Below are 121,896 nucleotides of genomic sequence, written 5' to 3'. Positions count from 1 at the left end.
GTCTTCTTTTTAAATTTCTTTTTTTTTTTTTTGAGAGAGAGAGAGAGAGAGAGAGAGAGAGAGAGAGAATCTCAAGCAGACTCCATGCTGAGTTTGAAGCCTGATGCGGGGCTCAATCTCATGACCACTGAGATGATGACCTGAGTCAAAATTACGACACTTAACCAACTGAGCCACCCAGGCACCTCAATACTTCTTTCTTTAAGGGATGAGTTATTTGGTAAGATTGCAGGGGCTACTGAGGAATCAGAGTTTTGAGAATGGAGAAACTTTGAAATAATCATTGGAGAGAATAAGAGAGTGGGCTGAAAGCAGGAAAGGATTCCCCAGGAATACTGCTAGTCCACTTGTGGTTGGCAACCACAAATTCAGTGTGGTACCAATTTATTCAACTATGTGCTTTTTCTCTTGCAGTGTTGAATGACTCTAAGGTGGAGAGGAGAGACTGTGAACCGATGCCAGGATCTTCAGTGAATGAATAAAGGTATCAAAGTGTAACCAAATAGTATGAAACTTAGAGGAAGAATCAGGGTTTTTCACCTGAGGGTAAAGGAAGAATTATCCGGAGGTTGTAATATGGATGGAAAAGGATGCCTGTCTTACCTCCAGACTCTTCGGTACATGCATGTATTGATATAAGTCACTTTCACTTGAAAGAGCTGCAAGGGAAGTTCTATCCTCATGGAAAATCCATGAATATTCAGGGATGAGCTGGAGGATGGTAGGAGAGTTTGTTAATCACGGAATGGTGTTCTAGAAGCCACAGCAGAAACACCTGGAAGTTAAGGTACAAGTGAAAGGTCAGGTGGGGGGAGAAGAAACACAGGGAAACATGGGGAAAGCAGTAACAATATAGTAATTAATAGTAACAAAAAATAGGGGTGCCTGGCTGGCTCAGTCAGTAGAGCATGCAACTCTTAGTCTCAAGGTCGTGAGTTCAAGAAACACACTGGGGGTAGAACTTACTTAAAAAAAATAACAATGCTTCGTATGAATTATCTCATTTAATCCTCATAGCAACCTCATAAAATAGAGCCTTTATCCTATAGATGAGAAGACAAGCACAGAGTTCCAGTCACTTGTCCAAGATTACATAGTAAATAAGTTGGATTGGGTGCTTACATGTTGTCTAGTGACAGAGGAAAACAAGGAGGTGAATGAGCATGTGAGTTTGACTTATCACAACTTTGGCAGGATGGTTAGTCCTAACAGTCTTCTCCTACATAGAAGGCTGTTAGCTCTCTCCAGATTTACCTGTATTTGGCACTGGAGGCAGGAGCTGCTGTTTTGTTGGTGTTCTTTATATTGCTCAGTATTGAAGGATTCAGACATCAGTGGGCCCAGTGCATTTTCTCACCTGTGCTCTGCAGAGTGATTTGTGGTAGGGGTAGTGGTGTGATTCTTAAGTAAGCTGTGCCCTTGTAGGGGTTATAAAGCCAGGCTGCAGAGAGCTCTAAGGTGTAAGGCTGAGAGGCAGTTTGTGGGAGAAGTGAACTTAATGGAAGACGTCACAGGCTGTAGATTCTGAGAGATGTGAGCCCCAGCGGGGGTCTGGCAGTGGCCCAATTCTTTCTCGCAGTGAAAGCAGTTCCTCCAGTGTTCAAAGCTGTGGCCCAGCTCCTAAAGAAACGTCTCTTTACTGGGTGCTCAAGGGTTTTGGTGCCATGCTTGTTGCTCAAGGAAGCTTATGAAAAGGAAAAAGTAGTCTTACTGCACGTTTCCCTGGGCAGCATTTTAGAGCCTTGTGTCAAGATGACCCTGAAAAATCCTTTCCAAAGTTTAAGAAGGCAAATACATTTGCTAAACACTTAATGTGTACTATAGCTAGGTTATTTATTTTATAAAAATGTATGATAGACTTGGGTTTTCTGTGTGCTATGTTGCATGTACATTAAAGAACCATATAAGTTGCACAGAACACTTATGCTCAAATGACAGCACAGAGAGCATATATGTTCAAAACATAAAGGGCCTTCATAACTACTTATTGCATGAATAAATGAAGTTCATTATTTTACTTTTTAAAAAAGATTTATTTATTTATTTATTTATTTATTTATTTATTTATTTATTTATTTTAGAGAGACAGAGAACGCACAAACGGGAGGGGCAGAGGGAGAAGGAATCTTCAAGCAGACTCCGTGCTGAATGCAGAGCCCAAGGCGAGGCTCAATCCCACCACCCCAAGTTCATGACCTGAGCCAAAACCAAGAGTCAGGCACTTAAGCAACCATGCCACCCAGGTGCCCCATTATTTTAATTTTTTTCATGATTTTTAATCTTTGAAGGGGTTTAGTTTGAGGTAGTTCTTCTTTTATGACATATTTTTTGTTATATCAATAATTTGTTTGAAGATGAGTCCTTTGTCAGGAGCAAACCCCCAATTATAATCTTGGAAAAACAAAATCCACCTTATGATGATACCATTTACAACACAAAACCAGAAACACATTGCAGTGACACATAAGCAGTTGGGCCCTGCTTATGTATCTGTGTAGGTTGGGTATGAATGAAGGTATTCATGGACACATGCAGAACTAAATACCTCATTAATACTAATGACCTAATTTGGCATTTGTCACAATTCAGATTCAGTTTCTGTGATTATCAGAATGTATGAAAGTAGACTAAAATATGTATGTACATGTTGCTATATATCAATTCCCATGCATGTGAGATTTGTCATAATTTGGACAGAGTATGCATGATTTTATAGAATTAAAAGTCAACTATTTTTTCTAGCACTGTAAATATTCGACTTTTTAATAAGTCTAAAATTAGTAGGTTTCTCAAGTAGCTCAAGAAAGTAGAAATTCCATCTAAGTATTAACTTTGGGGTCTATCGAGTTAAATTTTATTTACTAGTGGAATATATAGTTACTGCTATGTTGTTATCATGTATAGATTCAATGGGATCTTTTTTCCACTCATCTCAAACTACTTAATAACAGTTTTTTTTACTGTTGTAATGCATTTATTGTTACATGGCAGGCTCCCAGGTGAGGAAAGCTGTTTGGCAAGAAGCCTAACAATGTAGCACCAACCACAGCTTGGGGTCTGGGCTTCAGTTTTGCATGTTCATAAACTCAGTATTCTAAACATCAGAGTTGATTGATGCTGGGAATGTAGATTCACGCTAAGGACATTTACAAGAGACTGATGTATAAATCAGAATGATAATTTATTAATTTACAGAGACAAACAATTGTTCATGAGGATTTGAATTGAAAATGGTGAATTCTTGTCAGGGAGATCTTCACAGGAGGCCAAATTATAATCAGAAGATTGTTCCTACCATAGAATCAAGGTAAGGTGAGTTAGTTGTACAATTCAAATGCATAACAGCATTTGTTACGATTGTAACAATATAGACTATTTGCTCCTTGGAGAGACTGGTGTGTTTTATAGGCGAGTGTTCATCCCCTCCAATGTCTGGGTGGTGCCTGTTTAGTTAGGTTTTGAGTTTTTCTACGGTTTCCTTGCTGATCAAAATTTGGATTCACTCTTTTTAAAATTATACTAGTAAAAGGTGTTTCTTTAACTGTTATCTCTTCAATCAGATTAATCTTGTGTTGCTTGCCTAGAGGCTGTTCTATTGTCAGGGAAATTACTTCCCTTGAGTTACAGCCCAATTTATAGGTATGGTGGTGAGGCAGGGGACAGCAACCTAGCTGATAATTCTATGGGGGCACCTCACTGTGACCGGTGAATGTGGTTACCAGATTAAAATACCGGATGTCCAATTACATTCAGAGAACATGGAAATTTAAAAAAATACAAGTATGTCCCAAATACTTGTATATTGTATATATACCCAAATACACGAGGTGTAGGCACACTAAAAAAATTCATTGCTTATCTGAAATTCAAAGTTAACTGGATGTCCTGTATTTTTGCTTGCTAAACCTGGCAAGCCCACGAATACATTAATAAGATGCTATGAGGCTTGCCTGGGTTCACAGTGGTCGGTAAGCACCGATCCATTTGGTTGTCTCAGGACACAAAAATCGTTCCTACCGAAAGACTGCTTAAGTCAATAAGCAGATAGCAACCAAACACGGAATAATCTTGACCCTTTGAGGAACCCGTAACTGACGCAACTGCCATATGATCGACTACCCCACCCCCTTCATTCTTCTCTTCCTGCAACTAGAATGATTGTTCTATCTCTTCTTCCTTCTCTAGTCCCGCCCTGCCAGCTCTCCTCTCTGGAGGGGACTCGGTAGCCCGAAAAGGGCCGACAAAAGCGCCGACGTGTTCAGAGGAGCGGAAGTAGTCAAATTTCACCGAGAACCGTAAAGTGCGGCTGGGTGGCTTCCTTTCCGGATAACGACACAGCTCCGACTGTCAGTGCCGGCCTTCCTCGTGTTAGAGATCTGCTGGCCCCTTACTAATTCAATTTTTCCCCATTCCGAGCCTTTCCCTATCGTCGTCCCCTTCACTTTGGATCATGTTCAAGAAGTAAGGACATGCTGTGGCCTCCATCGGCTGCTCACAAAGGGGGTGGGGGTGGGGGTGGGGCAGAGGGCGAGAGCAAAGATCCGCTTTCTCTCTCCCCCGCCCCTACCATCCTGTCTCCCTAAGGTTTTCTGTAGTACTGTGCTCTCACTCGCAGCTTGCGACACTGTAACCTTTCTATCCCTAATCTTCAATCGGGTTTTGATCCTCCCACCCTCATTTTCTTTTTCCTTATTTCTCTTTCTTTTTTGCCCCTTCTCCCAATCCTATCCCTGTTCCTAGGGTTCTACCAATCACATCCTTGCACTGTGATTTAAGGGTATATCCTCTTTAGCTGAGAGGAGAGCCCTGCACTCACTGCCATATGTTTATTAGTTATGAACTGAATAAGGGAAGGCTTGACTTCCTGGGTCATGAGAGTGAAGGAGTCTGGGTGACAGGAAGCAAGCGGCCTGTCCTGCCTATTGCCTAGCTGCCAGATTAACCTTGTCTTGAAAATAGCGTGATTGCCCCGTAGGCTATTCAGTGTAAGGAAGACAAAAATTCTTTGAGAACCTACCTGGTGGGTTTACCTTCCAGACTTGGTAGACGCAAAAAGCAAAGGGGGAACATGGGCAAAGGAAGGTGGGTTTTGCGCATGACATTTTGAACAAAAATAAATAGGGATCTTAGAAAACATTGTCATCATCACTTTAAAAAAAATCTCAGCAGATTACATAGCCTAGAAGGGCCAATTTTCTGTGTTATATTTGGGTTGGTGTTTTTGTGTCTCAGCGCCTGAGGGTTTTTTGTTCTGTTTTACTTTTGTTTTTTTCACACGGGTTTTGTTATAGGTGGGAATCTGTTTCTTCTGGGTAGAATTGAGTAGGGTTTTCCAGGAAAGCTATTTGTGTAGCTATTTGCAGATTATAATGTGAAATATACTTCATATCCTCCCCTTGCCCTCCCCCCATTGTGTATACATGGCAGTTTTAATACTGTATTAACACACTGATTTTGTGCTGGATAGAATTTAAAGGGAAATGGTATTTTAAAAGAATTTATTTCATAGTTATTTTAGACATCCAAATACTTACTTGGGAATAGATGACTAATTAAAACAATACCTTTAGCTATTTTGTTACGTCTGCTAAGAAATGCCTTTTTTTCTTGCAAAAATCATTTGACAGATTTGATGAAAAAGAAAATGTGTCCAACTGCATCCAGTTGAAAACCTCAGTTATAAAAGGTATTAAGAACCAATTGATAGAACAATTTCCAGGTATTGAACCATGGCTTAATCAAATCATGCCTAAGAAAGATCCTGTCAAAATAGTGCGATGGTAAGTCTTTATTTTTCTCTGTGTAAAGCTCAGAGTAGCTGAATATTGTATGATTAGATTGCACTCATAATAAATGGAATTAGTTTCACATTAACCATTGGTAGATTAATTATAGGAGTAGATAAATAGAATAACTCTAAAACATCAATATTTGTATTTTCAAATGTTTCTCTGTGTTCCTGAAAAATATGGCTTTGTGTGCTGATTGTTTTATCAAAGAGTTAAGTGTTTTTATTCAGACTTTATTTCATATTTTTCTGTAGATATTTGTTTTATTGAATTATCTAACAATGAAATTAAAATAATAAAATGTGAAATAAAATTGACATTTTTTTCTCTACTAGACAGGTATGATAGGTGAAACAATTTAAACGATTTTTTTGCCTGGATATTTAAATTAAAAAGAGGTTACTGTATCTTTGTATATGTATGTTTCATATTTTTTGTTATTTAAAGGATGTTTGGCATATTCATTTTTGAAAGAAAATATCTAACTTGCTACTTTATGACATTTGTCTTACAGCCATGAACATATAGAAATCCTTACAGTAAATGGAGAATTACTATTTTTTAGACAAAGAGAAGGGCCTTTTTATCCAACCCTAAGGTTACTTCACAAATGTAAGTCTTGTTGGAAAATATTTATTTGGGGATGTGGAAAGATATAAAAAGAGTTTTTAAAGTGATTTCTGGTAGTTAACTTACTAATACTAGGTGATATGGAATATAAAACTAAAATGAATCCCCATCTTGTGGTAAATCTGAAGATCGCAAATTCTCTCATTATGCATTCCAGAAAGGCTAAGAAAGAACATTCATTCATTCATTCATTCATTCAGCAAATATTTGTTGAACTTACTATGTGTCAGGCACTGAGCTAGGTACTGAGAATATGATGAGAAACAAAGGCAGACATTGTTCCTGTCCCTATGAAGCTAACAGTCTAGTTGGAAGAATAGACAATTAGATAATTACATGAATATATATTCACAAACTGTGATAAGTGCTGTAAGAACTTCCTTCTTTTAAATTTATATCTGGATTTGCCTCATAGAGATAACACTGTATAAGGGAAAGCATCGGCTAATTGTGGGAGTCCCAGTTATTGTTAGTTGAATGCCAAGGTCAGGTGTTATAAAACAAAATAATGTTTCTTACATACCTACATTTGTGTGTTGTTATATTGAGTACATTACAAAAGAAAGTCCAAAGGAGATACAATCCTCATGCACAAGAGGTTTTCAACTGTGAAGTTAAAATTTCTGCTTCTCAAAAAAAAAAAGTTTCTGCTTCTCAAACCAGTATATTTCTGACATTCTAGCTAAGGGGCAGAAAGGGAGTGACTGGTGGGCTCTGTAGGTAGTAGTGGTGACTTAATTAATGAGTTTGGTTTTTGGTAAGAAGAGGTCAATTTTGAGTTACCCAGTGGAGCCAGAGGTCTGGAGCAGTAATGAAAATATTTGGTGATAGTAGGACATTTTGATGACATGAATTCCTGCTCAACTAAAACAGGACAAAGACAAAATACTTGAATGTATTGCATGAAACTAGATTGGATACTGGTTTCAAAAACAAAATTCAATTCACTGAGCCCGGGTGGCTCAGTGGTTTAGCGTGGCCTTTGGCCTGGGGCATGATCCTGGAGTCTCATATCGGGCTCCCTGCATGGGGGCTGCTTCTCCCTCTGCCTGTGTCTCTGCCTCTCTATCTCTGTGTGTGTCTCTCATGAATAAATAAATACAATCTTTAAAAAAAAGAAAGAAAAACAAAATTCAAGCCCTCCTCCTCTGCCTCAAAAGATATAAAACACTTTCTTAGACCCTTGGGGGGAAATTTGAATATGCTTTGGCTATAAGAGGATATTGTGGAACTATTGTTAATTTTTAGGTATGGTGACAGTACTGTGGTTATGTAGGAGAATGACTTTATTTTTAGGTGATGTACTTATGGTGAAGCATTATGTCTGAAATTTCAAATGATGAAAGACAAAAACTGTGTGTGTATAAATAGAGATAAAGGAGGTAGAGCAAAGGGTTAATAGTTGTTCGATCTAAGTGGATGTTGTCCAAGTGTTCATTGAACTATTCTATGGTTTTCCTGTATGTTAAGCCTTTGCATGATAAGTTGGAAGAGAAAGATGTTCCTATTTATTTTTTTTTATTTTTTTTTAAGATTTTATTTATTTATTTATTCATGAAAGACTGAGAGACAGAGAGAGAGAGAGCGCCAGAGACAAAGGCAGAGGGAGAAGCAGGCTCCATGCACCGGGAGCCCGATGTGGGATTCGATCCCGGGTCTCCAGGATCGTGCCCTGGGCCAAAGGCAGGCGCTAAACCGCTGCGCCACCCAGGGATCCCGATGTTCCTATTTAATAATAATTTGCTCGGAACCAACCTTTTAGAACATTGTGAAGTTATTGATATGTAGGAAGCAGGGTAATATGGTGGTAAAAGCATATTTGGAGTTAGGGACACCTGAGTTTGATTCCCAGTGCGTGTCACTTTTGTCAAGTCACTTAGCTTGTTTAAGCTTGATTTTCTTGTCTTTAAAAATGGATGGACAGCCCGGGTGGCTCAGCGGTTTAGCGCCACCTTCGGCCCAGGGCATGATCCTGGAGTCCTGGGATCGAGTCCCACGTCGAGCTCCCTGCATGGAGCCTGCTTCTCCCTCTGCCTGTGTCTCTGCGCCTCTCTCTCTGTGTGTGTGTCTCTCATGAATAAATAAGTAAAATCTTAAAAAAAATGGATATATTGTCCCTATAGGAGTCTCTGTGGTGGAATCTGCTTAAAATCCTCTGTCTCCTTCTCCCCTCCCCTGTGTACACACATGTGTGCTCTCTCTCAAATAAATAAATAAAATCTTTAAGAAAAGGGGTATATTGTATATTATATCTCCCAGAGTTGTGAGGATTAAATGAGACTGTGCATATAATGCATCTAACGTGCTGCTTGGAACACAGTAATGGCTCAATATATGATAGCCATTGTAATGATGTAGTAATTGTTCAATAAATGTCCACTATTAGTATATATCATTATCATCATGATGAGGATCATCATCATTATTATTATTAAAAGACACTTATTAATGAGGATGGAGAACTAGAAAACAAATTATGTATGAATGCATTCATTCAGGTTCCTTTGTTTTCAATAAGATGTTTAATTTGGAGCCATGTTTAAATTAATTTGTAATCTTGGTAGAAGAAGACTAAATTATTCTCTGACTAGTGGGAGAGCTAGTAGTAAGACATTAAAGTGAATAAATTTTACCAATTATTATTATTCCTAGAAAGCCCTGAGAGGTCTAAAAAGTTTCCACCCCAGTCATTGTTTTGAATCCTTCAGTGATCCTTTAATTCTTAGATTATGAACTATTAGTACACACACACACACACACACACACACACACACATTTTTGAGGTTATGGAAGGAATTCATGTTCATTCTAGAGAGTTGGAAAATACAGAAATAAAATCACTTGTATTTCTATGACCTGGAGATAACCATGGATAGTATATTAATGTATTTCTATCCAATTATTTCCTGTAGTGTGTGTGTGTGTGTGTGTATAAATGCATGTATTTTTGTTTTTTTATTTTTTAAAATTTTTTGGTAAAGTTTTTATTTATTCATGAGAGACAGAGACATAGGCAGAGGGAGAAGCAGGCTCCCTGTGGTGAGCCCGATGTGGGACTCCATCCCAGGACCCTGGGATCACGACCTGAGCCAGAAGTAGGCACTCAACTACTGAGCCACCCAGGCATCCCCATTTTTCTTTTTTAAATTGGGCTCTCTGTTAAATGGTTTTTAATTAGTAGACTTTATTTTTTTAGGACAGTTGTAGGTTTACAGGAAAATGGAACAGTGTAGAGTTCCCATGTACTTCCTACTGCCTTCTCTTGTTATTAACACCTTACATTGATGCATTTGTTATGATTGATGAACCAATATTCATACAGTATTATTAACCAAAGTTCAGTTTACATTAGGGTTCATTCTTTGCATTGTACATTCTGTGGGTTTTGCCAAATGCAAGTCATGTATCCACTGTTATAATATCACTATGTACTATCATAGTATCAAAATAATTTCACTGCCCTAAACATCTGTTCCACCTATTTGTCCCTTCCTCTCCCTCCTCCCTTTCCCCTCAACCCCTAGCACCCACTGATCTCTTTGGTAGTTTTTTTATTGTTTATTTCTCTTAACTTTATATTATGAACATTTATAAGAGTATTATGTAGTCTCCAAAAATATGGCTCTTTTATATATATATATTATAGATATACCTTAAGTCATATTATAGATATACTTTAAGTCATTTACCTCTTTATTGTTGGACATTTAGGTTGATTCCAATTTATTTCTGTTATAAATAGTAGCGCTGCAATGAACATATTTCTACCTAAATATATTATATATCTTTAATTTTTTTCTTAGGATGAAGCTGTAGAAATAGAAATACTGGGTCAAAGAATTTGAACCTTTTCAAGGCTGTTGATACATGTTGTGATGTAGTCCTAAAAGGAGGTTGTACCCAATTTTAAGCCTTCTAGCAGTGTATAAGAATGCCAGTTTTCCTATACTCTTGCTAGCAGTGGGAATTACTTTTGTTAAAAAATATTTACCAATTTGATAAGTGAAGGATGGTGTTTCAGTTTTCTTTTGCATCTGTCAGAATAGTGTAGTTTGGAGAAATATTTGTTCATGTCCTTTGCCTTTTTCTGTGGAGTCATTAGTCTCATTAATTTATGTCATGTATTTCTTTTCTTCTAGATCCTTTTATCCTGCCACACCAGCAAGTTGATAAAGGAGCCATCAAATTTGTACTCAGTGGAGCAAATATCATGTGTCCAGGCTTAACTTCTCCTGGAGCTAAACTTTACCCTGCTGCAGTAGATACAATTGTTGTATCCTTCCCAAGGCTATAACTGCTGAAAAATATATTCAAAGTATTTCTGTCATTACTGAAAGATCTATTGTCCAAGAGAAGACTAGATGTACTTTTTTTGGAGGTTACTGTTACTGTTGTCTCATACCTTTCTGGTTACATTTCAAGGTGTGGGAAATAACATCATTTCTTGAGACTAAATTGTGTCCCATCTTAGAAGCTAAATAGGAACAACTAAAGAGTTCTGGCTGCATTTCAGCCCAGTTACGGCCTAGTGTGATCTGACTCAGGACACAGTATAAAACTTGATTATTAATGGAGAGGATATATATGATATGATTGGATCACTTTTTTGGACATCAGCTTGCTACTTTTACCTTTGGCTTACCCATATACACTGGAGTAAAAGCACTCAAAAGGGAAAAGAGCTTTGGTACTAGGTAGAGTTAAGAAGTGGGTAGAGGGAAATAAGGATAATTCCCAACTTTTATTTGATTTTTAAATTTTTATTTATTTTTTGAACTTTTAAAAAAGATTTTATTGATTCATGAGAGACACAGAGAGAAAGAGGCAGAAATAATAGGCAGAGGGAGAAGCAGGCTCCCTGTAGGGAGCCTGAATCAGGACTTGATCCCAGGGCCCCAGGATCCTGACCTGAGCCAAAGGCAGATGCCCACCTGCTGAGCTACCCAGGCGTCCTTCAACTTTTATTTTAAAGTTCATTTTTAAGTTGGCTGTTTGGGCCTCAGAACATATTTTCTCAAAGAGAAATGTTTAAGTTTAAGGGATGCCTGGGTGGCTCAGCAGTTGAACGTCTGCCTTTGGCTCAGGGTGTGATTCATGTCCCGGGATTGAGTCCCATGTTGGGCTCCCTGAGAGGAGCCTGCTTCTCCCTCTGCCTGTGTCTCTGCCTCTCTGTCTCTCTCTGTGTAACTATCATGAATAAATAAATAAAATCTTAAAAAAAAAAAAAGTTTAAAAAAATTTTTTTAAAGATTTATTTATTTATGATAGACATAGAGAGAGAGAGAGAGAGGCAGAGACACAGGAGGAGGGAGAAGCAGGCTCCATGCCGGGAGCCTGATGCGGGACTCGATCCCGGGACTCCAGGATCATGCTCTGGGCCAAAGGCAGGCGCCAAACTGCCGAGCCACCCAGGGATCCCAGAAATAAAATCTTTAAAAAAAAAAGAAATGTTTAAGTTTCAGATAGCCCTTAAAACTCATGATGTAGCTAAATAATTGTGGGTTATTTTCATTTCTACAGTGGTGGGCAGCTATATTCTAGATTAAAAAGGTTTTTGTCAACTATCTGGACAGGAGGGTATCTTCTCTTTTGTCGTAGATAAAGTGGCCATTTGCTTCAGGTTGAGAAGATACTCGGTAGGAATGGGGAAATCACTGGAGTGCAAAGGCCATTGGAGTGGGTTTTAAAATGTTTCTTGTACTCGAAAGAATAGTATCCTCTTGTGGCAGTTATGTTTAAGGGGTAGTATAAAGTATATGTTTATATCTTAGGAACAGACATAGATACTGGTCGTATAATAGGTGTTCAAATATTTTTAGAACATCGAATGAATATGAATTGAAAGTGATGTGGAGAAAATGGAGGACAGTATTCTGTGAGGGCAGGTTTTTTTTAATGTTTATTTTTTTTTAAAGATTTTTATTTATTTATTCATGAGAGACAGAGAGGCAAAGATAGAGAAAGAAGCAGGCTCCCCGCGGGGAGCCTGATGTGGGACTCAATCCCAGAACCCCGGGATCACAACTTGAGCCAAAGGCAGATGCTCAATCATTGAGCCACCCAGGCGTCCCATTTTTTTTTATGTTTATGATTTTTTAAGTGTTGTAGGTTGATAGTCCTGGAGTTTCCCTTAAATGGAAAAATTTTCCCAGCACCTCAACCTTTGCTTCTTGAATAATTTTTGTTTTGAGATAGTTATAGTTACAGTTGCAAAACTAGTTGAGAGAGATCCCATGTACTCTTGAACTTTTACTTTGTAAATGTACTGCAATGTTTCACATTCTGAACGCTTCAAATGATAACCAAGAACATTTTGGTCATTCTAGAAAGGTTAAAACTTACTTGGGGTTCTTAAAGACAGAGTGGAGATATAATTATTGTTTTAATGTTTCTATTACATAAAACCACCATTCAGTGATTGAAACAGTAGAACAATTCATATTTGTTTATTTCAGTTTTTAAGTTAGACATGCAAGAAATTTTTTCTCCTTTTTGCATGACTTATTTTGTTTTTGTTGGCTTTGGGTTATAGTATTACCATTTAACTTAAAAACCAGGAATTATTATTAGATTCATTCATTAGGCATTTATTGAATATTTACAGTGTACCTACAGACTCTGCTAGGTCCCTGTCCTCAAGGAGTGTTGATGGTCTGGGTAAGGATACAAGAGGGTTCAAAGTGTCTTAACTAGTAATGTGATCATTGTTTGACATCCCCTCTCCAAGGCATTTTGATATATAGTTTTCTTAGCTGTGTGTTTTCAGGCAATTATGGCAGAAGGAAAACAGCATGCTCTGTGTGTTGGAGTCATGAAGATGTCTGCAGAAGATATGTAAGTCTCATGTTAGGCCCCCTTAGCTTTTGCGATCTGGGTCACCAACGCAGAATTACAGGTGAAATTTGCTTTCATTCACACCACATCTTACAAATATTTAAGCACAGAAGCATCATTTCTGATTTTTCCTAGGACTTAGGAAGCCATGGCTTCCTAAGTCTCTGGGATTGCATTCTTTCTTAAGCATTCTGAAAAGAACCGTGTGCCAACACAGCTGTTTTATATGTATGTATGTGGTATTTTAGGAACTTTTTATTTAGTATGATTTAAATTGGGTGGGAGGAAAGATGCTTGCCTGTTTTATTTTTTAATTTTTTAAAAGATCTTATTTATTTATTGAGATGGAGAATGAGAAAGAGCATGAGCGGGGGTAGGGCAGGCAGAGGGAGAGGGAGAAGCAGGCTACCCACTAAGCAGGGAGCCTGATGTGGTGTTAGATCCCAGGACCCTGAGATCATGACTTGAGCTGAAGGCAGACACTTAACCAAACAGCCACCCAGGCGCCCTATGTTTTAATTGTTAAAAGGCTTATTTGTTTATTTGTTTGTTTTTAGAGAGAGAGGAAGAACAAGGGGAGGGGCAGAGAGAGAGAGGGAGAATCCTTGATCAGACTTCCCACTGAGCACGGAGCCTGATGTGGGGCTCAATCCCAGGACCTTGAGATCATGACCTGAGTCAAAATCAAGAGTTGGCCACTTAACCATCTGAGCCACCCAGGTGCCCTGTTATTAGTTTTTAAAACAGTGACATAGTTCAGTACCACACAGTGCTTATTTTCTATTATTACCTGGTGGTATAGAATATTAAGGAAATTTTAAAGACATATTACCAAAATATAGTCAATATACTGAAAAATTTTGGAACTCATTTGATGACCAAATTACTTCTATTAATTTTGTTTCATTGCTAAATGTAACACTTTGGTGTTTTCCTGGTATGGTGACATCATGACTTTGTTTCTATAGACTCACTAGTTAGATCACTAGAATCATTTTAAGACAGGAACTGCAGCAGAGTAATGTAGTTTAATGTAGTCAATAATGTTAATGTAATATAAATAAATTCCCTACATGTGGCTCAATAATTGCAAAATAGCAATGCACTTTGAATTATATTTACCATAAGTAAGCCTATAAAAATTCATAACAATATGTTTATATGCTTTTTTCCTTCTACAGTGAGAAAGTCAACAAAGGAATTGGCATTGAAAATATCCATTATTTAAATGATGGGCTGTGGCATATGAAGACATATAAATGAGCCTCGGAAGGAATGCACTTGGCTAAATACGGATATTGTGCTGTATCTGTGTTTGTGTCTGTGGGTGACAGCATGAAGACAATACCTCTGGTTATGCTGAATAAATTCAACAGATGCTAAAATTCTGTTAGCTTCAAAAATTATTTTAATTTTTCTTAAAGTCAAGTTAAAATTGGGTAGCAAACTTGGACATTAAGAGGTATCTGGTAAGTAATCAAACTCAGACAACTTGATGTCTTTTCTTAGGCTAATGATGTAAAATGAAGGGTAGGACTTGGTAAATGAACTTGATAGTATATGGCTGAGCCCCAGAGAGTCTATTTCTGGAGCTGGAAGCTATCCTGGGAATTTTCTCCCATTATCCCTAGAAATGCCCCTTCTATTTGCGTGTGTTTTTTGTTTTGTTTGTTGTTGTTTTTAAATTTTTCATTATGGAAAATTCCAAACATATCCGAAAGTATGTGGGGGATAGTATAATGGACCTTTTCTGGATCCATCACCCATCTTCCATTCATGGTAAATCTTACTTCATCTGTATCTCCTTTACTCCTTCTCACCTTATTCCCCAATTATTTTGAAGCAAGTCCCAGGTATATCATTTTATCCATATTTTAATATGTATCTTTAAAATATAAGTGGTTTTAAAAAAACTATAATCACACCTAAAATATCATTATCACACCTAAACAATTTAACTTTCTTAATATGATCAAATATCTGGTTCAGATATGTGACAAGTGAACTTGATTGCCTCTTTTGTTTTTTTAACCATTGGTTTGCTTGAAATAGGCACCAGACCAGGTCCATATATTGCATTTGGTGGTTATTTGTTTCTCTTAAGCTAGAAGTTCTTCCTTTGTCTTTTCCCCTTTAAATTAATGATTGAAGCTATCTGGTTGTTTTGTCTTCGCGTTTTCTCCTACATCCTGGATTTTGTCGATTGTATCATAAAGTAATTTAACTTATTTTTATGCCTTCTGTACAACCCGTAAACATATAGGCTTGATGAGATTCAGGTTGAATTTATTTAATGCCCTGTCCTGAAGCTGGGTAAACTCATACTACACAGATGCCCAGAACTGTCTTCCCCAAAGAACGTGTATCTCCTATCATAAATGGCATATGAATGGTATGGACCTGTATCAGTAAGAACAATAAGCTGTTTTGGAGATTAAATGATAATTAAATGGGAATTTATATAGCGACAATAGGTATTTGTTCTTAATGACCTTACTGTTTTAGTGTCTCAGCCATTTAATTTGGTTGTTTACAAATATATGATATGTGATTTTATTTTTCAGATGGATACAGACATTTACAAGATTGTGGTGATCCGTATTACAGTTAGAAGTTGATGAGAAAGGTGAGGGTGGATAGTAAAAAGAGAGAGACCATTTGGCTGGCTGTTGTAGCTGGTCCCCAAAGATATAGGTGAAGGTTGTAGATCCGGGGTCTGGCTCTCAGTCTGAGAAACTTTCCCACTAATGAACTTTTAAGACTTGGAGAGGCCCACATTAGAATGTAAATGTGTTATAGTGATAAGTCTGCTTAGGGTACACAATTAGTGAACAGGGAGTTCCTTGGTGAACATGGATAAGAGTAAAGGAAGGTTGAAATTTGAGGGAGTATTTCATCTGGGCTGGTGTAAGGCTAAGAGAATTTTTCCTACTTCATCATTAATTAGAATGCTTATGTCTGCCACAGTCTTTCTTTCCTAGATTGTGGAGGTACCCTGATATTTTACTCCCATATCCTTTTTTAAGTTCTATGTAGAATATTTTCCTTTGTCATGACAATTATGTTCTACAACTTAGTATATTGTTCTTTTTACTATTTATTCCTGATAAAGTATAAATAGTCTCATCAGTAATCCATTTATAAATCATCTTTCAGGGTAGGTTTCTTCAACAGTCTCATTTTATGATGACTTACTGGTTTCAAATTCAGATGTCTCTCCATTTGAGGGATGAGGTACCCTATTTGAGGCCTGTAGCACCGTATATTCTTAAAACGAGAATATCTGAGTCATCGATGTCAAAACCAAACTTTGAGCCTCTATTTTTGGTACTAGGTTAATGTTAATTGACCAAGATTGCTTGTGGAGTGTTAGTAATGAGAAACAAAGCACACACATATTAGAGAAGTTAAAACCTTTAATTGCCTGGTTTCTGAAATAATTTATCCTTATGTCTCTAACCACTGTTAACAGTGGGTGTAGGGAACACTTTAAAAATATTTAACATCATCATCTGTGCTTGTTTTTCCTACTATGCTGAGGTACAGTGACTCTGTTGCCTTGGTGATGTGGACTAAATATGTATGTTTTCTCCTTCCCCTGGGTCTGAGGCCTCAGGTCATGGTGTTAATCAGAGGTATCACTCTACACTGGGAGCCTGGTCAGTTTCTAAACATTAGGTCATGCAGGAAAGCCAATTCAAAGAGGTTAAAAAAATCAAAAACAAAACAAAACAAAAACAAAACAAAGAGGTTAAACTAGCATATCAGCCTCTTGAGGTCTTAATGCTTAAAGGAAACCTAGTCTACCCACATTCCAGAGAGTAGGAATACAGGGAGAGTCTGTTTTCTCTCAGGCAATGTGTCTTCAGTTCATTTTTAGTTTCAAAATTAATTTTATGTCAAGCTAGCCTACAATCTAGCCATTTCTGTGTATCTGACACATACTTACTTAGCCAAGGTCAGTTCAGCTCAATGAACATTTATTATATACCTGCTAGGCTCTAGGTGATGTGGCACAAAGATAAACAATACACAAGTGTCCCTTGCCCTTAAGGAGCTTTCAGGCTAGTGAGTAAATTTACATTTAAAAAAATCTGGGTAATGGTGACAGCCCAATACCAATTTATAAAGCCACTGGGAAGTTGCTAATGCTTTTCCACAATTTCAGTCACCAACATTTGCAGATTACACATGAGCTAAATATAAAAAAATTCCTTAGATCGTATGCAATGTGAGAAGGTTAAAAACATCCAGATGTCTTGGAGTTGCAATGATTCAGCATTCCAACTCAGATGGTTGTCCCATTGTGCTGTAATATAAAGGCCTGATCAGCCCTCTTCTAGCAGACTATTATAGTGGTTTGGTGGTGTTCTTTTGGCAGCTGCATTTTTCCTTTTCTTTTCTTTTTCTTTTTTTTTTAATGTTCTGGACCCAAAACAGGCAGCTGGATTTATCCCAGGGGTAGTCATGAACGTTTCCAGTTTGAGGGATTTGATAGTCCCCAAACAGAAGGTCATATTGCATTTGTCAAATAATGATTATTTCCGGTCAAGTTCCTCTTCGTATACAAATCAGCTACTAAGGATACAGTATTTCTAAGCATAGTACTTCAGAAGATATAAGAATGGCAAAAGACTCAATTTGCACAGGTATTTCCTTACAATAAGTATTTTGTTGTTGTTCATGAGAATATTAATCATGTAGCAGTTATATGTTAATGGGAACATGAAATGAATGTATGCCCAAACGAAATGTGGTAAATATTTTAACTTTGTTTATCTAGGTTCCTTAATTTTGAGAACATATCTCTCAAGGCTCTTCAGGAAACTCAAAATGTTCCAATTTCTAGGAGTATCCACTAGAACTGACTTATAACAAAAGGAAAAAATGAAAATGTATGCATCATATGTCAATATAACCATCACTTCTGAGGTCTCAAGCAATCAGAAACTTATTCAAGTTATAGTCTGTAGGAATTAGGCCATTAACATATATTTGGAAAGCCCTTCAGAACACTTATGTTTAGAATGTTATTACTTGTGTTACGGTAGTAAAAATTATATTATATATAATTGTTCTTAATATCCTAGTCTCTCAGCAGTAGTTCCTAAAGAAATCATGCCTGTCAACATGGAGACTGATGCATGTGAATGTATACTTTGTATTATGTTTTTATATTTTGTATTATACTTTATTATACTTTTTATAGCAGGTAAAAGAATGACTACATACAATGAACTATAACACTAATTTGTTTAATATTATATTAAAACTAATTAAGTACTTGTAAAGGACTACAATTCCATCAGAACAGGAGTGAATGAATGTGATTGAGAACCAGTTTTTAATCTGTGTTGAGATTATTAGGCAAGCAGGTTGGTTGGTGGATTGGTTGGTTTGCTTAAAAGGATGGCCTTTTGGAGGATATAATTTATGTATGGGAAAATAGACTGGAGATGATTCACTGAAATTCTCCTAGTAATATCCTGTTCATCCAAACTACTTAGTACTATTAATATTTGCCTCTGGGAGTGAAAACTGAAAGGATACCAAATTTTATCCTTGAACACTTTGAGAAATAAAAGATCAATTAGTGAAATAATTTCTAATTGAAACTAATTGTTACAGAGAATGATATGCCTCACTATTGTTCAACTCTAATTAAATGGGTTATTTTACATATTTTAAAATCCCATTTTAAAGTAAAACAGATTATGATTTCCACATGATATTTTTTATTGCTTTTGTTCCATTCCTCAATTTTAAAGTACTTTAATTTTAGCCAATATGTGAATAGAGGGGATTAATCATTCACTCTCTTCAGGTTTATTTTAAGTGTTCCCAGAACTCTACCATAGGGGGAAATAACTCTAAATTTAAAAGTTGCAAAGAGGAGTTTTCTTTCTTTCTAATTTTAATTTTTATCACAGGGCATGATTATGAATGATAACTTTCATTTAATCTTCTGTGGCAAAATAAGTAATTTGTATTGATTTTCACAAGCATGTGAGCAAAAGACTGTTTTAATAAGTAGTAAATCATGTAAGCACTTGCTTGGAGGAAGTGCCATTTCTCCAAACATATGCCTTGAAAACAAATCAAATTCAGTTCCCTTTTTACTTCAGGGAAAGCCATAGTGGGGAGACTTTTGAGGTCGGCAGTCTGTTTTTATTCTTCCCACTTTCTATTTCAAAAGTGGACACTCTCTGTCTTTGTCACCAAATGCTGGGGTTGTCCTTCTATGCTGGTGCATGATGAAACCCTGAGGCTTGGAAACTTGCAAACCAATGAGATGATTTTGTGATGAAACTGCATGTTGGATTGATACTGCCCATGAATAATCTTAAATTTGAGATAACTTTTAAAAGGAGCCCTACACTTTCTTCTAGTTTTGCTTACTTCTTAGCAGGGCTTGAGATGTCTGTTTCTGCATACTGATGTCTTAACAATAATTTTTAGTTTCTCATGACCTGAAAGATTTTGTATGCACTTCTTGGTCTGGATTCTGGTTTCATCAGGTCTAATGCAGATGAATTAATTTTGTAAAGCTAAAATTCACTGTTCACTTAAACATCTGGACCAGATTGGGCAGGATGAGTAGGATGGAAGGAGAGTCCTTTTTGCCTTGTAGGTTCTGGAAGGTTACTTAGAGTTGATTTATCCAAGATTAAAAGGATGCTTTTGCCTAAGATATTTCTAAAGTTTGCTTATGTAAGCATTTTAGATTTCAGAAAGTTCAACCTGAAATGTATATGAATATAGAGTACAGACAGTTTCATTTAGTGGGACAACAGCTGTCACTAACCCATCAAGTTAATATGTCTCCTAAATGCTTTCAAAAAGTACAGGACTAGAAAATATTTTTCACTGGCAATGCTTTATTCTGTTTTAAAAATAGTAGGGGCCAAAATCTAGTAAAGACTTGCACACTTGTTTTATATTGTGACTTACAAGGTACAAATTTTATATTTTGTAAAATATTTTGAGAGAAGTCTCCAAAATAATTCCCCTTTCTTGCTCCCAAATGCGGAAGTCTGAGAGAAGGCACATGGCCTCATGAGCTCCTGGGTGTTGTCAAACTCAATTCTCTCTGAACTACCAAATGCCCAGATACATTTACTGAGGATGCAGGAGTCTCTCTTAAGCGGTAGTTTTTGTCTATATAAAGAGAAACATCTTGATTAAAGTGAGGAGATAGAAACCATACCAATTTGGGCAGTTTGGGCTCTAATGATGTCTAATTTGCTATGAAAGGGGAACTTGTTCTAAGTTAATCTTCTTAAAAGCAACATCTGAATTTCTCTTAAAAAATACTTTATAAAAAAGCGGTTTGAGGAAGAACTGTTTTATTGCATGGCACAGATTAAATGTACAGATGTTATCCTAAAATTTAAGGAGGTCCCTTATGAATTTGAATATTCAATACCAGCTGTTATTCATATCAACATTTTAATATTTTACCATCTAGGTATTTATTAAAAAGGATTGATACATATTTAGCTGTGTAAAATGTTAAACTTGTTCACACGGCTAAGAGGGAAAGGGAAATAACATTCCCTGAGCGCCTACTATATGCACAAGCTCTATTTCAAATATCTTGCTTAATCTTTAGTATGATTCTGTGAGGTAGATTTTAATTCTCATTTTACAAATGAGGAAATAAGGCACCTGAGGGATTATAGAAGTTTCCTGAAGACACATAACTAATAAATGGCAGAATTGGGATTTGAATGTAGGTCTGCCTGGTTGCAAACCCTGTTTTGCAGAAAGTCTCCCCTCATATTTCATAAAATAACCTCAGCCCAGTCATATCACCATCTTTATTTATGAGTTATTGGAGAGGAGTATAAGTTGGCCAAGCCTCTGTTCCACAGTGGGAAAATACGAGTAGGATTTGAATGTGTTAAGAATGGGCTGCTTGTACAGTGTCTTATTTGTGCTTCTGAGGGAATGTTTTCCTGTTTTCCTCTTCATCAGTGGGGTCTATGCAGAGAAGCTTTTGAAGTTGGACTCAGTCCTGAGGTCTGAACTTTTTCTATTAGTCACCTTCAAGCCAGGTGATTTGTGACCATTTAAAGATTATGCCATGTAGAAGCCCTTGCTGGATCTTTTTAGAAAAGGATACAAGGGGGAGGGTTACTTAAGTGGGGGAGATTATAGGGTATAATGTGCAAGGGCAGGGCTAGCAGCTGCTTTGTGACTATCAATATATCCAAAACATAAATGGGTGAAAGGATTAGTGAATATTAAAACTAATGACAGGAGCAGTTTGGTTCAGTTATAATCTAAGGAAAAAAGCTGAGGGGTCTAATCTATGTATTGCTCCAGATCCAGTGATTTAATTTTCAGAAGGAAGGTCCAGTGATTAAACTCGTGCAAGGAGATGGCCTGGGGCCTGCTAAAAGTCAGGTTGCAATTTACATAGTATTCAAGACAACCAGAACAATATATAGGACTTTTAGAAGAAACTTCCAAGTTTTCTATTTCACATGTTAGCCTTGGGGTAGGGGGGTGGGGGTCTTACACTTCTGGAATTGGTTAGACCTGTGCTGTAACTCTAAAATACATACTGGATTTCAAAGATTTAATAATAAAAAAAAATAACGTAAACTATCACAATTTTTTCCCTGCTGATTACATGTTGAAATGACAATACTTTGGATATACTGGGTAAAATAAAATACTAAAAGTAATTACACCTGTGTCTTTACTTTTTTACTATGGCTACTAGAAAATTTCAAACACATGTGGCTCACCTATTTCTATTGGATGGCACTGGAGTGGAGAATGGGCAGTGTTCCTTGAAGCTTCCCTCTAGTGGTGAGTGCCTTAAGAGTGGTAAATATGGAAAAGAAGATTGCCAGTATTCACCCTTCCATCAAGTGAGGACCAGTTTTTCCCCTTTCCCCTCAAATCACATAGGACTAGTGTTCTATTAGAACATCCCCGTTTATTCAACACTCTACCTACGTGGATGTCTCTTCTCAGTCACTCACTAGATCAAAGCATTCATTTAAAAAAATGCAAAAAAAAAAAAATGCAAGCTCAAGGCATCTGGGTGGCTCAGTGGTTAAGCATCTGCCTTTGGCTCAGATCGTGGTTCTGGAGTCCTGGGATTGAGTCCTGTATCAGGCAGGGAGTCTGCTTCTCCCTCTGCCTGTGTCTCCGCCTCTCTCTGTCTCTCATGAATAAACAAAATCTTAAAAAAAAAAAATAAATGCAAGCCCACCCCATTAAGGACAACCTTGTTCCATCACTCCTGCTCTTCCTGTTAAGGCTTTTGCCAAATTGCTGAAGCAATAGTGTAAGCAAATGTGGACGGACGTTCTTGTATGGAATCCGTGAAAACTACCAAAGAAATGAGAATTCTGTGGGTTAAAATATATGGTATTTATCCAGTTGAGGACTTGTGAGGCAAAAGGAATACCATATTCTAATATAAACTATAGCTTGTTTGATTGCTCATGCAGAGCTTACATGAAGTGGTTGACTCCCTATATGAATTATATGTGTTCGGGCTCTTTTTGCTTTCCCCAGAATACCAGGCCTAGTGTTGAGCTCACAGATACTCAATTATTTATACAAGGAATATTATAGTATACAGATACCACACGAATAAAGTTGGATTTATCTTTTTAAAGTTTTAAGTAATCTCCACACCCAATGTGGGGTCAAACTCATGACCCCAAGATCAAGAGTTGCATGCTCCTGACTGAGCCAGCTAGGCACCCCAAAGGTGGATTTTTCTTTTTTTAAAAAAATTATGGTAGAGACCCCAGATAAATACCATCATTTCATACTTCCAAACAAGTAATTTTCCCATTATCTTTTAAATATTTTATCCTTGATGATAATAGAATTATTGAGTGATTATTTTTTAATGAAACTTTGGGGGACTCCTTTGTGGGAAGGTTGGCAAACATTTCTGAATTTTTCTTAAAGATTTTATTTATTAGAGTGAGCTAGAGAGAGAACAAGCTGGGGGAGGGAGAGGGAGAATCAGACTCGCAACTGAGCAGGGAGCCTGATGTGGGGTTCCTCAGACCCTGGGACCATGATCTGAGCCAAAGGCAGCTGCTTAATTGAGCCACCCAGACGCCCCTAAATTTTCTCTTTCACATCTCACCCAGTGGGTCTCACACTTCTGGAACTGGTTAGATCTGTGTTGTCCACTATGGTAGCCCCTAGCCATATTTAAAATATATTCACAACCATGATCAATTTCCATTAGACCTCTACTCTTTGCAATTCTTTACCCAATAACAGATGAGGTTAGGATTATAGTTTTTGACTATTGAATACACAGTGACCAAATCTGTAATCATGACCTCAGTAGTACCATTTTCTGTATCACTGAATCATATTTTATCTATAAGACTGGGTACAAATAAGTTCAAAGAAACAGCATATTAAGATAAGTAGCATTTTATAAAGGAATACTTGTATATAAAAATACAATTGAGAATCAATCTGGTTTATTAAACAATTTAAGATTTTATTTTTTTGAGAGAGAGCACAAGTGGTGGGGAGGGGTAGAGGGAGAGGAACAAGCAGACTCCCCACTGAGTGGGGTCACAACACTGGGCTCCATCCCAGGATTATGAGATCGTGACCGGAGCTGAAGTCAGATGCTTAACTGACTGAGCCACCCAGGTGCCCCTTAAAAAAAGTAGTCTTTACACCCAGTGTAGGGCTCAAACAACTCCAAGATCAGGAGTCACATGCTCTACCAACTGAGTCAGCCAGGCATCCCTGAAGAGCATCGATTTGGTTTAAAAAGCCATTGTACCTTAGGACCCCCCAGGAAATCAAACAATGGAATGCATTCTCCGATATATTTATTAAATTATATCTTGATACACTAATATAATTGAAAGTGATAACTGCATAATTCTTTAAAATATGTTGTTGGGGCAAGGTGACACAAATTGGGTGTCATACTCAGGGAGATACTTTTTATCACTGTACTTACACTGAACATGACTTGATCTGTATTAGTTGCATATGAGACCACATGTTAGGGTGCTTGATAAAGAGGTTTTATTATTTTTTAAAATTAACAATGCTTCATTTTAAGCAAAAGCCCCAATAATGAAAATCAGGTAAATTTCTAAAAAGTGCTTTATGCATTGATGGTCAATAATTTGAAGCCTGAGGCCCTCTTGAGGAAATCCCCTTTCTGGTTTGCAAAATCTGTGGGAGACCATTAACATCATGAGGCCAATTACAGGAAATATTGATCTCTGAAATGTCATGGTCTCACACCCTATGGGGGCACTTATGGATCTGCTTTAATATAGCATGTGCAGCCCCAGTTATAGAGCAAATCAGCTCCAATTATTTCACACGATTATAAGCACATGAGCTATTATATTCACCCCTGGATAAAGCTTCTGGGTAGCCACTGAAATTAGGCAAATGGTATGGTAATTCAAGGTGAATGGTGAGGTTAAGGCCTCCATACCCCAAACCACCGGATATGATACAACTATGAGCATGGGAAAAGTCTCAAAATTTGAACAGGTATACAAAAACCAGGGCAGACTCTACTCAGGTAAGTGAAACTGCCAGACTATCAAAACAAGTTGAAAGGAGAGTTCCAGAGAACTCATTTGCCCAGCAGGAGTAAAGAAATCTCAACTGATATAGATTCTTCATAGTGACCACTGCATAGAGAAGTAGAGTTACGCTGAACTTGTATATGCTGAGGAATGCCATTATTTTAGCTCCCGGGAAAGTTATTAACCTTTATAGGTAATTTTCACTTTTTCTCCCCGGGAAAGAATTCAACTTTCACTTTAACATTAGTTGGGAACATTTCTTTTGTTACTTGGTTGTGTATTTTGAGAAAGCAAATCCATGGGCACTTTGCAGAGGCTCAGAACATATACCAGTATTATAAGTAATGGAAACACAGAGCTGAAAGTTTTACTTTACTCACAAATTCACAACAAGAGATTTTATTTGCATATCTTAGAAAGCTAAAAAGACATGTTAATTTTCTTAACCGATCAGCAAAAATATGTGCCAAGATTCATAATTTAGAATTTATCACATAAATATATTTATAAATATATCTTTTATTTGCAAAATTATCATTCTTAAAACATTTCTTCGCAACATGTTTGAAATTTTCACGCGTTTTAAGGAAAAAAAACCCTGCCCTATTTAAAAATGTACCATTAAACATTAATGTGCAACTAAACCAGTGCCACCAAACTAAAATGTAGTTGTTACTACAAATAGTCACAATACCTGTCCTATATGGTGATCGTATATGCTCTTCTTTCACTTCTCAGTCATTGTCAGAACCATTTGGAGGTAAGAAAACCAATGCATCGTGGAAAATATGCCCAAATGCCCTAAGACGGTATACCCCATACATCATCACATGCATCTGATTAGGAGTCAGTCCATTAAAAGTAACAGCCATATCTGAACAGCATCCTTCTACCACCAGGTTGGGGTGATTAGTCATTGCCTCTTTAATAAAAAGCCCAACGGATTTGGTATTAAATACATCTTTTCCTTCAGAATCTTCTGCATTTTCTGCAAACACTCCAGCATATTTCAGGCAGACTGCTAGCTGCTTATCTTCAGATATCTTCCAAATCATCCCTCCCTGTTCAGGACACTTTTCAGGTATACTGAGGAGGCTGTTAAGTCTTTTCATTGATTCTATACTTAAGACAATGCCTCCATCTACACTCACATATTCAAAGTCTCCAGATTTTATAGTGTGGCCTAGATAGAAAGGTTGTGATGGATCCTTTTTTAACAAAAAATACTTTAAGTTTTCAATAATAGCAAATGTAGTGGGTCGTGCAAGGAAGAACCAGTTGTATTGGTCTCTATATTTATCAAAAGCATATTTGTAAGCTTTTCTCATCATTAGCCACATGTCATTTGTTTCCATGTCAATCGACTCAAATACTTTAACATTTTCAGAACTGAAGAATTCTGCTTTGTCACAGTGTTTGGTCCAAGTCTCCTTCACTGCAGCCCAAAGACTCACATCTTTGGGTTTTACAAGGATGATACAGTACACCCGAAAGCTCTTACTGAGCTCCATGCGTTCATCCTCTGAAATTTTCAAGATATCTTCTTTATTTGGCGCTTGTAGGTGATGATGCTCATGGTGGTACATTCTATTTCCATGACCAATCCTTACGTGTCCTAGCATAGTGATCAAGGCACAGAAAATGCTTCCGAGCATCACACCCTTCAAAAATGAACTGCTTTCAGAAAGCATTTTTCCTATAAAGAAGAAAAAGATCCTTAGGATACTTAATAGAAAAGGATTAGTCTAACGATCTGATTTGGTATACCTTATATACTTACATTTTGCTCTTAACATTAAAAAAAAGTTCCCAAGTTTGAAATCAAGTTAGTTGCATAGAGTACCAAGAGGACTAAGAATCTTTAGCTTCCAATGTTATCTGATCACTGTTCTCTATAAACTGGAATTTTACAACAACACCTCTATGCACTAGAATTTTCTGGGAGGCCATTTTTGTGCTTCATCTATGGGGATTTAATAAACTAAGTACTAAATTAACCCTAGAAACCAACGTTACAGAGGTGGTCAGTGCATTATTCTCTTTAAAGGAATTTCATTTCACAAGTTTGCATTATATTATTTAAATACTTGTATAGATCTAAATGGACTTTACATCAAAATCTTATTGAACAGATAAAATCACCTACCATTAGCAAATCACCAATGGTATCTGTGCTGGCATTTCTGTTCACAACCTAGTGCTTTAACTGATGGCTGCTGTCCTTAGATGTTTGAGTACATCTATAGCAAATTTGTTGAGATTGATACATGTTAATATGTACTCTTTTGTTCCTAAGACTAAATGGTTTGTGATACAGTATCCCAACTAACTGATGTAATAAAAGCCCATAATGAAAACAGTTAAATTATTTGGATGAGAACGGACTCAATACAAGCACATCCAGGGAACCATTAATAAACATTTTTATTTCTTCCAAAGGCATTTTCTTATTCTTTGGGGAAGTAAAAAGGGAAAAAGTCTACACTTCTATTTCAATTTGAAATTAAAAAAAAATTAAAAGAAAAGTCAACATTAAATACAACTGTTGAGATTTTACCAGTCTCCTATCTCTACAAGGATGTTCTACTGAGCTACTTAGACTTCTCCATTTGTGTCTTAAAGTTGAAAGAAGTCTTAAAAACTACCTAATATCATTTATCTCATTTTACAGATAGGGAAAGAGAGGGTCCACAGAGGTTAAGTAACTGACCCAAAGTCACACAGTCAGTGGTAGAACTGAGCCAGAAATCATATCTCCTGATAATAGTGTAATGGTTTTTCTATTACAGAATAATGATCTGAAGAGTGCTTCTACTCATAGTGTTGAAAATTTAACAGATGAGTTACAGAGTCAACTTGTTTTCCTACAAATGAAAAAAAATGTGGGGTTTAACTATAATTGACATTTTGCATCCATCACAGCATCCTGCTGTAGGGAAACCACTCGCTGGTTTTCTTCTAGAGGAAATGGACTTTGACTTTTACTAGAAGGCCAAGATGTGGAATAGTTTGGCAGAGGAATTCCTGGATAGGGCAGGCAAAGAGGCAGGATGCTTTTCCTGTGTCACTCACAGAACTTGGTCAATAAATAGCTCTAAGAAGGAAATGACAGAAGACAAGTTCTGCCCAATATCACAATTATCAGATGCATTCTAAAAGTAATTTCCATAGGATTTTGACATTTCATAGTACAACAATCTTCATTATTTCTGGCCCGTATATTTTAATTCACACGAGTCTCTTGGCTTGAGAATAGCATATGCATGTCAGAACTTTTCCCAATGGGATCATATACATAAGTTATTCTAAGGAGTAGATTCTTTCCCATCGCGGGGGCAAAAAAAAAAAAAAATAACACTGGAGATGCACATGATAGGATGTTTGGTGCAGAGGAGAGGGAAACTTAAACTGCATACGGGCACAAATGAGGCAAAAACTACCAGAGTGGCTTCTGAGATGGCATCTTTTTAGAAGGTGAAGGTGGAAAAAAAAAAAAAAAAAAAAAAAAAAAAAGAAGGTGAAGGTGGCTGGGTGGAGTATGGTAAAGGGAGGAGGACGAAATGGAGAACAAAAATGCGAGGGAGGCCGTGGTCACCTCAAAACCCCACTGAGGGGCCAAGGCAACGCCTCCACGCAGGCGACTCTCCCTCCCCCCCCCCCCCCACCGCTAACTACTGCTCCTACTGCACCTGCCCGGGTACCCCGCGTGGAGCATGCTGGGACTGAGCCAGAGCCCAAGCCTTCCCCCCAGGAGAGGTCCGCTCAGGGTGCGGGCCCACACCCCGGCACTCACCCGCGTCTAGAACCGCTCAGGGGCGGGAAAGCGCAGCCGCGCACGGCTTTCCTCTCACGTTCCCGCGCCACCCGGCTGCGCTCTCGGTCGGGCTGCTCTAGATGCAGGCGGTGTCCTCTCGTTGGTTTCACTAGAGGCGAGGAGGGCCGGGAAGTGAACGCTGCGACGGCGCGAGCAGCGGGGCGGAGCCACCGGCTCGTGCTGACGTCGGAAGGGCCCGCACGCACGGCGCGCTTCCTTATTCCCCGCCTCCTGCGGAGTTCAGAGAAGCCCGGCTTGCCTGCGTGACCCGCACGCCAGCCTGTACCCAATGGGACGCCGCAGAAGCGTGCGTGCGTACGACCCGCTGACACCTCCCACCTCTTCACCTTCTTTGCGTGGAAACCGCGAGATCGAGGTAGAGCCTTGCTCCTTGCAGCGCTAGTGACACGTTTCTCTGTTTTCTCTAACGTGCCTCCTGCGTCGCTGCACCCTCATGTCGACGGGAAGGGTGCGCCACCCAGTATTCCTGGGCTGGGATCAAAATGCAAGTCCCAGAAATATTCCTCGAGGTATGAGGGCAAGGATTTTCTGTGGTTATTGGAATGGCATCTGAAGCCCCACTGACTGGAATCCAACCCTGTCTTCACCGCGTCCTTTGGTATGCTGGGAAAGTTACTTCACCTCGCTATGCCTCAGTTCCCTCCTTTGTAAAGTACAGAAAATAACACGGTTGTGCTAACTCATGGGAGATTAAATGAGAGAGTGCATAGGATTCCGTTAGTAAAAGACCAAGCACAGAGTAAGCATTCATTAAACGTTGGCAGTTATTATTCATCCCTGTATCACTAGCACCTAGCCTAGTGCCAGCGCGCAGTAGACAGAACATATTTGTGGAATTAATGAATGTTAGAGCTACAGATGAGGAGCCCAGGACCGGAAAGGAAAGGACTTTCCTAAAGGCCACACAGTAATTAATGTTGGAAGTGGGACTAGAATCCAGGTTTCCTAATTACAAGTGCAGAACTCCCTGTTAAACGTGTGATCGTTTAAAACTTATTTTTTGTGGTAGTGAGGGGTTTTGGCTAAACACAAATTTAGCCAAATATTTAAAATGTACTGCCAACTGGTTCCATCCAAATACCATTGAGTGGTGACTCTCTCAGGCCTGAATCCGGAAAGATAAATGTTTGAGTATTGACAGTGACTCAGTTCAGGTAGACTGAAGGTTTCAGGAAGCACTGAAACAATGAACAAATAGGCTTTAGGCAATTACTGTCCTGGCAGCACTATCCTAAATTCTGGTGATACAGGGGTGGACAAAATTGGCCCCTGCCTTCATGGAGTTCTCAGTCTAGAAGGGAAGAAAGACATTGAACAATTCATTACAAATAATTATAATGGTAGTATGTTCTCTGAAAGAATACAAAAAAAAATTTTTAGAACTGGAAAGGAACTTAAGACTGTAGAGTATCTCCACTATATTTTGTTAAATACTATATATTGTCATTGTCACATATATAAGTATATATGTGTATGTATATATGTATGTATAAAGTGGGGTGAAACAAGTTGCAGAATAATGTGGACAGTAAGATTATACTTTGGTGTAAACAGAATTTTATATATGTGATCTGTTTGTATGAGCAGGGAGGGTTGTGGAAGACTCAGCAGGCTATTAATATTGATTACATTAGGAGGTTGAGGTGGAAATGATTAGCTTTGTCTTTATACATCCTTGCATTGTTTTACTGGTTATAACAAGTATTGGTTACTTTTGAAGAACAGCAAATAAAGGGATCTTCAAGATTAGAGGGACAAAAAGTAAAAGAGGAAAAGTTACTAATAAAAATATCTTTTTGGAGGTGCCTGGGTGGCTCAGTTGGTTGAACGCTGGACTCTTGGTTTCAGCTCAGGTCATGATCTCAGGGTCGTGAGATTGAGTCCCTCCTTGGGCTCCCCGCTCACTGGGGAGTTTGCTGCAGACTCTCTCCCTCTCCCTTTGCCCCTCCCCCTGCTTGCACTCCCTCTCTCCATCTCTCTCTAAAAGTAAATAAATAAATAAATCTTAAAAAAATACATTTTTAAAGGAGTGCAGAGAACCACTCTCTGCTTGCAAAAAAGAACTAAGAAAGGACAGATTGAAATGGAATTCAGAATTCAGAGATTGACAAGGTGACAATTCAAAATGCCACTTCCTAGTACAGGATGGTATATCAAACTGGAAGTACTGATACAGGATGCTCTGAAACAGAGTAAGTCATGGGATTTTTAACACCAAAGGCACTGTTAATGGGAGGTTGTCCAAGAACTCAGTTCTCTACTTAAATCAGAACTGAAATATACTTAGCATTTGAGTTTTTAAAAAAGATTTATTTATTTATTTATTTATTCATTCATTCATTCATTCATTCATTCATGAAAGACACACACACACACAGAGGCAGGGACACAGGCAGAGGGAGAAGCAGGCTCCACACAAGGATCCTGAAGTGGAACTCCATCCCAGGTCTCCAGGATCAGGCCCTGGGCTGAAGGCCGCGCTAAACCACTGAGCCACCCAGGAATTCCCAGCATTTGAAGTGAAGTTAGTAAGATGATTGACTTCTACTTAGGTAATTACAATTTTAATTTTTTTTTAAATAAAGATTTATTTATTTGAGAGAGAGTGCAAGCAAGCACACCACGAGGAGGGGCAGAGGGAGAAGAGAATTTTAAGCAGGACCCTGAGATCACAACCTGAGTGGTAACCAAGAGTCTGACCCTTAACCAACTGATTGCATTTTTAAAACACCATTCCAGGGGCACCTGTGTGGCTCAGTTGTTTAAGTATCTGCCTTCAGCTGAGGTCACGACCCTGGAGTCCTGGGATTGAGCCCCTCATCGGGCAACCTGCTAACCAGGGGTCTGCTTCTCCCTCTCCCTCTGACCTTTCCCACCATGCTCACTCATTCTCTCTGTCTCTCTCAAATGAATAAATAAAAAATCTCCAAAAAAAATCCCCTACACCATTCTACATTGTAGCCCTAATTTAAAAATACATGCAATTAGTATCTATTAAAATTAAGATTTATTCTCTTGGCCCAGCCAACCCACTTCTTAAAATCTCTCGCCCAGAAATTAAAGCACCGGAATGTAAGGGTAAATGTAGAAGAGTAAATGCATTGTTACCTATAATGGCAAAGGTGGGAAGCATCCATCAATAAGAGAATGGTTGAATTAATTATAGCATATCCTTATGGTGAAATATTAAGCATAAAATAAACAGCTTATTTCACTTTCCTACACTAAACACTTCGTTAAACACACTAGCCTGCACCTTGTGCAGGAGGTTGCTTCTGAGTTTGGTTGTCCTCAGGTACCCAGCGCTTAAGGCAAGACTGCATTTAAAACTGACAATACTGTGTTTTTGATAAAGACCTCCTGTCAGGTGCATGCATTATTCAGCATGAGAAGTCATAAATTTCTAGTAATTGGCAATTTACTTGCATGTGAGCACTCAGATTTTCAAAATCTGTCTAAAGGCCTTTGGGAAATTAATACGGCTTTCCACAACAGTTCACTGGAATAGTAAATATTGAAGAAAATGTAAGGTGGATTGTTTTCTGCATAACATCTTTTTGGAGGGTAAAAATTGTCTTCTATGTTTACCCAAATTAAGTACCTGTAATGTATGTACCTCTTCTGCTCAGACTTTCACAACTGTTCATCTTAAATAAACAAATTCCCCATCTTAAATAAACAAATTTCCCATTATTTGCCAATAATGGCAAATCCATTATTGTTTCCATTTGAGTATTGTTTGGTCCCTAAATGAATCTCATTTGTGTTTTCAGGAATATTCATGCTTGTAATCTCATTTCCAAAATGTTTTTCCATTTGATGGCCATCTGAGAGCTTTCTTAAAAAAAAATTTGCCTGCCAGCAGATACATATTAAGTATTTACAGTATGTCAGTTACTGTGCTAGATATTGTTTCTTTTAAAAACTTTTTTATTATGGGAAATTTTAAACATACACAGAAATAGAAGAGTATAATAAAATCACATGTACTTTTTTGAAAAAGATTTTATTTATTTATTCACAAGAGACACGCACAGAGAGAGAGGCAGAGACACAGGCATAGGGAGAAGTAGGCTTCATGCAGGGAGCCTGATGTGGGACTCGATCCCGGGACTCCAGGATCACGCCCTGGTCTGAAGGCAGGCGCTAAACCGCTGAGCCACCCAAGGATCTCCCAAAATCACATGTACTTTTAAGGAAGCTTCAACATCATGAGTTCAAAGCCAGTCTTGCTACATCTATACCCCTTCCACTTCCCTCCCTTCCAAATTATTGTGAAGGACCTTCAGGACATCATAATTTCATCCACAAACATTTTAATGCGTATCTATAAAATATCAGAGCTTCTTTAAAAATAAATCTACAATACAACTAGACAACTAAAAAATTGATAATTTCTTAATATCAAACATCTAGTGAGTATTAAAATTAGTATGTTTCTCAGTCCTTTGTGTTTCTTGTAAATGGATAGTTAGATCTAAAGTAGGATTGCCAGATTTAGCAAATAAAAATACAAAGTACCCAGTTAAAACAGAATTTCAGATGAACAATGAATACTTTTTAGTAAAAGTATATCCCAAATATAATGCATGAGACATATGAAATATTGCATAGGATATACTTACTCTAAGAAAATTATTTGTTGTTTATCTGAAATGCAATTTTAATTGGGCTTCCTGAATTTAATCTGGCAACTATAACCCTAATCTAAAAGCTTTGTTTGAGGGATCCCTGGGTGGTGCAGCGGTTTGGCGCCTGCCTTTGGCCCAGGGCGCGATCCTGGAGACCCGGGATCGAATCCCACGTCAGGCTCCCGGTGCATGGAGCCTGCTTCTCCCTCTGCCTGTGTCTCTGCCTCTCTCTCTCTCTCTCTCTCTCTGTGACTATCATAAATAAAAAAAAATTAAAAAAAAAATAAAAGCTTTGTTTGATTAGGATTCAGTTTGGGGTGTAGTGGGGGGCAAAATTAACCTCATAGATCGTGGTGTGTGCTTCCTTCAGGAGCTGTATAACGGTTGTCTCTATGATGATAGCTGTATTGATGCCTAGTACCTAGATCTGTAATTCATTAGGGTTATAATATGGTGATCTTCTAACTTTCCAAGGCATATTTTTCCAGTTTTTAATTTTTTTTAAGCTCTAAGCCCAATGTGTGGCTTGAACTCAGGACTCTGAGATCAAGAGTTGCATGTTCCATGGACTGAGTCAACCAGGTGCCCCTCAAGGCATAATTTTTAAAAATATTTCATTTATTTATTTATTTTACAGAGAGAGAGGGATGGAGAGGTGTGAGTGGGGGAAGGGGCAGAGGGAGAGGGAGAGAATCCCAAGCTGACTCCTGCTGAGCATAGAGCCAGACACAGGGCTCAATCTCAGGACCTTGAAATCATGACCTGAGCTGAAATCAAGAATTGGACGCTTAACGAACAGAGCCAGCCAGGCACCCCCTCAAGACCTTAAATTTTTGTTTTACTATATTTCTCTCTGTCTCTCTCTGTCTCTCTCTATATATATGTATATACACACACATACATAAATGGTGATTTTTATGTTTATATTATTTGCATATATGCTCATATATATGTGTGTATATGCATATACATGTATAGATTGATATAGATATATAGTGATTTATTTCAATGAATTGGCTTACTCAGTTGTGGGATCTGTCTGGGCAAGTCCAAAATCCATAGGGCTAGAAACTCCTCAAGACGTATTTTTTTTTTTTCAAGACGTATTTTTAAGAGGAACTTTGGTGTTATGATTAAGAGGTCAGGTTCAGGCATAGGAAAGATTAGGCTTGAGTTTTGGCTCAACTGTTTCCTAGCTGTGTGACCTGGGGCAAGTTAGTTCACTCCAATCAGCTTCAGCTTCCTCATCTGTAAAACAAGGTTCATAATAGTACCTGTCTCATAAGATTTGTTTTAAAGATTTTATTTATTTCTGAAAGACGCAGAGAGAGAGAGGCAGAGACACAGGCAGAGGGAGGAGCAGGCTCCATGCAGGGAGCCCGATGTGGGACTCAATCCCCGGACTCCGGGATCACACTCTGGGCTGAAGGCAGACGCTCAACTGCTGAGCCACCCAGGCATACCGTCTCATAAGATTTTGAGGGGATCAAATGAGTTAAGGTATGTGGAGGGTTTAGAACAGTACCCAGCACACAGTAGATGCTTATGAGGGTTATCTAAAATGAGACTCTTAAAGAATTATGGCCTTTAAAATTCAGCATTTTTTTGATAGTAGAAACTTTAAATCCTCCATTCAACAGTTAAGTTATATTTGCACATTAATAAAAACAGTCAAGATTTATTGAGTGAATAGCCTCTCATAATTGTCTAATACTTTGCAGTTAACAAAGGCCTTCTTCACATGCATCCATCCTCATTTGATCCTTATACAGCCTTTTAATTGGAAGGACTGGTCTTACCCGTTTTTTATATCTGAAATCACACAAGAGAGCAGGGACTGAGTCTTAGCCCAAGACTCTTTTGATGGAAAACATTAAGTGAGCAAAATTGTGTGGTCCTTCCTCTGTGTAAATGCTTTCATTTCTTGGCTCCAGTGACATCACTATCTTGTTTTCTTTTTCAATTTCTTACTTCTTTCTCAAACTACTCTCATCCCCATCCCAGAGGGCTCTTTCTTCTCTTCCCGAAGGTACTTGTTCTCCAAAGTTCTATCCTTGGGCCATTTTTATTGCTATAATCTCCTTCCATGATATCTACTTAGTAGCTTCATTTATTCAAAGAGCTTCATCATTCTCTCCGGGAAGATGATTTCTAATTTGTATTCCTGGCCCCTACCTCTTCATTGAGTTTTGGGTCCAAAATGTCAGTTGCCTGCTTGAATGTCTACACGGCAGTTTTACACAGAATCTTACAGTCAATGGGTCTGTTTACCTAGATCCTAATTTCTTTTTTGGGGGATCCTAATTTCAACCAATCAACTATAAATAAACAGAGCATTGAGGAAATTTGAATACTTACTGATGACATGAAGTATTTGATGATTAATTTTTTTTAGGTAGGATAATTGTATGTGGCTATGTTGAGTATCTTTTAAAAATGTTTAGTGAAGTGTTTATGGATGGTGTTATGTATCTGGGATTTACTTCAAAATAATCCAGTTGGGGAAAGGAGGAATAGGTAAGGGTATTGATGAAACAAGATTGGCCATGAACTGATAATTGTTGAGCTAGGTAATTGATATGTACATAGGACTTCAATATCCTATTTCCTCAATTTTTCTCTATGTTTGAAAATTTGTATTATTCCCTTCCCCTTTGCCCCTCTTCTCTCTCTCACAAATAAATAAATAAAATCTTAATTTTTTTTAAAGATTAGATAGGTTCAAAACCAAATTGGTCAACCTTGCCTATGTCCATCTCCTGACAATCATTTTCCTATTAATGTTCCCAATCTTCCCAGTCACTTATGAAAACCCAAAGTTCTCTTGGTTTCCTTCTCCCTGACCTTTGTACCTAATCAATTGGTAAGTTAGGCTGAAACTCCCTTCACAGTGAATCTTGCTTATTCTTTTCAATTCTTAGTAGAATTGCTACCATTCTACTAAGTACTTCGTTACTTCTTGTCTGAATTAGTGTCATAGCATTAATAAATTTCTCATTTCCAGTCCCTCCTCCCTTGGCATATTTAAAGCATCTAGCATAGTGCTTGGTACTTAGTCCCTCCTCCCTTTTTCCTCAATCGTGAATTCATCTTCTTTACTGCTGCCAGCTTCACCCTATGTTAACATCTCCCTTCCCTGAGGGGACTGCTCCTCTCTCTTCTTTCAGCGTTGCTTCCTCCCTGTCCCTCTTGGATCCTGCCACCTCACTGCTGCCTCCGCTCCACCCCAGCTGCCATGCTTTGTGGAGGAAGCATGTGTGTCTGAATAAAGACTGATTTCTCAGTTCCAAAGTTAGATATAAGAGCAGGGTTTTTCCTAGCTATAGGTGAGTGGGCCTTTACATACAGACAAAACAGGCATATGAAGTGTGAGTAAGAGAGAAACAGGTTTCAAAGCTACCTCTTTTTTCCCCCTAACTCAGTGGGGAAGAAAAGATACTGATTGACCCCCCCCCCCCCAGGCAGGGTCAGGTAAATGCAGATGGCGAAGAAGGAGCTGGGTAGTTAATATTGCAGCAAGCTGGGGACTTCTTGAGGAAACACAACTTGCCTAGTCTGGCCAAGGGAGGAAGAGCATGAACTGCCTTCTTTGGGTCACAAAGGGCCAACCACAGTACGGATTGGGTGAACATCGCATAGCGCAGGCTGGTCCTAGGAAGATAGCTACAGAACTCTTGCTTTTGGTGGCCTGCCTGGGTGTAGTTCTGTCTGTTATGGGGAGAAGCCAGGCATCCAGGGGCTGGGCTGGTCAAGCACAAACAACTCATCCTTTAAAAAGAAAATGCTATAAGTCAGTCACATTCTTACATTTTAAGCATAATACTTGCAACTAAAACCAAACTGCCGTATCATAATCAAGATGCATCTGCCTATTTTATATTTAAGGCCCACAGGCTTCAATGAATTGAGGGGACCATCTGGTGAGAAAGAGAGAAAGTCTCATTACAAAGTGGCATTTGTTTGCAGGCTGAGGCCTCAAAAGGGATTGTCTTGGGAACCTGGACAAATGTCCTGTGTTAGTGCTCAGTGCTCCTAACCCTAGCACTTAAGTTGGGAGCACAGCTTTGGAGTCAGATAAGATTGAATTCCTCCCTCAGCATTCACAGACTGGGTGCCTTGAGCCACAGGACTTTTGAGGTTTGAGTTTCCTCAGTTTCCTCATATGGAAAATGGGAATTCAATTATACCTGAAGTTGTTGGGAAGATTAAAGGAGATCAAGTGTCAGAAGCAGCCCAGAACTATTGCTTCCTTTCCCATGCATGACCCAAAACTTAATTCTCCATCTTATTCCCTCTAAGCTTTGCTCTTCTTGTCTTCTTTGCCTAATACCCACTTTCTCATGCATAGACATGGCATGCTTTTAAACAGATGTTTTTTAAAATTTTTAAAAAGATTTTTTAAAAAGATTTTATTTGGGATGCCCAGTGACTCAGCGGTTGAGCATCTGCCTTCAGCCCAGGGCGTGATCCTGCAGTCCCGGGATTGAGTCCCACATTAAGCTCCCTGCATGGAGCCTGCTTCTCCCTCTGCCTCTGCCTCTGCCTCTGTCTCTGCCTCTTTCTCTCTCTCTCTCTCTCTCTCTCTCTCTCTCTCTGTCTCTTATTTATTCATGAGAGGCAGAGGGAGAAGCAGGCTGCCTGTGGGGAGCCTGATGTGGGACTCAGTCCCAGGATCCCGAGATCACAACCTCAGCCAAAGGCAGATGCTCAACCACTGAACCACCCAGGTGCCCTCAGATCTTTTTTTTTTTTTAATTATTTCTTTGAGAGAGAGAGAGTGCATGCACACATGTGTGCATGAGTGGGGGGAGGGGCAAAGGGAGAGAACCTTTAAGCAGACACCCTGCTGAGCATAGAGCCCAAGCAGGGGGAGGGGCATTCAATCTCAGGATCCATGAAATCATGACCTGAGCTGAAACCAAGAGTCAGAAAGCTCAACCAACTGAGCTACCCAGGCGCCCCTAAACAGATCTTTGAGCAAAAGATCTGAAAAATAAATTTTGTTCTAATGCTGTTATTTGTTCATCTCTCCAGAAGATAAGGAGGTGAAATGGAATTGCCCTCAGATACACTGGTCAGAAGGCAATTTTGCCTCTTGTGCAGCATGATGAACAAATGTATTCTCAAAGTCTCCCTGTCTTGTGTTCCTGTAGTTGAGAAAGGATTAGATCAGTTAGCTGGGACAAATGCTGGTTGCAACTCAGGGGTGGGAATCGAGGAACAGGTTGGTTAGAGATGGGGAATCTGGGAATGTGGATGCTTTTAGATTAGATTCTAACTAGATAACTGCTACTGAGGTGACAGCTTTATTTCAAGTGAGACTATGAATTTGGCTGTATTCCTAGTGAGAACCCACTAAAATTTCCTCTAAATCAAGAAACAAAATTAAAAAGTGATGATTGAGATTGGCAGAATGTAATTGCTGAAGCTGAGTAATAGATACCTGGATCTTAATTGCATTGTTCTCTATACTTTTACGTGTATTTGAAAATATCTAAAATTGGATGTTTTTTGTTTATATGATAAGTATGGGACAACAGAGATAACTCAAGAACTGGAATTTTGACTGTCATGTAAGAAAGAATAGTAGAAGATATTTGGACCAAAAGAATTCCTTAGAGATGTGATTTCTATGCTTATGTAGTTAACTGGATTTATTTGAAGTAATGATTAAATAGTATGCAGATAAAATATTTGGTGGTTGTTATATAAATTGATCTCATGAAACTTTTTAAAAAAGATTTTGAGAGAAAACGAGCAGTGATGAGGGGCAAATGGAGAGAGAGAGAGAGAGAGAGAGAGAGAGAGAAGCAGACTCCCTACTGAGCAGGAAGCCCAATGTGGGGCTCCAACCTAGGAGATCATGACCTGAGCCAAAGGCAGACCCTTAACCAACTGAGCCACCTAGGTGCCCTGACCTCATGACTTTTGATAAGATGTCACAATCACTGTTTTTAAGGGAATTGAGTCGTTATAGGACTGTGACCCTCTTTCCTCTGAGTAGATACTGCTTTAGAAGTAGGAAACAAGGGACACCTGGGTGACTCAGAGGTTGGGCAGCTGCCTTCGGCTTGGGTCGTGATCCTAGGATCCGGAATTGGGTCCTGCATCGGGCTCCTGCAGGGAGCCTGCTTCTCCCTCTGCCTGTGTCTCTGCCCCCGCCCCCCACCGTGTGTCTCATGAATAAATAAATCTTTAAAAAAAAAGAAATAGGAAATAAAGGTAGAGATAAAGGAGGTTAAAGATATTTTAACATTTCAAAAGCATGATTTCTTAGGAAGGGGGGAGTGGCTAGTTTTTAAAAAAATCTTTACAAAATATCCAAAGGGAGGAATACACAGTGAAATCTCCAAATAGAAGATTATACGAGGGATCCCTGGGTGGCGCAGCGGTTTGGCGCCTGCCTTTGGCCCAGGGCGCGATCCTGGAGACCCGGGATCGAATCCCACGTCGGGCTCCCTGCATGGAGCCTGCTTCTCCCTCTGCCTGTGTCTCTGCCTCTCTCTCTCTCTCTCTCTCTGTGACTATCATGAATAAATAAATAAAATCTTTAAAAAAAAAAAAAAAAAAAGAAGATTATACGAAACTTTCTGACAGTGAAAAGCTTAGTTGGTGGGAATAAACTATAAGGAGATCTCATGGCTATGGTCACGGGCTCATTACTGAATACCTGAAGACTTTAACATAGGTAATGTACGCATATGTGTTTGATGCTGGAGTAGTTGCTGGGATTGGTTGTGTTACTCAGCAGAACAGGTTTCTCCCCTGCCAGGATTGGCTTTTTAAAAAAAATTTTGTTTAAAGATTTTATTTATTTATTCATGAGAGACACAGAGAGAGCGAGGCAGAGACACAGACAGAGGGAGAAGCAGGCTCCATGCGGGGAGCCGGACGTGGGACTCAATCCCGGGTCTCCAGGATCATGCCCTGGGCCGAAGGCAGGCCTAAACCGCTGAGCCACCCGGGCTGCCCAAGGATTGGCATTTTGTAAGGTATAGGCAGATACTGGAAGGGATACTCGTGATCCATCCATTTGGGGGCTGGGAGAGAGTATAAAGCTAAAATCTAATCGGGAAGAAAAATAGTTGGTCCTTAGAAGCTTTCCTTCCTCTTCCAGGGAGAGGGTTGATCAGCCTCCTGACAGTGGAAAAAATGAGTCAAAAGCCTCCTTGCCCAGAAGTTTTCCTTTTTGCATGAAGGAAGGAAAATGAAAACAGCAAGTTCTCACAGTGGTGGTGGTTGCAGAACAACACATTTCAGGATGACAGCTGAAGAGGCAAAGTGTACTCCTGACAGGACCAGCTACAGAATCTGCAGGATCCAGTGCAAAATGAAAATGTGGGGTCCCTTATTCATGAATTATTCAGAATTTCAAAATAGTGACAATAGAGTATTAAACTAAACATGAGCTCTTGTAAGCATGGAGCTCTTTGTGATAGCATGGGGTCTCTGCCCATCAAGCTGACCTTATTCCTGCTGTCCAGGAATAGTGATAGCAAAGATTCAGAAGGCATTAATGGAAAACAATAAGACAGAAAATCAATATCATCTGAAATTTCACCACCTGGAAACAACTGTTGTTATCCTTTTGGTATATATCCTCAAGATTATTCTATATATGTATACATAGGTAGACAAGTATTCATACAGTTCTTATACGATGGAAATGGTATATCATATATTCTCTTCTGTAGCTTTTTTTTTTTAAATTAATTATATTTTAGGGAGCTTTGCATGTAGTAAATATAGATCATTTCAATCCTATTGTATAGAGGTTCCATGATCCATTTAATCAAGCTCTACTGTTGGGTATCTGAGGGTCTTGAGTTTTTCATTATTACAAATGATGCACATTGAATATCAGTAAAACTGAGAGAATTGAATAGGTTAATCAGTACAAAGCCCTCCACAGAGTACTTAGCAAAGAGCAAGGTCCTTATAAATGCTAGTGTTATTTTTATATTGTCAAATAGCCCTGTATAATGGTGAACTAATTTATGTTCCCAACAGCAGGGTAAGAGGGCTTGGTTTTCCTAACTCCTTGCCAGTTGTTTCAATTTTTGCCTTTTTGTATTTCTTTCTCTGTTAATGGCCTGTTCATGTTCTTTGCCAGTTCTCCTTGTTGGATTCCTATTGCTTTGACATTTTTAATTGATTTCTGTATTGGGGCTATCAATCCTTCATAATATGAGTAGCAAATACTACCCCACCCCAGGTTTTTTTTTGTTTGGTTTTGTTTGCTTTAACCTCATAGATATTTTTAAGTTTAGTATGGTTAAATCTGTCCCATCTTTTCCTTTAGGATTTCTGTCTTTGCTGTCCTCCTTTAGAAAGTCTTTTTGCCACAGAACAGGTTTAGAATTCAGTGGTGGGGAAGGCTTTCCTGCCTTAGATTAGCTCCAGCAGGTTTCATCTGAGGCTTCATTCTTCTGGGGTGTGGTTTTCCAAATTCTGTCAATGGAATTCACAACTCTAGACTACTTAAAACGTATATGGGAGGGGAATACCTTTATTAACTTTAAATCTACTTGTGAAAACACAAGATGTATTAAAAAAATGAGTGTTTTTCTATCTTCATCCAACCGAGAAAATACTTTAGCTCCTTCAATATTTTCTGCCTTTGTTTGCTTTCTATGGAAAGGTCTGTTTTTGCTGAAGCTATTGTTTTGGGGGATCCAACCAAAGAGAAGTTGAGTTTCAGATGCATGGAATTGGGGTTAGCAGGATATATTTATGTGGTTTGCTATCACTTCTGCATGTAGTTAAGTTATTGGTGGCTGTAGCAGTGTAGAAATGACTTGTGGGAACACTTTTAAAGCAGTAATTCTAGAGCTTATTTATGATTAGTCATTACATAAAAAAACTTGACATAGCCTAGAATCTTAGAGCTTATATATACAAGAAATGATAGAGATTTGATATTTGATATTTGATAGAGATTTCCCAAATTTGACAATAATCAAGAATATCTATGTGACATCAATCAGTGATGGGTTGGGAAACCGAAAGAAAACTTTCTAAACTCTTGGGAAAAACTAAATTGTTTCCCTGTTCTCTCTGTAGACATTATAGTACAAAAGTGGTTTCAGACAAAGAGGTGATCAAAAGATTCAGGCAAAAAAATACAGAAAAGGTAGCAGGAGGGAAACTGGGGAAAAGTTAGAGAGGGAGACAAACCATGAGAAACTCCTAACTCTGGGAAACAAATGGTTGCAGAAGGGGAGGAGAGTGGGGGGGATAGGGTAACTGGGTGACAGGCACTAAGGAGGGCACTTGATGGGATGAGCACTGAGTGTTATATGTTAGCAAATTGAATTAAAATAAAATATTTAAAGGAAAAGAAAAGGTAGCAAGGAGTTGTACCAGATAATATAACGAAAAAGAACGTTTTTTAAATATTTTGTAATGTTTGTGGTTTTTTGTCAGTTTTTAAAACTTGTAGTTTCTTGTCATTTATTGTAACATTCTAAATAGATATTCAGGATTATACCTAATTTTCCACTTTAAAAAAAAACTTACTTAACCCAAATGGTATGAGCTTCAGGCCCCAAAAAAGCTGACCCACCACTTCCTATGTAGTTAAATATTGATAGTCATTTGGAGTGTTTCATGTCACAGATGAGGGCACTGGCTTGCCCAAGCTGGCAGAGATGGGGGAGAGCCAGGATCCAACCCCGAGTCTGTCTAGCTTCATGGTGTGCTCCCCACTTTCCAAAACTGTCTTCTTTCAGATGAAAATGTATAGTAGTCAACAAATTATGGTAATAATGATAATCTACTGGCCTCTTCATGGCCATACTCACAGTTGCCACTGAGGGCCCATTGCATTAACACTAAAGAACCGTGCTCTTCCTTCCTTCCTTTTACCCGTCCTGCTTTTTGGGCAACACTGACCTTTTAAACTATTTTGTTGATGTCAAATGTGGCTGTTAGCACCTGGGCTGCCATGGTACCTTTTTCTTCAAGAAAGGTAGACCCCCAGGGCATATGCCTGGATCATGCCAGTTCTTTTTTTTAAGATTTTATTTTATTTCATTTTATTTTACATTTTTAAAATTTAAATTCAATTTGCCAACATATAGTATAACACCCAGTGCTCATCCCATCAAGTGCCCTCCTCAGTGCCCATCACCCAGTTACCCTAACCCCCCGCCCACCTCCCCTTCTACAACCCTTTGTTTGTTTCCCAGAGTTAGGAAACTCTGGTTTGTCTCCCTCTCTAATTTTTCCCACTCAGTTCCCCTTATAATCCCTTTCACTATTTTTTATATTCCACGTATGAGTGAAACCATATGATGATTGTCCTTCTCTGATTGACTTACTTCACTCAGCATAATACCCTCTAGTTTCATCCATGTCAAAGCAAATGGTGGGTATTCATCATTTCTAATGGCTGAGTAATATTCCATTGTATCTATAGACCACATCTTCTTTATCCATTCATCTGTCGAAGGACATCGTGGTTCCTTCCACAGTTTGGCTATTGTGGACATTGCTGCTATGAACATTGGGGTGTAGGTGTCCCGGCGTTTCACTACATCAATATCTTTGGGGTAAATACCCAGTAGTGCAATTGCTGGGTCATAGGGTAGCTTTATGTATAACTTCTTGAGGAAACTAATGAGAATGAAGATACAAGGGTTCAGAATCTTTGGGATACAGCAAAGCAGTCCTAAGAGGGAAATACATCGCAATACAAACATCCCTCAAAAAATAGGGAAAAAAAACTCAAATACACAAGCTAACCTCTCATCTAAAGGAATTGGAGAAAGAACAGCAAATAAAGCCTAAACCAAGCAGCAGAAGAGAGATAATAAAGATTAGAGCAGAACTCAATGAGATAGAGACCAGAAGAACTGTAGAACAGGTCAACAAAACCAGGAGCTGGTTCTTTGAAAGAATTAATAAGATAGATAAACCCCTAGCCAGTCTTATTAAAAAGAAAAAAGACTCAATAAAATCACAAATGAAAGAGATCACAACCAATACCAAGGAAATACAAATGATTTTAAAAACGTATTATGAGCAACTATATGCCAACAAATTAGGCAATCTAGAAGAAATGGATGCATTTCTGGAAAACCCACAAATTACCAGAACTGGAACAAGAAGAAATAGAAAACCTGAATAGGCCAATAACCAGTGAAGAAATTGAAGCAGTTATCAAAAACCTCCCAAGACAAAAGTCCAGGGCCAGATGGCTTCCCAGGGGAATTCTATCAAACGTTTAAAGAAGAAATAATACCTATTTTACTAAAGCTGTTTCGAAGGGTAGAAAGGGAGGGAATACTTCCAAACTCGTTTTATGAGGCCAGCATTACCTTGATTCCAAAACCAGACAAAGATCCCACCAAAAAGAATTATAGACCACTGACGCCTGGGTGGCTCAGCCGTTAAGCATCTGCCTTCAGCTCAGGGTGTGATCCTGGAGTCCTGGGATCGAGTCCCACATCAGGCTCCCTGCATGGAGCCTGCTTCTCCCTCTGCCAATGTCTCTGCCACTCTCTGTGCATCTCTCATGAATAAATAAATAAAATCTTAAAAAAAAGAATTATAGACCACTATCCCTGATGAACATGGATGCAAAAATTCTCACCAAGATACTAGCCAATAGGATTCAACAGTACATTAAGAGGATTATTCACCATGACCAAGTGGGATTTATCCCTGGGATGCAAGAGTGATTCAACACCCTTAAAACAATCAATGTGATAGCCTGCAGATCTCAGCAGGGCAGGTGGAAGCTGAAATAAGCATTTTGAGGGACTGTGAAAAAATGTGAGGCAGGGCTCGCCTTCTTAAGTTAGAGTTACTTGACTCCAAGCAAGCTTAGGGAAAGCATTTTGCAGGTGTCTTCTCAATCCCAAAGACTGAGCCTATACCTGACTCCTTCCTCCCCACTTTCCTTACTCTGCCAATAGTTCAGCTCTACACCATAAAAGAGATGCCCTTTCCTCAGTCAACCCAGGCTTGCCTTCAGCTCCAAAGCTCTGCTTTCCAGGACATCAAGTACCTGAGGGTGTTGCCTGTAACTGTCCACTTTGTGCTACAGACTCAATTTTTATTTATTTATTTATTTATTTATTTATTTATTTTTTTCAGACTCAATTTTTAAAACTGGATCCCAAGTTTCACCAGCTTGACAGACCTTACTTGGCAAATGCAGCGGTTATCCTTAGTTCTATGTCTTTATGACATAGCACAGATCTCTAGTCTTCAAAATTACCATCAATTTATAAAAGGCTGTGGTGGTAGAGGACAACATGTGCTAAAACAGATCCCTGACCCAGGTGGCCTGCCAGTTTCCAAAAGCTCAAGACGAAGGGTGCATGAGAGCAGTTTGCCTAGGTGAAAACTGCTTTGTTTGCTTTTGGGGGTTCCTCCCCTCCCTGCCACCAGGGCAGCTTTATTCTGATATGCAACATAGTTGTGCCCCAAGCACAAGTCTTCCTGACTGCCAGGCCCTGGTATTTTGACCTGTATCCCCATCCTCTTCTTTTTTTTTAATAGTTTTTTTTAAAGATTTTATTTATTCATGAGAGACACACAGAGAGGCAGAGACACAGGCAGAGGGAGAAGCAGGCTCCATGCAGGGAGCCTGATATGGGACTCGATCCTGGGTCTCTAGGATCAGGCCCTGGGCTGAAGGCGGCGCTAAACCACTGAGCCACCCGGGCTGCCCTCCCTTCCTTCTTCAACTTGTGTGTGCTCCACTTCTGATCTGATCACCATGGGCTAACTCCTTGAAGGGTTTTGCAATCCTTGAACAACCCTTCAGCCAGCTCCTGTAGTGTCTGTTGAATCCCCTTTAATGTTTTAAAATGTTGGGGCCTGACCAGTCAGTGACATTTCCAGAGTCTGTCCAGCCCCTGTTATGATTTTATATGTCCATCGTATTTTATTGAGGTCTAGCAGGCCTGTCAAGGGACAGTTTTAGACTATTACCCAGGTGATCCAGTAATACAAGGAGCCATTGTTCTCCAAAGCTCTGCCAGACATAATTATGCCATCTAAACAAATAAGCATCTCAAGGTAATTCATATCACCAAAAGCTTTTTCCATCATACTCTTCAAGGTGTCTGTGGCCACAAAGATGTGTGGAGCCTCCTTTCAAATAAGTAAAACCTAACAGAACAAATGCAGGCTGTTTTGTTTGGCCCAGTCAGATACAGGGATGCAATATAGCACTTCTCAAACATAGTGCTAGAAATTACTGATTTTATACCATTCAGTCTAGAGGTTAATCTGGTTGCAGAAAACTCTGTAAGGTGGAAAAAGATGATAGAACATTAGTACTGCTGCCTTGCACCCCCATATCCTTGCAGTCCTGAGTCTGCTTTCTTCTAACATGAGCTTTCCTTCTTCTCCTTAACATACTTGTTTATCCAGCTAAATGGCAATTCTTAACCCTGACTGCCTATTATATCTGTGGAATTTGTCATAAAACATGTATCCCTTGGGCCTCACCCTCCCCCTAGAGATCCTAACATTTTCTTTTTTTTTTTTTTATTTATTCATGACAGACACACACAGAGAGAGAGAGGCAAAGACACAGGCAGAGGGAGAAGCAGGCTCCATGCAGGGAGCCCGATGTGGGACTCGATCCCAGGTCTCCAGGATCACGCCCTGGGCTGAAGGCAGCGCTAAACCGCTGAGCCACCTGGGCTGCCCGAGATCCTAACATTTTCTAAACACCTGGTCTTTGCCCTATGCCCTGCCCTAGGAGTAGAGGCAATTTAGTCATGGTCCCTGCCTCCACATAGTTCATAGTTAAGAGGCAGAGGCAAATATATTAAAAAGTATGATTCACAGAGAAAATATGGTATAACTCCATGTTTTTTTCTTACTCTAGCTTGTTATTCATAAAACTGCCAATATTAGTAAGGTAAACATGGATTTGTTCAATAGGTTCTAGTATACAGGAGGAGGAGGCTTTCTTGGATTCTTGGGTAACCAATTAAGAATTTATTTTTATTTTTTTTAAGATTTTATTTATTCATGAGAGAGAGAGAGAGGCAGAGACATAGGCAGAGGGAGAAGTAGGCTCCCTGCAGGGAGCCTGATATGGGACTCGATCCTGGGACTCTGGGATCATGACCTGAGCCAAGGGGAGATGCTCAACCACTGAACCACTCAGGTGCCCCACAAATTAAGAATTAAAAAAAGGGATCCCTGGGTGGCGCAGCGGTTTGGCGCCTGCCTTTGGCCCAGGGCGCGATCCTGGAGACCCAGGATCGAATCCCACATCAGGCTCCCGGTGCATGGAGCCTGCTTCTCCCTCTGCCTGTGTCTCTGCCTCTCTCTCTCTCTCTCTGTGACTATCATAAATAAATAAAAATTAAAAAAAAAGAATTAAAAAAAACAGTAAAATGTAAATGTCCATAGAAATTTTATTTGTAATAGCCCAAAACTGGAAATAACCCAGATGTCCTTCAGGAAATGAATGGTTACACAAACAGGTATATTCATACCTAGGAATACTACTTAGCAAGAAAAAGGAACAATTGACACTTGTGACAACCTGGATAAAATCTCTAGACAATTATTCTGAGTTGAAAAGGCTAATCTCATTCTTGAAATGACAGAATTATAGTGATGGAAGGATGTTCAGTGGTTAATAAGGGTTGAGGAATTGGAGAGGGAGGCAGGTAAGTGTGGCAATGAAAGTACAACATACGAGAGCCTGGGTAGCTCAACTGGTTAAGCATCTGACTCTTGAGCTGAAATCAGGGTCGTGGGCTCAAGCCCCATGTTGGACTCCATGCTCCACATGGAGTCTGCTTGTTCCTTTCCCTCTGCTCTTCACCCTGCTCATGCTCTCTCTCTCTCTTTCAAATAAATAAAATCTTTTTAAAGAGTGCAACATGAGAGATCCTTGTTGTGATGAAAATGTTCTAGATTTTGATTGTGGTGGTGGTTATGCAAGGCTATACATCTGATAGAATTATATAGAGCTAAACACCCACCCACACACAACACCCAGACACAAATGAATACATGTATACTGGTGAAATCTGAATAAGCACTGAGGATTGTACTAATGTCAGTTTCTCGGTTTTGCCACATTGGGGACTGCTGAGGAAACAGTGCATGGGACTTCCCTAAACATTTCTTGCAAGCTTCATTGAATGTATAATTATTTCAAAAAAATAATAGGACAAGTTACTAACCAGAAGCCAAAAGGATTAAAAATATTAGACACATTTACAAATGCAAAACTATAAATGGCTACATTAGGAGAAGCTGGGAATATAGTTATTCTTTGATGTTATAAGGAAGACAAACAGTCCTCAGGGAATATTAAATTTAAAAAATAGTTTCATTGTTTTTTCCCAATTAAAAAAGAATGTTTCTTGTGGAAAATTTAGAACATGTAGCTCAAAAAAGGTCATTAATTATCCTGTCATTTGAGATAACTGTTTTCTTCAACATTTAACATATATCTTTCCAGTCTTTTTCTATGTATGAAACTAAAAAATTTTCACAATCAGCAATAGATGTTCCCTTTCTTTAAAGAGTCTTGTATTGGGGCAGCCTGGGTGGCTCAGCGGTTTAGTGCCATCTTCAGCCCTGGGCATGATCCTGGAGACCCAGAATCGAATCCCAGGTCAGGCACCTTGCATGGAGCCTGCCTTTCCCTCTGCCTCTGTCTGTGCCTCTTACTCTCTGTGTCTCTCATGAATAAATAAATAAAAATCTTAAAAAAATAAAGAAGGAAAGACTATCCACTGGAAAAAAGACAGTCTCTTCAATAAATGGTGCTGGGAAAATTGGACATCCACATGCAGAAGAATGAAACTGGGCCATTCTCTTACACCATACACAAAGATAAACTCAAAATTGATGAAAGATCTAAATATGAGACAAGATTCCATCAAAATCCTAGAGGAGAACACAGGCAACACCTTTTTTGAACTTGGTCACAACAACTTCTTGCAAGATACATCCATGAAGGCAAGGGAAACAAAAGCAAAATTGAACTATTGGGACTTAATCAAGATTAAAAGCTTCTGCACAGCAAAAGAAACAGTCAACAAAACTAAAAGACAACCTACAGAATGGGAGAAGATATTTGCAAATGACGTATCAGTTAAAGGGCTAGTATCCAAGATCTATAAAGAACTTATTCAACTCAACAGCAAAGAAACAAACAATCCAGTCCTGAAATGGGCAAAAGACATGAACAGAAATCTCACAGAGGAAGACCTAGACATGGCCAACAAGCACATGAGAAAATGCTCCGCATCACTTGCCATCAGGGAAATACAAATCAAAACCACAATGAGATACCACCTCACACCAGTGAGAATGGGGAAAATTAACAAGGCAGGAAAGGCTGTTTTTGTTTTTTTTTTTTCTTTACCAATGAACATTTTTAATTGTGATAAAAATAGCATCAGTATAAGGTGGTTGGGGAATAATGGAAAGGAAGGGCTCAGATGAGATACAGCACATTCATCAGGGGGTGGGGTCTTTAGTCTCCTGCCCCCCCCCCTCACTTAGCCTTTTACCATGGTATCCAGCACCTGGGAAGAACTTTTCTACACACTATTTCTGCTCAGGCTGTCACTATTTGACCAGGCAGGGGACAGAGAAGCAGCCAGTGGGCCTAACTCTCCTTCCCTTCGACCTTGAAAACTGAAGATGACTGGGCACATAACTCATGGTGGCCTGGTGTCGTTCCACCTCGTTGGGTAGCCGCAGAAACCAGCTATACTACAAAGGCCTGGTTAGAGACCCCATAAATAGCTTTCCCTGGGTCCCTGGCATCAGTCATATTGGCATTTGGGCCTGTGTCCTAGAAGGAGCTCAGGTTTGCTCGTATCAGTCGATGCTTCTCACTGGCTTCAGATAAAACTTTCACCTAATAAATAGTGTGTTAGCACTAGAGCCTGAATGAGCTCCTCGGGGCCCGGGAATCATCAGATGAAATACTCCTCCTTGTCCCTGCCCTTGGCTGAGTCACTCTCCATTTGGAGGATGGCGCTGGGCTCGCCTTCTGCAGGTTCGTAGGTGACGTAGCTGCCTTTGTTCTTGTACAGGTAAAAGAAGATCAAGATCACGACTGAGAGCAGGGAGGTGAGCCCCAACCATTAAGCAGTTTGTCTACTATTTTTATACGATTACAAAATGGCAACAAAAAAAATAAAAATAAAAATAAAGAAGTCCTTATTGACCCCCCCCCCCCCTTTGGTGATGTGATCATACATGAGACAGGTACAAGGTTAACCGAGGGGGTGAGGAGGGAGCGACGGGAACCACAGCTAGGACCAGACAACGTTCTGCAGGCAAGGGGAGCTTGGAAGAGGCGGCCTGACACCGACGGGGAAGTGGATGTGAAGGAAACAGTGCTAAATGAACCCTTGACGACAGAATTCGACAAGGGAGCTGGCTGCTCGTGTCCCTGACCCCCTAGTTTGTAGAGAAGTGGGAATGGAAGTTAAGTAGCCCTAATCCTACCTTCACAGCTGAGGACAGGTGGTAAAAACGCTCGAGTAGAAGGACTGGTGTGTCCAGATGTGTGGATGGTATGTGTAGGGGGCAGACGACAGGGCACGAAGGGGCAGGGTGGGGACCTGAGCAGCCGCAGCTAGTCACTGCAGTTAAGAAGTCAAAACAGAGATGACCAAATGCAGAGGAGACCCCAATTAGGTCTCCAAGTTCTGGATGATAAGGGGAAGCCATTCTGTCGACTGAGCTCAGTGAGCTCGGGTGGATTAGGGCCAGGAGGCTAGGGCGGGGGTGCCCTAAGCACCAATGGCCGAGAGGGACCCAGCCACGAGGGCCAGAGCTGGGCCAAGCCACCGATGTAGGGGAGGAAAAGGGGGAGGAGCCCAGAGCGTGCTGTTCTCCCCAGCCTAGCGGCGGCCATGCAGAGCCTTGGGCTGGCTAAGGTGAGCAGACGCGGTGACCTGCCGGTGCGGAGCCGCCCGGCCGTGAGACACGTTCCTACATGATATTAGAAAGGGCAGGAGTATTTACTGGTACAGCGCCCTGCAATCGCGGTGCGGATTACAGCAGCAGGCCTACGCTATCCGGGGCATACAGTATGCGTCATTTGCCAGAGTCTGTCCTAGCGAGATGAGTACGTGCACTGCTCCTAGTCTTCCCCGTAGATGTCGTTCTTCTTGCGCTTCATTTCCTCACAGTCAAACTCGGAGCCCGTCATCCTCCTGTAGATGTTTTTAATATCGTCACAGGTGGTCTCAAAGTGAGTTGTAGCATCGTACGTGCGGGAAATGAAGATCTGGCTTTCCGTCCCCAGGTTTTTGGGTACAAGGAGGTCGCTGATGCTAACGAATTTCTGTTAAATTGGTTCCAGAAGCCCCAAAGCTGGTCTGATTTCCTTCTCGGGTTCCTTGGTCTCCACCGTCGTGCTCACTATGGTGATGTACTTCCCTTGCGTGGCCACATTGTGTGCAGAGATCATGCACATGTAGGTGTCTGACTTCCGATTGACCTGGTTCTGGGGGATGATGATCTGGCAGGAGTTGGCGTCATTGGTGTTCTTGATGGGGTGGCTGAGAATGCAGATAACCCTGATGAACTGGCCCACCTCTACCTGGTCTTTGACATAGCTGGGGTCACAGATGAGCTGCTTGCAGCGAGCAACCGCTCCTTCAGATTTCACACCAATCACTTTGCCATTTTGCACAATGATTTCTTCAATGGGTTTATTGAGCATGTAGGTGCCACCATAAATAGCCCTTAGCCTTGCAAATCCCTGCGGCAGCTCCCCAAGGCCATACAGTGGGTAGAGGTACGGGCTTTTGCCATATCTTGCCAGAGACTCCCTGTAAAGTTTAATCCTATTAATGGTTTCACAACATGGCTGATCTAAATAGTCATTGGTCCTGTAAAGTGCCAGGGCATGGCCAGTAAAGTCTATGACATCTTGTCCCAAGTCAAATTTCTTGTACACCTCCCGCATGGCAGTCTTCTTAGGATCGATGCCCTCAAAAGTTCTGGGATCTTTTTCATCAAAGTTGGCAACATATACTAGGAATTTTCTGAAGCGACGTTTTTCAAACAGTCGCATTAAGCTAGATGCCAGGGCTTCTGCTTCAGTGGAAGGAACCTTGTAGATTTTTCCTCCCTTGTAGACAAAGCTCCCTTCAGTCACTTTGAAATCCAGATAACGAGTGACCTCTGTATAAAGCAGCATCTTCACCAGCTGACCATTGGCCATGAAACTAGTGAGGATTTACACCAAACCCAAAGGCCAGTTGCCTGATTACACATCTCCAGTGGTGCTGCCTTATTCCAAGACTACAGTGGAGGATTTCTGCATGAAGATTCATAAAAATCTTATCAAAGAATTTAAATACACTTTGGTCTGGGGTCTGTCTGTGAAACATAATCCTCAAAAAGTGGGTAAAGACCATACGTTGGAGGACGAGGATGTCATTCAGATTGTGAAGAAGTGAAACCTTCCCTTCTGCCCATCTGCTGGGCCAACCATAGCAGCTTTTCCCGTGACCAAGCACCCTATCCCAAACCCCTTCCGGCTTTGGCAGCCAGTGGATCAGGATTCAGGGGAGGGAGATGGAGGCCCTCAAACTGGAACTTTACTTGTCTTACCTTGGTGTTCCCTTATAAATTCAACTGCATAAAGGACCTGGTAGGCCAGCCAGCTAAAAAAAAAAAATGTTGGAGAGGATGTGGAGAAAGAGGAGCCCTCTTGCACTGTTGGTGGGAATGTGAACTGGTGCATTCACTCTGGAAAACTGTGTGGAGGTTCCTCAAAGAGTTAAAAATAGATCTTCCCTATGACCCAGCAATTGCACTGCTGGGGATTTACCCCAAAGATACAGATGCGGTGAAACGCCGGGACACCTGCACCCTGATGTTTCTAGCAGCAATGTCCACAATAGCCACACTGTGGAAGGAGCCTCGGTGTCCATCGAAAGATGAGTGGATAAAGAAGATGTGGTTTATGTATACAATGGAATATTCCTCAGCCATTAGAAACGACAAATACCCACCATTTGCTTTGACGTGGATGGAACTGGAGGGTTATTATGCTGAGTGAAATAAGTCAATTGGAGAAGGACAAACATTATATGGTCTCATTCATTTGGGGAATATAAAAGATAGTGAAAGGGAATAAAGGGGAAAGGAGAAAAAATAAGTGGGAAATGTCAGAAAGGGAGACAGAACATGAAAGACTCCTAACTCTGGGAAACGAACAAGGGGTGGTGGAAGGGGAGGTGGGCGGGGGGGTGGGGGTGACTGGGTGACGGGCACTGATGGGGGCATTTGATGGGATGAGTGTTATGCTATATGTTGGCAAATTGAACTCCAATTAAAGTAAGTAAGTAAATAAATAAATAAATAAATAAATAAATAAATAAAATAAAAAAGAGTCTTGTATTAATAGGACTTTAATGTATATATAAAACTTTATCATATGGGTACGGAATGAATATTTACCTAGCCCTCTATTTTGGATAGATTGTTTCAGTGTTTTAAAAAAATATTTAATTTATTTACTTGAGAGAGCAAGACAGCACAAACAGGGGGAGCAGCAGAGTGAGAAGGAAAAGCAGGCTCCCTGCTCAGCAGGGATGAAGGGCTCTATCCCAGGACCCTGGGATCATGACCTGAGCCAAAGGCAGATACTTAATCATCTAAGCCACCCAGGCATCCCTAGATTGTTTCAGTATTATCAGTAATGCTGCAATACACATCATTGTGCTTGTATCTTTCTATATATCTCTGATTACTTCCTTAGTATAAATTCTTTTTTTTTAAGATTTTATTTATTTATTCATGAGAGACAGAGAGAGAGAGAGACAGAGAGGCAGAGATACAGGCAGAGGGAGAAGCAGGCTCCACGCAGGGAGCCTGATGTGGGACTCGATCCTGGGTCTCCAGGATCACACCCTGGGTTGAAGGCAGTGCTAAACTGCTGAGCCACCCGGGCTGCCCAACCTTAGTATAAATTCTTAGGAGTAAAATTATGGGTCAAGGAATATGTAAATTTTTAAAGCTTTTTCTACATTTGGCTAAAAAGCTTGCCAGAAAGGTTGTATAAATGTTCCATCTCTGTTTTTCCAGAGCATGTTTTTTGTTGATAATGGTAGCAACTGGTTGTATGCTGTAGATCCACTTTGGCGATTTTTCTTTTTTTTTTCCCAAAAAGTATTTTTTAAAGACTTTAATTATTAGAGATTGTGAGCAGGGGGAAGGGCAGAGGGAGAATGAGGAAGGGAGAGAAGAGTCTGACGTGGAGCTTGATCTCACAACTCTGAGGTCACCACCTGAGCTGAAATCAGAGTCTGATGCTTAGCTGACCGAGGCACCCAGGCACCCTGGTGGCAATTTTTCTGTTCCTTGATACAGTGCTATAGGATCTAGCCCCATGCTGGGTTCACACTAGGTCCCTAAAAAATATTTGCTGATTTAGGGCAGCCCCGGTGGCGCAGCGGTTTAGCGCCGCGTGCAGCCCAGGGCATGATCCTGGAGTCCTGGGATCGAGTCCCACGTCAGGCTCTCTGCATGGAACCTGCTTCTCCCTCTGCCTGTGCCTCTGCCTCTCTCTCTCTCTCTCTGCATCTCTATGAATAAATAAATAAAGTCTTAAAAAATACATTAAAAAATATTTGCTGATTTAATATCCTTCCTAATACGTTCCTTGAAACTCTTATGTGGGGCATGTGGGAAACAAAATCATCAAAATATTAGTGTGCTTTAACCCTGAATTGTATCACTGAACCCTGATACAGAGTATGGCCTTCAGGGGATAGACAGGTACATTTTGATTGGGAGGAAGAACTTGGGAAAAGTTCAGAGGCTCTAAAGTGGGATGTGTGAAAATAAACCTCATTTAAAATGGAGTGTGTGGGGGTGATGGGCGCCTGGGTGGCTCAGTTGGTTAAGCTTCCAACTCTTGATTTCGGCTCAGGTCATGATCTCAGGGTCATGAGGTCGAGCCTTGAGTCGAGCTCCATGCTAAATAGGGAAGAGTCGGCCTGAGATTCTCTCTCTCTCCTGTTCCTCCCCTGCATGTGCTTACTCTCCCTTTCTCAAAAAAAAAAAAAAAAAATCTTTAAGAAAAATTAAGAATGGAGTCAGGGAGGAAGCCCTGAAGGGGGAGCTCTCACATATTACCACTTGCTATAAGAAGCATACTTTACCTTCCTCAAGAGGAAGCAGTTTACCTTATAAGACCCCAGCAGCAGGAAGAATTTCTCCTTGCTCAGCAACAGCCCAGCCAGTGAGAACTCAGGAAAACAGCTCCTCCCAGCTTCTTCCTTTTCCCTCCTTTTTTATTTTAATTTTTAAAAAAGATTTTATTTATTCATGAGAGAGAAAGAGAGAGAGAGAGAGAGAGAGAGAGAGAGGCAGAGACACAGGCAGAGGGAGAAGCAGGCCTTTTTTTGTTTTATGACTTCCACCCACTGCAGGAAGCCCGATGCAGGACTCAATCCCAGGACCCCAGAATAACACCCCAAGCCAAAGGCAGATGCTCAACTGCTGAGCCACACATGCGTCCCTTCCTTTCTCCTTGAGAGCAAGCCCCTCTTCTATTTTCTGGGTTGGCCTGTGACTCATTGTAGTTTTCCTGTTCTGAGTTGTAATTCCTCTGCTGTTTTTGAATAAAGTCATTTTGCTGGTAAAATAACTGGCTCTTTTGTTTTTGAAGGTCAACATTATATGGTGATCCAGATGGGACCCAAGGGTGGTGAACCCCAGAGGAACCAACAACCCCCAGAATCCTGTAAAGTACCCACTTCATTGCCTTGTGCTATCTGCTTCTGTGAGTCATCTTTTTTCTTTTAGTTCGGTAAGTCTCCTCTCGGATCTGAGCTCCCTCCTTCTGGTTGAGCTCTCCGACTTTATTTGGGATCTGTTTAATTTTTTTTGTTTGTTTGTTTTATGAAAGCGTCGTCCTTCCTGGTGAGTACTCTTCTGTTTCCTGAATCTCTGGTTTTGAGTAATGGGTTCTCAATCTGCTAATTCTCTCAGGAGGGTCCTCCTTCTGGGATTCCAGTCAGTTTTACATTTAAAAACTATGGTCCTTCCTCATGTGCATTTTTAACTAGTTGGATCAACTTAACAAAAAATAACTTAGGACTCAGTGGCTGTTATGGGGAACTTTTGATCTTCCCAAACTTGTTTTTCTTAGAACCAAATTAGGAGCTCCAAAATTAAGAAAGAAAGAAAGAAAGAAAAGAAAAGAAAGAAAGAAAGAGAGAGAGAGAGAGAAAGAAAGAAAGGAAAGAAAGAAAGAAAAGAAAGAAAGAAAGAAAGCAAGCTCTAAAATAAAATGAACTGAATGGGATACCTATTTCAATTAATATCTTGAAGCTTCCAAGAGTATACAAGACTCTAAAATCATCTCTTTATAAAATACTATTTTAAATTAACCAAGGTGAACAAACCATTGAAAGAATGCAAAACAAAACAAAACAAAACAAAACTTTTCAGGCTTCTCTCTTTGTCTCCTGCCCTCTTTGTCTCCAGCCCTATATCTTTTATGCCCTCTGCTTCCTCATTCTGGGTCTCACAGTAAGCTTCCCCTTTTCTCAACATCTCCCTTCTCTGAACCCATTAGAACCTGCCCCTTTAAAATTACTCTTGGAGGATCCTGATGCTAAGTCCCTAATTTCCCATGTCCCCTGGACTAAGGCTGAACTGAGCTGTAGTCAAATATTTTCTTGGAGTTACTGAAGATCCTCATAGATTTGCCAAGGAATTTTATACAGTCATCCAGACCTACCAACCAGGTTCCTCAGATTTGTATCAGCTAGTTCACATGCTTGTTGGCGAAGACCAGGCCCAGCACTTGTTGGCGAAGACCAGGCCCAGCACTGGATGAAAACAGCTAATTGGAATGATCCTGAAAAATCTTTAGAACTTTATTTTTTTAATACTTTATTTATTTGAGAGAGAGATAGCACGAACAAGCTCAAGCGAGGGAGCGTGTATGTGTGTGTGCGCACACGCGTGCACGGAGAGTATGCCAGCACAAACAGAGGGGAAAGGGAGAAACAGGCTCTCCTGTGAGCTGGGAACCTGACGTGGGCTCGATCCCAGAACCCTGGGATCATGATCTGAGCGGAAGGCAGATGCTTAACCGACTAAGTCACCCAGGTACCCCTCTTTAGAACTTTAAATGAGAGACCAACCCCATGCCTTGTTATATGATCAGTCTGGGCAATTACTAAACAGCTTCACCTGGCAGTCTCTAGGGCTCTCCTAAAACCTGTTGATTGAAATAAGATTGAGGCTTGCACTCAGAAACCCAGTGAACCTGTGCACAACTATTACAGTCATCTCCAAATTATTTTTAAGGAAAATTCTGGCCTTTCTATGAGTGTCAAATCCATTCAGCTACCCTTCAATTCTGTGTTCATTAAAGAGCTGAACTGGTATTTTTCCCTTGTAGTTAAAGGATGAGGATGGAATGGGAAACTGTCTACTTGAGATTTGGTTAATTTAGCAATGTGGCCCACCCACACCCCAGAGAATTCAACTATAAGGAAGACCACTAAAATCCTTAATTTTCAACTCCAACAAATGGAGGGCCCCTGAAATAAAACCAACCCCCTCTTGGTCTCTGCCATTGTTGCAAAAAACCAGGACATTGGAAGAAAGATTGTGCCAAGTGGAAGCATTCTAGATGCCTTCAGCCCTCCAACAAGCCTTTCCAGGTCCCTCCAAACTCCTAGCTACAGGACTCCAAAGAACTACAGGAGCTTTTCCCAATCCTTCCTCTCCACCAGCTTGGAGAAAAAACTTTCTAGATTAGGGATGAATGTCTCTGTGTCCTTATCAATACTGGAGGTACACTCTCCGTGTTCATCCTCACTCTTATTAAACAGCCCCTGCTCAAAGTACTGGAATGGTTCAAGTAGTGGGGATCTCTCACAAAACTCAACAGGTTTCTATCTTTAAACCAATTCCTTCTTGTTTCCTTTAAGAGATACTTATTCCTTTCTTCTTAGTTCATCTGCCCCATTCATTTTTGGGGGCTGAGATTTCTTAGAAAAATAATGTATTGGACTTTTTTTCCTCCTGAAAGGGGGAGATAATTCTAGAATTTGATAGCAACAACTGAAATTGCCAACTAGGTGAATCAGATGACCCTTCAGTATCTTTTATTTTTTCCATCAAATTTTTCACTGTGATTGATTTCTCTGTGGATAAAGCCAATAGATTATCCCTTTGCCTTTTGGGGAAAGAATGCAGTGTACCTGGATGGTAATACCCGTGGGTTTTGCTCAGTCTTTCCTACTTCTCCCAAACCTTGAAAGTGGATTTGGAAATACTAAATTACCTGGAAGTTCTGCTTTATTACAATACTTAGGCAGCTTGCTTCTCTTATCCCCTTCTCAGGTGTCTTTGCAGGGACAGCATCCATCCATTTAGGCTGTTAGCCTTAAAGGGACACAAAGTTTCCAAGGAAAAACTACAGTTTGTTCAGACTCTGGTTTGATATTTGCAGCACCTGAGTTCAGAACAAAGGCTACACCTGTAGATCCAAATAGGCTTCATGGCATTCTGAACTTCCCCAAACTACCCCAATTATAAGGTTTTCTCAGGCTAGCTGGTTACTGTGCAAAATTGGATTCCAAACTCTCTAGCTGTAATAATCTTAACCCTGCCACCATTCTTCCTTCTTTGTGGACAATACTCCTCATAATTCTTAGACTCCTCATGATGGCTTACAGAATACGCCTTTGGATAACGCAGACTTTTGGTGGTTTACCAAGAGTTCTTATTTAAAAGGTGAAAATAGTAAACATTATGTTGGCTATGCTATTACAATTTAAAAAAATTTTTTTAGAAAATTTTAAATTTTATTTTATTAAAATTTTTTTAAAATTTAAATTCAACTTGCCAACATACAGTATAACACCCAGTGCTCATCCCATCAAGTGCTCTCCTTAATGCCCGTCACCTAGTCACTACATCCCTCCACTCTCCTCCCCTTCTGCAACCCTTTGTTTGTTTCCCAGAGTTAAAAGTCTCTCATGGTTTGTCTTCCTCTCTAATTTTCCCTCACTCAGTTTCCCTCCTTTCCCTTATGGTCCCTTTCACTACTTCTTTTTTTTTTAAAAAAAGATTTATTTATTTATTTATGATAGACATAGAGAAAGAGAGAGAGAGAGAGAGGCAGAGACACGGGAGGAGGGAGAAGCAGGCTCCATGCCAGGAGCCTGACGTGGGACTCGATCCTGGGACTCCAGGATCGCGCCCTGGACCAAAGGCAGGTGCTAAACCACTGAGCCACCCAGGGATCCCCTCACTACTTCTTATATTACAATTTTTTTGAAGTTGTCAAGGCAGCACCTTTGCCCTCAGCTATCTCGGCCCAACAGGCTAAATGATATGCTCTTGCTTAGACCTACATTTTAGCCAAGGGCAAAACTGCAGATATCTATACTGATAGCAGGTAGGCCTTTGGAGTAGATAACGACTTCGGAATGCTATAGAAACAGTGAGGCTTCCTTACTTCTAGTGGGGACAAAATTAAAAATGGCCTTTATGTTCAGGAATTATTAGATGCCATACTCTTGCCAGGTGCTTTGGCCATTATCAAGGTCCCTATGCATTCCAAACTGGATTCTTTGGAAACCAGAGAAAACCACCTTGTTGATATTTCCACAATAGATGCTGCTCTCAAAGGAACCAACAAACAAATCTGTCATGGTCCAACGGTATGTTCCCCTTTTCAAATGATAATCTAGAAAAATTGACTAGAGATGCCCAACAATCAGCCCCAGGAAAGGAAAAACAATATTGGAAACCTAATGACTGTAGGTTCGATTGAAAAAAGAAAACTCTAGGTTGGGCCAAATAATAATCCAGTGCTGCCAGAGACTCTAAAGTTCCCATTACTGACTAGGGTATATGTATCCAGTCATTGGTCTGCTGAGAAAAATGAAAACCTTTTGAGCCAATACTAGTGAGTAAATATTTACAAGACCATGGAGTGACTGCTTTGCTTGCCCCACCTGCCTGAAATATAATTCAAGGAAACTTGTCTACACCGCTCCTGGACACTTTAAGTTGCCCGATGGACCAAAGTTTGGCAGAAGTGTTTTATTCAACTTCCCTCATCTCATGCCTATAAATATGTCTTTGTAATGATTTGTATGTTTTATCAATGGACTATTTTTGTGGCTAAAATCCTACTAGAAAAGATCATCCCTACCAGGGTAATCCCCTTTCAAACTTCATAGTGACCAGGGGACTTGCTTCAGCAGGTTTGTGCTGTTAGGCCATTGTTACAAAACTTCCACTGTGCTTACTACCCTTTATCCTCAGGGCGAGTCGAACATACTAATGGTACCATTAAGCAAAATTTGTAGAGATCCTTCAAATACTCTGGCAAAAAGCCCTGCTGTTAGTTTTCCTACTTATTAGGTCTACCTCTTTGGAACCTATAAACTCTCACCCTTTGAGATAATCACAAGATGGCCAGTGTAGTTGGCTCCTGCTTCTTCTGATCCACAAATGGTAAAGGGGGATATACTTCAATATTGCAAAGACCTAATTGCTTCTGTTGAGAATAACCATGCTTTAGTAGAACAATCTTTCCACAGTGCATTCCCCGGAGACAAAGACTTCAAATATCACAGTCCAGAGATTTCATCTATTGGAAAAGATATCTCCAGAAAGACCCTCTTCAACCCTGTTGGAAAGGCCCCTATCAGGTACTGTTAACCAACCCCTGTGCTGCCAAACTCCAAGGAATGATTCTTGGAGCCATGTGTCACATCTTTTTCTTTTTTCTTTAAAGATTTAACTTCTTAAATCATCTCTCCATCCAATGTGGAGCTTGAACTCATAACACCGAGATCAAGAGTCGCATGCTCCTCCATCTGAGCCATCCAGGCATCCCCCCACCCCCATGTGTCACACCTTAAGGAAGCACAAAACCCTGATTAGATCTGCACACCAACTGCATACCTGGAATTAAAGATTTCCAGGAATTGAAGCAAACGACAGCCAAAGGAGACAGCTTTCTCAAGATGACTGGACCAGACCTGTATACCTTTTTCTTGCTGTTGGTTCTTAAACCATATTTCTCCTCTTTCTTTCATGGTCTAATCTATTGCAAAAGCAGAACCTTTCTGACTATTGGATCTGACACCAGAAATTTTGATTCGTTCTTCCCTATTTATTATTTGTTCCCCTGCACCCAAGGGAAATACAAACGAGCTAACTCCTCTTTGCAAGGCTTTTTAGAAAGAGTTTTATTTATTTGAGAGAGAGTGTGTGACAGAAAGCAAGAGAAAGCAAGCAAGCAGAGAGAGGCAGAGGGGGAGAGAAAGAGTCTGAAGCAGACTCCATACTGAGGGTGGGGCCTGACTTGGGGCTCGATCCCACAACTGCAAGATCATGACCTGAGCTGAAACCAAGAGACTGATGCTCAACTGACTGAGCCACTTAGGTGCCCCTGCAAGGCTTTTAGAAAAGACCACTTTAGGTGGGATGGTTCCTTCCAGAAGTTCTCCTCATCTTATTCTATATAATTATTTTTAAAAGATCTTATTTTTAAATAATCTGTGCACCTGATGTGTGGTTCAGACTTATAACTCTGAGATCAAGGGTTGTAAACTCTACTGACTGAGCCAGCTAGGCATCCCCTCTGTATGATCATTTTTTTAAGTAGGCTCCATGCCCAGCATAAAGTCCAGTGTGGGGCTTGAATCCATGACCCTGAGATCAAGATCTGAGTTGAGATCAAGAATTGGACGCTTAACCAGCTGAGCCACCCAGGCTCACCTGTATAATCATTTTTAAGCTTTATACCTGTTGCCTCTCAAACCTTTGTAGAAACTATGTGCCCAAATAGGATGATGCAAGCTTAGCACTTCAAGATGATCTTCAACATTTATCTCAGATGGGAAGTGCCTGATAGTTCTCCCTCCTACCCTTCCCCATACTCATATGTGACCTCAGGGGTTTCCAATCTATGTACTTTCCCTGATATGGGACATGACAACCAGGAAGAGTCCTTTCTGACACCAAGGGGACAAATCCACTAAATATGAAAAAAAAAAAACCAGCACAACCCTGACTTTTGATTAGGAATCCTTTTTGAAGAAAGACCTTGATCGAAAGGGAGAAATGCGAAAATAAAGGAAACCTCATTTAAGATGGAGTCAGGAAGCCCTGAAGGGGGAGCTCTCATGTATTACTACTTGCTGTAAGAAGCCTCTCCCATTTCCCAGCAGGATGCAGCTTACTTTATGTACCCCAGCCAGAGGAAGGAAGAATTTCTTGCCCAGCAACAGCCCAGCCAGTAAGAACTCAGTGAAACAGCCCCTCCCAACTTCCTCTTTTCCCCTGTAAATTAAGCCCCTCTCCTGTTTTCTGGGTTTGCCTTAGTTTGCTTGTCTTGAATTATCATTCTTCTGCTATTTCTGAATAAACTCATTTTGCTGGTAAAATAACTGGCTCTTTTGTTTTTTAAGGTCAACAGATGCAGAAACCACCTGAGGTTTCTGAGAACAGACCGAAGGGGTCTGAAAAACTGAAGTTTGCTGGGGAGGGAGGTAGTGTCTGAGGCATTATGGTAGTTGTTGTGGGGGGTGGGAGAAATCAAAACTCCTGCCAATTACTGGCTTCCCACTACCCCACTCCTTTAAGCTCTCAGGATGTTAATTGACCTAGTTTTTTTTTATGTAAAACATTAGTGTACAAAAGTCTCCCAGCAGAAATCTGGGCATAATTATACTGAGTTGTGCTTTTATTTTTTTGGAGGGGTGGTGTACGAGTTTCATCTAAATTCCCCACCCCCTGTGTCATCCATGTGGTATTACTAGTCAAGTGGGACCAGTGGCCAGAGGTCTGGGCTTCCCCTCATTGCTGCTCCATCCACCCTGTGCCTGAAATACAAGTAGGGTGGGCAACCACACAGGCCCCAGGACTCTCCAGCAGGAGCCCATCATGGTTTTAGAAAAGAATAGGCCATGGCTGCCTGTATTTAATTACCAGATGTCATTAAATAATAAAAATATGTGAGCACTCAAATTATACCAGACTCTTCTTGGATGATTTTATGTCATCTCAGTTAATCTTTCTAACAACCTGGTAAGATAGATCCTTATCCCCATTTTACAGTTGAAGACATGGACTTAATTAACTTACCTGGGTCACCCAACTTGTATGTTGCCGATTTAGGATTTGAAATTGGATTTGAAACCTCATCCATCTGATTCCAGACAGCTGCTCCTAACCACTGCCTGATTTGAAACACAGGGTGATGTGCTCTTCCTGAATCCATTTCCTGCATCACACATCTTATTTTCTTAGATTCTACCACTTGAAATTCAATCCTTTGGATTCTGAAGGCTTTTCCTACCCCAAGGTCTCTTTTTTCGAGGTACCTATCAAAAGGAGCAGCAATGGCTTAAGCACATTAGATAGCATTTGAGTGGAGGAAAATTGGTTATTAGCTAAGTTCCCTAAACAAAGGACACAGGCGGTTGTTTCCTTAAGGTAATCAGTTTTGGCAAATCAGGAACACAAAGGTCCAAAGAAGAAGACATAAGATTAAGTATAAATGTTATATTGGTATCAGACATTTGCTACTCCTTAGGAAGCCAATTCTTTGGGGCTTCATTGGTTTTGCATTCCAGATAACTTATTAGCACATAAGGTAAACACTACATTTTAATTCTCAGAGGCCCCTGATTTCACCTTCTGCCTTCCTTGCCTCCTTTAAAGCTCCCTTGATTTCTCAAGATTACAGGAAGATTCAGTCAGGTTTGTATATCATGAGGGAGTTTTTCTCCCCAGCAGGCTGAGATAACGTGCTGTCACAGGTCCTTTGATATTCTTCTTTCGCTGTACATTTTAATAGGTACTTGCTCAGATTAATCAACAATCTGTATGATGTAACAGTGTATTATTGAGTGCATGTTATAACCCAGACTCTGTACTAAGCACTTTCCATGCATGATCTCATGAAAGTCTCATGAATGTGAGAACAAATTCTATCCCGGAAAGGCCAGCTTGTTCGAAGTTACAAAGATAGCAGAACGAGGATTTAGGTCGAGTCTCACTTCAGAGTCTCATAACCATGGTTGGTGGTAGCTATAGTTAGACCATAATAATTGACCTAAATATAGAAATAGGGGTTCTAATGAAAGGTGGTAGGGTATTTACTGACCAGCAGCATGGCCTGTGCTACTATTGTGCTGGTTTCTGTAGGGATGACTATCAATGAAATAGCACATTTATAATAATTAATATAATCTAATAAAGAACAATTATCATTAGTATTTTATTTGTAACAGTAGCTAACACTTCCCTCATTTAATCAACAAATATTCATTGAGTCTTCCTATAATGTCCAAAGATTGGGCAAGGTTCTGGGGATACAAAAGCAAGCAAAAAAAATATGTGTTTCTTGCTTTCTTGTGCTTATATAGTTTAGTGGCAGAAACAGACATTAAACAATCACTCTGATAACTGTGTAATTACAGAGCTAAGAGATCAGAAGGGAAAGGACATGATTCTTAGTGGGCAAATAACGAAAGAACATGAAATAGATGATGGGTTGGGATCAGGATAAGGCTTTCCCTGAAGAAGAGAAGGGTAGTTGCAATGAAGTAGGTGAGGAGGGGGTGGGAGTCGAGCTGAAATGCACATCTCAGGGAGGGGAATAGCATTAGCATCTGTCTTAAGGATTTGGTCTCTATGCTGAGAGCACTGAGGAGTCACTGGAAGGTTTTAAGCAAAGGCCAGCCGTGAGCAGATTTACATTTGAGTAAGATTTCTGGAGTTGTTGCAGGGATGATGGATGGGAGGGGAGCAAAAGTGGAAGTTGGGACCAGTGAGCAATAGTCCAGGCTAGAGATGATAACTTAGATGGGTTGTGGCAGTGGAGGTGGAAATGTATTTGGGAGGTGGCAGATTTCTTGGAGGTGGTGCCGATAGAACTTGGTGAGAGATTCAATAAGGTGTGGGATGGAGGAGGGCAGTGATGCCCTTTCATCTTCATGGCTATGCTATGAGTGAGGTGTTGCTATCCCCTCTTTTATGAAGAAGGAAACAGACTTCTCATGGCTTTAGCATAAAGTCTACAGGCTTCCTAGAACCGTTGGGACATTCAGCCAGACTCTTGGCTTACATATCCTGGTCTCCTCTGCCAATATGCCCCTAGCTCTCTGTGCTCCAGCTACAGTTGCCCTTTAGTTATTTGTCATGCCAAGCTCCTCCTAGTCTTAAAGCCTTTTCATATGCTATTCACTTGACCTGAAATGCTTTTTTCCATTTCTTTGCCTGGCTCCCTCTTTCCTTGGGGAAAACCTCTGATCTATCAGACTGGGTTAGGCCATTAGGTTATTTGCTCTCCTGTCACTCTATACTTTTGCACTGATTACACTTGTATCTAGTTTTTTGTGTGATTATTTTTGGTCCATCCCTCCTACAAAACTGTAAGCTCCGGAGAAGGGATCTTGTTTGTCTTCTTTATCTCCCTATTCCTAATGACTAGCATAGGGCTTAACATATAGTAAAGTGTTATGTACATGTTGAATGAATGACTGAAGCTTTTAGAGTCTAAGCTACCTTGCCTACTGTTAAAGAGTAAGTGACTGATCCAAGACTTGGACTAAGTCTACCTAACAGGAGAGCCCAAGCCCTAACCACTATGCAAGACTGTCACTGTTCATGTTTGCAACTGGAATATGTCAAAGCCATACAGCAATTGCAAAAGAACTTAGAATCGTTTTCTTTTTTCCTCCTCTCCCCTCCCTTCTTCTTCCTTTTCTTCCCTCCTCTCTCCCTTCTTACATCCCCACCTCCCTTCCTCCCTGCCTGCCTCCCAGTGTTTTTCTTTTATAAGATTTGGAAAGACTGTAAGAAGTCATCTTGTCCAACCTGTGCATTTTACGAATGACAAAACTGAAGCTTGACCAAATTGCCTGCCCAGAGGCCATAGTTATTGGCAGACTTAATATCTTTATCTTTTATGGTGGGCATCATTCTAGCAAAATCAATGGAGATCTAATTAATTTCAATCTTGTTTACCCAATATCCGTTTGTTATAACCAGGTTAGTCTCATCACTGACCTGGGTGCATGCTTTGCTCATTTTTACCTCAGTAGCATGATACACACTGGTCCCTTTGCTTGGAACTTATTTTTTCTTTCCAACCTATCTATTCCTCCTTCAAGCCCCAGCTCAGTTCTTATCCCCTCCATGCAGACTTTCTGGCTTACTGTAAAGTCATACAGCAGTCTCTATCACTCATTTGGCCTATAATCACACATCAATGTATATTTTCTTTTAAATGTTCTTAGGTGTGTTTTTTTCTTTGCAGACTGCCCTCACCCCAAGCTTCTCAAGGGCAGGAACCATTTCATATTGCGTACCTCTTTTATAATCCTTTGGATCTCTAGAAAAGCACTATACATATAGTAGACACTCAAAGAATAATTCTTGAATGAATGAATGATGTGAGCAAGAAAAAAATGAAATGGTAAACTCTGCCATCTTGTGGCTATCAGTCTTTAGTGTTGCCATTTTCACTTTTTCATGTTGAAATTAGAAAAGTGGCACATTGTAATAAACAAAGGTGATGGTGGTAAGGTGGGAAAGGTTTCTTTTCCTTTTGCTCAATGTGCCAACAGCATGGCTACTGAAATAGTATATATATGTTTAATATTTTCTTTTTTTGTTTAATATTTTCATCAAAGAAAAAGAATGATTATACTTTCTATTTGTACAACACCTAAACGTTTATAAAGGTCCTGTAGGGCCATTACCTATTTTGAGTCTCATAGCAACTCTAGGAGACAGGCAGGCAGATATTGTTACTGTCAATTTACAGATGAAGCTTAGAGATTCTTACTCAGAGTTAATAAATATACATTGAGGACCTGTTACATGTCAGGCAGACTGGTAGGTACTTTCACATGCTAAAGAAGTTAAGTTAGTTGCCCAAGATCACCTGGCTGGTAAGTGGTAGCATCTGTAATCTGACCCAGGTCATCTGACTTTGGAAGCCAGTGCTCAGATGCCACTATCTTTAGGTCAGTCAAATTCCTCTCCTGGGGCCATTTAATTGTTCTCTCTTTTTTGTAGAATGAAATATTTTGTGATTTAAGGTCTGAAGAGCAGAGCTTGGTGTAGGTTATAAGCCTGTACTCTACCTAGAGCAGTGGTTGTCCATTAACATCACTTAGGGAGTTAAAAAAAATTACCCATATCCTGGCCACAGAACAGAGTAATTAAATCAGACTCTGGGGGTGGAGCCCAGGAAAAAGTTGTGGGTTTTTTGTTTGTTTTAAAGCTAATTCCAAGGTGCAGCCAGGGTTGAGAACCACACTGCTCTAGCAGAAAGGTCAGCAAGACAACATTGTAACAGTTGATCCAACTTTTTCAGAGATTGGTCCTGGCAAACATTAAGAGCATTCAATGGCGAAGAGGGAAGAGGAGTAAAGAAACACCAAAATGTAATTAGTTGGGTCTGTTTTTGGTTGTGCAAGCAAACTGAATAGCAGTGACAGAGGCAAATCATCAGAGCTAAAGAAGACCCAGGAAAGAAAAGGACATGGATCTCACTTTGAGGTAGGGAGAGGGATAACAGGCACTTCCTTCTCCAGAAGAGCAAACATTATAAGCCCCTATTCATCCATCCATCTGTTCATTCATTCACTCAAATTATTCACTCATCTACTATATGTCAGGCACTATACTAGGTACTGGAGATATAGCAGTGAACAAGCCAGAAACAGACTTTTAGCCTCATGGAACTTTCATTTCAGTTGTGGGTGTAGGGGAATGGTTCTGCTACAGTGTTCTAGTGAGCTTGAACATCTCCCTATAGGCCATATAGCCAAGGCTCAACCACATTCTGACTCAAGCCTTGGAGGAATGCCCCATAATCCTCTTTGGAACGCGGTAAGATAAGCAATTGTGAGTTGTTACAAAAGACCATTTCTTATATACCTCCCTATCTAATGGGAGGCTGCCATGAGGCAGTTTCTCATCTGCCTCCCCGGTTCTGGTGAGGCATAGAGCTTTCTACCATCATGCACACAATCTCCTTCAGTATAGGTGCAGTATAAACTGCTTGGCTGTAGTTTAGAGCTGGCTCCTCCACAACAGTGACCCACTCACTGTTCATGTCATTTGTCATCTGGCCCTTCCAATTCAATGTCATCCTGTGGGATTAGGGACGTGGGCGTGCTGACACCACGATGATCTTGCTTTTGCTGCCTATGTAAGTAATAAACTGTATCCATTTGGATTCATTGTCTTCTTGTTGGCTGAATCTATGGAAGTGTAGTAAGCCAGCCTAGCAGCTGCCAATGTGCTGCTGTTTAGGGACTGCTTGACCGCTTGATAGTAGTTCCAGACTGTATAATTTGATCGGAAAAACTTAGCAATTGGCAGAACCCTTACATTGGTTGTTTGGCCAGTAGAGTAAGAGCTGTTGTAGGAGGAAAAGCCAAATAGAAGCCTCAGAAACTCCTCACCCCCATCTACCAACACAATAAGTAAATAAAAGTTAAAAACTGTATTGCATCCCCTGGAGAATTGCAGAATTTAGTGATCTGAAAGACTTATGCAGTGCATTCCCCCATCAGATACCTATTAAATGCACTAGTTGTGGCCCTAAAAAAAACAAAAACAAAAACAAAAAAAAACAACAACAACAGATGAATCATGGCAGGTGACAATATGAAGTACCACAAATTTTATTAAGTAGTACCAACTGCTCTGTCATATTCGCTAGAGCAGATTAATACAGCCATGTGTATGTGGCTGTTGATCTACTGAATGTGTTATTTACCTTACCCATCAGAAGGCAGATCAGAAGGTATATATTCACGGAGTATGGCCATCAGTGCATATGGCAAATGCTGTAATGTGCTACCCAGATTGCTTTTCGGCAACGAAGCCATTATTCCTCCAGCTGCTGGGAGCACATCTAGATGTCCCTTAGGTATCAACCCTCTTTATGAAATGCCTCAGTTAAAGAAAACTGCTTCACCTAAGATCATGCCTCCTTCCAAGGGAAGCCCACATCCAATGACTAGTAAATTCAGCTGTAGAAAGGCCCAGCCCTTTTAAGCCAATTTGGGATTGGGATTGGCAACAAGATACTCTAGTTCTACAGCCTACCATGGGGTTGGCTGAGGCCTTCGTTGGAACTATAGCATAGCTTCACTCCTCCCTCTGCCCAGTGCTTTTCCTCCACCTCTTTTCCACAAGTATGGATCGCAGAGGCACTCCCTAATAAATATCTTGTGCACGGCTCTCCATCTGGATGTCTGCGTTTCCTGGGGAAGCCACACCCCATGACAGTTGGTGCCAGGAGTGGTCTGAGGAAGCAGGTGTTATAATGGGATTTTAGACCTGGTCCACTTACTACCTGGTTGGCATTGAGGACCCCATACTGGTGGTAGGTGGAACATAGATATTCCCTGACACAAGGTAGCAGTGCAATGAAAACTTTCATTGGTTGGAGGAATAAAATCAGCTATTGGGATATGTCAGACGTTTGAGAAATATAGGGAGAACAGTAATCTTTAAGAGAATGGGATTTGGTGGCTATTCCTAAATTTGACTGACACTCTGGAAAAAGATAACAAAAAGCTGGAAATGATTAGCTGGCAATTTAAAATGTGAAAGCCACAGAATCTCCTTGGTAGCATATGCAGAGGCTCACCTCCTGCAGCAGGATGATAAAGAAAGCGAATGACTAGGCCCAGGACTTTAATCATAAGAGTAGTCAGTCTCCAAGGGTGGTTAAAATCCCAACTAAGGCAAGTCTACTATGCCAAGGTCAGGATTCCGGCTGGGAAAGAATGGGACTCTGACATATGAGAGAGGGACTTCTAGGCCTTGAAAACATCAAATTCCCCTATTCCTCTGAACCCTCTGAGAAGTGGCCCACTCTTCCCTATTAAAAGCTAGAACACCCTGTTTGTTTGAACACAGTACAGAGGCCTCTCCCTTGCAAAACAACATGTGCCTATCCCCTGTCCTATTCCTCCTGGACAGTAGGCCAATAACTAGGGTTAAATCATAATGTTATCCAACGGGGGATGTGCTCTGCCTGCTAAGATAGGAAAGGGACAATACCCTGATAAAACCAAGTCATCTAGTCAAAATGTCACAGCAGGAGCTGAGATAGTAGGTATGGATAATGATTTTACTGAATCAAGGGAAATAGAACACAAATTTGGATAAAAGGTCATTTGTAAATATTAGTCTCCTGGGATATAGGATTTAACAGCCTGGCAGAGACCCTGAGAGATGGTGCAGACACACTGCTATGATGGATCCTAGAAGCATGGAGAACATGTTGGCTAAATTGAGTAGAAATACCTGGATTGTCAGTACAGTGGATTAGAAGGCTCAGGGTGGAGCCTGCTGAGTTAATATGTTACATGGAGCCGGAAGATGTACTGGAGGATCATGTTGTGTGGAAGTGCTCGGGGAACACACCGTTCACCAAAGCCATGAAGTTTGTGCTGGTCAGTGGGGCACCAGTGTGACTGAGAAGTTCATGTGCAGGCCACATGCAATCACAGAGCTAAGCTGATAACTAGCAATGGGGATGATGGGGAAACAAATAACAGAGGCCAGGTGGCTACACTCAACTGCCAGAAGCTGGATGGATGCAAGAATCATAATGAGCTAGGTCAGAGTGGCAGCCAAGGGGGCCTGACCTAGAAGGAGTTATGGAGGTTAATAGAACATAGCAAACCTAGGAGCAAAATAGATGAGCAGATGACAGGGACACTGCTCAGTCTGCAAAATCAAAAGCAATCAAAGTTTAATCAGGAGGCCGAAGGGAGTTGCTCCAATACCAAGTCATGACCCCTTGCCGAGTTGCCGGACATAAGCCAGTTTTCAGATCTGAAACCCATGGACTAAGTGGGGCCCAAGTCCCCTGGAAGGCAGTAATGATTTCTTCAGTCCTTTCCCAGAAGGACTCATGGCCATTTACTTAGGTAGCTGTGCACCGGAGAAAGGAACCCAAACGTTTTGAAAACCATTTGACTGATGGACATGGGGGTACAAAACGTTGTTTCCTCAAACTGGGGAGGGGGAGGGGAACACTTTGTGCTGCAATTTATACTGCAGAGAGGATCTCCATGGGATCAGACTGAAACTAGTATCCAGCTAAGACCAAATTTTTGACTACCTCTCCCCCTGGCCCTATCCTGCTTGATGTACTCCCTTCTCCTGAAAGCACCTCCCCAGTAAATCATGTGCACCAGGAATCCTTGTCTCAGGCTCCATTCTGGCAAACCTAACCCGAGACAAACTGTCCGTTAGTACATGAAACATTCATAGTAATGCACAGTATGGTTGTGTCCTACATGTAACCATTCTCCAAGTGGTGGACATTTGGGATTTATCTTATCTTTTTCTATTACAAAAATAATGCATCAGTGAATGCCCTTGCATCTGACTATGTCCCTTAGGTCCTCAAACCTCTTTATATAACTTGCCAGCAGAAAAATTCACCTAGGATTCCAGGTAGTCTCAAGAGGGCTATGAATATTAGTTTTGTGGGCTGTGGCTATATCCAAGGAAACTAATTACCTAAGGTAAGTAGTAAGAAAGTCTATGAATTCTGGGGCTACACAGAGGCATTTGTGAAAGGGTCACAAATTAGAGAAAGGAAAGGATGAAGGATGATTGGAGAAATAAGATAGTGAGAATAGTCCAGGTAAGCTTCAAGGAAGTGGGTAAAGTAGCATTTAGGAGTATTTTTACTAGGAGGGAAATTAGAATTTGAGGTTAAGTAGGACTAAAGGGCAAACTAGGACTAGATTTGAATATTCTGGTTAATTAGGAGACTGGCAAGATAAGGAGAAGGAGTAAAGTGAGGATCTTAAAGTACAGTATTGGAAATTACAGTCAAAATGGCTGAAGTCAACAGGTGCACCTAGGAATGAGCCAGTAAGGAATACAAATGCCTAAGAATCATTTTTCTTGAACTCATTTCCTGTAGTGCTTTTCTGAAAGAACACTGTGCGCCTTTCTAAGCTTATTTTCTTTGTTTTGATCATCATTCCTCCCTCACTTCCTGTCTTTGTTGCCAAGACCCAGGAGGCAAAGATAGGCAAGAGAACAGGTCATGGACTATAACTGGACAAGCTGTGTGACTCAGGAGGACAAACAAAGGTTGGGGCATAGGAACCCTGCTTTGGCTATGCTCCTACACAGATGGGGCACCCGGCCTAATTTTTGTTCTATGTATCCATTAATATGACAATGTACATTTCAGGATTGTTCCATTCCATGTGTTCCAATGGCATGCTGCTTTTATTCCCATTATACCACTGTTTTCATTCTGACTTGCATTATAGTTAAATTATTTACTATTCTGAGGTCACAGAGTGGTGGCTGATGGGACACCTCTGGCCCATACATATGCTTCATTAAGCTAACACATGTTCACATTAAAAAAAAAAAATAGTTGAGGCAGCCCGGGTGACTCAGCGGTTTAGCGACGCCTTTAGCCCAGGGCGTGATCCTGGAGTATGGGGATCGAGTCCCACTTTGGGTTCCCTACATGGAGCCTGCTTCTCCCTTTGCCTGTGTCTCTGCCTCTCTCTCTGTGTGTCTGTCATGAATAAATAAATAAAATCTTTTAAAAAATAAAATAAAAATAAAAAAATAGTTGCTGGTATTTCAAAAACAGGAGGGTCATGCAAAAATATGGATTCCTGACTTCTGAAAAAACAGAATCTGGCACATAGGGCCTCCATTTCTTTATGACAACTGGGACTGAGCAGTGGCTACTCTTGTTTTTGACTTGACATTGAACTTGAAAGTCCCTTACTGTTTTTCATGGAACTGGCATTGTTGTTCTTATAGTGACATTTAGAAGAGAGTGAAACATTTTTCTATATCCAGTTTATATAAAAACTGGGAAAACAATAGCTAGGCTGAGAGGGGAGAAGACTTTTTTTTTTTAAGACTGTTGTGATTTAAGAATTAAAGGATGGATGAGTGCCTGGGTGGCTCAGTCGGTTAAGCATAGGACTCTTGGTTTTGGCTCAGGCCATGATCTCAGGGTTGTAAGATCAAGTCCCGTGTCTGGCTCCAGGATCTGCAAAGAGTTCGCTTGAGAGTCTTTACCAATTTCTCTCCCTCTCCTGTGCTCTCTCCCCAAATGTACTCTCTCTCATCAATCAATCAATCAATCAATCAATCTTTTTGAAAAAAGAATAAAGGACGGAGGTGGGGTGAACACCGTTAGGCTAGGGATGAGAACTTGGGCAAAACTGCTGATATGGCAGAGGGAGAAGGTAGAGGAGCTAGCTCCGTCACTTCTCTTACCAGGCTTTTCTTTCTTTTTTTTAAGATTTTATTTATGAGAGACACAGAGAGAGAGAGAGACAGACAGACAGACACAGGCAGAGGGAGAAGCAGGCTCCATGCAAGGAGCCCATCGCGGCACTCGATCCCAGGTCTCCAGGATCACGCCCTGGGCTGAAGGCAGCGCTAAACCGCTGAGCCACCCGGGCTGCCCTCTTACCAGGCTTTTCAGGGGAAAAACCACTCCGAGGACATATTGTACTGTTTCTCTGTCTTCAACGGAAATTTTCATTGTCTACACTGTGCCAGGCACTGGGGATGCAGAGCTGAGCATAGGAGACATAGCTTCTGCTCTCATGGAGCTCGCAGTTGACTGGGGGAGCCATACATTGATAAATACTATGAGGGAAGATAAGAGGATGCTAAGGAGACAAACACTGGAGAAACACTTTTCTAATCTAGGGGATCAGGGCAGGCTTCCATGGGGAAATGACACTTAAATTGGAGCCTGACAAGTAAATGGGAGTTAGGTGAAGAGGTGGGGATAGAGCTTTACAGACAAAGGGCAGAGCATGTGCAAATACCACAAAACAGGCAGGAGTTTGGCACCACTGAAGACCTGACAGGAGGTCAAGTGGCTGCAGTTTGGAGCAGGTAGGAGAGTGGCTGCGAATGAGGCTGGATCTTTTCTTCAGAGCAGTGAGAGTCACCAACAGGTTTTAAGCAAAATGCCCCGTGATGTGAATTGTAATTCTTTCTACAGCTACCCAGTAGTGAGTTCTTGTCCACTGAAGGCTTATCATTCTCATTTTATCTTAATTATTCCTTTAAAGGCCCTTTCTCTAAATACAGTTACAGCCTGATGTATTGGAGGTTAGAGCTTCAATATATGAATGGGAGGGGACATAATTCAGCCCATAACAATGAGCCGTGTGCACTAGAAACGCCTCTGGTGCTTGTAAAGAGTGTTAAGAATCTTGTGCTTCATCCCAGATTCACTGATTCAGAATCTACTTGTCATGAGTCTGAGGACACGTGGGTCGTTCAACTCTAGAAGCCTTCGAGTTGGCAGGACTTCACACTCTTCTCTTCACCAAGAGTACGTACGCCTGAGGGGAAATCATGTTTCCCCTTTCGTTCCTATCAGTGCTAGGAGGAAAGAATCACACTCCTTTGTTGGGCTCCTCTTAACCTCTTGGCACAGGCCAAGGCCCTGGTACGTGCGTTGCCTCTGCCTCGTAACCCTGGACAGAAACGCCTGCCTAACTTCCGCAAGATCAGAAGGCATGTACTACTGTCTACTCTGTTTCAATTGCTTTCAATAGACTTCACATTTTTACCTATGTAGGAATATCAGTAATAATAGTAATAGAAATACTGTCCAATGTATACTGAATGATACTACATTTCAGGAATTATGTTAAACATTTTATATTATTGCATTGAATCTTTACAGCAAAGCTATGGAGTTAGTTATACTCATTTCTATTTTACGGATGAAAAACAGGATCAGAGAGGTTGTTACTTAGTGAAGGTGGCACAGCTAATAAATGGCAGATTCTGGACTCTAACCTCCATCTATATATCTCTAAGTACATGTTTTTCTACCATGGTGGGGATCTTGCCCCTAGGTTCATGAGAAATGCTGGTCTGTAAATTTCTTTTCTTCTACTATTTTAGTCTGGTTTTGCTATCAGGGTCATGCTGGCCTCATGAAATGAGGAGCTTGCTCCTCTACTGTCTTCTGATAGAGATTGTGTAGAATTGATGTTATTTCTTCTTTAGATGTTTAGTGGTGAAATAATCTAAGCCTAGATATTTATTTTTTGGAAGGTTTTAAAAATTTGACTTCAATGTCTTTAATAGTTACAGGAATATTTAGGTTGTCTATTTCATCTTGGATGAGTTTATATAGTTTGTGGTTTTCAAAGAATTAATCCTTTACATAAAGTTTTCAAATTTCTTTTTTTTTCTTTCTTTTTTTTTATTTTTTTTAAAGATTTTATTTATTTATTCATGATAGTCACACAGAGAGAGAGAGAGGCAGAGACACAGGCAGAGGGAGAAGCAGGCTCCATGCACCGGGAGCCCGATGTGGGATTCGATCCCGGGTCCCCAGGATCGCGCCCTGGGCCAAAGGCAGGCGCCAAACCGCTGCGCCACCCAGGGATCCCAGTTTTCAAATTTCAAATAGAGTTGTTTGTAGTATTCTTTTATTTTCCTTTTAATGTCCAAGGCGGGGGATCCCTGGGTGGCGCAGCGGTTTGGCGCCTGCCTTTGGCCCAGGGCGCGATCCTGGAGACCCGGGATCGAATCCCACATCGGGCTCCCGGTGCATGGAGCCTGCTTCTCCCTCTGCCTGTGTCTCTGCCTCTCTCTCTCTCTCTCTCTGTGACTATCATAAATAAATAAAAAAAAAAATTTAATGTCCAAGGCGTTTCTGCTGATAGTCTCTTTCATTTCTGGTATTGGCGATTTGTCTTATCTTCCTTCTTTTATCAGTCTTTGTCAGGTTTATTAATTTGATTGATTTTTTCAAATCATTAACTTTTATTTTCATTTATCTTCTCTATTGTTTTCTGTTTTTAATTTTATTAGATTTTCCTCTATGATTTCTTTTCTTCTGCTTACTTTGGGCTTTTTTCATTCTTTTTTTCCCCTAACTCCTTATTTTTTAAAGATTTTATTTATGAGAGAGAGAGAGAGAGCATGAGCAAAGGTAGAGGCAGAGGGAGAAGCAGACTCCTCGCTGAGTGGGGAGCTCGACATGGGGATCGATCCCAGGACCCTGGGATCATGACGGGAGCTGAAGGCACATGCTTAACGGACTGAGCCACCCAGGTGCCCCTTATTTGCTTTTAATCCATCAAGTGTACTTTTCACTTCAGTTGTAGTTTTTCATGTCTAGAAGCTCCATTTGAGTCTTTTTATATCTTCCATTTCTCATCTCATCATGCTCGTGTTTTTCTCTGCCTTCTTGAACATATAAAGCATATTTACAAGAGCTTTTTTTTTAAGATTTTATTTATTTGTTCATGAGAGAGAGAGAGAGAGAGTGAGAGAGAGAGGCAGACACACAGGCGGAGGGAGAAGCAGGCTCCATGCTGGGATTCTGATGCAGAACTCGATCCTGGGACTCCAGGATCACGCCCTGGGCCAAAGGCAGGCACTGAACCACTGAGCCACCCAGGGATCCTCCCTACAAGAGCTTTTTTTAATGTCCCTGTCTGCTGTTTCTATACTTTTGTTCATATCTTATTATCTTTTTATTGACTTTTTTCCTGATTAGGAGTCATATTTTTCTGCTTCTTTGTGTTCCTACTAACTTTATACGGAATGACAGACATTATTAGATTTTTGTTAGTTGCTGGACTTTATTACGTTCCTTTAAATAGTGTTGGATTTCTTTTTCTTTTTATTTAGTTATTTATTTTTATTTTAAATTCAAGTTAGGTAACATATAGTACATTATTGGTTTCAGAAGTAGAATTTATAGCAGCAATGTCCACAATAGCCAAACTGTGGAAGGAGCCTCGGTGTCCATCGAAAGATGAATGGATAAAGAAGATGTGGTTTATGTATACAATGGAATATTACTCAGCCATTAGAAACGACAAATACCCACCATTTGCTTCGAGGTGGATGGAACTGGAGGGTATTATGCTGAGTGAAATAAGTCAATCAGAGAAGGACAAACATTATATGGTCTCATTCATTTGGGGAATATAAAAAATAGTGAAAGGGAATAAAGAGGAAAGAAGAGAAAATGAGTGGGAAATATCAGAGAGGGAGACAGAACATGAGAGACTCCTAACTCTGGGAAACGAACAAGGGGTGGTGGAAAGGGTGGTGGGCGGGGGCTGGGGGTGACTGGGTGATGGGCACTGAGAGGGGCACTTGATGGGATGAGCACTGGGTGTTATGCTATATGTTGGCAAATTGAACTCCAATAAAAAAAAATAAAAAAAATAAAGAAGTAGAATTTAGTGATTCATCACTTACATATAACCCCCCAGTGCTCATCCCAACAAGTACCCTCCTTAATGCCCATCATTCATTTAGCCCATCCCCTGCCCACCTCCCCTCCAGCAACCCTCAGTTTGTTTCCGTAGTTAAGAGTCTTTTACGGTTTGCCTCCCTCTAGGCTTTTATTTTTTTTTAATTTTTATTTATTTATGATAGTCACAGAGAGAGAGAGAGAGAGAGAGGCAGAGACACAGGCAGAGGGAGAAACAGGCTCCATGAACCAGAAGCCCGACGTGGGACTCGATTCCGGGTCTCCAGGATCGCGCCCTGGGCCGAAGGCAGGCGCCAAACCGCTGCGCCACCCAGGGATCCCCTAGGTTTTTATTTTCTTTCTCTTCCCCATGTTCCTGTTTTGTTTCTTAAATTCTACGTGAGTGAAATAATATATTTGTTTTTCTCTGACTGACTTATTTTGCTTAGCATAATACATTCTAGTTCTATCTGCCTTGTTGCAAATGGCAAGATTTCATTCTTTTTGATGCCTGAGTAATAGTCCATTGTATATACATACCACATCTTCTTTATCCTGTCATCTGTTGATGGACATTTGGGTTCTTTCCATAATTTGGCTATTGTGATAGTGCTGCTATAAACATTGGGGTGCATGTGCCCCTTTGAGTCAGCACTTTTGTATCCTTTGGATAAACACCTAGTGCAATTGCTGGGTTGTAGGGTAGCTCTATTTTTTAGCTTTTTTGAGAAACCTCCACAAACAGCGCAAAAGGATTCCCCTTTCTCTGCATCCTCACCAATGTCTGTTGTTTCCTGACTTGTTCATTTTAGCCATTCTGACAGGTGTGAGGTGTTTTCTCATTGTGGTTTTGATTTGTATTTCCCTGATGTTGAGTGATGCTGAACATTTTTTCATGTGTCTGTTAACCATTTGTATGTCTTCTTTGGAGAAATGTCTGTATCTTCTTCCCATTTCTTACCTGGATTATTTATTTTTTGGGTGTTGATTTTGATGAGCTCTTTGTAGATTCCGGATACTAGCCCTTTATCTGATATGTCATTTGTGAATATATTCTCCCATGCCATTGGTTACCTTTTAGTCTTGTTGATTGTTTCCTTCACTGTGCAGAATCTTATTATCTTGATGAAGTCCCAATAGTTTGTTTTTGCTTCTGTTTCCCTTGCCGCTAGAGATGTGTCTAGTAAGCAGTTGCCGTGGCCAAGGTCAAAGAGGTTGCTGCCTGTGTTCTCTTCTAGGATTTTGGTGATTTTATGTCTCACATTTAGGTCTTTCATCCATTTTGAATTTATTTTTGTGTGTGGCATAAGAAAGTGATCCAGTTTCATTCTTCTGCATGTGGCTGTCTGATTTTCCCAACACCATTTGTTGAAGAGACTGTCTTTTTTCCAGTGGATAGTCTTTCCTGCTTTGTTGAGGATTAGTTGACTACACAGTTTTGAGGGTCCATTTCTGGGTTTGCTGTTCTGTTCTATTGATCTATGTATCTGTTTTTTGTGCCAGTACCATACTGTCTTGATAATCACAGCTTTGTGATATAGCTTGAAGTCTGGAATTGTGATGCATCTTGATTTTTTTTTCAACATTACTTTGGCTATTTGGGATCTTTTCTGGTTCCATAAAAATTTTAGGATTGTTTGTTCCAGTTCTGTGAAAAGTGCTGGTGTTACATTGATCGAGATTGCATTGACCATGTAGATTGCTTTGGGTAACATAGACATTTTAACAATATTTGTTCTTCCAATTCATGACCATGGAATGTTTTTCCATTTCTTTATGTCTTCTTCAATTACTTTCATAAATGTTCTATTGTTTTCAGTGTACAGATTTTTTGTCTCTTTGGTTAGGTTTATTTCTAGATTTCTTATGATTTTGGTGCAATTGTGAATGGGACTGATTCCTTGATTTCTCTTTCTGTTGCTTCATTATTGGTGAGGAGCAATGCAGAATATTTCTGACATTGATTTTATATCCTGTGACTTTGCTGAATTCATGTATCAGTTCTAGCAATTTTTTTGGTGGAATCTTTTGGGTTTACTACATGGAGTATCATGTTGTCTGTGAAGAGCAAAAGCTTGATGTCTTCTTTGCTGATTTGGATACCTTTTATTTCTTTTTGTTGTCTGATTACTGAGGCTTCCAGTACTATGTTGAACAACAGTGGTGAGAGTGGACATCCCTGTCGTGTTACTGATATTGAGGGAAAAGCTCTCAGTTTTTCACCATTGAGGATGATATTAGCTGTGGGTCTTTTATATATGGCCTTTAAGATGTTGAGTTATGTTCCTTCCATCCCTACTTTCTCGAGAGTTTTTTTTTTTTTTATCAAGAAAGGATGTATTTTGTCAAATGCTTTTTCTGCATCAATTGAGAGGATCGTATGGTTCTTGCCCTTTCTTTTATTGATGTACTATATCATGCTGATTGACGTGTAGATACTGAACCACCTCTGCAGCTCAGGAATAAATCCCACTTGGTCTTGGTGAATAATCCTTTTAATGTACTGTTGTATTCAATTAGCTAGTATCTTGGTGAGAATTTTTGCATCCATTTTCATCAGGGATGTTGGTCTGTAATTCTCCTTTTTAGTGGGGTCTTTGGTTTTGGAATCAAGGTAATGCTGGCTTCATAGGGAGAGTTTGGAAGTTTTCCTTCCATTTCTCTTTTTTGGAACAGCTTCAGAAGAATAGGTATTAATTCTTCTTAAAATGAGGTACTAATTCTTAAAATGTTTGATAGAATTCCCGTGGGAAGCCACCTGGACCTGGACTCTTGTTTGTTGGGAGATTTTTTAAATTATTATTACTGATTCAACTTCTTTGCTGGTTATGGGTCTGCTCAAATTTTCTGTTTTTTCCTCCTTAAGTTTTGGTCATTTATATATTTCTAGGAATTTATCCCTTTCTTCTAGATTGGCCAATTTGTTGGCATATAATTGCTCATAATATTCTCTTATAATTATTTGTATTTCTGTGGTGTTGGTTGTGATCTCTCTTTCATTTATAATTTTATTTATTTGGGTTCTTTCTATTTTCTTTTTGATAAGTCTAGCTAGGGGTTCATCAATTTTGTTAATTCTTTCAAAGTACCAGCTCCTAGTTTAGGTGATCTGTTCTACTGAATTTTTTTTAAAATTTTAGTATCATTTATTTCTGCTGTAATCCTAATTATTTCCCCTCTACTGGTTTCAGGCTTTATTCTTTTTCCAACTCCTTTAGGTGTAAGGTTAGGTGGTATATTTAAAAATTTTCTTGCTTCTTTTTTAAAATTTAAATTCAATTAATTAATATATTATGTATAATCAGTTTCAGAGGTAGAGGTCAGTGATTCATCAGTCTTACATAACACACAGTGCTTATTACATCACGTGCCCTCCTTAATGTCCATCATTCAGTTGCCTTATCTCCCCCCTTCCTCCCCTCCAGTGACCTTCAGTTTGTTTGATTAAGAGTCTCTTGTGGTTTTTCTCCCTCTCTGATTTTGTCTTGTTTTATTTTTTCCTCTTTTCCCCTATGATCCTGTTTTGTTTCTTAAATTCCACATATGAGTGAGATCATATGATAATTGCATTTCTCTAATGGACTTATTTCACTTAGCATAAAATCCTCTAGTTCCATCCATGTCATTTTAAATGGCAAGATTTTATTTTTTTGATGGCTGAGTAGTATATATATATATATATATATATATATATATATATATATACAGCACATCTTTATCTATTCATCTGCCAATGGACATTTGGGCTTTTTCTGTAGCTTGGCTATTGTGGACATTGCTGCTATAAACTTATAAACTTTGGGGTGCAGGTGCCCCTTCAGATCATTAAATTTGTATTTTTGGGGTAAACACCCAGTAGTGCAAATGCTGGGTTGGAGAGTAGCTGTATTTTCAACTTTTTGAGGAACCTCCATACTGTTTTCCAGAGTGGCTGCACCAGCTTGCATTTCCACCAACAGTGTACAAAGGTTTCCCTTTCTCCACATCCTTGCCAACATCTGTCGTTTCTGACTTGTTCATTTTAGCCATTCTGGCAAGTGTGAGGTGGTATCTCCTTGTGGTTTTGATTTATATTTCCCTGATGCTGAGTGATGTTGAGCATTTGTGTATCTGTTGGCCATTTGTATGTCTTCTTTGGAGAAACATCTGTTTGCGTCTTCTGCCCATTTCTTAACTGGATTATTTGTTCTTTGAGTGTTGAGTTTGGTAAGTTCTTTATAGATTTGGGTACTAGCCTTTTATCTTCTATGTCATTTGCAAATATATTCTCCCATTCTTTCAGTTGTCTTTCAGTTTTGTCAACTGTTTACTTTGCTCTGCAAAAGCTTTTTATCTTCACGAAGTCCCAGTAGTTCATTTTTGCCTTTGTTTCCCTTGCCTTTGGAGACATATCTAGTAAGAAGTTACTGTGCCCAAGGTTAAAGAGGTTGCTGTCTGTGTTCTCTAGGATTTTGATGGATTCCTGTCTCACATTTAGATCTTTCATCCATTTTTAGTCTATTTTTGTGTATGGTGTGAGGAAATGGTCCAGTTTCATTCTTCTCCATGTGGCTGTCCAATTTTCCCAACACCATTTGTTGAAGAGACTATCTTTTTTTCCATTGGATATTCTTTCTTACTTTGTTGAAGATTTGTTGACCATAGAGTTGAGGGTCCATTTCTGGGTTCTCTATTCTGTTCTGTTGATCTATGTGTCTGTTTTTGTGCCAGTACCATACTATCCTGATAATTACAGCTTTGTGATAGAGCTTGAAGTCTAAGATTGTGATGCCACTAGTTTTGGTTTTCTTTTTCAACATTCCTTTGGCTTTTCAGGGTCTTTTCTGGTTCCATACAAATTTTAGGAATATTTGTTCCAGCTTTGTGAAATGAGCTGATGGTATTTTGATAGAGATTGCACTGGATGTATAGATTGCTCTAGGTACCATAGAAATTTTTAACAATATTTATTCTTCCAATCCATGAGCATGGAACATTTTTCCATTTCTTTGTGTCTTCCTCAATATCCTTTCATGAGTGTTCTATAGTTTTCTGAGTACAGATCCTTTGCCTCTTTGGTTAGGTTTATTTTGGTTAGGTTAGGACAATGAGTCTTTTAAGTTTATTAGGATCTGTTGGATCCTATTGGCTAGTATCTTGGTGAGAATTTTTTCATCCATGTTCTTCAGGGATATTGGTCTGGGGTTTAATCGTAAATGGGATTGACTCCTTAGTTTCTTTCTTTTGTCTCATTGTTAGTGAATAGAAATGCAACTGATTTCTGTGCATTGATTTTATATCTTGCCACTTTGCTGAATTCCTGTTTGAGATCTAGCAATTTTGGGGTGCAGTATTTGGGGTTTTCCATATAGAGTATCATGTCATCTGCAAAGAGTGAGAATTTGACTTCTCTGCCAATTTTGATGCCTTTTATTTCTTTTTGTTGTCTTATTGCTGAGGCTAGGACTTCTAGTACTATGTTGAACAGCAGTGGTGAGAGTAGACATCCCTATTGTGTTCTTGACCTTAATGGAAAGCTCTCAGTTTTCCCCATTGAGAATGATATTCTCTTGGGTTTCTTGTACATGGCTTTTATGATATTGAGGTATGTTCCCTCTGTCCTTACACTGTGAGGAATTTTAATCAAGAAAGGATGCTGTACTTTGTCAAATGCTTTTTCTGCATCTATTGAGAGGATCATATGGTTCTTGTCCTTTCTTTTTACTAATGTAGTATATCACATTGATTGATTTGTGAATATTGAACCACCCTTACAGCCCAGGAATAAATACCACTTGGTCTTGATGAATATTTCTTTTAATGTACTGTTGGATCCTATTGGCTAGTATCTTGGTGAGAATTTTTGCATCCATGTTCTTCAGGGATATTGGTCTGTAATTCTCTTTTTTAGTGGGGTCTTTGGTTTTGGAATCAAGGTGATGCTGCCTTCATAGAGAGAGTTTGGAAGTTTTCCTTCCATTTCTCTTTTTTGGAACAGCTTCAGAAGAATAGGTATTAATTCTTCTTAAAATGTTTGATAGAATTCCCCTGGGAAGCCATCTGGCCCTGGACTCTTGTTTGTTGGGAGACTTTTCTTAATTCTTGAGGAAGGCCTGTATTGCTCTGTTCCTCTTAGGATGTCCTTTGCTCTGTACCTCCTTCGCTTTTAAGACCTCATTTGCTCTGTCCCTCCTTAGGACCTCTGAACTGTTGTGTTTTCATTTTCATTTGCTTCCATGTATTTTTTTATTTCTTCTTAAATTTGCTGGTTAACCCATTCATTCTTTAGTAGAATGTTCTTTAATATCCATGTTTTTGTGGTCTTTCCAAATTTTTTCTTGTGGTTGACTTCACGTTTCATAGCATTGTGGTCTGAAAATATGCATGGTATAATCTCAATCTTTTTGTACCAGTTAAGGCCTGATTTATGATGACCCAGTTTGTGATATATTCTGAAGAATGTTCCATGTGTACTCAAAAAGAATGTGTGCTTGTTGCTTTAAGATGTGAAATGCTCTGAATATATCTGTTAAATCTATCTGGTCCAGTGTGTCATGCAAAACCATTGTTTCCATGCTGCTCTGCTTACATGATATGTCCATAGCTGTGAGTGGAGTGTTAAAGTCTCCTACTATTATTGTATTGTTATCAATGAGTTCCTTTAAGTTTGTTATTACTTGATTTATATATTTGGGTGCTCTCAAGTTTGGGGCATAAATATTTACAATTGTTAGATCTTCTTGTTGGATAGATCCCTTTATTATGATATAGTGCCCTTCTTCATCTCTTATTATAGCCTTTGATTTGTTTTTTTAAAGAATTTTAAAAAAGATTTTATTTATTTATTTGAGGTAGAAAGAGACAGAGGGAGAGAGAGAGAGAGAGAGAGAGAGAGAGAGAATGAGCCATGGGCAGGGGGAGAGGGAGAATCAGGCTTCTCCCTGAGCAGGAAGCCTGATGTGGGGCTTGATCTAGGATGTTGAGATCATGACATGAGCTGAAGGCAGATGCTTAACCGACTGAGCCACCCAGATGCCCCTACAGTTTTTGGTTTAAAACCTAGGGCAACCCGGGTGGCTCAGCAGTTTACCGCCACCTTTGGCCCAGGGCGTGATCCTGGGGACCCAGGATCGAGTCCCACATCGGGCTCCCTGCATGGAGCCTGATTCTCCCTCTGCCTGTGTCTCTGCCTCTCTCTGTGTATGTGTCTCTCATGAATAAATAAATAAAACCTTAAAAAAATAAAATCTAGTTTGTCTGACAAAAGTGTGATTACTCCAGCTTTCTTTTGATGTCCATTAGCATGATAGATGATTCTGTACCTCCTCACTTTCAATCTGGATATGTTTTTGGGTCTAAAATGAGTCTCTTGGGGTGCCTGGGTGGCTCAGTTGCTTAAATGTCCAACTCTTGATTTCTGCTCAAGTAATGATCTCAGGGTTGTGAAATAGAGCCCCATGTCAGGCTCTGGGTCAGTGGGGAGTTTGTTTGAGAGTCTCTTCCTCTCCCTCTGTCCCTCCCCCACTCTCTCTTTCAAATCAATCAATCAATCAATCAATCAATCTTAAAAGAGTCTCTTGTAAGCAGTATATCGATGGGTCTTTTTTATAATCCATTCTGATACCCAGTGTCTTTTGATTGGAGCATTGAGTCCATTTACATACAGAGTAATTATTGATAGATATGAATTTAGTGCCATTGTATTACCTGTAAAGTCGCTGTTCCTGTAGATTGTCTTCCTTTCCAGTCTTTGTTGCTTTTGGTCTTTCTTTCCTGTTCAGAGGGTCTCCTTTAATATTTATTTTTTTATTTTTTTTATTTTTTAATTTTTTTTTCCTTTAATATTTTTTGCAAAGCTGGTTTAGTGTTCACGAACTCATTTAGTTTTTGCTTGTTTTGGAAACTCTTTATCTCTCTATTCTGAATGACATCCTTGCGGATAAAGTGTTCTTGGCTGCATATTTTTCCCATTTAGCAGGTTAAATATATCATCCCACTTATCTATGACCTGTCAGTTTTCTGTGGACATATCTGCTGCTAATCTTAATTGTATACCCTTGTAGGCTGAGGATCTTTTGTCCGGAGCTACTTTCAGAATTCTGTTTATCTTTGTATTTTGCAAATTTGTTTTTGTTGATTTTGCGGGGAGTTCTCGGTGCCTCTGGACTTGAATGCCTGTTTCCTTCCCCAGATTAGGGAATTTTCAGCTGTAATTTGTTCAAATAAACCTTCTACCCCTTTTTCCCACTCTTCTTCCTCTGGAACTCCTATGATACAGATATTATTGTGCTTTCTGGAATCGCTGAGTTCCCTAAGTCTATATTCATGACCTAATAGTTTTCTTTCCCTTTTCAGCTTCATTATTGCCCATAACTGTATCTTCTATATCACCTATTTGATCCTCTGCTTCTTCTATCCTTGTTGTGGTTGCATCCAGTCGGTTTTTCATTTTAGCTATAGCATTTTTAATTTCAGAGGTCTTTTATCTCTGCAGCCAGAGTGTCTTCTATGCTTCTTTCAAGCCCAGCTCATATTCTTATGACTGTTGTTCTAAATTCTTATTCAAATAGATTGCTTATATCTGTTTTGAGCAAATCCCCGGCTGTAATTTCTTTTTGATCTTCCTTTTGGGGAGAGTTTCTCCATATATATTTTTAAGATTTTATTTATTTATTCATGGGAGACACACAGAGAGGGGCAGAGGCATAGGCAGAGGGAGAAGCAGGCTCCCTGTGGGGAGCCTGATGTGGGACTCGATCCCATGACCCCAGGATCATGACCTGAACCAAAGGCAGAAGCCCAACCACTGAGCCACCCAGGAGTCTCGAGACTTCCTCCATTTTGTCATTATGTCTAGGTTTCTGTCTTTTGTGTATTATGAAAGCTTGTTATGTTTTCTGTTCCTGAGAGTAATACTGTGTTAATAAGGGGTCCTACACTACACTGTCCATGACCTGGTGTTTCAAGAAGTGTTTCTGGCGTATGCTGTGTGCACTCTGCTATTGTGTTTTGGCTGCTCTTTCCCACAGGTCAGTTCTCTACAGAGTTCCTCTTTACTTGCAGTGGGAGTGTTTGGATCTTTAGCTAGGTGTGCTTTGATTTGTTTGTTAAGATTAGCCTGATTTAAATATTACTCAGCCATTAGAAATGACAAATACCCACTATTTGCTTTGACGTGGATGGAACTGGAGGGTATTATGCTGAGTGAAACAAGTCAATCGGAGAAGGACAAACATTATATGGTCTCATTCATTTGGGGAATATAAAAAATAGTGAAAGGGAATAAAGAGGAAAGAAGAGAAAATGAGTGGGAAATATCAGAGAGGGAGACAGAACATGAGAGACTCCTAACTCTGGGAAACGAACAAGGGGTGGTGGAAGGGGAGGTGGGCGGGGGGTGGGGGTGACTGGGTGATGGGCACTGAGGTGGGCACTTGACGGGATGAGCACTGGGTGTTTTTCTATATGCTGGCAAATTGAACACCAATAAAAAATAAATTTATATAAAAGAAGATTAGCCTGATTAAAAAAAAGCATGATCCAAGAAAAGAGAAAAGGAAAAGGGACAAAAAAGCAGACAGAAAAACCAAAAACTATAAGCCTGATTCCAAAGAAAAAGGAAGAAAGAAAAAAGAAAAGAAAAAGAAAAAAAAAAAAGCCTGATGCAAAAAAACAAGAAAAGGAAACAAGCCAACAAATGAACAAAAAACTCTAAGCCTGATACCAAAGAAAAAAGAAAAAGAAAGAAATGGAAAAAATGAAAAATGAAAAAAATTACAGAAATAAATAATTGGAATGCCTAGGTGGCTCAGTCGGTTGGGCATCTGCCTCTTGATTTTGGCTTGGTTCAGGGTCTCGGCGTTGAGCCCCACATTGGGCTCCATGCTCGATGGGGAGGCTGCTTGGGATTCTCTTTTTTCCGTTCCCTCTGCCCTTCCCCTCACCCCTCTGCATGCTCTCTCTCTCTCAAATTAATAAGTAAATCTCTTTTAAAAAAATAAAAAGAAAACCTAGTCCTATTTACATCAGAACTGAAGGTGATGCTTTGGAGCACTCTATAATCAGTAGACTTGGTAAATGCGGGTGTGTGTGGGGGGGGTGTGTGTGTGCAGCGCTTGTGTTAGTCTTCTGAGAGTCCTGCTGAGATGGCTCAGTCAGACCTGCCTTTGCAAAGATGCCCCTGCTGGGTGCAGGGAGGTATGGTTTGCTGTAAGCAACTCCAGCCTCCACTGGAGACTATGTTTCTCTCTGAAGTCAGACAGTTCTGGTGGGTGAGAGTAGAAAATGGTGTCAGGCCGCCCTCTCATCCTGGGGGAGGGGAACTTCCAGCACCCGCTGTTCAGGAGGCCCTCACAGTAAAGTCAATGATCTCCCCTCCTGTGTCCCAGGCTTTTGTCCTCAACCTGTCTGTGCCTGAGCTGTCGGCATGCCTAGCGCCACAGTTCTCCTGTGTTTTATTTCTGGTCTGTGCCTGGGATTCAAAACTCCAAATCTTAAAGGACCCATCAGGGCATGGACTTGTTTCTCTCCCCCCGGAGGAGAGCCCTGTGGCACACCTGGCACTGTTCTGTCCCACCAAAGCAGTCATATAGCATGTGCACAGTGGCCAGAGCCTATGGTGAAGTCTATGGTTACCTGCCCTCTGCACGAGCCTCTGTCCCCTGCTGTTGAATGGCCATTCAATGGCTCCTGGCAGGCCTTTTGTCATTCGAGAAGCAAAATACCCTCTTCCAAATGTACTCCAGGAAGGGTAATGTTCTCTCCCAGTGTGACCCAGGGGACCCTCACCCAACTGCATCCTCTGCAAACCCTACCTGCTGCTGTCTCTCCCACTCTCTCCCTCTCTCCCTGACTTCCCTTCCAAGAAAATGGGTCTCTCCCATTCTCAGCACTGTGACTCTTCTCTCCCCCAGTTCACATCTCTGAACCTCGAATCTGCCACATTCTCTCCTTCCAATTGTGCGGATTGTTTTCTTAAACCTCAGGTCGATTTCTTAGTTGTTTGAAATGATTTGATGTTGATCTAGCTGTGTTTGAGGGAGGAGGCAAGCTCACCATCCCCCTACTATCTGCCATCTTAACTCCTCCCTTGGATTTATTTTTTTCTGATATGCAGTTAAGTTACTTAGACTTAGTTTGATCCTTTCAAAGCTTGTTTTTAAACTTTGTCAGGACAAATCCAAAGCAGCCTTTAGCTTAGGGTTAATTTTGTTCCTCTACATCTTCTGAGGATTCCACTGGATGATCTGTGTATTCAGATATTTTTCTATCTATGGCTGGTGAGGACGTGAAGTATTATCAGTCTTATATAAACTTCAAGTTTTATTCTAGTCTTTCTTTTTCTTTCTTTCTTTTTAAAGATTTTATTTATTTATTCATAGAGATGCAGAGAGAGAGAGAGAGAGACAGACAGAGACAGAGACACAGGCAGAGGGAGAAACAGGCTCCATGCAGAGAGCCTGACATGGGACTCGATCCAGGGTCTCCAGGATCACGCCCTGGGCTGCAGGCGGTGCGCTAAACCGCTGCGCCACCGGGGCTGCCCTCTTTTTCTTTTTCTTTCTTTCTTTCTTTCTTTCTTTCTTTCTTTCTTTCTTCCTTCCTTCCTTCCTTCCTTCCTTCCTTTCTTTTCTTTTCTTCTCTTTCTCTTTCTCTTTCTCTTTCTCTTTCTCTTTCTCTTTCTCTTTCTCTTTCTCTTTCTCTTTCTCTTTCTTTTCTTTCTTCTTTACCTGGCTCTGGGTGTTTTCCTCTCACATCTGTGCAGATCAATGCTTAGCCAAAGACTTAAGAGGACCCTTCTGTGCATCTCTGGAACTTTCTCTGTGTAGCTCGCTGCTCTCTGGTGGTCTGCTCCACAAATCATAACTGTCTTGGCTTCCCTGAACACCAGTCTCTGTCACTTCAACTCAATGTGTGCTATGTTTGGGTTCCTTCTCTTTGAGCTGCATCCTGGAAACTGCCTCAAGACAGTAACTTGGTGCGATTTTAGGGTTTGCTTGTTTACATATGCTTGAGGTTATAGGCCTTCCCTGCCCAACATCTGAAAAACATTCTTTAATAAGTTTTGTACCATTTCATAGTTTTTGAGGTAGAGGGATAAATCCACTCCCTGTTACTCCATCTTGGCTGGAAGCAGAAATTCAATTAACTGAATTCAAATTTTAGCTTTGTTTTTCTTATCTTGCTATGCTTAGCTTTTAGGAGAAGGAGGCAAACAACATGAAACCAAAGCTGTGTTAGGAATTTATTTTTTAAAAATAAATTTGTAGGGAAAACCTGGGTGGCTCAGTGGTTGAGCATCTGCCTTTAGCTTGTGATCCCGGGGTCCTGGGATCAAGTCCCACATTGGGCTCCCTGTAGGGAGCCTGCTTCTCTCTCTGCCTATGTATTTGCCTCTCTCTATGTGTGTCTCATGAATAAATAAAATCTTTTAAAAAAATTTAAAAACCTTGTCTTCACAGAATACTGTTGTCCATTTTCTCCATCTCACTTTCATACATTCATTTGATGTTCCAAAAATATTTGAGCGCCTATTTTTTTTTAATTTTTTATTTATTTATGATAGTCACACACAGAGAGAGAGAGGCAGAGACACAGGCAGAGGGAGAAGCAGGCTCCATGCACTGGGAGCCCGACGTGGGATTCGATCCCGGGTCTCCAGGATCGCGCCCTGGGCCAAAGGCAGGCTCCAAACCGCTGCGCCACCCAGGGATCCCTTGAGCGCCTATTATATGACCAGTATCTATGTCTGTTCCTGAGATATAAACATATACTTTATACTACCCCTTAAACATAACTGCTACAACAGAAGATACGGTTCTTTCAAGTACAGGACACATTCTAAAACCCACTCCAAGAGTCTTTGCACTCCAGCGATTTCCTTATTCCTACCAAGTATTTTCTCAACCTGAAGCAAATGACCACTTTATCTATGACAAGAGAAGATATCCTCCTGTCCAGATAATTGACAAAAACCTATTTAATCTAGAATATAGCTGCCCACGGCTGTAGAAATGAAAATAATGCACAGTTATTCAGCTACATCATGAGTTTTAAGGGCTATCTGAAACTTAAACATTTCTCTTTGAGAAAATATGTTCTGAGGCCCAAACAGCCAACTTAAAGAGGAACTTTAAAATAAAAGTTGGGAATGGGCACTTGGGTGGCTCAGTGGTTGAGTGTCTGCCTTTGGCTCAGGTTGTGATCCCGGGGTCCTAGGATGGAGGCCCAATTCACGCTCCCTACAGGGAGCCTGCTTCTCCCTTTGCCTATGTCTCTGCCTCTCTCTCTGTGTGTCTCTCATGAATAAATAAATAAAATCTTTTAAAAAAATCCATTTATAGACCATGGCCTGGGCTCAATCCACACTCAGCCAATCTGAAAACTATATGCCCTAGATGTCTAATTTTTCATAATTGATAATAATGACCCTTAGATGCTTTTTTAAAAAGATTTTATTTATTTATTCATGAGAGACACACACAGAGAGAGGCAGAAACATAGGCAGAGAGAAGCAGGCTCTATGCGGGGAGCCCAACGCAGGACTCGAACCCGGGTCTCCAGGATCACGCCCTGGGCCAAAGGCCACACTAAACTGCTGAGCCACCCGGGCTGCCCTAGACTCTTGACCAGTAGAAAAATACTGTCTCACTTAGAGTCTGCTCACTAAGAAAGGATAAGCTCACATTTTTAAAAATGGCTTTCCAAGGGAGGTGTGTGGTTGTGAGGAGGAATCCAAAGGGGTTTCTGCTTAACAACTTGCTAGAATATTTTATTGCCTAAAAGAATTGCTCCAAGATTGACAGGCACTGACAGGCACTGATTGACAGGCAAATCGAACGCCAATAAAAAAAATATACCAAAAAAATAAAAAAATAAAAGAATTGCTCTAAACTTTCCAAGTAGCCAGGTTTTTCCTGTACTCAACATTTATTACCTTGTTTATTATCTCTAAATATAGTTGCTTCTTATCCTCTTGTGTTCTTCCTCACCAACAGTGCTTCTTCCTCATAGACACCATTTCTTCCTGGCTCCAGCATGTCAGAAGCTGAGCTATGTATCCCAACTGCTATTAGGCATGAATGTTGATATAACTCTAGCTGTACTTTCCACTGTACTCTGCCACGGTTCCTCTACAGGCTGGTGTTCTTACTGACTTTTGAATACGTTTTACTCATTTGGAATTTTGAGTTCATGCTCATGCTGTTGCCACTGCCCACAATGTTCTTTGCCACCATAAATCTTGAGTGTCCTTTAAGGGTCAACACAAATTGCATGCAGGGGTAAATGCTCAGAGTCTGAGAGTGCAAATAAACACTCTGCTGCTGGCTCAGGTGCTTAGTGGGTAGGGTAACCAAAACTTATGTGGAATGGAAGTAGGAACAGGAATCAGAAATTGACCTCTGCAGGTGTAGAGCCTGGGAAGGAGGTGAGGACATGGACGGGGGCATTTTACATCATTAAACTCACTGGGGAAACTTCAAGAGACTATTTTCAACTATCTTTGACAGAGGAAAGCCAGACAGACAATGGGAAATTCTTCAGGAAGGAGAAGGGGCAAACCTGGTTGGGGAGGGGGCAGCAGCCAGTTTCGTTTTTAGCATGGTGAGAAAGCCAAAGCACCAGGTCCGGCCAGTGACCCTGCAGCAACAGTATGATTTTTTTGCAGCTTAGAAATCACCTTTGTGCCCCCACCAGCTCTTCCTTCTGCTCCTTGACTCTTGGTGTGGGTGCTAGTCTCTGACCTGAGGAGATGGACAGCTCTGTGACCTGGAGCCCTGTCCCTTCTTCTGTGTCTCTGGCATTGCTGGCAGAGGTAGCCTCTGTCTGGGACTCTTGGCTCTTGAGAGGGGGTGGGGTGGGGGGATCTTTCCTTCCTGGTAGGCTGCTCAGTACTTCCAGCCTGACCTCCTCATTCTCCTACTCCCCTTGGTGAGTGAGGCTAGAGACAACATCTTCAATCTCTTTCTGGTTTCTTTGAAGGAAAAGCATCTCTTTGAAAGGCTCCAATAAGGGGAATTATTTCTCTTCCTTCTTCTCCTCCTTTTCCACATCTCTTCCCTCTTCCTTCCCCTCCTTCTCTTCTATCTTCTCCTGAGTCTCTTAGGAACTCTTTTGTGGACTCAAGAATGAAAGGTGCTGGCTCAGTGGCACCTCTGGTGGCCTGGGCTGCCTCATCTGTCCTATTCAGGGTGGGGAGACAACCGCCCCCCGCAATGCTGCTTTGCCTATGGATGTTAAATCTTTACTCCTTTTCTTTTTTTTTTTTCTTTACTCCTTTTCAAGTGGCTATTCTCCTGTCCTTTGTCCTTGGTGGTGGGATGGAGTAAGTGTTTACATTGCCTACAATCTCTGGATGCTCATACTGAGGGTTTGCTGGGGGAATACCCAGAGTATCCCCAGACCCACACCCCTGGAGGGAGCCTGGTGCTAGTGGAGTGGATTACTGAAGGAGTAGAGTGTCAGAGGAGGAGCTGTGCCAAAATTTCTCATTTAATTCTTAAAACAACCCTATGAGATAGATAACTTGTTATTCCTTATACGAGGTTCATAAAACTGAGTCTCAGAGGAATTTAGCCACTTGTCCAAGGTCACACAGCTAGTAAGTGACTTAAATTAAAACCCATGTTTGTCTCTAGAGCCTGTGTTCTTAACCAGGACAAGTTAGGCTACTCTGACTGCAAACTAGTAAACTATGTGAATGCTGGTACTGGCAAATATGCTTTTCTTGCCACTGACTATGGGTGTAAGAAGATGTATTCTCATCCCCTCTGGATTGTGTGACTTTGTGGACAGAGGCGGGACCACCTACAGTTCAGATGTGTGGCAGATGTGACTAGGACCTCTGAAGGGAATTGGAGTGGTTGTCACTGGATGACAAAGTTCAAGTCACTGTGTTCTGGTCAAGAGAGCCATAGGAAATGCTGAAGGAAGCACAAGTTTAGTTGTGCCCATGAGGGAGAAATACACATTGGAGCACAATTCTTCCCGCTTGCCAGGTTTCTTACCAAAGGGTATCCTGATGAAACTCGTTTGGACTTTGTGTCTTTTGTTGAGTGAGTCAGGTGGTTAGAATGTGGGCATCTGGCTGCCAGCAGGGTCCTGCAGCCCCTATTGGAAGGTGCCAGCTAGAACGTTCCTGTGAGTGCAGCAATTACTGAGCCTTTATTGAAATGGGCTTTGGAAGGAAACTTGTTTAAAGGGCTTTATATCCTGGGAACTTTTACTCCTCCAATGTTATTAAAACTCAGTTGCTGTGTTCTCGGTTAGGCAAATGTTAGAGGAAATGAAATATAAACAGAGATGAATTTCTTTCCTCTGACGTTTGATTTGCATTAGTTCCAAGTTATACCACGTTCCATTTAAAAGCTCTGACAGACTTAACGTATGTATTTTTCTCTTTTGAGATTGACAATGGACTTTATTTTTTTATTTTATTAAAGATTTGTTTATTTATTCATTCAGAGAGAGAGAGAGAGAGAGGCAGGCAGAGGGAGAAGCAGGCCCCATGCAGGGAGCCCGATGCGGGACTCGATCCTGGGGCTCCAGAATCACGCCCACGCCCTGGACTGCAGGCGTCGCTAAACTGCTGCGCCACTGGGGCTGCCCCGACGATGGACTTTAAAAAACTACATTTCTTAAAAAAAAAAAAAAAAAAAGAAAAAAAAAGCTTTGACGTGACCTGCTGTTCTTTGGTTTATTCAAATGGTGTATTCTTGAATATGTCTTTTTGGGCAGAAAAATAGCCAAGTAGATCCCTTCACTCAGAGCAAGGCATAGTGTGAAGGGGGATGCAGAAGCTTCCATTGGTGGCTCCCCACTGTTTCAGTCATCTTTCTCTACCACCCCCTTCCTGCCTCCAGCAAGCTTGCACCATAGACTGCTACTCTGCCCTCCCACCCATTGTTGTGTGCCCTCTCTCCTCTCTCTCTGATTCAGGAACTTTACTCCCATCAAAATGTCTTCCCCCAGGACCTCTACTCTGCCACCCTGGCTTTGTCTTATCATTCATTTTCTTACATCCAAGACTGGAACTGACTCCTCCTTACTCTTTCTCCTGATCTGACCCCTACATGATTCAGTTTTCAGCCTTGCTATACCCTATGCTATGCAATAGCATAATAGAGGCAATAATAAATATGTGTTGAATCAGTGAGTAGGTAAATGAATGAATTTAAGTAATTCTGATAATTAAACAGCATGTCAGATCCTTTATTTATTACTTAGTATGAAAAATTTGAAATATACAGAAAAGTAAAGGAGTACCATAAAGAACCCAATGTGCTTATCACCCAACTTCAGTAGTTTTCACCATGTAGCCACTCTGCATTTTTACCTCATCCACCTTTTATCAGGTTCTTTAACTAAGTGCAAGGGTTCTGTGCTCAGCCGGGGGTGGGGTGGGGGGGTGGGGTTCGCTTCTCTCTCTCTCTGCCCCTCCCCCCATGAGTGAGCTCTCTTTATAAAATGAATAAATAAATCTTAAAAAAATCAAGGGGTCAATAAATTTTTATGGGGAAAAATACAGCTTTGCTTTCACTAGCCTCTAACTGAAATCTAACATTTTCTTCTATCATAAGTGTAAACAATGAACCACAGTAGTATTCACAGTCCCTGCAACTTTGAAGCTAGTAGAAATTTTTCAAATCAAATGACAGAAGTTGTAGAGATTTCAGAATGCCTCTTATGCTCATCACTGCTTTGAAATTATGGTAGCTATTATACCCACTACTAGATCTTATTATTTAATGTGTTAATAAAAACCCACATATATTAATATATAAAATATCATATAATTGTATAGCATTATATTTCGTTTCCTTTTTAATCCATTGTGCTTTATGCATGTAAAAATATTATTCTGAAAAGAAATCCACAGGTTTCACCAAACTGTTAAAGGGGTCTGTGGCTCAAAAATGATTAGGAACCCCAGGTCTAGACACTTTGATTGATAACATTTGAACTCCCTATTCTAACTTTGATTTGCTGTATTCTTCTCCACCACGATGCGCGCCCCCCCCACCCCTCCACCCCCCCCCACCCCGCCCTCCACCACACTGTTTATTGCTTGTTTTCTGTCTGACACAGGAAGGAAGCACCTCTCTTCTATCTAAATCCTGCCTGCAGGGCTGATTTCCCAGGGCCTGCTCCCTTTACTTTCTGCCAAAAAGAAGAGCCCGAGCAACCTTGGCTGGCAACCCCAGAAAATGGATTCAGCCAATTATCATTTACTAGCAATAGGAGGGCGTGATGGATGACTTTAATATATTTTAGTTTTCTAATTCTCATAATTCAGCTGGTTTCACATTGTAATCTATTTTAGACCCTGCCTGTTGGGTAAATATTTAATCCTTGACTCTTCTGTGGTTTTGGCAAGCACCCAGCCCTTAAAATTGTAAAAGAAGAAGCGGGTTGGGTTGGGTACCCTCCACACTTTCTTTTATCAATGCTTCCCTCACCTTTTCTGTTCCTTCTTTGCCTCCTTCCTCTTTGCACTCCAAGACGGTTTCATTTCTTCTGGGCCCAGATGTCTGCTAGGTGGGCAACAGGCAAATCTAGTGGGCCTCATAATCTGATGGCCCCTGCACTGAATTTATAGGCATGAGCTCCAGGAGCACAGCTCAGAGTGAAAAGGTTGGCCATACTAGCCTCTCTGTAGGGAGGCTTTGTCTCATTCTTTGCCTCAACTCTACCTAGCTGTATCCATTTTCTTTACCTGCTACCACTGTTAGCCTTTAGGACAGTGACCAGACCTGGACAGCTACCACATGGGCTTGGTCACTCTGAAGGTGGGGCTTCCAGAGCTGGTACTAACACCTGGGAGCTTCTGTTTCATGTAATATTCAATTTTCAGTATCTACTATCCAGTTGTCAGGTAATAGATAATTTCTGTCTCTTCTGTTTCTGAAGTCCCTGTACCTACCATAAAGCATCCTCTAAGTTCTTTTTATTATGTCTGAGGGATGCTGCTATTTCTATAGATCATTTGCAGTGGAGAAAAGATTGACATGCCCTGATTCTTCCTTTCTTCTGCTAACAGCTCCTGTCAGTTTCCCACATGACTTTTCTCCTTAAAAGGGAATGTTCTCAAAAGAATCTAATAACTATGGTTTATAATGTCAAAACACCCTAAACCTACTGTTCTTGTCAGACCTTTAAATGTAAAATCAGGCATGAGGATCCTATAAAACTCTGAGGCAGACAGCTCAGGATTAATTCAGGTCCATTCTAATTCCCTTTGTGTGTTAGCTTCCCTGTATCTCTCCCACTTTTACTCTTGTATGTTGGCTCTCCATTTCTGCTAACCCCTCAGACTCGGGGAATCTATTTTTGGGGCGCCATACCAACTTGCATCATGGCGTCCTCAGGACACAGCCTTTGGAATCTGCTCCTTGGCTCCATCCATTGTAACCCTGGGCAGCAAACACATTGGCTCTACCCACAGTCCTCGGAGCATCCTCTCTTCCTGCCTAACACAAATGCTGAGTTCATTTACTTTCCAGGGCCTCTTGAGATCCCTTGTGTGGAGTCCTGGATCATGCACCCCACCTTGCAGCTGAGCAAAACAGCATCTGATGAGAATGAGGCAGAAGTTGAACCAGCCCAAGAAACAAGATAGGAATTGCTGGCACTGTCATCTCGGGCCTCCTGTTAAGATGCCTTTGGGCTGCTTCCGCTCTGTCTTGGCTTTTCACTTCGAATATAAGCATTAGCACAAATAAAGCAATTGCTTTTTTTCTATTGTGATAAAATAAGTATGATGCAAACTTTGCCATTTTAACCATTTTAAGTGTACAATTCACTGGCATCAATTATGTTAACCATGTGGTGTGACCATCACCACCCTTCATTTCTAGTTTTCATTGCCCCAAACGGAAACTCCATACCCATTAAGCAGTAACTCCTTCCCATCCCCAGTCCCTGGTAACCTCTAATTTATTTTCTGTCTCTATGAATTTGCCTATTCAAGTTCTTTTGTATAAGTGGAATCATATAACATTGTTCTTTGTGCCTGGCTTATTTCGCTCAGCATAATATTTTTAAGGGCCATCCTGCTGTAACAGCTATCAGTATTTAATTCCTTTTTTTAAAAAAAAGATTTTATTTATTTATTCATGAGAGACACAGAGAGAAAGAGAGGCAGAGACACAGGCAGAGGGAGAAGCAGGCTCCACGCAGGGAGCCCGACGTGGGACTCGATCCCGGGTCTCCAGGATCACACCCCAGGCTGCAGGCGGCGTTAAACCGCCATGCCACCGGGACTGCCCTGTACTTAGCATTTTAGATGTATGAACTCATTAAATCTTTGCCGCAACTCTATGAAGTGGGTGCTTTTATCATCCCCATTTTATAGATGAGGAAACAGATTGATGCACTGGTTTTGCTGTCTATAGATTTATATAGATAAAGCGGCACCCTTGGAGATAGATATTTTCCTTTCAGGGGCACCAGTCCAGTCAAGCTCTGCCTGAATAGAGGTTACACTTATTGCCTGAGAATCTCTGGCTACTGTGTTGATCCTGTTGGCATGGAGGGTGTCCTGGAGGCTGTCTGAATCCTTCTAAAGAAACCATGCTTCTTCTGCCTTTACCAGGAACTGCCTCTGCTTAGGGGGCTATGTGACTGGATGGATGAGGCTAATGTAAAATTGTGGGAGAATAACTCGTTATACCTGACTTAACTTCATTTGAGAGATCTATGACATTAGGATTTTAAAGTCACAGGTACTAACTCTGTAAACCCTAATTAACCAAGCAAATTTCTCCCTAATTGTGCTTTGGAATTTTTTACCTGTCAGATTTCTCTGGCTAGTGAATTTGTTAACTATTAATGTTGAGTGTTTTTTTTTTTTTAATGTCACCATTGGTCAAAGGATATCCTTGAAAGCTTTTTTTTGGGGGGGGTTGGGCAGGGGGTAGCTGAGTGATAAATCAAAACATTCCTGAAATAGAACATTCCCTATCTTCCTCCTTTCTATTCTCTCTCTCCTGTTTTCTTTCATACAAAAACCCTCAGTCCAGTGCTCTCACCAAAATATACAATCTGCCTTGTAAATACCAACTGTTTTGATGGCCCCCAGTCCCCTCTTCAGTTGCGATGTGAGCAGTGAGCCAGTTTTGCAAATTGTGCCTATTATATAAAGAAACACCAGGTAAATTACTTTTAAAGTGGAACAGATAAAATAATGTTATTAAATCCCTGGTGCTGGAAATATAGTAATGGTTGGCAAGTATGTATATTTCTCTCATAAGCAAAGCTTTCTGTGAAATGCTACCTTGTAAGAGATAAAAGGAGAAGACACAGTTTCTGCCTCCCACCAGACATTTAACCTCAATCTCCCCTATTCTTCACAAAATCTCTTGAATTGCCTGTTCTGTTTCATTCTCATTGCTAAGGTGGTAGTGTGGGCTGCTATGCCATGGGAGCTGCTTTGCCGCCAACAGTCTCCCAGCCCACTTCAATCTCATTTCAGCCTCTCTTGTACACCATTGCCAGATTCGTCTTCCTAAAGTCGTGTTTCCCAAATTGTACTTTGGGGAAAGTTAGCTCTGATACACGCTCCCTGTTAAAAAGAGGATTTTGTGCCAATGCAAGTTGAGGAATCAGAGAACATTGAGATCCCTCCTAAAGATTCACAGGATGAATCTGATTAATATGTTAAAGGATCTGAGAAGTCCTGCAATACAGAAACATCTTTAACTTTCTTTATGCCAACTTAATTGACCACAGAGCTTTTTTGTCACGTAGCATTAATAGTGCACACAATACTTTTTCAGAAATGCTGCCCTAAAGCATTATTTTAATCATGTCACTTTCCCAATTTTAAAATCTCCAGTGCTTCCCCGTTTTCCCATGGGAGAGGGCTATCCACCTTGTCAGCCTTATATCAAGGACCTTTGCAACCTGATCCTAATTTAATCCAGCTCAATTTAATTTCCTGCTGCTTCCCTACTTGGACCATTTTTCCCCAACTAGACTGCTCTGCTCATCACTCTGTGCTGATCAACTATTAAGGTCCAGAGGAGGAGGTAGGCCAAACAAATGGTTGGGGACAGAGATCTGAGGTCAGCAGCAGTCATTTGTGAGTAGGTTATACTGGGAAGGCCCAGCAGCAGGAAGCTGGGAGTAGGACTTCAGTAAGATGCAGTGGAAGTAAAGTCCAGGGTGAGTAGGTGTGGGAATCTTCCTAGCCAAAAATGGCTTATAACTTAAGATATAATCATGAGCATGTGGTGAGAGCCTAGATAGCTGGAGAAATGAACATCAGGACAGGGAAGATTTCGAAAGTAAATGCCAAAAAAATGAAAAGAAGCAGTGGTGGGATCAAGTCAACTATTTTTCATGTGTAGAAGCAGCTATGGTGCCTGCCAGGATGGGATCAAAAATGAAAGCATCCCAGACTCCTGGGTGGCTCAGTCGGTTAAAGATCTGCCTTCTGCTCAGGTCATGATCTTGGAGTCCTGGGATTGACATTTCCCCTCTCCGGGTTCCCTTCTCAGCAGGGAGTCTGCTTATCCCTCTCCCTCTGCCCCTTGTTGTAGGCTCTCTCTCTCAAGTAAATAAATAAAAAAAATTTTTAAATGAAAGCATCCCTAAAGACAGGGTGTGTGTGTGTGTGTGTGTAGGTGCACCTTTGTTTAAGGCAGTGATTGTTAATATTCTTTGAGAATCTGATGGAAGTTATGAGGCTTCTCAGAAGGATGCACATACTTCTGAGAAGCCTAAAATAAAATTTTAGGGATGGACTCTGAAACCCATGGGCCTAAGTTTAATAAAATCTTTTTAGTGAATGTTTAAGGGAGGGAGAAAGTGAGAGGATAAGAGAAAGAAAGAGAAAGGGAGAGGAAACTTCCCGAATAGAGATACTAGCAGGCCAGTCTCTTAGGTATATTGTTCTCCTTTACGTCTTCAAAGCAGCCCCAATTATAAAAGCTAGCGACATGACATTAACCAAATTGTACTTCATTTCTGCTTATTGATTTACTCTGCTACCACTTCTAGAATTGATTCAGGGACCTGTTCTCTATTATACTTTTCCATGTCCCTGGGAAATCCATACTCAGTGACCTTTCCATCTGTGAAACACACACATACACATCCACACTCACACAGAGTTGCTTAGATACCTCCATGCCCAGTTAGTATTCCTGGAGAGAAGGAAATACATGAAAGAAAACAAAGTGGTGTGTGAATCAGATCCCCAGGCGACTTTAAGGAGAGGGAGTTTTGTGTGTGTTTAAAGATGGAGCAGGGTGTGAATGTAGTTGCTGTGCTGGGTGAGCAAGCAGGGTGGTGAAACTTGCTTCAAGGAATGAACGTGCTTGAGTGGTATTCACATTAAAGGGCGATGCTTTTAAAATATCTTTTTTTTTTTTTGCTTTTTCCCAAAGCAATGGTTGTCAACTTTGTCTATGTATTAGAATCACTTGAAAAGCTTTAAAAATATGCCCATGTCCAGGCCCAAACCCTAGGGACTCTAATTTAATTGTTCTGAGGTGTAGTCTGAGCATAATTAGATTTTATAAACTGTAAAACATTTAACTTAAAAATGCTACTCTACATATACTAAAAATAGCTCCAATAAACACACATAAGGTATTCTCTAACTACGGGTTTCTTTGCTTAAAAATATTTTATCTATTATCTAGTATCTATCTATCTATCTATCTATCTATCTATCTATCTATCATCTATCTATCTATCACCTAATCATCTAAGGAAACTAAGTTTCACCTATGGAAAAGCCTGTATTCTATCACAAACATGTATGGGCAGATTCCTCAGACTTTCCCTCCACTCCCTTTCTAGTAGATATATTTTAGATTTTTCATTATGATACAAAAGTAGACAGAACAGTATAAAGAACCCCTATGTTCCCATCACTCAGCTTAAATAATTATTAACCCATGAAAAAAAATTATTAACCCATGGCCACTCTTATTATATCTGTATCCTCACTACTCCCTGTGTATTTGTTTCTTAGTCTGTTCGGGCTATGATAGCAAAAATACCATAGACTGAGTGGTTTAAGCAACAACCATTTGTTCTTTACAGTTCTGGAGGCTGAGGGAGTCCAAGATCAGGGCACTGGTAGGTTCTGTGTCTGGTGAGAGCTTGCCTCCTGGTTCACAGATGGCTGTCTTCTCATTGTGGCCTCACATGACAGAAAGGGGAGGGGAACTCTCTGTGGTCTCCTCTTGTAAAAGAGGGCTCCACCTTCATGACCTCATTACCTCCCAGAGGCTTCATTACCTTCATATACCATCACATCGGAGATTAAGTTTCATGATATGAATTATGAATTTTGAGGGGGACACATTCAGCCTATAGCAATATATATATATATTCCTTCAGTTCTATTCTTTTAAAAATATATTTATTTTTATTTTAGAGAGAGGGGGAGAAAGAGAGGGAGAGAGACAGAGGAGGGGCAGAGGGAGAGGGAAATAATCCTCAAGCAGACTCCTCACTGAGCTTGGAGCTTGACATGGGGCTCGATCCTAGGACCCCAAGATCATGACCTCAGCTGAAATCAAGGTCAGATGCTTAAGTGATTTAGCCATCCAGGCACCCCTCAGTTCTGTTATTTTAAAAATAGATTTATTGAGGTATAATTTACCTTCTTTTACTGTAGCATCTATTAAGTTTTGAAAAACTAATACATTTGTATAACCATCACTATGATTAAGATATAGAACATTTGCATTACCCCTAAATGTTCCCTTATGCTCTTTTTTTTAGTAAGTAGTATCACATCGTATGGATGTGTCACAGTTTGTCCTTTCATCCATTGAAGGACTTGGGGGTTGTTACCAAATAAAACTATTATGGATAAAGCTGATATGAACATTTGTGCATAAGTTTTTGTTGGAACATAAATTTTAATTTCTTTTGTGTAAATATCTAGAAGTGGGGGGCCCCCTGGCTGGCTCAGTTGGTAGAGCATGCAACTCTTGACATCGGGGTTGAGTTCACTCCTCGCATTGGGTGCAGAGTTACTTAAAAAAAATAATCTAAAAGTGGAATTTCTGGGTCACATGGAAGGTATTTAACTTTATAAGAAATTGTTGTCCTTATAAGTACTTGATATTGTCAGAGTTTATTATTATTATTTTTATTGTAGCCATTCTAATAGGCATGTGGTTTTAATTTGTATTTTTTAAATAACTAATAATGTTGAGCATCTTTGATGTGTTTATTTGCCATCTATACTGGTTGACTAGTGTCCCCTCTGAATTCATGTTCACCTGGAACCTGTGAATGAGACCTTACTTGGAATTGGGGTCTTTGCAGATGTAATCAAGTTAGGATAAGGTCATACTGGATTAGGGTGGGCCCTAATCTAATGAATGATGTTTTTATAAGAAAGGAGAAATTTGTGCTCGCTTCGGCAGCACATATACTAAAATTGGAATGATACAGAGAAGATTAGCATGGTCCCTGCGCAAGGATGACACACAAATTCGTGAAGCATTCCATATTTTTAAGTTTATAAAAACAAGTCTGATTAAAAAAAAGAGAGAAATTTGGACACACATAGTGGTCTGCCCTTATCTGTGAGGGATATGTTCCAAGACCTGTGAGGATGCCTGAAACCATGAATAGTATGTACTATGTACTATATTTTTTCCTATATGTACATACCTATGATAAAGTTTAATTTATAAATTAGGCACATGAAAGACTAACAGCGATAATAATAGAACAATTTTAATAGTATACTGTAATAAAAGTTAAGTGAATGTGGTCTCTCTCTCTCTCTCAAAATATCTTATTGTCCTGTACTCACTTTTGTGATGATGTGAATTGGTAAGATGAAATGAGAGGAATTACGTAGGCTTGTGACATCGTGTTAGGCTACTATTGACTTTCTGACGCTGTGTCAGAGGGAGGATCATCTGCTTCTGGATTGTGGTTGACCAGGGGTACCTGAAACTGTGGAAGGCAAACCGCAGAAAAGGGGTGACTACTTGTACATACACAGAGGGAAGACAAGCATGTAGAGACGGCGGCAGAGATTGGAGTTATGTTGCCACAAGCTAAGGTAAGCCAAGGATTGCTGGCAATCACCAGCAACTGGGAAGAGGCAAGGAAGGATCCTCCCCTAGAGCCTTCAGAGAGAGCATGACCTTGCAGACACCTTAATTTTGGACTTCTAGCCTCAAAAATTATGAGAGAATAAATTTCTTTTTTTTTTTTTTGAGAGAATAAATTTCTGTTATTTAAGCCACCACGTTTGTGTTGCTTTGTTACAGCAGCTCTGGAAAAGTAATATACCACCTGTATATCCTCTGGTGAAATGTGTGTTCATGTCTTTTGGCCATTTAAAAATTGTATTGTTTGTTTTCTTATTGTTCATAGTTTTGTTCAACACTCTACTTTTGGATAGCAGGAAGACCTGCTATATATAAATTATATATAAATTATATATAAGTATATCTAAATTAGTCTTTAATATAATCAAATATTCACTCATGTTTAAATTTCCAGTTGTCTCATAAATGTCATATTTTTTTTCTGTTTGCTTGTTTGAATGCAAAGAAGGTCCATACATGGTAATAGTTGATATGTTTCTTGTATTCTTTTAACTTATAGTTTCCTCTCCTATCTTTTTTTTTTAATTTTTATTTATTTATGATAGTCACAGAGAGAGAGAGAGAGAGGCAGAGACACAGGCAGAGGGAGAAGCAGGCTCCATGCACCGGGAGCCTGACGTGGGATTCGATCCTGGGTCTCCAGGATCGCACTCTGGGCCAAAGGCAGGCACCAAACCGCTGCGCCACCCAGGGATCCCCTCTCCTATCTTTTTATTCTTCACAATTTATCTGTTGAAGAAACTGGTTCTTTGTTTAGTAGAGTTTTCCACAGCCCAGATTCTGCTGAAAACTTTCCCATGGTATCGTTTAACATGTTCCACTGTCTTCTGTGTTTCCTGTAAATGTGTAGTTGGATCTAGATGCTTACTCAGGATGAGGTTCATTTTTTTTAGCAACTTCAGTTATTAAATACTTGGATTAAGCCATAAGCAGTGTAATTGCAAAAGGGCCTTCTACACATTTAATCAGTTCTAGTATTGTGATTGCAAACCAACAATTCACGAATGTACGGAAACAGGCATTATGAGGAGCAAGAAGTATCACTCATTTGTTTTGTAGATGAGCAGTTTGAAACTCTTGAACAACAGTGCTCACTTCCCTGGATCTCTACAGTCACTTTTCATTCATCTTGAATAAACAATGGGGTGACTTAAGTTCAAATGCAGCATATAAACATTTTATTGCCAAAAAAGCACAAGTTAAAAACAAAATATTTGCATAATTTACTGTTTAACACCATAAAAAATTGCCCTAACTAAGCTCTTTCCCACCATATTGAGCAGGCTAATAGGGAATCTTAGGGCATGATAGAGACTCTTATCACAGATGACTCACAGGTTAAAATCTTTGAATAAGAACACCATGTGTGCTTCACCAGCTTTCTGAAGTACACTATGGCTACACTCAGGAGGCTCAAATCTATTTTGAATTTCCCTTACCAACTTCTGGAAAGAAAGCTTTGGGATTAGAAGCTCTATTGATTTCCAGCCTGTATGACAAGACTTTTTTAAAGTCTCTGTTTTACTGGCCATCTATTTTCATGGAGGTTTTCCAATCAGTGTATTTGTGAGTACAGTGCTTTTTGTCACCAACTTCCTTTAACCTAATACCAAAGTCTTGAGTTACTTCTGTATCTGTCTCTGCTGCTAAAGCATTCATGTGCTCTAGTAACCAAGCTAAGAAAAAAAAGTTGCTCTTCAACCAATTTCAACTAATACCTAACCTTTCCACTCTTAGAATCAATATCTTTAAAAAAAGAAAAAAGATTTTATTTATTTATTTATTTATTTATTTATTTATTTATTTGAGAGAGAGACAGAGAAGGGGGGGCATGAGCAGGGGGTGGGGAAAATGGAAAGGAAGAAGCAGACGCCCTGCTGAGCAGGGGGCGGGATTTGGGGCTCCATCCTAGGACCCTGGGATCACGACCTGAGCTGAAGGCGGATGCTTAACTGACTGAGCCACCCAGGCACCCAGAATCAATGTTTGTTTGTTTTTTTAATTTTGTATGTATTTGTATGGGTACACACACATGAATAGCGTATGTGTGTGTAGGCCTGTGCATATATACAAACACAGATATATGTAATTTAAATAACTTTTTAAAAACAAATAAGGACTTTTAAAATATAACTACAATGACATTATCACTTCTAACAAAATGAACAATAATGCATTAATATGATCTAATACCCAGCCTATATTCGATTTCTCCGGTGTTCTCAAAAAATGATTATTTTGAGGCAAGTTCCAAATGACAGCCGCACAATTCATTTTATGGCCATGTTTCTGAAGTCTTTTTTATTCTACAACAATTTCCCCTCTTCTTTTTCTTCCCCATGTATAAGGCCTAAATGTTTGTGCTTCCCCACAAAATTCTTATGTTGAAATCCTAGCCCCTAGTGTGATGTGTATGCGGAGGTGGAGTCTTTGGTAGGTGAGTAGGTCCTGAGGGTAGAGCCCTCATGAATGGGATTAGTGTCCTTATAAAAGATACCTCAAAGAGCTCTCTCGCCCCTTCTACCCTGTAAGGACACTGCAAGACGATGGCTGTCTGTAACCAGAGAGCAGGCCTTCACCAAGAACCCAACCTTGCTGACACCTCCGTCTTGATCTTCAGCCTCCAGAGCTGTGAGATAGAAGTTCCTGTTGTTTATAAGCCACTCAATCTATTATACTCTGTTAGAGCAGCCTGAACTAAGTAAGACACCATACTATTGGAGAAATTGGGTCATTTATTTCTCAAAGTGCCCTGCTTTCTGTGTTAGGCTGATTACCTCCTTCTGGTACTGTTTAACTTGTTCCTCTATCTCTTTTATTTCCTATATTGGTGTTTAGTTCTAGACTAGAAGATTTATTTGTTTTAGGCTCACTGCTTTTGGCAAAAATACTTTGTAAGTGGTGCTGTGTACATTCTATTGCATCGATCAGAAGGCACATCATATCTGGTTGTCTCACTTTTAGTGATGAAATTTATTTTGTGGTGAGATGGAATAGGCCTGTTCCTTGTTAAACTCTCAGTTAATCATTCATATATATATATATGTCTTCTCTCTCTCTTTCACAGTTTCCCCTATTAACATCTTGCATTAGTCAGGTACATTTGTTACAACTGATAAACCAGTATTGATACATATTATTCACCAAAGTCCATAGTTTACAATAGGGCTTACTCTGTGCTGTATAGTTCTATGCATTTTGAAAAATGCATATTTCATGTGTACACCATTATAGGATCATAGAGAATATTTTCACTGCCCTAAAAATGCTCTATGCTCCACCTGTTCATCCTTTCCCCCTTCTCCCTGAACTCCTGGTAAGCATTGATGTTTTCACTACCACCGTAATTTTGTCCACAAATATTTTTAAAAAGTTTTATCAGATGAAGGAAGTTCCGAAAAGACCAAAAGTGAGGATGAAATGTTATTCAGAGGAGACAACAGAAAGGCACAAGCCCCTGCTGAGGCAAGAGCAGATGGAGTCTAGAAGGGATTCACCTCCAGCTAAAGTCAGAAGAATGTGGATAAGAGTTAAGATCATAGGATAACTGAGCCTTGGGGGAAATACTACCACCTCCAGGTGTTGAGCGGCGCACAGATCCCAGATACTTTCAGAACCTGCTTCTTGCACCTTTGTGTACCCAGGCTCAGGGGACCTAGCCCTTCTCTCTTTTTCCCTCAGAGTCCTCTCCTTTCCTCCTCCCTGACTCTTAGACAATCCAGTTCTACTATTTATCTCTAGGATGGTTGTGAAGCTTAAGTGAGGTAATACATATAATATGCTTTACACACAGAAAACAATAATAATCAGGTGTCCTTGTTGTCGTTACTGAATTAAGGCCCCAGAACTTTCAGATCTTGAGGTTCTTCACCCTTTATCTGTTTTCAGGTTTAATTAGTACCAAGGCTTGTAGGATTTTAATTAGTGTCAGTCTGTGTGATGAGGCCTCACCCAATTCCCTTACTTATATTTATCTTTGTATAGTAGCCCATATATGAGGACCTTTTAACTTAGGGCCCAGGACAAATGACCACTGTCTTCCTTCCTACCCTCCCGATTTTGCAAAGGACCTTCAGAATCTCGAATGCCTTGTCCATGGTGAGAGTATAGGTGAAACTTCTCTTTTACAGGAAGCAGGTCACCAAGACAGCCAGGCTGGCCAAGGCAGCTATAAAGTAGCCTCACAATTGGCTGAGCTGTATTTGAAAGGCTGTCCTTTGTTGTATGGATGGGCAAAGTTGTGAGTATCCTTGAACCCACTGGAACTTTTCCATTCCAAATATGTGCTTCATCCTTCAAGATCATCCAGCAGCCTTAAGATGAGGGAATATGTCCCTTCACCAATACTTATTTAGGACTTGAGCAGTGGGGTAAAACTAGAATTTCTTGTCTCTCAGAAAGAGTAACTTGCTTTGAGGAGATCCAGGCTGATGGCTACAATTCTAGCCCCTTGGGGAACAATGGCTGAACATTGTCTTGAGAGTTTACCCAGTAGAGAAGACATGGAAATATCAGGCATCATGAGTCCAGATAGGGTGGGCTGTGCTGCTGCTATTGCTATAGGCCACAGGCTGTGTGGACAGAAGTCAGCCAAGATGAAGCCTACTGCTCTTCAGAACCCCAGGTCTGGACCTAGAACCAGACCTTCAGCAGGTATCAGCATAGGAAATACAGAAGAGCTGCTCTGCCTGTTTCCCAACCTGGGTGCCTTAGATTTTCAAAGGTAAGGTCTAGGTCATCTGAGCCCCTGCAGACAGTGATGCGATGCTCCCATGGAAGTACTATGTGCAGACAATGCCTCTGGGGCTGTTTCTGGAAGAATGGAGCTTTGTGTCTACAGGGCCATTATATATATATTTAATTTTATTCATTTATTCATGAGAGACACATACAGAGAGAGAGGCAGAGACACAGGCAGAGGGAGAAGCAGGCTCCATGCAGGGAGCCTGACACGGAACTTGATCCCCAGTCTCCAGGATCACGCCCTGGGCTGAAAGCGGCGCTAAACTGCTGAACCACCCGGGCTGCCCTCAAGAAGCATTTTAATGGCCCAACTGGCATCCTGAAATCTAGACCCTCTTCTGGTACCATCCCTCCTCCCTTCTCTGGGCAACTAATTATTTTATAATTAACAATGGGTTGATTGCTTGGAAATGTTTACTTGACTGAGCCAGCAGGCACTCCAGGGTCCATCTCAATTAACCTCCAATTAGGTAGACTTGTGAAGAGAGCTAAGAACTTCATTGTTCAGCATCATCAGGAAGTCACTTATTTTAATCTCTCTTTGATAGTTACCTATAAATTAAGTGAGAATAAAGAGGAGAATAATTGGGGATGGATTTGCCCAGACTGTCTTGTGCCTTGTAGAGTCAATATTCTTGGCTATTAATGAGATCTTGGATAAAAGGAAGTAGGTGCAAAGGGAGGCAACCAGCTAGAGGTGCTGCCTCACTAAGAGCAATATGATGGGCTAGATGGACTCAGAGTATTCTGCATCTTCTCCTAACTTTTTCAGAAATCCTTTTCTCTGGGCTCTACAACGTGAGACCCAACCCTAGGGTTATTCCACGATAGACAGAACCTCATGATTTCGCATACAATTATTAAGAGTATGGGTTTGGTGTTAGATCTGAGCTAGATTCCCAGCATGGTCATTTACCACCTGTGTGACCTAGAGTAATATCTTTGTTTCCTCAGCTGCAAAATGGTAGTAATAATAATTCCTAACCCTTGATCAGAGAATTATATGAAATTAATGCACATAAAGCACTTAGCATAATGTCTGACAAATAAAAGTTACTCAACAACAAATATTTGTTTCCTTTCATGCTTTCTGAAGTGAAAAATCCCAATTGCTCATTTTGTTGTTGTTGTTTTTTGTTTTTTTTTTTTTTTTACACATATTTCTTCTGATAAGGCTGCTACCAGTGGGGGCTTGATGAACCCCTGGACCCTACTTAAGGTCATGGCCTGGCAGCCCCTCTGTCTTTGACAAACCCATCTCTACTTTTTCTAGTACGGTAAAATAGTTTTGAGTGTGGGCTCTAGAGTTAGATCTGGTCTGGATTCTCAGCTCAGCTACTTCCTGGCTGCATAACTTTGGGCAGATCATTTAACCCTTCTATGTCTTAATTTCCTAATGATAATATTAAGTTACCTCACGGGCTTGTTAGGAGGATTCAATGAGGGGATACACGTAAAGCACTCTGAACAATGTCTGGTACATGGTGAGTGCTCAAAAAGTGGTAGTTATATTATTCTTTATATTATTTTCTTCATCATGGCTCCCATTTTCTCAGTGACCTAAGGGGTGTCAAGAGTTCATCTGGCAAAATCATATAAGCAAACTCTAAATGGTTTAAGTCCCTCCTCTTCCACTACCATGAAACCAAAGATATCATTAACTAGTGACAGGTTATGAGTTAAGCTGTGCCATTTTATTTATTTTTACAGATTTTATTTATATATTAGAAAGAGAGAGAGAGCATGAGCAAGGGGAGGGGTAGAGGGAGAGGGAGACAAGCAGACTCCCCGCTCAGTGGGGAGCCTGACGTGGTGCTCTACTACACAGGGCTGGATCCCAGAACCCTGAGATCATGACCTAAGCCAAAATCAGACACTTAAGCGACTGAGCCACCCAGGCACTGCTAAGCTGCGCCATTTTAAATCAGGGCTCTCAAGTTTTTTTTTTTAAGATTTTATTTATTTATTCATGAGAGACGCACAGAGAGAGGCAGAGACACAGACAGAGAGAGAAGCAGGCTCCTTGCGGGGAGCCCGATGTAGGGCTCGATCCCAGATCCCAGGATCATGACCTGGGCCGAAGGCAGACGCTCAACTTCTGAGCCATCCAGGCTTCCCGGCTCTCAAGTTTTTGACACTTCTCCCATTGAGAGGTGATGTCTAGTCCCCTCCCCTTGAATCTGGGTTCTGTGAATGCTTGGCTAATAGAATAGGGCAGAAGTGGCACTGTGCCAGTTTCTGGGCCGATGCCTTAAGAAACTGGCAGGTTGGGCAGCCCGGGTGGCTTGGCGGTTTAGCACCGCCTTCAGCCCAGGGTGTGATCCTGGCGACCTGGAATCGAGTCCCACATCGGGCTCCCTGCATGGAGCCTGCTTCTCCCTCTGCCTGTGTCTCTGCCTCTCTCTCTCTCTGTCTCTCATGAATAAACAAATAAAATCTTAAAAAAAAAGAAACTAGCAGGTTTTTCTTCTTGTCTCTAGGGGTGTTTATTCTTGGAACCCAGTCACATGCTGTGAGGAAGGACAGTCAGCCCACGGAGAGGCTCCTGCAGAGAGGAACTGAGACTCCTGGTCCTCAGCTCTGGCTAAGCTCTTAGTTGACAGCCAGCACCAACTTGCCAGTCAATGTGAGTGGGCCATCCTGGACATAGATCCTCTAGCTCCCAGTTGAGCTGCCCTAGCTGACACCACATGAAGCAAAGATCAACCCACCTTGCCAAACCTTGTTCATTGTTGTGACAGTATGAACGCTGTTATATTAAGCCACCAAGTTTGGGTGGTTTGTTATATAGCAATAGATAATCAGAACACAGATTATGGGTCGCTGGCCAATAGGTGGGAGAGATCTTTTGGGTCAGGCTGTTCCATATATTGTGAGCTATATCTTGCAAGTGGTAACTGGTTTTTTTCTATGTGTAGGACTGGCCTTTGACTGAATTAAGAAATTGAATCGTCATGGGATGTGGTGATGAAGTTTACTGCTTCAGTCTCTAAAAATAAACCACAAACACAAAATGTTTTTGATCAAAACTGTTGGACAGCATTGCACCAAATATTGACCTTCTCCCTGCCAAATCTATTCCTTTCCCATTCCCCATATCTCAGAAATGATATCATGTCCCATCCAGTTACCCAAGTAGAACACATAGGGATTGTCCATGAACCTTCCCTTTCCCTGATTCCTCATATCCAGGTTGTTAGAAAGTGCTCTTGGTTCAGTCTTCAAAACGTATCCCAAATCTGTTCACTTTTCTCCATCCCCACCATTGCTATGTGAGGCCACATTCTCCTTTAAAAAATTTTTTTTTAATTTTATTTAAAGTCAATTGGCCCACATATTGTATAACACCCAGTGCTTATCTCATCGTAGGCCACATTATCCTTTGGCTTACTTGGACTAACCTGTATGGGGAACAAACTTGTACGCCTTCTCAGATTCTTTTCTGAGGTTCTACCCCCTTTCCAAATTGTGCTGGCTCCATTCCATATTCTGGCACCTCCCCCTCCCTTCCTGCCGAGCTTTCAGAGCCACATGGTAACAGTCTACATTGAAGCCCTGCACCTGCTTGACTCTCATGTCCTATACACAAAGCCCGTGAACACCACTTAGGTAGAACACCATACTGTGGGTGTGGGGTCAGGCATGGGGAGAAGCTGCCAAGGGACCAGATGAGGAAACTTGGGAGGAGGAGTCTGCCCCTTGCAGTGTGCACCTTGAGAGTGGAAACAAGGAGGCATGAGGGATCCCAGTGGATAAATTTCTCTAACTTTCTTCCTTTGCGTCCAACTCTGAAACATGTGCAAGCCTTTTCTTTTCAACCATTTTGAGCAAACTTACCTGGCAAGTGACCTGAAGTTTGTGGAGCAGTGTCCAGTGAGGTGATGCATTGCATCACGTTGTTCTACATCTTTCCTGGCCTTACTTACCCTTCCCCTCATCCTTGTTGCCTTAGGCTTACACAACTCCCAGATGCTTTAGTGCTGGGATTCCTTTTTTTTTTAATATATTTTTTTTATTGGAGTTCGATTTGCCAACATATAGTATAACACCCAGTGCTCATCCTGTCAGGTGCCCCCCTCAGTTGCTGACTCAGGCTCCGTGTTAGAAAAACCTGGCTGAGGGGCGCCTGGATGACTCAGTGGTTGAGCATCTGCCTTTGGCTCAGATTGTGACCCCAGGGTCCTGTGATGGGAGTCCCGTATGGGGCTCCCTGCAGGGAGCCTATTTCTCCCTCTGCCTGTGTCTTTGCCTCTTTCTCTGTGTCTCTAATGAATAAATAAATAGAATCTAAACAAGAAAAAAAAACAAAAATAAATAAAAATTTTAAAAAGAAATAAAAGAAATACTTGGCTGAGACATGTGGTATTAGCAGTGGTTCTAGAAAACAGACTACTAGGATGGGGTTTTGAAGTTGGACTGTTTACCCATCTAAAAGCAATAGGGATCTAGTGGGTGGTGTAAAGTGTGTGGAGACAACCCCTGACACGAAGTGCCATGGCAATTACTTGAGCTTTCCCCTGTGGTATGTGGTATTTTATTGGTATAACGTGGAGGTGCAAGGCAAGATAGGGGAGGTCAAGTGGCTGTGGCAATTGATCAATATACCAACAATATTATTTATAAGGATCTTGGAGTAGAATGGCTGCTTTTGACAGCAGTAGAAACTCTGCCTCTGTGGCAAATTTAATGGAGATCCTTATATCCTGCAGCCGCAGGACAGATTGGACTAAAAATCAGGCTCAGGATCTGATAAGGTGGCAGAGATGCAAAAAAGGCAAAATATACAAACTTGTAAGGTCTGTTTTTTCCAAATCAGATAGGGAATGAGTTGAACATGGAGATCTGGAGTGGTTGTTTGGGTGGGTGAATCCAAGTATTATGAGCCCTTCAGTTTCCCCCTGGGCTTCTCTTGGTGGCAGAAGCATCCCCCTTGTCCCTGGCCAGAGGAAAATAGCTTCCTTTTTTGTGGAAACTGTGTCATTATTTTACCCGAAGGAGTTGCCTTGTGAGATGACATTCTTTCTCAAGATGTGCCCCACCATCCTCATTACCTCCAGGTCACTAACCAGAATCATAGCACAGCTTGAATAGAGAAGTACATATCCTGCTCTGGAAATTTTTTATGCTCATTAATAGGGAGAATCAAAAGCAGTTCATAACCTCAGAACATAATTTGCATGCAAGAAGACAGATACGCACAAAAATACACTGCATGGTTCCATTTATTTTTTTAAAGATTTTACTTATTTATTCATGTGACAGAGAGAAAGAGAGAGAGAGAGAGAGAGAGAGAGAGAGAGAGAGGCAGAGGGAAAAGCAGGCTCCCTGCAGAGAGCTCAATACAGGACTTGATCCCAGGACCCTAGAATCATACCCTGAGCCAAAGGCAGATGCTCAACCACTGAGCCACCCAGGTGCTCTTGTTATGATTCCATTTAAATGACTTCCAAGAATAGATAATACAAATCTATGGAGAAAGAAATCAGAAAGTGGTTGCCTCTGGTTGGGCATCAGGAGGTTAACTGGAAAGTAAAGGAGGAGACTTTCCAGGGTGATGAAAATGTTGCATTATCTTGTCTTTTTTTTAAGATTTTATATATTTATTTGAGAGAGCGAGAGAGAGCTAGCACAAGCAGAGGGGAGGGGTAGAGGGAGAGCAAGAAGCAGGTTGAGCAGAGAGGCCAATGAGGGGCTGATCCCAGGACCCCAGGATCATGACCTGAGCCGAAGGCAGATGCTCAACCGACTGAGCCACACAGGCGCCCCTGTATATCTCGTTTTGAGTGGTGGTTACATGGGTATGTACAACTGTCAAAACTAAGGTATTTGGGCTCCTGGGTGGCACACTCCGTGAAACATCTATCTCTTGATTGGCTCAGGTCATGATCTCAGGGTTGTGAGATGGAGCCCTGCGTTGAATTCTGTGCTGGGTGTGGAGCCTGCTTAAGATCCTCCCTTTCTGGAATATAAATAACAGTGAAAGGGAATATAAGGGAAGGGGGAAGAAATGTGTGGGAAATATCAGAAAGGGAGACAGAACGTAAAGACTGCTAACTCTGGGAAACGAACTAGGGGTGTTGGAAGGGGAGGAGGGCGGGGGGTGGGAGTGAATGGGTGACGGGCACTGGGGGTTATTCTGTATGTTAGTAAATTGAACACCAATAAAAAAAAAAAAACAGATCCTCCCTTTCTCCCTCTGCCCCTACGCCTGCTCCCTTTCTAAAAAAAAAAAAAAAACCCAACAATTACGGTCTCTATTTTTTGTATGTAAATTATATGCCAATAAAAAATTAAACAGTTTACCCTTATATGGCAAGGACACAGTCACTGTCTTACCTTGGAGCTCTTTTAACTCTCAAGCTTTCTATAATAATATTGCATGTAGGAAACTTAAACATCCTCAAATTCTGCAGAATATCACACTAGCCCACTTCATTGAAGAATATATTTGCATCATGAATTTCTGTAGATTTGGGGGTCTGGGGTAGAATATCCTCTCTAAGGTAAAGGACAAAATATAGTACTTTGCACTCCCTACCACTAAGAAAGTGGTGCAGCACTGGTAAATCTTTTGGGATTTCGAATATAACACATGGGAACACTGCTGTGACCCATTTGTTGGATAACCTAGAAGGCTGCCAGTTTCAAGTGAGGTCCAGGGCAAGAGAGGGCCCTGCAGTAGGTCTAGCCCACATTATAAGCTGATATGCCTCCTGGGTGATATGATTTCTCAGATACAATGGTGCTAGATTAAGTTTCTGGCAAATCCCTAGGAAAGTCACAGTGTAGATCTCTATTGTTCTAGAGTAAGGCCATACCCTTGATGGCAGAGAACTGTTCTTTTAAATATACCACCCATCATCAGAGTGCAAGCAATCAGGTTTCCCCATTCCCCCCATAAGCAGTTGAATAAAGAAACTTTCTCTGGAGAAATTGAACAGCTCGGTGATGTTAACACTTAAGGGGATCTACCAAAAAATGCTGGAAGGCCACATGTGTGTTCTAACATGCAGCCCACCATTTGGCAAACTCTGCCCACACAAGAGATTCCATTCAGCATTTAGAAGCTCAATTTATTTTTTAAAAGTTTTTATTTAAATTGCAGTTAGTTAACATACGGTGTAATATTAGTTTCAGGTGTAAAATGTGGTGATTCAACACTTCCATACAACGCCTGATGCTCATCACAACAAGTGCACTCTTTTTTTTTTTTTAGCTCCCTCAGGTTTTATTTTTTAAGTTTTTATTTAAATTCTAATAGTTAACATACAGTGTAATATTAGCTTCAGGTGTACAATATGGTGATTTAACACTTCAATAAATGAGCAACCGAAGATTGCTAGTCATTTGAAAAATACATCCAAAATGAAAGAGACAAGAAGGGCACAAGAGAAGCAAATAAAAAGAACAAGAGATAGTTCAAAAACTTAGGGAAGCTTCAAAGAGAATATAACATTCTTAGAGTGGTAAGCTATACTATCTACTAGACGTGAACAGGATGCTATATAAAAGGAATAGAGAACAAGTGACTTTGGAATTCATTCTAGAACACAGTTTTGGTTTTTGTCCTCTAGTTGCACACACCATGGTGTGAGAAGGTAAGAGTGCAAAGTTATGAACCTGAGTACCATACCGAAAATAGGGGATGTAAAGTGGCCAAAATGCGGACTGAATATTATATGAAAATACATTCCTACATTTCCTCACATTATAAACAATACATGTTTAATTTCCTTTAAATTGTATAAGAAAATATAAATTATCAACCAGTCATAGAGCTTAGGGCCTTTTCACCTGTCTTTCTGAACATGCACCCAGTTCTGAGCATGAGTGTGGCCTTCTAGATTCCCAGGAGTATGTGGAAGCTTTTCAAAGCCCTTGTTTGCCAAAGTGTCTCATGGCCCAGCCTTTCCTGGGTTAGTCTATTATTTGCCCCAACTGTTATCCCTTGACCCAGGTGGTAGCAAATAATTTTTTTTTGTTCAGATGTTTTTGAGAATCACCCTTAGGCTGTCTTAGTCTCAGCCCCAGGAGAGTTCTGAGGCTAAATAAAGGCAAACTTTCCAGGGCAGGGAGTCAGCAGGCAAGTCCAACAGACACAATTCTTTGAGAACGGGTCTGTTTAGCCTCCTCCAGTACTGGGTACTGGGTACTACATACTTGTACCACGAATGTGGACTGTTGTCTTCAAGGTCACTGCTGAGCTGGGGAGCAGGGTATGTGTCCAAGGTAAGTTAAAATGCCGCAGAGCCGTCTTATCAAGGTCCAGTGGCTTTTTCTCCATTGAGCATACCCCGTTTCTGTAAGATTTTGATTAGGATCCAGAGTTCTGAAAAAGTGAATTTTTTTTAAGATTTTATTTTTAAGTAATCCCTACCTCCAACGTGGGGCTCAAGCCCACAACTCCAAAATCAAGGGTCGCACACTCCACCAAGGGTCCACACTCCAGGAGTCAGCCCCTGAAAAAGTGAATTCTGATGGGTTTTACCAGTTTATTCATTGCTTTTATGGAGGGAGGGACTTTTGGAGTTCCTACTCCACCATTTGCACAGACGTCACCTGGAGTATTTCCTTGTCTTTGGTGGCCTTGACAGTTCTGGGGAATACCAGTCAGGTATTTTTCAGAGTGCTCCTCCATTGATATCCATCTGCTGATTTTCTCATGATTATACTGGGCCTATGGGATTTGGGAGGAACACCATAGAAGTAAAGTACCATTCTCACCACATTATATCACAGGTATATACTTTCATCATGACTTGTTACCATTAAGAAGAATAGAATTAAAGTGTCATAGTTTAGGGGTTTGGGGTCTCAAGTCAAACACAATAGAATTCAAATCCTGGCTCTTCTAGTTGCTTGAATAAGTGATGCGACTTTTCTAAAGCCTCAATTTTCTCATATGTAAAACAGGAATAATAATAGTAGTTACTGCATAAGGTTACTGTGGAGAATCAAATGTGAAAATGCATGTAATTAACATAATGTCTGGCACATAGTAAGTGCTCAATATATGTGAACTAGCGGGATAAGAGGATGTGTGTGTATATATGGATATTTACAAGAAAAAATTTAAAGATAGTATCAAGAGAATCTGAAATGGTCTTTGTGATATTAAAAAGTGCCATAATTTCTTGGGAAGATTTGACAGGAAACCCAGAGTTCCATGGAATTAGGTCTGTTTGGATAAAAAGGAAATTTCACGCATGGGGCATTATTCCTGAGGGCAGGCTGGATGGCTGCTGGAGCTGGAGCTCTTGGGTAGCCAGAAGTTATTGTAAGGCCTGGCAGTTGTGGTCAGGAGGGACCCTAGAAAGAAAGGAAAGGGTGAACACTGTAGTTAGTAGTTAAAAGCACCTCTATTGGAATCATACAAACCAGTGATCAAGTTCTGAAATTCCTTTCACAGGCTCTGTGACCTTGGGTAAAGTGACTTCTTTTCTGTCAGCTGAACTGTCCTCATCTGTAAAATGGAGATGATAAATTGAGGATTAAAAGAAATAACCCACGTAAGCAGCCAAGAACATTCCCTGTCACATAGTGTCAGTGTTAACTGGTCTTTACTACTTAACAATGGTGACTTTGTCAAGTAGGGAGACACATCATAGTAGTCATAATCTTTAAGCCTGGGAGAGAGGTGGCTTTGGGAAGCTTCACCTTTCAATATGGAGATCATTTTGGGCTCCTCCCCTTTCTAATAGTCTCAGTCCCTTGCTCAGGCCTGTTGCAAGCTGCCCTAGGGGCAGGGTGCTTTTGTGATATTTGTGATGGCTAAACATCTTTAAAAATATGACTTTCCATGTACAATCAGAAAGAAAATGGAAACCATATGGAAAATTTAGGCCATTCCAATATGTTCTTAGTCTCCCATTCTATATCCTGCTAGGCCCTCTTCTGCAGATGATGGCTGAGAATATCCTCTTTAGAGTAATAAATCACAGGAACATTAAATGCATCCTTGCAGCTGCACCACGGCTAGTTAGAGGCCTATTCAAGAGAAGGACTTATGTGGAGGGTTTTTTTCCCCTCCTCCTTTTAAAAAGCCACCTGTACCATTTTTGTCTTGGTTTTTAAGTGGAAATGATTTTAAGATGTAATTTTCTTCCTCTACTTGTGTTTATGATGTACAAATAGTTCTTTGTTAATAGGACAAGAAAAAAACCCAAATCCAAATGCCAAACCTAATTAAGTCTCTTTAGAGAAAGTGTGCCTCTTTAACTTTCCAACTTCCTTTCTGAGTTAGTAATTTAGGGGCTGGACAAGATGCAGGTGGAAGGAATTGCTTCCTTGACAGCTGGCCCTGAATCTTTCAGATTCCTGGAAGTGTACCAGTTCAGGGGTACAGAGCTATCTGGGAGAACTAGGACTAGTCTGGAAAGAGCACATACTGTAATCTAAATCCCTTTCCTGTTGATTGGCAAAATCCCAAAAGTTCTTTGAAGCTAGGAGAGATAGCTTTGAGGAGAAAATTGGGGCCAGATAATCTAATCCAGATGTCAAAAACCAGGCCTTAAGGAGGAAAAAACCTTTTTATTATAAAGTAGGCCTTGAGGGAAAAAAAATCTCTTCTTTATAAACTAGACCTTGAGGAGGGAAAATCCTTTCATTATAATCATATCAATTCTAGTTAGATTCACATAATGAGGTTAGCCCGTGCAATTTGGTGAAGATGATGATCAGCCATGTAGAATGATTTAAAGAGTTCCAGAAGGGCTCCTTCTGCACAGTATAATCATCCCTACTTGGGTTCACAGTGCCTGATATTTCTTCATCAGTGGTTCTTAACTCTTCTAGTCAAGGGCTTGCTTTAGAATCTGGTAAAAGCTACTGACCTTTCCCCAAGAAAAATGCACATGTGTATTCACACACCAGTGTGTATTTTTATAGGGTTCACAGACTCCTGTGAACTGCCCTGGGGAGTTTTTGTACAGCCAGTGTTTTTCATAGTTGATTTTTAAGACCTATGTAATGGACACCCTGCCCACATATAGACCCTCACTGAGGTAACTGAAAAGGAGTTCCACCACATTTTTATCACCGTTACATTAAAATATTTAAAATAATATATTTAATAATAATTTCATATTAGGGAGAAGGATGATATTTAGGGGCAATATTTCACCAAGGCATATAAGTCTACCTTGGTGATGCACAGCTTAATCGTAGATCAGCTTCCATTTTGAGTTGGTTTCTTTCCTATTTCTAGTAACTTTTTAAAAATATCCAAACTTTAGGGATGCTTAGGTGGCTCAGTGGTTGAGCATCTGCCTTCAGCTCAGGTCATGATCCCGGGGTCCTGGGAGGACCCAGGGTGCCTGCTTATCCCTCTGCCTATGTCTCTGCCTCTCTCTGTGTGTCTCTCATGAATACATTTTTTTAAGACTGTATTTATTTATTCATGAGAGACACAGAGAGAGGCAGAGGCATAGGCAGAGGGGGAAACAGGCTCTCCACAAGGAGCCCGATGCGGGACTCGATCCCAGGACCTTGGGATCACGACCTGAGCCAGAGGCAGACGCTCAACAACTGAGCCACCCAGGCATCCCTCATGAATAGATTTTTAAAAAATCTTTAAAAAAAACCCCCAAACTTTAAAATACTCCAGGATGGGTGGACTGGCTGGTTTAGTCAGTAGAGCCATGTGACTCTTGATCTTGGGGTCATGAGTTAAAACCTCATGTTGGGCATAGAGTTTACATAAATAAACAAGTAAGTAAGTAAATAAATAAATAACTCTGGGGTAGATGAAATAAGAATGACAAAATTTGGTAACTATTTGTCTTAGATCCCCCCAAGCAGCATCTGAAGCAAGGACTTGGGTGTAGTTAGGTATGTTTGCATGGTTGTCCCAGGAAACAGGAGTGAATTAATAGGGAGAAGTAGAAAGAGAGGAAAAGTCAATGCAAGGGTGCAGTGTGACGTTGCTGCATTGGGCAACAAAGGCTTGATTCTGGTCAGACGTCCTCAGAAGGATACCGAACATCTCCCAGAACTGTTCCCCTGATGGATGAGAGGCTCTCATCCACTGGTTGAAGGCTATCCGCAAAGGTATTAACACTCCCACACTTCCAGGCTGTGCTTTCATGTGGACTGGTTTGGGAGAAGACCCTGGGGCAGAAGCACAAAGAGAGAAGCTTGATCTTGAAGTAGGATGTCAGTGTGATGTGAGTCTGAACTTACCTGGAACTGTCCATCACAGCTCTGGCTGAAATCAGAGGTGGACTGATGGGCTGTGATGTAGGGCACTAAAGGCATTTGCTACACTACTGAATTTGAGTAATGGGTACATGGAGGCTCATTATTGTGTCCATTCTTCTTTTTTAGATTTTATTTATTTATTCATGATAAATGAATGGATGACCCCAGGATCATGCCCTGAGTCGAAGGCAGATGCTCAACCGCTGAGACACCTAGGTGTTCCTATTGTGTCCACTCTACTTTTGTGTATGTTTGAAAAATTTTCATAACAAAAAGTTAAAATTCCTAAATCAGAATCATAAGTCACTGGGAACTGTCTTAAGTATTGAGTGGCTTTATTATATAGTTTTATGTGTCAGGAGCAAATTACAATGACAGTTCCCATAACACTTTGAAGCACTCTATCAGATGCTAAAGTCTTTGAGCAAATCACACTTTGTCAAAGGCTGGAAGGTTGAATAGCTCAACTTGGAAAGTAGATGGATGTGGATTCCTGATCACCTCTTTACATTCAATTCTAGAAAGCATGGTGGCACGTTCTACTGAAAGACTTGGATGTGATGTTTAAACATTCAATAAAAAAACATACTCAATAATATGTAGTCCATTTCTTTTTGTGAGAAGTGAAGAAATATCCACATGTTGGGGAAGAATCAAATTATTAGTTATAGGAGCTCCTGGATCACTCAGTGGTTGGGTGTCTGCCTTTGGCTCAGGTTGTGATCCCAGAGTCTTGGGATCGAGTCCCACATCGGGCTCCCCACAGGGATCCTACTTCTCCCTCTGCCTCTCTCTGTGTCTCTCTCTGTGTCTCTTATGAATAAATAAATAAGATATTTTTTAAAATTCTTAGTGATAAAGCTGCATCATAGTTTGGTCTTTTTAAAAGAAACTCTGATAATTTTAACATTAAATATACTGATTTTACTACAGAAGTAATACTTGTATCCTCTTCAAGACTCTGAGTATATGGCCATGAAACACCTCTTGGGCAACGCATTTAAAATCTGAGAAATGAGCTTTAGTATTTTTTTTAATTTATTTATGATAGGCACGCAGTGAGAGAGAGAGAGAGGCAGAGACACAGGCAGAGGGAGAGGCAGGCTCCATGCACCGGGAGCCCGACGTGGGATTCGATCCCGGGTCTCCAGGATCGCGCCCTGGGCCAAAGGCAGGCGCCAAACCGCTGCGCCACCCAGGGATCCTGAGCTTTAGTATTATTATCATTGTCATAAAGTCTTTGTTTCTCATCTCTTGTTTCAGTAACTTGTGGAAAAGTGGTTCCTCTCAACAGCTGGTATGCTTAGAATGGAAAAGTGGAGTTCAGTATTTTCTGCCTG

The 121,896-nt window shown here is 40.6% G+C and overlaps 3 protein-coding genes, 1 non-coding gene and 1 pseudogene across 18 annotated transcripts; 3 read left to right on the top strand and 2 right to left on the bottom strand.

Moving 5' to 3' along the window:
• The first annotated feature begins 414 nt into the window (after window positions 1-414).
• On the top strand, window positions 415-21,946 carry MCTS1 (MCTS1 re-initiation and release factor). Of its 8 annotated transcripts, XM_077889388.1 has the most exons (9): window positions 415-484; window positions 2,082-2,243; window positions 3,196-3,307; window positions 4,186-4,461; window positions 5,628-5,780; window positions 6,304-6,401; window positions 10,559-10,692; window positions 13,186-13,253; window positions 14,435-21,946. In XM_077889388.1, exons 4-9 carry the CDS (start codon window positions 4,451-4,453, stop codon window positions 14,514-14,516), a joined length of 546 nt encoding a protein of 181 aa, XP_077745514.1. In that variant the 5' UTR covers window positions 415-484; window positions 2,082-2,243; window positions 3,196-3,307; window positions 4,186-4,450; the 3' UTR covers window positions 14,517-21,946. The 8 variants fall into 8 exon arrangements, 2 of the variants coding, with proteins under 2 accessions (XP_077745514.1, XP_077745513.1); XR_013375025.1 differs by lacking the exons at window positions 415-484; window positions 2,082-2,243; window positions 3,196-3,307; window positions 4,186-4,461 and adding an exon at window positions 4,843-5,082 and having other exon boundaries at window positions 14,435-14,722; window positions 15,818-15,879; window positions 18,037-21,946; XR_013375026.1 differs by lacking the exons at window positions 415-484; window positions 2,082-2,243; window positions 3,196-3,307; window positions 4,186-4,461 and adding exons at window positions 4,842-5,082; window positions 13,811-13,973.
• Window positions 21,947-23,724: 1,778 nt separating this feature from the next.
• C1GALT1C1 (C1GALT1 specific chaperone 1) lies at window positions 23,725-28,799 on the bottom strand. The gene is made up of 2 exons (XM_077888679.1): window positions 28,608-28,799; window positions 23,725-26,510 (listed from the first exon to the last, which is right to left on the bottom strand). The coding sequence occupies exon 2, from the start codon at window positions 26,503-26,505 to the stop codon at window positions 25,549-25,551; it is 957 nt and encodes a 318-aa protein (XP_077744805.1). The 5' UTR covers window positions 26,506-26,510; window positions 28,608-28,799; the 3' UTR covers window positions 23,725-25,548.
• LOC144308331 (uncharacterized) lies at window positions 28,800-62,694 on the top strand. 8 transcript variants are annotated; one of them, XR_013374817.1, is made up of 4 exons: window positions 28,800-29,247; window positions 55,929-56,069; window positions 60,819-60,948; window positions 61,035-62,694. XR_013374817.1 is itself a non-coding variant. In XM_077888680.1 (4 exons), exons 1-4 carry the CDS (start codon window positions 29,083-29,085, stop codon window positions 61,046-61,048), a joined length of 315 nt encoding a protein of 104 aa, XP_077744806.1. In that variant the 5' UTR covers window positions 28,800-29,082; the 3' UTR covers window positions 61,049-62,694. The 8 variants fall into 8 exon arrangements, 1 of the variants encoding a protein (XP_077744806.1); XM_077888680.1 differs by having other exon boundaries at window positions 28,800-29,158; window positions 55,929-56,042; window positions 60,838-60,948; XR_013374816.1 differs by having other exon boundaries at window positions 28,801-29,247; window positions 60,822-60,948.
• Window positions 51,173-52,469, bottom strand: LOC144308328 (rab GDP dissociation inhibitor beta pseudogene; annotated as a pseudogene).
• Window positions 62,695-102,897: 40,203 nt separating the features above from the next.
• Window positions 102,898-103,004, top strand: LOC144309369 (U6 spliceosomal RNA). The gene has a single exon (XR_013375386.1). It is a non-coding gene; the product is annotated as a U6 spliceosomal RNA (small nuclear RNA).
• Window positions 103,005-121,896: the final 18,892 nt, after the last annotated feature.

The sequence above is a fragment of the Canis aureus genome, chromosome X, assembly GCF_053574225.1.
Source record: "Canis aureus isolate CA01 chromosome X, VMU_Caureus_v.1.0, whole genome shotgun sequence".
Lineage (NCBI taxonomy): Eukaryota > Metazoa > Chordata > Mammalia > Carnivora > Canidae > Canis > Canis aureus.
Note: the sequence above shows the minus strand (reverse complement) of the source record. Positions and strands in the feature narration are given on the sequence as shown.

Coding starts and splice junctions, on each gene's coding strand:
- MCTS1 (XM_077889387.1), top strand. Junction 5,781..6,303: donor CCTGTCAAAATAGTGCGATG/GTAAGTCTTTAT, acceptor TTTGTCTTACAG/CCATGAACATATAGAAATCC. Junction 10,693..13,185: donor CTGCAGTAGATACAATTGTT/GTATCCTTCCCA, acceptor GTGTGTTTTCAG/GCAATTATGGCAGAAGGAAA.
- LOC144308331 (XM_077888680.1), top strand. CDS start 29,083: ATGTCGACGGGAAGGGTGCGCCACCCAGTATTCCTGGGCTGGGATCAA. Junction 29,159..55,928: donor TCCCAGAAATATTCCTCGAG/GTATGAGGGCAA, acceptor TTGTTTTTGAAG/GTCAACATTATATGGTGATC. Junction 56,043..60,837: donor GCCTTGTGCTATCTGCTTCT/GTGAGTCATCTT, acceptor ATCTTTCCACAG/TGCATTCCCCGGAGACAAAG.
- C1GALT1C1 (XM_077888679.1), bottom strand. CDS start 26,505: ATGCTTTCTGAAAGCAGTTCATTTTTGAAGGGTGTGATGCTCGGAAGC.